At 57.1% G+C, this 140,667-nt stretch overlaps 3 protein-coding genes and 1 pseudogene across 4 annotated transcripts; 1 reads left to right on the forward strand and 3 right to left on the reverse strand.

Moving 5' to 3' along the window:
• Positions 1–3,113: 3,113 nt before the first annotated feature.
• Positions 3,114–66,578, reverse strand: KNDC1 (kinase non-catalytic C-lobe domain containing 1). The gene is made up of 32 exons (XM_031651963.1): positions 66,380–66,578; positions 58,875–59,073; positions 58,187–58,245; positions 42,291–42,437; positions 41,798–41,915; positions 40,656–40,673; positions 40,299–40,318; positions 39,500–40,162; positions 37,511–37,625; positions 36,495–36,566; positions 36,349–36,410; positions 30,425–30,583; positions 29,095–29,172; positions 28,489–28,582; positions 27,766–27,928; positions 27,002–27,687; positions 26,684–26,828; positions 25,783–25,868; positions 24,453–24,835; positions 19,676–19,769; positions 19,501–19,598; positions 19,096–19,310; positions 16,566–16,679; positions 15,746–15,893; positions 15,461–15,640; positions 14,307–14,513; positions 13,538–13,620; positions 13,143–13,293; positions 8,418–8,540; positions 8,281–8,340; positions 7,203–7,360; positions 3,114–4,875 (listed from the first exon to the last, which is right to left on the reverse strand). Exons 1-32 carry the CDS (start codon positions 66,479–66,481, stop codon positions 4,644–4,646), a joined length of 5,232 nt encoding a protein of 1,743 aa, XP_031507823.1. The 5' UTR covers positions 66,482–66,578; the 3' UTR covers positions 3,114–4,643.
• A 29,182-nt stretch (positions 66,579–95,760) lies between these two features.
• On the reverse strand, positions 95,761–135,606 carry LOC101016460 (adhesion G protein-coupled receptor A1). The gene is made up of 6 exons (XM_021943890.2): positions 135,384–135,606; positions 126,427–126,554; positions 124,715–124,838; positions 121,005–121,150; positions 97,993–98,091; positions 95,761–97,071 (listed from the first exon to the last, which is right to left on the reverse strand). The coding sequence occupies exons 1-6, from the start codon at positions 135,384–135,386 to the stop codon at positions 95,889–95,891; spliced, it is 1,683 nt and encodes a 560-aa protein (XP_021799582.1). The 5' UTR covers positions 135,387–135,606; the 3' UTR covers positions 95,761–95,888.
• On the reverse strand, positions 109,414–120,771 carry LOC103887849. Of its 2 annotated transcripts, none has more exons than XM_031651965.1 (2): positions 112,600–120,771; positions 109,414–112,416 (listed from the first exon to the last, which is right to left on the reverse strand). In XM_031651965.1, exon 1 carries the CDS (start codon positions 119,461–119,463, stop codon positions 118,528–118,530), a length of 936 nt encoding a protein of 311 aa, XP_031507825.1. In that variant the 5' UTR covers positions 119,464–120,771; the 3' UTR covers positions 109,414–112,416; positions 112,600–118,527. The 2 variants fall into 2 exon arrangements, with proteins under 2 accessions (XP_031507825.1, XP_031507824.1); XM_031651964.1 differs by having other exon boundaries at positions 112,492–120,771.
• Positions 135,607–136,913: 1,307 nt separating the features above from the next.
• LOC103887851 lies at positions 136,914–138,407 on the forward strand (annotated as a pseudogene).
• Positions 138,408–140,667: the final 2,260 nt, after the last annotated feature.

Consider the following 140,667-nt stretch of genomic DNA (forward strand, 5'->3'; position numbering starts at 1 on the left):
GAAAATAAGTCCAGAATTTGGGGGTGAGGCCCAGTTAAAGGCTGACCTTGGTCACACTGCTGCTAGTCATCGGTGACCGGCTGGTCCAGGGCAGACATGTGGCCCAAACTGGACTCAGCTGAGTCCTCCTCTAAGATTTTCCAAACTGAACCCAAGGAGGGACGTCCAGGCTCCGTGAGTTTTTGATAAAGACAGAGAGTTATAGTTATGCGTCCATCACCCTGTACCACATAGAACGACTCCGTAGAAACGGAGAGAAGACCTGGCCTTTGTCAAATGCGATGTGCAAAGGGCAGATGGAGATGTGGAAAGATGCTCACATCATCGGCCACTGGAGAGCATCCAGCATGGCTGACACCAGAACACTGAGGATTCCCCGGGCGGGGAGACTGGGCGAATAGGTCGTGAGAGGCCGGCCAGCATGGTGGACACCGGAGCGCTGAGAACGTCCCGAACCAGCGAGGATGGGGCGAATCGGTCACTGGAGACCGGCCGGCATGGTGGACGCCGGAGTGCTGAGAACGTCCCGAACCGGCGAGGACGCAGCGACAGGAACCCTTGTCGGTGCTGGCGGGAGTGCACGTGGTGCAGGTCCTGTGGGAAACGCTCTGGTGGTTTTTAAGAAAACTAAACATATTCTTCCCGTGGGATCCGGTATTCACTGTCCTTGGTGTTTACCCAAAGGAGTCGAAGACTTGTGTCCACAGAAAAACCTGCACGCAACCTTTATGGCAGCTTTGTTCATCATTGCCGGAACCTGGACGGGGCTGAGAAGCCCCGGACGATGGTGCACTTGGGCTGCAACGCGCCTCGGCCCTTAATTCATGCAGCGACAGGGACGAATCCTAAGTGCGTTTTGCTGAGCGGAAGAGCCAGCCCCAGAGGCCACACGCTGTGAGTCCATTTATGGGACTCATTTATGGGACATGCTGGAAAAAGCAAAGCCACGGGGGGTGGGTGGGTACCGATCCGCGGTCACCAGGGGCTGGGAGCGGGGTGGCCGCAGAGGTATGTGTGTGGATGGAGCTGCTGCAACAGTTTTCAAGTTCAGACCCACCGCAGGCCACAGCTTTGGGGTCAGTTGGGGACACTCACGTGCCTGCACATCCCTTAGAAACAGGTCTGTGTGGGTGTGACCTGTCAACAACAGAACCACCACACACTCCCCACAACGTGACCTGCCACAACGTAACAGCTACACGCTCCCCACGGGCCTACCGTGTCACTGCCACACGCTCCCCACGGCGTGACCTGCCCATAACGAAACCACCACATGCTCCCCACGGTTGACCCGCCAACAGCATAACGGCCACACGCTCCCCATAGGTGTGCTGTGGAGAAGCCAGGCCAGGAGGGGAGGTCCAAGTGCAGACGCACAGTGGGAATTCCCGCTGGCCTCACGGCATGCTGTGAACGTCACCAACGCAGGAACGACAGGACCTATGCGGTGCGTGGGTGAGCTGGCGCGTCCTGCTTTACCGACAGGAAGCCAGGTCTCAGAGAAGGGACTCGCCCGCTTTCACTGTATGAGTAGCACTTTGGGGGTCTTCCGTGGGGCAACCAGTCATTCCCCAAGAGCTTGGACGCCGGTGCCGCCTCTCACGTGGGTGATCCCGTGGCTAGGAGCTTGGGTGAGGACCAGGATCCACTCATTTGTGTCCTTCAGGACTGGGGCAGGAGAGGGTGGCTCTGGCTGGAGGTGCCAGGGCACTATATCTGGAGCGAAGGCCTGGCTCTTTTGGGGACCCTCAGTCCTTCTCCAAGTGGCACAAGCTGGTGCTGGGGAGGCCCTGGGCCAGGCTGACTGGGCAACACCCTCTCCACCCAGCCTGCTGTTTGGCTGCCTTGGGCTTGCTCCCGGCACCTTGGCCTTGGGGAGGTCAAGCCCCGTATGTGGTGGTGGCTCCTGCAACAGTGGCCACAGGCCCTGGCCAGTGCAGGAGAGGCTCACATACGGCGGGAGGCCAGGGAGCGAGGCTCACGGGGTTGCTGGCTGTCAGCTCTCCGAGAGAAAAGTCCTGTGCCCGGCGGGGCTGAGTTTATTGGAGCCACTGTGGTGAGGGGTCTGGCCTGCAGGGCATGGGGGGCGAGGACGCACACGTGACCGGGACCCAGCACCCCCTTCCCAGGGCAGCTCCCGTCAGCACACGTGACCGGGACCCAGGGCCCCCTTCCCAGGGCAGCTCCCGTCAGCACACGTGACCGGGACCCAGGGCCCCCTTCCCAGGACAGCTCCCGTCAGCACACGTGACCAGGACCCAGGGCCCCCGGCCGGCGCAGCTCCCGTTAGCACAGCTGGACCCCACCATCTCGTCGTCTCCTCGGCTCTTCCTGGGCCTCCAGGCGGATCACCGCACCGTTCATCGCGGGAACTTCCCGAGAGACCCATTAGCTCTTTCACAAAAGCATCCGCAATTTACAACCCAAAACCATTGGAAGCCGTGAGCCCCTCCTCGAGTGGTGTCCACCAGCCTTACACTGTGACGGCTGTGACAGCGTCCTTTCCAGGGCCACAGGCCCCACCTGCGGGAGCTTGCACCGCGGTGATGGGCGACCCGGCTCTGTCTTGCCCACGGGGCTGCCCGGTGGGAACCGGCTGGGTTGGGCAGAGTTTGGGGCAGGTTGACCAAGGAACGGCCGTGGGTCTGTGCAAATAGCCTGAAAGAACTGACAGACGCCCGTCCTGATTTTGGATGAAGACACTGCACGCCCAGTATGAGGGCGTCCTTTTTGTGAATGGAGGGGCGAGCCTGGATGTGCGAGCGTGGTTTCGGGAGTCCGTTTTTTTAGGCTGTTTGCAGTCCTCACCAGAAGCGAGTGTTTCCTGCCCCGGTGGGTACGTTGGCTTGTTCGCACGGCCTGGGAGTTTTGGGGGCAGCTTTTCTCCTGGCAGGGCCTGAGTCGTGACACTCGTCTGGCAGACCCAGGCCTTTCTCTGCAACATCAGAGGGTGTCGCTGTGGACTGGCAGGTCGGTTTTCAGTCCTGGGCCAAGCACCTCTCGCACCTGGAGTCCTTGTGAGTGCCTGTAAGGGGCCTTCGTGTGGCCATGAAGGAAACCAGCTCGACCTGCAGAGGTCACCTTGGGAACCCACAGAGTGGCCACACAGCAGCGGCTGGTAGAAAGGACTTTATTCAGAAATTGGTGCCAGGACAGGAGGGAGCCATGCGGACAGTCACGCTGAAGCCTGAGCCCAGTGCTCCCCTGAGGTCAGTCCTGACCGCTGGAATGTTGATTTGCACTGGGCACTATCTTTGTTAAATACAAAATCTGAAAATGCGGGCGTGGGTCTGCAGAACATAATCCTCATAGAAAAGCCTAAAAAAAGTGAACTGCATTTCGTGGCCAGGACGTCAACTTCCTCTCATGTTGCATCGAACCAGGGCCCGGATGTCTCCGGTGAATTTATGTGGGAAAACACGTCTTGACATTAAAAATGCAGCGATTTGTCACAAGTCACAGTTTTCCTAGAAATGCCACTAGCTGGCTGCTCTAAAGAATGGCTAATTCTAAAACTCAAAAGCACAACCCTGGGTCTTGTGGTGATTGGCACCACGAGAGCCACACTGAGCTGGGGCGGTGCCCGGGGCTCTGGCTGCCCAGCTGCAGAGGCCAGTGTGGATCTGACCGTGCAGGTCTCCCATGGCCCTGGTCGGGGACTCCACACCAGCTGCCCGGGGTCCAAGAACCTGGGCGAGGGCTCGGAGCCATGGAGGCAGCGCACTCCTGTCTCCTCTGGCGAAGCGTGAGTGCGTGGCGAGCTGTGGAGGCAGGGCTGCGGGCGTACATGCATGGCTGCTGGAGGTGGTGGGCAGCGGCGGCCCCTGGGGCACGAGATGGGTGGGGGCACTCTCAGGGACCCCCGCTGCAGAGCCTCTGCCTTGGACCTGCTGTGAGTGTCCCTTCCAGGAAGCAGGGCCTTTGTCTGGGCGCGGCTGCCTCACCAAGGGCTGTTCTAAGCTGGGGGGCTCTGGGCCCTTGGGGAGCAGATCCAGCCCAAGGTGACTGCTCCAGCAGCAGGCCTCGGGCACCTGGGGGTCTGGGCTGGGGAGGAGGGGCACCGGGCAGGGGAGGGGGACGGGGGTTCTGGGGCTGGGTTGTGGAGGGTGAACCTAGGCAAGGTCTCGGACGGGAGGTCTCGGAGCCCCGCGAGCTGTGGTTAGCATGCCACTCAGAGGTCCGCTTTGGTCCTTCGTTGCTCAGCCCACTGAGGCTGGCTCAGAAACCTGCTTAGGGAGGAGCTACTCTGAAGTCTGTTGAGTCGGCGGGGGGCTGTTGCTGTTTTGTGGGGGCGTCGCTGAGAGCTGGGTAAGGGCCACTTATCTGTGTATGAGGCGCAGACAGGCACAAAACTCCTGGAAAGTTGTCTTTCATTTTCATTTTTAAATTTAACTCTTTAATTTTAGCAGAAACACGCAAACCTCCAAGACTCTTGTGCCCGTCCTGGCTCCGTCTGCTGGGAGGAGACCAGCTCTGCCTGTCCCTGTGGGGTCCCCTGAGCCTCCACCTCCCGGTCCAGCTCCCCAGGGCTTGGGGGCAAAGGGGCCTGGATAACGGCCGGGCCTGGGATGTGGCTTCTGCCTCCCGGCCCACCCCCCGCAGTTGGGCTTGGATCTGGAATTCCACACCAGGCCCAAGCTCGGCTACTGGAACGTGGCCTTCATCCTCCGTAGCTTGTCCTGGATCTTCCGTGAGTGCTTCTCGCTGGAGACCTGGTGGAAGTTGGCCCTGCTGTCTGCAGCCAGCGTGGAAATGTCGGCACCGCTGAAGCGGGCAATCCTCTGCTTGAGGTACGACTGGAGCTTGGGGTCGGGGCTGAAGGTGTAGGGGTTCTCCTGGAATGCGTGCACCTGACTCACCACCTTCGCGATGTTCCTTCCGTTGGGGAAAGAAGAGACATTAGTTTGCACAGGGAGGGGCGCAGCTTCCATGCGGAGGGCGTCCCCCCGCGTTCTTAGGCATCATTTGAACTAAACCTTTTCACCGTGTAAACACTGAAGGGTGTTTTCTGTATTTATTGGCGAGGCCGAACCTCACGTCACTGCTCAGACCTTTCCGTGTGTCTAACTGTCCATCCATCCACGCTTCAGTCCACACACGCTTACGGAAACCCCGCAGGGTCAGGCTTGTCCGTGCCAAGCGTCCCAACAGGAGTCAAGCCCAGTCGGCCACAGGGGCTGCAGCTGAGAGGACGAGGCAGGCAAGGAACTCTGCCGCCGTGCGGAGCGTTCACATCTGGGAATCGCCACGGCCGGGGCCAGGGCCGTGTTCCCGGGAGAGCTGGTTGTTGACAGTGACCAGCTGTTATACCATGGGATATAACGGAGACAACTGGCCAGTCAGGAACAGGAGCCTTCACCCGGGCCTGGGAACGGTGGTGCCACAGACGGACGCCCTGTCCTGATTTTGGAGGGAAACACTGCACACCCAGTGTGAGTGACAAAGAAAGGGACGTGCATTACGTCAAAGAAAGGGCAAGCCTGGATGTGCACGTGTGCACACACGCATGCGCATACGCGCGCGCACACACACGCAGATGTGCGCACACGCACACACAGGCACACACACCTGCACACGCGCACACGCGCACACACACGCACACACATGCACACGGACGCCGGGAAGAGCATGCCTGGTTGGTCTCTCAGAGGCACGTGGATGCTGGGACGGGCAGATCTGGAGGCGCTCACATAGGCACGTGGATGCCATGAAGGGCAAGTGCCAGTTTTGGCTTGTTTTCTTTCCTGATTGTGCATCACCTTATGTTTTGTTTTTTATTTTGAGACAGAGTCTCGCTCTGTCACCCAGGCTGGAGTGCAGTGGCATGATCTCTACTCACTGCAAGCTCCGCCCCCCGGGTTCACTTATTCAAAAAACTCCACCCGTTGAGTAGCTGGGATTACAGATGCCAGCTACCACACCTGGCTAATTTTTTGTATTTTTAGTAGACACAGGGTTTCACCATGTTGGCCAGGCTGGTCTTGAACTCCTGACCTCAGGTGATCTGTCCTTGGTCTCCCAAAGTGTTAGGGTTATAGGCGTGAGCCACCACGCCCGGCCTACCTAGGGTTACAGGCGTGAGCCACCATGCCCAGCCTACATATGATTACAGGCGTGAGCCACCGTGCCCTGGTACAGGGGTGAGCCGCTGCGCCCGGCCCGGCCTACCTAGGGTTATAGGCGTGAGCCACCCAGCCCAGCCTACCTTAAGTCTTTAACTTCTCTTTTGCTGACTTGGGTTTTCTGATCTCTTACAATGAGCATACACTTACGGCATACTGTAAATGTTGTTTTTTGATTGGTGTCTGTCTAAGAAGGGGACCTTCACTTGTCAGGTTGGGGATCCATGGGCACCTGGTGCACTGGGCATTGCTCCCCAAGTGGGGCCATCTACCGTGGAGGAGGGTGGAGCTGCCCTGGCCTGAGCAGCCTCCACCTGACCGTGTGTGGACAACGGCGGGCGAGGAGAAGAGACGGGCCGGTGGGAGATTGTGTCTTGAGGGAGAGGGTGAGGCTTGGGGCTGTGGGCGCCTGAAGGCCACTGGACACAGGCCTGGGCCTCCGAGGAGAGGCTGGCCCATGTCCGTTACCACGTGGAAGAGCCTGCGTGGCCTGGGGCGTGAGCCCTGTGGGTCGTGGTGGTGGGTTTTACTGCCAGCCCCAGTCTGCGCCTCCCAGGTGGTTGGTCCCAGGTGCTGGGCAGGTGGACGGCAGGACCACAGGCTGAGGAGGGATCCTGGGTCCCACATGCACGTCTCTAGGGAGAGGGGTCTGGGGGGGGCAGGGACACCGTGTGGCACCCAGGGTCAGGGCAGGTTGCTGCCGGGCAGCCTCTGCTGCAGAGACCCTCAGGGTGGGGTGGGAAGTGTGCCTGGGTCGCAACGCAGGGGTCCCAAGAGACCACGGGGAGTGTTTTGGGGCCATGGACCGCAAGAGTGCAGGAAATCTCCAAATTTGCAGAGAAGGAGGTTATCCTGGGTAGAGGGAGGTCTGAGGCTGTGAGTGCCAAGTGAGGGGCAAGGTACCCGGGCTTCTGAAAAACAGGGATAGGAAGAGAGGTGCCACCTGAGCCTGCCCGACCTGGGCATGCGCCCACCTGAGCCTGCCCCACCTGGGCGTGTGCCCACCTGATCCCCTCCTCACCTGAGCAGGTGCCCACCTGAGCCCCTCCTCACCTGGGCGTGTGCCCACCTGCTCCTCACCTGAGCTTGCTCCACCTGTGGGCCCCGTTGGTCATGGTGAAGCCACCTGTCTCCAGCTGCTGGATGTGCATGGCCAGGAGGTGGGCCGAGGGCAGGGTGGGCTGTGCCCGGAAGCGCCGCCCTTCCATCAGACACAGGCTGTCGCTCTTCAGGAAGACCTGGTGGTCCAGCCGGGGCGTGGGCCGGGGAGAGACAGGGCGTGGTCAGAGCAGGAGCCTCGCCGGGGCCAGTGCAGCCCAACCAGTCCCAGCTGGTCCTGCGTTCTCCACACTCGGGGTCTGCCCGGCTCTCTGAATTAGCTTCCAGTCCCGAATGTGCCTGGATGGTTGGACTTGGCTCACACCTGCAGGGTCTTAAGCTTGCATGGCCCTGACGGCCGCTGGGAGGCTTTGCGCCTCCTGCCACTGAAATGGTGAGTCCCTGTCTTTGCTACTGAAATGGTGAGTCCCTGTCTTTGCTACTGAAATGGTGAGTCCCTGTCTTTGCTCTCTGCTGGACTCCAGCAAAGTGCCAGGTGACCCAGCTACCCAGCTTCCCTAAATGAGACCCTGGCCAGTGCAGGCCCCGCTCTGTGTGTCCAGCAAGGACAGGCAGGAGCCGTCCCACCCACGGACAGCTGTGGCTGGGGCCTGAGGCCGAGCTCTGAGACCCAGGACGGGACAGGCTCTGGCTGCTCTGGGTCTTGTCTGTGTCATTTTGGGGGATGCCCCCTCACTTCCAGCGGCGCTTCCTTGTTCATTATCTCACGAGGCCACCCCCGCCGTCCTGGGGGAGATCCAGGTTGGTCAAGCTCAGGCCCCAGCCACAGACCTCAGTGCTGTCCTCTGGGCACCTGTGCTCTGTGGGAGGAACTCAGGCCAGCAGGGCCCCGTGACTGAGCAGGGGGGACACCTTTGCACAGGTGGCAGCAGAGGCCCCGCTGGGAGATGACTCCTGGGCCTCAGTGAGGCCACCCTGGCTGGGCCACCTGCACACACTCAGTGGTGCCTGCGTCTGGGTGCGGCAGACTCTGCAGAGCAGGTTGTTTAGGAGGGGGCCTTGGTGCACGAAGGCCGCAGGCCATGTAAAGTGCTGGTACCTCCACGGCTTTCAGCTCCTCCATGACCTCTGCTATCTTTGCAGGCAGAATTCTCCAGGCCTGAAATGGAAGCACAGGTGAGACTCCTGTGGCCGCGCGGGTGCCCACCCCCGCCTCGGGGCCCGAGGGGGACGCACGGGGGACTGCCTCACGGCCAGGTGCTCCAGCCCGCTCAGGATCTGCATGGCTGTCGCGAAGTTTCTCTGCTCATAGCAAGATTTTGCAATCAGCAAAAATTTGGACAGCAAGTTGACCTGCAGCTGCAATGAGAAAATGACACATTCAGCGTCTTCTGGTTTAAGATGAACAAAGGGAATATTTGAGAACCTGTTAAAATCACCCAGCGCCAAGACACAAGAGCGTGTGCTGCATCACATGTGTGGAAAGGAAGCGGCTGTGTGGACGCAAGTGAGCGGTGGCTGTGGCCGTGGAGGGGCTGGGCTGGCAGGATGGGGTGGGCATGACTTGAAACAAAACAAAATAAAAGCAATGCCTGATACATGGAAAGATTTGAAAAGAAGTCCACCCTCCCTTCTCAAGAGCAAGATTGTGCCAGGACGCACCTCCCCAGGCAGCTTCAGGACTGGAAAAGGCGTCCCCACCCAGGGAGAGGCCACTGTCATGTCCACAGGCAGATGGGGAGCCACAGGCAGCTCCTTGCCCACCCCCTCAACCCTCCACGCTGCGCCCGTGGCAGGAGTGTTTGGGTGCAGTCCCTGGGGGGTGCCTGAGTGCCCCCCTCCTCCGGGGCTCTGGCCCGGCTTTGGTCCTGGCGGTGATGACCTGGCTGGCTTTGGTGGGAACAATCATGGGTGGTGAATGCCCCACCCAGCAGGATTCGTATTCTGAGCTGTCCCAAGGGGCTGCGTTCTCGGATCTACTTCTAGGGCTTCAAGATTCTGGAGAACTCAGCTGACCCCTCCTGTTGGAGCCGCCTGTTCCTGAGGAATCACCTTGGCCTGGGCCGTCCATTAGTGGAAACCAAGGCTACAGAGTCCAGCTGGATGCCGTCCCCTGGCTCGACTCCTTTTTTCTTTGAGACGGAGTCTCGCTCTGTCGCCAGGCTGGAGTGCAATGGTGCGATCTCGGCTCAGTGCAGCCTCCGCCTCCTGGGTTCAAGCGATTCTCCTGCCTCAGCCTCCCAAGTAGCTGGGACTACAGGCGCCCGCCACCACGCCTGGCTAATTTTTGTATATTTAATAGAGACAGGGTTTCCCCATGTTGGTCAGGCTGGTGTGGAACTCCTGACCTTGTGATCTTCCTGCCTTAGCCTCCCAAAGTGCTGAGATTACAGGCGTGATAATTTTTGTATTTTTATTAGAGATGGGGTTTCACCATGTTGGCCAGGCTGGTCTTGAACTCCTGACCTTGTGATCCACCCACTTCAGCCTCCCAGAGTGCTGGGGTTACAGGCGTAAGCCACCGTGCCTGCCCCTGGGCTTGACTCTCGTCTGCAGGGACCCTGTGCAGATGAAGACGGCCTGAGATGATCCTGGGTTCGCCCCGACTGTGGCCCCAGCTCTCCTGCCCGAGTGCCTTGAGAGGGGCTTGAGAAGTGTTTACCGGATACACTTTCTACGCTGACGTCTCAGTCTGTCTCTTCATCGGTTTAAGTAGATGCAAAGTGTGTAATTTTGAGATAAAACTGTTTCACTACCCTTTTTTATTTTTGTCTTAACCTTTTGATTTTTAATTTTAAGAAGCATGTAGAGGATTTGCCCTTGTAGCCTTTTGTAAGTGCGCAGGTCAGCCGTGTTAACTACGTCCACATTGAGCAACAGATCTCTGTGACGTTCCATCTTCCCAAACAGAAACTCGGTCCCCGTTCAGCACGAGCTCCCCACACCCACTCCCCACCCCCGGCGCCTGCCCTGCTGCTTCGTCTCCGGGAATCCGGCACCTCCAGGCGCCTCGTGTACGTGGAGCCGTTCGGTGTCCGGGCTCCATGACTGGCTCATTTCTCTGAGCCCGAGTCCCTCGAGGGTCCTCTCCCTGCCGCAGGTGTCAGAATTTCCTTCCTGTTAAGGCCAAGTAAACTCTCAAGATACGAAGAGGCCACATTTTCTTTATCGGTTCTTCCCTCCATGGACGTGGGGGTGCCTCCACCTCTTGGCGATGGTGTTGCATACTTTTAAACAAATCTGAAGAAACCAAAGTCCTGTTTTGCTTTCAAACTCTCCAATCTTAGTTTTTATTTTTTTGAGATAGGGTCTCGCACCGTCGCCTGGGCTGCCGTGGTGTGACCTCAGCCCACTGCACCCTCCACCTCTGGGGCTCCGGTGATCCTCCCACCTCAGCCTCCCGAGGAGCTGGGATTCTAGGTGTGTGCCACCAGCCTGGACACTTTTTTATATTTTCAGTGGAGATGGGGTTTCACTGTGTTGTCCAGGCTGGTCTCAACTCCTGGGCTCGAGCGATCTGCCCTCCTCAGCCTCCCAAAGGGCTGGGGTTACAGGCAGCAGCCGCCGGGCCGGCCTGCATTTTCTTAAGGTGAGAAATTTTACGCTGTTTTTTCCTGCGCTTCTGTCTCCACCTCGCCTCCCTCCGGACGTCGTCTAAACGGAGCCACCGAGACACTGTCTGAACGGAAACACTGATCCCCCGTTATTCTAAGGTGAGAAATTTTACTCCGTGTCTTCTTGCCCTTGTCTCCACCTCGCCTCCTCCAGGCTTCGTCAGAATCCCCGAGTGCTGTGATTGACCTCTGCTGCCCTCTGCTCAGATTCTGTATTTTAACTATTTTCTGGGGTCCTGAATTGACAAATGTGACACTCAGTGTCCTGAACGCTCCGGATTGGATACACACACGCCAAGACATCGTGTATCTGACACTCGTTAGATGGATGAGTGTGGTCTCACACGAGTGGGTCTCCGGCGAGGTCTGTCTGCTCCCACGTGGAGCTGAGGGGTCTGGCCCTGAGTGATCCGCTGCCCTTTGTTAACGGGATGCTGCAGGAGTGCCGAAATGTCCGCCACGGGCCGCAGCCCTGTGTGAGCCTGCATCAACTCCCTGCCCATTCCTCAAGAGACCTGGACACGGGCACGTGACCAGGCGAGCGGCCATCCTGGAGACCCTCAGGCAGGGCCCCCGAAGGCTCGAGGTGGTCTCAGGTTGGGAGGGGTGGTCCTCCACCCGCTGGGGCAGCTCGGGGTGAGGGAGCGCCCAGGACGCTGCTGGTTGGCCAGGTGTCGGCCAGCTGTCCTTGTGCTCATCCTCACGAAGCCCAGCCACGCGGGCCGTGTGTGAAGGCTCTGGTTTAGGGAAATCACATTTTGATGTCCCTCATGGTACTGGGAAAACCGTGGATCAGAGCAAACGGGCAGCCAGGCTCTCTGTTCCCATGTCCCGCGCTGGTGTGCCCTGGCAATAAGTCCCCAAAGCTGGAAAATTCTCCCCAAGGGAGGAGAGAAGGAGGCGCCTCTGCTTTCCTTTACAGGCCCCAGAGTTGCCTGTGGCGTTGGTGGGGGGGCGTGAAGGAATAACAGGAAGGGAAGCTCTGTCTACCGTGGAGGTGGCTTTGCCGCCTGGCAGGGAGGTACTGCACCTTGGTGGACTGCGAGCAGCTCCTGGTTCCCCCAGAGCCTTCGGCCCACTCTGGGACGGCAGCAGGGACAGCAGTGATGGGGTTCATGGCCGGGAGTCCTGTTCCTTGGGCCCAAGTTTGCTTTCAGAGAGCTCCGACCTAGGAGGGGGTGGGTGTCCACCCATGGGCCGAGGCTGCCTCTTCCCTGCTGTGGGGGAGGGGTCCTGTCATCTTGAGTCTTCCCCAGCCCACGACAGCCAAGCCCCAGCTGAGCTCAGGTGTGAGGAGATCAGAGGCCTCTGTCATAGGGTGTCTGTCCGCTGGGTGAAGGCATCCGCTGGGTGAAGGTGCAGACCCCTGGGGCTGGGGGACTCTGACCTCCTGAGAACCTGTGGACCCTGATGCCTCCTGGGCAGGTGGGCCCCGTGAGGGATGAGCTGGTCAAGGCAGGTGACTCTCGGGGCCGCACAGGGCCCTGCCTGACAGCAGGTGGGGCAGGTCGGGTGAGGAGCCCTCAGTCCAGCCCAAGGCCCACAGGACCTAGAAGAGGCCGAGACTGGGCCCTGGCGCTGGAGCTTGACCTTGACCTTGGTCAGACCACGGAGCTGATTTGTTCCACAGACTGAGAATCCACAATGACCTTTGGGCCGGGAGGAGCCCAGGGTGGTGTCACAAACACCAGCCCAGGGGCCAGGCTCAGGCACAGAGGGGTGGGGCCCTGGGGTGGGCATGGGGTGCTGTGGCGGAGCCCAGTGCTGGGGGTGGTGCACGAGGGACCTGTGTGGTGAGCACAGGTAGGGGTGGTAGGAGTGGTGGGTGCAGCTTGCCCTGGGTCTCCAGGTGGCCCACAGCGGAGGATCACCCACCACTGAGGGGAGCCATCTGTGGCTGCAGATGGGGACATGGCTGGAGACGTGGCTGGGCACGTGGAGATGTGGCTGTGGGCGTGGCCGGGCACGTGGAGATGTGGCTGTGGACGTGGCTGGGCACGTGGAGATGTGGCTGTGGGCATGGCCGGGCACGTGGAGATGTGGCTGTGGGCATGGCCGGGCACGTGGAGATGTGGCTGTGGACGTGGCTGGGCACGTGGAGATGTGGCTGTGGACGTGACTCTGGACGTGGGAGGCATTGCTGGGGGAGAGCTGGGAGTGCAGCTGACCCCCCTGCCCCCTGTGCCCTGCTCCCCTCAGCCTTGGGTCCGGTGTGGCTCCGAGGGACATGGAGTTGGGTTCACTGCATTGGGAAAGGGTTCAGGCCATGGCCTTACAGGAGGCACTGCCACCCCCGGGCAGGTGGGCCCCACACCCCGTGTTGGCCTCGGAACTATAGGGTGCCCACCTTGGAGGTGTGGCTGGTCACAATCTCTGCAGCCACCCAGGTGCTGACATCATCTGCGTTTCTTAGAAGCTGTAACAGATACTTGTCCTGAACGTAATTGGGCAGAAATAAGCTGCAGGTTTTGGCCGAAAGAGACTCAGAAGAGCTGGCTCTGGAAGAGAAATGTGGCCCCTGTCACCCCAGGAGATGTGCAGGTGGCCCTGCCTGGCCCCGGGCTGCTGGTGCGGAGTGGGCTGGGGTCGGGCCACGAGGCTGCTCCGACGGGCAGACACCGCTCTCTCGCATCTCCAGAGACAACAGCCATCTCCTGCTGGTCAGGAGCGCCCATGACACTCTTACAGGGAGCCCCCGAGACCCTCCACCGCCGCTCCCAGCCGAGGGCCCCGGACGCTCACTTGGGGATGGCGGTGCTCTTGTCCATGACGCCCAGGGCCCGTGAGTTCAGGAAGTGGACCGGGTGGCACTTTTGAAACAACTCCTGCCCAGACCATGGAAACGAGGTTCAGGCTTCCATCCCTTAGGGCCTTGTGGCCAAGGCAGGGTCCCAGGGAGCCAGGGAGGGTGGGGGTTTTCTGGGGGCCATCTCTGCAATCCCAGGTTCAATGCCCACCCAACAGTCCACGGGGTCCACCACAGGCCTCCCCACGTGCTTGGCCCCCAGGGGCTCATGGCATCCAGGGCAGCCCTCATGACAGCAGGTGGATCACTAGGTTGGCATCACTGCTACGTGATGTGGGGTCCCGGGATGGCAGGGACCTGGGAAGAGGCCACCTGAGGACTGGCTGTGGCGGTGGCAGAGATGCTGGGCAGGGCCCTGGCAGCTGGGTGGGGCACAAGGAACTGGGTTGGTCCAGCTCTGGCAGAGGGACTGAGGGGAGAGACTCAGCACCCCACATAGCCCTCAGGGCGTCCTCTAGTGCCTGTGAGGCCAGAGTGCTGGGCAGAGGCAGGACAAGCCCCAGCGGGCAGTGGTCTGGAGAGGAGGACTCACAGCTGCCTGAACCTGTGCACCTGGCCGCCACCCCCAACCTGTGCACTCGGCAGCTGCCCCTTCTCTGCCCGTCTGTTCCTCTGGGAAGCAGCTGCTGAGGGCCCTGTGGGCGCTGAGTGTCTCTGGGGCCCCGACTCGCAGGTGGCCGGGGCACAGGTCCTCGTCCTCCTCACCTGCTGTAGCAGCGTGAGCTGGCTGAAGAGCTGATGAGTGCTGTACTCGGTCAGGAAGTACGGCCCCTTCTCGCTGGTCTTGGCGCAGGGGCCGTAGAAGTCCTCGAGGAAGCAGGGCTTGGGCAGGGCCGCGGCGATGGTGTAGGGACGCTCCTTGTGCGGTGGCAGCACCAGCCCGTTGCCTCGGGGCAGCCTCCAAGGGAAGCTCTGCAGGGCAGGCCAGGCACTGAGGGGCCCAAGCTCCGTGTCCCCTCCAGGTCAGGGGTCCAGGGAGGCAGGGCAGGGTGAGGACCAGGTCAGGTCCAAGTCCAGGACTCCTCAGACTGGCCCAGCCAGAGACAGACAGCAGCCTGCCCACCCATAGCTGTGCTGGCACAAGGATGCCTGTCCTGGTCACTTCAGCAGGTCCCCCAGGGGCAGGATGCTGAGGGTTAATGGAAAGGGCATTTATCTCCCCACAATGGCTTCTTCCACCTTAGTCTCTGGCCTGAGGGTCAGAAGGTTGGGGTCAGTGAGTCACAGCAGGACCCTCCTCACCTGAGCACCTGGGACAGGGCAGGAGGTGCCAGCCCAGCAGGGCTGCCTGCGACCGGGAACATGGAGGGTATATGTGAATGTGCACGTGTGGGTATGAGGCTGCATGCATGTATGTGTGGATGTGTGAGGGTGCACGCGTGTGTGCATGTCTGGATTGTGTGAACATGCATGTGGATGTGTGAAGGTGTGTGTTTGTGGATTGTGTGAGTGCACGCAGGTGTGCCCGTGTGGATGTGTGTGATGTGCACAGGTATGTATTTGCACACAGGTGTATGTGCACACGTCTATATGTATGCATGTATATGGGTGTGCCCATGTGCACGTGTGTGTGTATGTGTGGACTGTGTGAGTGCATGTGTGTGCATGTGGATGTGTGAAGGTGCGTGTGTGTGTGTGTATTGTGTGAGTGCACGCAGGTGTGCCCGTGTGGGTGTGAGATGTGCACAGGTATGTATGTGCACACAGGTGTATGTGCACACATCTGTATGTATGCATGTATGTGGGTGTGCCCATGTGCACGTGTGTGTGCGCGCATGCACCAGCTGTGCCCTTGAGGCTGAGCTCAGGGAGCCACATCCGCCTGTCCACGGAGGCCCTCCCCTGAGAAAGGACCCCACCTTCCTGGAGATGCCGTCCTCTGAGAGCCTCTTACAGAGGGCGTTGAAGGGTCTGGCATCCTCCTCGGCCTCCCTGGGGTTCTCCAGGTCGGTGCTGCGAGGGCTGCCCTCGGCCCGCCGGTCCATGCCCACCTCCAGGAGGCCCAGCAGGTGCTTGGCAGAGCCGTCCAGGGGTAGGATCTAGGCAGAAGCACGGTGGGGGGGTCACTGCCACCTTCTGGAGGAGGGCGGCACCTCCGCTGTGGGAGCCCAGGGTGCACCTGCCCAGCGTGGCACCACGGTCACCTTGGAGGAGATGAAGTCCTCCAGCTTCCCCAGCAGCCCGCTGTTCCGAGTGAAGTCCACGGTGTAGCAGTCCTCCACCCAGGCCTGCAGGACGCAGAGGCTCCGCCTGTAGATCTTGGTGAAGGTCGAGGTGGGGTCCTGGTGGGCCCTGGAGACGCGGGGGAGCTGTTGAGCTGCCAGGATGTGGGAGTCGGGGGCAGAGGCCCAGGGGCTGCGTGAGGTTCTCCCGGAGAGGCAGTGTGGGACCAGGCTCCATGAGTGCAGGGGGCTTAGGGGGCTGGGCATCTTCTGTGGGTCCCTCCCCCGAGGCGGGAGCTGGCTGGCTGATGGCCTAAGGTGCCCAGCCTGGGCATATGGGGGCAAGGGGGTGCATGGCATGTCCTGAGGGGGCATCAGGTCAGCCCAGAGAGAGGCAGAGCCCCTCCCCCCTTGGCCCACCACCCCTCTCCTGACGCCAGCTGCTGGCCATGGGTCCAGAGGGAGGCTGGGGGCCAGCAGGACCCTCTGCTTGGTGCTCCCCCTTCCCCCCAGCTGACCTTCTGGCTCTCACTGCCTGCCCACCTGCCCTCCGCTTTCCTCTCGGGCCAGCAGGAAGAGACCCCGACTCCCCCAGGTCCCCTCCCAGAGCTCCCAGGTGCCCAGGCCACCGCTCTCCTGCCCCAGCTGCTTTCTCAGCATCCGTGTGTGTCCCCACCTCCAGCCAGACCTCCAGCCAGGCTTCCCTGGCCCCTCACCCCTTTGGGTCGGCAGGGGCCACCTCATTCTTCATGGGGGCTAAACCAGGCCCATGGGCGCCCACCCTGCCCCAGGAGCGCGGTACCTGGTCAGCGTGCTGTTGATGCGGTCGAGGAGGAAGTGCAGGAAGTCCTGGGGTGTGCAGAAGTAGCGGAAGGTGTAGAGGAACTGCTGCACGTAGCCCTCCAGGAAGGCGTCGCTGTGGGACAGGACGGGGTGGCAGTGAGGCAGCCGGGTGGCCTCACCCCAAGGCTCGGCTAGTGTTCTGGGGGTGTGATGGCGTGTGTGTGTGCGTTCTCTTTGTGTATCACTGTCAGGAGAATCCCCGGAGAAATTAAAGGGGGGACATGGATAACAATTCCCAACTACTTCCAGCATCAGGGCCTTTTTTTTTTTGGGCAGACTTTTCGCTCGTTGCCCAGGCTGGAGTGCGGTGGTGCGATCTCGGCTCACGACAGCCTCCTCCTCCCGGGTTCAAGCAATTCTTGCCTCAGCCTCCCAAGTAGCTGGGACTACAGGCACCCGCCACCACGCCCGGCTAATTTTTGTATTTCAGTAGAGACGGGGTTTCACCATGTTTCCCAGGTTGGTCTCAAACTCCTGACCTCAGGTGATCCACCTGCCTTGGCCTCCCAAAGTGCTGGGATGACAGGCGTGAGCCACCGCGCCCGGCTGAACCACCAGGGCCTTTCTGAACGCGGCCTGTGCGGGACTTTGGTGTCTCCACTTGCAGGACCCGTTAGCTCTGGAAGCTGAGGGAGCCGGTGCCTCGGGACTGGGCGCAACGCTGCACGCTCAGAGGTTCTGGCTCTTCCCTGGGTGAAACTGGGTCACCCTCAGGAGACACTGGCCAGGGCCCTGCATGTGGGTCTGGGACTGTCCTGGGAGCCCAACGGCCACGGTCAGGAAGCCGAGGTCCAGCAAGGCCGCCTCCCACACTGGAGGAGTCTCAGGCAGGAGACGGCGTGGCCCTGGAACAAGGGGCCTGGTCACCTGCTCACCTGGGGGCCGAGGACACAGGTGGCCACAGCTCATGCCAGGCCCTACACAGCTCCAGCCCCAGGCTGCCCTGCAAAGGTGATGCCCACCAGGTCCACAGAGCAGAGAAGCCCCTCGTGACCACATGCACGGTCAGGAGACGCTCCTTTCATGGAAGCACAGTGCTCACACTTACACCGTGCAAACCACAAACTCCACAACCAGACACGCACACCACACACGTGCACACAAGCCACACAGAGCTCCACAACCAGACACGCACACCACACACCACACTCCACTCCACACCACACACCACACACACCACACTACACACCACACACACACCACACTACACCCCACACCACACACACACCACACTGTACCCCACACCCCACACCACACACCACACACACACACCACACTACACCCCACACCACACACCACACACACATCACACTCCACACCACACACACACCACACTACACCCCACACCACACATACGTGCACACACACCACATATACCTCATGCCACACACCACACACACACCACACTATACCCCACACCGCACACCTCACACACACATTACCTATACCAAGACCCCACACCACACACACACATCACACTATACCCCACACCACACACCACACACACACACTATACCCCACACCGCACACCACACACACACTACACTATACCCCACACCACACACACACACGCACCACACTATACCCCACACTGCACACCACACACACACACTATACCCCACACCGCACACCACACACTATACCCCACACCACACACACACGCAACACTATACCCCACACCGCACACCACACACACACACTATACCACACACCGCACACCACACACACACACACTATACCACACACCGCACACCACACACACACACACTATACTCCACACCACACACCACACACACACCATCTGCACTATACCCCACACCGCACACACACACACCACACTATACCCCACACCATACACACACACACCACACTATACCCCACACCACACTGCACACACACTATACCCCACACCACACACCACACACACTCCACCACACCGCACCACACACACACACACTATACCCCACACTGCACACCACACACACACCACACTACCCCACACCACAGATCACACACGTGCACACACACTATACCCCATACCGTCCCTGCAGCCAGTGTGCACACGAAGCGGGGGCTGCTGTATCACCCAGCCTCGCTCGTCCCTGGAGCTCATGACCCCGGTGTTCTGACCCGGTGAGTTGGATGGAGTCCAGGCCACATTGCTGAGCTGCCCGTGTGTGTGATTTTTGGAAGCCGTTCCGTGAGTTAATTATGTAGGGCGGGTTCCCCAGCACCTCCAGGGACCACCAGGCGCACCCTGAGACCCGGTGCCCAGGTCCACAGGCGGCGGAGGCCACTCTGGCCTGGGGCTCTGCAAAGCTGCCGGCGGCATCTAGTGCACGTTGGCCTAAACCCTAAACCCCGATTAAACATTTTTCTAAACTAAAAAGTGCGAACAGCCTAGCTGAGGGGCAAGGGCATGCTCCCCACCTCTCTTCAGCACCCAGGGCTACGTCTCCCTTTCGGGGTGAGCTTTTCTCCCGACGCACCTGGAGTACAGGTAGGCCATGAGCCCCAGCGGCGTGCCGGCCTGCAGGATTCGGGCCTTCTGCCGGCCGCCCGGGTGCTTGTTGACGTTGTAGAAGATGAGTGAGGAGGACTCGTCCAGGGGGCTGAAGTCCAGCGTGTCGCAGGGCGCGGCCGCGATGTTCACGATCACCGGGAGGGCGCAGGGCTCTAGGCCCCAGCGCTCCGCGTATAGGACCTGCCGGGCGGGACACAGGCACTCGGTCGCTCCGCCCCTCGCCCCAGGGCTTCCTGCCGTTGGACCCTCAAATCAGGGCCCCTTTTATGATTTCACACGGACAGATTTGCCGCGTCCGACAGCGGGAGGCCCGGAGGCCCGTCTGAAGCTGCTGCCGCCCGGAGCAGAGCGGGGCCCGGAGCCCACTTGCCTGCAGATACTTCTTGACCAAGCTGAGGAACTGCACCCTGGATTTCATTTCTTCCAGCTGCCCTTTCAGCTTGGACAGCATGGTCTTGACGTCGGACCCTGTGGGCACAGCAGAGTGGGCGGGGGCCGGGCTGCCTGCAGCCGGGGTCTCGGACCTGTGCCCACGCGGGCTTTACCTTTGTTCCTCTTTTCCTTCTGTAAGAGTTTCTGGTAGAACTTGAGGGTCTTGCGGTAGTTTCTTTTCTCCATCATGAGCTGCTGTTCCAGCTCCTGGGGACGAAACACAGCGCTTAAGCCCCAGGCAGCCCCAACACACGTCAGCCACATCCAGGGCCAGGCCCTACCCCACTGGGGCCTCCCTGGCCTTGGAGACCAGCTGCAGGATAGGGTCCCATGGAGACAGAGGCCCACCCAGCCAGCGAGGCCAGCCCCAGCCTGGGCAGTGTATTCTGCGGGACCCTCGGCAGTCCCCAGGCTCACAGGGCAGTGCCCAGTTGGGGCCGGCTGCCCCCCGTGTCCCTCACTCACAGGCGCTTGTGGGGGATGCTCAGGGGACTGCCGTGTGACCACCAGCTTGGGCCCTCAGGGGAACCAGACCCCACCCAAATCAGCACCAGGCCCTCCTGCCCAAGCAGGCAGGGCGGTGCCACCTCTGGACACCCAAGTGCATGTTGCGGGCTGGGTTGGGGGCGGGGGGTGGCAGTATGACCTCCCAAGCGTGCATCCCGTGTGTCTTCAGGTGTCTGCCTTTTTACTTTTTAATTTAACTTAATTTTTTAAATTTTTTTTGAGACACAGTCTCGCTCTGTCGCCCAGGCTGGAGTGCAGTGGTGTGATCTCGGCTCACTGCAAGCTCCGCCTCCCGGGTTCACGCCATTCTCCTGTCTCAGCCTCCCAAGTAGCTGGGACTTACAGGCGCCCGCCACCACGCCCGGCTAATTTTTTTTTTTTTTTGTATTTTTTAGTAGAGACGGGGTTTCACTGTGTTAGCCAGGATGGTCTCGATCTCCTGACCTCGTGATCCGGAGACGGAGTTTTTTTCTTGTTGCCCAGGTTGGAGTGCAGTGACGCGATCTCAGTTCACCGAAACCTCTGCCTCCCAGGTTCAATTGATTCTCCTGCCTCAGCCTCCCGAATAGCAGGGATTACAGGCACCCATCACCACGCCTGGGTAATTTTGTATTTTCAGTAGAGATGAGGTTTCTCCACGTCAGGATGGTCTCAAACTCCCGACCTCAGGTGATCCACCCGCCTCAGCGCCCCAGAGTGCCAGGATTACAGGCGTGAGCCACCGCGCCCAGCCGTTTTTAATTTTTATTGACTTTTTAATTTAATTTTTTTTTTTTTTTGAGACGAGGTCTTGCTCTGTCACTCAGGCTGGAGTGCAGTGGCCTGATTCGCTCTGTTGCCCAGGTGGGAGTGCAACCTCCAACTCCCTGGGTTCAAGCAATTCTCCCATCTCAGCCTCCCAAAGTGCTGGGATTACAGGCATGAGCCACTGCACCAGCCTTGCCTTTCTTTTAAACTTAAGCCCAACGACACGGATTCCAGCTGTCCTGTGCACACGAGCCCCTGAAAACCTCCTCCGGGAACCCACTGGCTGCGCAGTGCGGTGTGTTGGGCAGTGGCCGCAGGGTTGGCCCCGGCCCTTGGCTGCTCTGTAGTGTGAGCGTGAGCATGAGCGTGTGAGTGTGAGCGTGAGCGTGAGCGCACGCCTGGGGTGCTTCTCCTGAACGTGCCCAGAGTCTGAGTTATTGCCTAGAAGGTGGAGCCGGGGACCTCATCCCCAGGGCTGTCTCTGGGAGGGAAGCAGCACTGAGGCCAGGCGACAGGTCCTGACTGCAGGAGCCGGGGGCAAGGGCTGCCGGGCTCTGCTTCACGCACAGACACCAGCTGGGGCTGAGCCTCTTGGGACGGGACTACATTCAGGGAGAGGGCGCCCCGTTGTCCCAGGATGCCTCCCACGCCTGGCCAGGCAGCCCCTCATCTGAGCACTCCTGTCTTGCGGGACAGGCACACGGGTGTAGAGGCTGGAGGAGGGGTGCCCTGAGGATGGGCTGCCAGGTCAGTGACCCCCGAGACTGCCCTTCCCTCCAGGGGCACAGAGGCAGATACAGCCTCCTCCTGCACCCATGGGGCTTGGCCCATTACTGAGGAGGGTGGTGATTCTGGTGGTGCGGGGTCTGGGAAGCCTTGGGGGTCCATGGGAGCTGGGCCTTGAGCAGCAGGTCTTCAGGGGGACTGTGAGGTGCCACGGGGCAGGGGCACCTGGCTGGGGGCAGAGGCGAGAGGCGCGGCAGCCCTTGGCCCACAGCCTCCTGTGAGGGGTTCAGGAGGCGACCGCCCCGAGGGGCTCATCCGTGAACCCATCCACCAGGCTTCCTTTTGTGAAATGCAGTTGGCTGAGATCCACCCCCTCCGCCTCGCCAGCCGCCAGTGATCTGCTCTGTTGATAGTGTTAATTTTTGAATGTTTTTTGCAAAATAAAAAAATGCAGGCGACATTTCTGTGTAACTACTTGAGTCCGCTCTATCTGGCGGTTCATGGAGACGGGGTCCCTGTGCTGTCTTCTCCCATGCACGGGTTCAGCGACGGCAGTGGGGGTGCCACGGAGGGCCAGGCTCCCGGCTACGGCGGTGTGGGCCGTGGTCCCAGCTGCGTAAAGACCAGGCCCTCTGCAGGACCTCGGCCACTAAGCCAGGTTCCCCAAGCCCTCTGGATCCTGCTGCCGCCCAGCCAAGTGCAACCCCGCCTCCCACACTGGGATGCAGGCTGCCTGTGGCTGCCTAAAGTGCAGTGAAATTAAAGTATCAGGTCCTCGGTCACGTGAGCCATGTTTCCAGAGCTCAGTAGCCACACATGGCTGTTGGCTACCCTGTGGACAGCATCTAGAACATTCCATCATCAAGGAAGGGACCTGCTGGGCTGGGCAGGTCGAGGTTGGTAAACGCAGGTATCCCCACGGAGCTGTGTTCCGCTGCCGGGGCACCTGGTCCTGGCTTCTGAGGATGGTGGTGGCCACGTCCCCCATGGCCTGCAGCACAGGGCCTTCGTCCGGGCCCCGGAGGTCACCCGTGCCAGGCTCCATCTGGCCCCCTCACCCCCGTCCATTTGCAGAGAGGCTGATGTCGAGAAAATCTCCCGGGAAAGGTCTGTGTACCCCGAGGCATCCGAGAACCCGGAGGTGGGTGCCTGCGAGCCCGGATGCCCACCCGGCTGGAGTGCAGCTCACGCAGACTCGTCTCGGGGCGGCACCTCCACAGCCTCCGTTCACAGTCAGACTCGACGTCCGTTAGGGGCGTCCCTCATGTGGGAACCACAGGCAGACTCCTTGAGAAGGACGGTCTTGACTGATTTTAATAAATCTACGGGAACTAAGATCTACATCACACACAGGGCGGTGAGGAGGGAAACACGAGGCCAGGCTTCACCAGTGCAGACAGATGGGGGAGGAACCCACACCAGTGCTGTTCACCCCGACTCTGGGAGACACGGATGCCGTTTCCACAGCCCCAGGGCACACGGCTGGCGCTGGCAGGTGGGGGTCAGCGCTGAAAGGAGGAAACGCCCACCCACTAGCTGCTCCGGCCGCCCCAGCGAATGGCCCTGGCTGCACTGTGCGCGTTCCAGGCTGCAGACGTGAAAATCTGTCTCCAGCTTGTTTTTGCCCTTGCTGTGTTTCTGAGCCTCCTGTTTTGAAACAGACACAGTAGTTCCTCCAAGAGAAACGTGAGGCTGTGGCCACGGGCTGGACGCTGTGCATTTGGGGGCCGAGTCCTCCTCAGGACACCATGCACTTGGGGCCGAGTCCTCCCTGCTGGACACTGGGCGTTCAGGGTTCTGAGTGCTCCTCAGGACGCTGGGCATTTGGGGGCCGAGTGCTCCCTGCTGGACTCCGTGAGTTTTGTGGCCAACTGCTCCCTGGGGGACGCCGTGCGTTTGGGGCCAGGTCGTTTGGTGTCTGCTGTGCAGGCCGCCCTTTCTCTTCCCAGCCCCAGGGGAGGCCTGTGTCCTCGAAGCCCCCGCAGGCCCTGTGTGGGGTGTCCGAGGTGCAGAGGCTGTAGCACCATGTGGGTCTTTCACGTGGCCCAGAAGCTGAATAAAGTGAACGCTTCACAGAACTTAACCCCCGTCCCCTCACCTGCCCTGAAGAGACGCCGGCTCATGTTCTGGACCGAGTCATAGAGTGGAGGCTGGGAGGCGGCAGGAGAGGAGCAAGTAGGAGCCCCAGGAAGGGCTCTGATGCCCAGAGGCTGGGGGAGGCTTCCCACTGCGGCTCGGGGGTCGAGGCTGATGGTGGTGGGAGAGGTTCCTGGAGCTGATGGCCGCTGGGCCCCTCCTGTCACCTACCCTGGAGTCCTGGGGCTCTGGGTCACCGGCCCTGCCTTGAGTCCAGAGCTCTGCGGGCCTCTCCTGCACCCAGGACTCCCCGGTCTAAGACCTCCCTGCTGGCCAGGGAGGAGTTGCAGCTGCTTCTGACCCAGGATGGCACTGCTGGCCAGAAAGCCCAGGCCAGTGTGCGGTGACCAGGCCCAGCCTGGACTTGCTAGGCAGGCGTTTCTGGTGTTTTCTTTCACCGCAGAGTGAGGCTGCCCAAGGGCCCGGAGATGGTGCCTGTCCCATGGGAGACACGGCCAAACGCAACCAGGTCACGATCATGGAGGGGTCTCCTGGGAACCTGTCGCCCCGGCAACCATGAGAGAAAAGCCCTTCCGTGCCCCCAGACCTGGAGCCACCAGGAGCACTCGTGCAGACGAGCCTGTCCCGACGTGGAGCTCAGCCCGGGGAGGGGGCCCTGACCATCTTGACGGCCACGGGGTGGGGGCACCAGGACCAGTGTCATCCTGGTAGGGGCTCTGGGTACACAGTGCCATCCGTCACCTGCAGTGACTGGGAAGCCCTGCTGGAAGGAGGCCCCTGCACCACCCTGCAGTGCCGAGGCCTGGGACTCACCGGGCTCTGGGCGTCGGGCAGGGCCCCGTCCACCTGCTGCCGCCCCAGGTCCTTCACATAGTTGTGGACGTCGGCCCCGAAGCAGTCGGCCTCGTAGAAGGCACTGCACCAGCCGGGGCTGCAGCTCTGGAATCCGGCTGGGCCAGGGGACACGGCCGGGCCGCCCCCCTTGGACCTGGCCAGTCGGGTCACCGCCTCCGCATCCGAGGCCCCGCCAGCTGGCCGTCTGTCCTCGCCAACCTCAGGTTGCTGCGCTCTCTCGGCTTTTACGGACCTCTGAGGCCGAAACCCCACCTCAAAGTTTCCCCGGGAGAGTGCCTCCGAGTCCACATCCGACACCAAGGTCCTGCTGCTGGTCCTGGCCATGGCTGGCTTCTCTTTTCCTTGAAAGAAAGAGACACGGGTTACGTGGATAGCGGCTCCTGTGGGCGGAGCCTGGGCAGGCTTTACTGGGAGGCTGGTGGTGCCTGCATGCCCAACGCCCTTCTCTCTTGCACCCACCACGGGCGCCCCCGAGGCACTGCCGCCTCCCAGTGCCGGGGAGATGCTGGGACCCTGAACTGCCGCATGGGGCCGGATTACAGCGAGAGGCCTCTCCCCACATGGAGCCCCTCTCTGGGCCCTCACTGGTTCCAAACTTACTCGCCCTGGGGTGGGGCCGGGCCCTGTCCTCGCTGGCTCCACTATCAGCACTGTGTCCCTCTGCCCCCTCACGCTCTCCTCTTTTCTTCTGGAATTTAAAAAGTGGTCCCCAGCTCTGTCCTTGGCTTTCCTGCCATCCAGGAGTGCACAGGCCTCATGCCCCAGTCTGCCTGCCTGGTCTCCGACTTGTTGGAATAGGAACTGGGTCCATCACCAAACCTGGCCACGACCATGGACAGCCTGAGGGTGACCACCGCCACCACCTTGTCCCTAACACCGAGCCTGCTGGCCGGACACTGGGACTTCCCCAGCCCGGCATTCATGTGCCTTGGGAGCCCGGGGCTAACGAGCCAGTAGCCCAGCCCCAGGGTCTTTGGGCAGCTGCTTCTGCCTTGTTACCAAAGCCCCAGGCTCACAGGCCTGCCTCTGCTTGGAGAGGGGATCCCGCCTGGCTCCTGGCGGCTCCCACTGTCCCAGTGAGTGGTGACAGAGGACCCCTCACCTCCAAGGCCCCGGGTTCCTGCTCGCCCCCAGGAGAGGACAGCCTTTGGCTGGGGCACCCCTGGGGCAAAGGCAGTGCCGCCAGAGCCGCGCAGTCCGAGGCCGCCAGGACCCCGGGGTGCCCCCTGAACTGTAGAGCACAGAGGAGCCTGCAGAGCTCCTGCCGCGGGACCTGCCCAGCACTTACCCAGGGGGTGCAGCGAGGGCCTCCTGCTGGACGGGGAGTGGGGGCTCCGGCTACTCTCGAGCTGTGACTCAGCGTCCTCAGCCGTGCTGACAGCAAGAATGCAGGTCAGGTGGCCGTCCCCACGTCTCCACCCCTGCCCACTGGGAGGAGGCTTCAGTCTCCACAGGGCCAGGCCCACAGGCCCACACGGCCATGCGGAGCCCTCACTGGAGGCAGCAGGAGCTCACCCTCCCGGTCACTAAGGGGGTGGCAGGAGCCAATGGGGTCCCTGGATCATTCACTGCTTGGGGTCCCTGGGGGGCTCTGGAGCAGTCTCTCAGGGCTGCGGGCTGGGGAGGCTGGGGCTGGGGTGGGTGCACTTGTTCACAGCTGTGAGTTTACGCCACACACAGGCGCAGGAGCTGCCCGGGCTGCCAGCACTGCATGGAGCTGTGAGCAAGGCAATGTGGGGTGGCCGCTGCCCCACCCAACACGGCTCGGTGCCGGGCCCTGCGGGGTCTGGGGCCGCCTGTTTGGGGGTCTCCTCTCCTCCTTGGGGCCCTCACACTGGTCCCTCTGAGCAGGGAGCCCTGTGGCCACCACTGCCCAGGCCCCCTGCAGCCTCCCGGAGTGCCCCTGCCTCATATTCCCTGCAAGCCCTTTCTTCCTCCAGAAGAAACTCAGGCCCGACGGGAAAGCTGTGGGTCGGCATCAGGCCCGGGAGGGGCTGTGGGTCAGCGTCAGGCCCAGGAGGGGCTGCTGGGACGCCCCTCCAGCTCCACCAAGGGTGGCCCCCTGGAGACGGCAGCCAGACAGAAGCTGAGGGTTGGGAGGGGAAGGCTGGGCTGCGTCGGGGCAGCAGAGCCCGAGCACAGTGGGTGTCCAGGAGGGGCGGGGATGCAGGGCCGACCTGGGCACCCACCTTGGGGAGAGCGACGCCTGCCCGTTCACCACTCTAAAGAGGTTCTGCAGCAACTTCTCATCCCAGTACAGGTCGCAGAACTTCTCAGAAATGGCACCACAGAAAGTGGCAAAGGTGAGATCTTTCAAGGCGAGGATGTACTCCCCTGGTTTTGCAAAACGATGGAGACAAGTGAGATGGTGGCAAGGCTGCTTGTCTGGATTCCTCGTGGCTGATCTCGGCTACGGGGCTGGGGGGCGGGCGTGGGGCGGCCTTGAGTCCCCTGTGGGGCTCTCCCGGGCCCAGGCCTCCTCTGGGGCATCTGCAGCCCCCACGTACCCATGATCAGAGCCTCCAACCCATTGTCCAGGTAGCCATCGAAGGCAAATTCCTCCTGGATGAGGCGCGTGGCCTCCTGCAGCGACGGGCAGGCCATCCTCCCTGGGAGTGGCGAGGCGTCCACGCCGGGCAGACAGGGCCTCCGGTCTGCGGGCCGTGGCCTCTCTGTGACACTGTCTGGGCTCTGGTCATCACGTTCCCTGGCAGGGGTGGCCCTGGGGCCCTCTGGGTCCTGGCCCGGGCACTCGGTGGCCTTGCTTCGGGGAGGCTTGGGCGGGTGGCGTGGGCCGTGGTGGGCTGTGGTGGGCCCCAGGGTGTCGGGCCTGAGACCCCCGGAAGTGACTCCAGGGGGGGCCTGCCCAGATGGCCCTGGCCTTTCAGGCAGCGCAGATGCCTTCATGGGCGGGGCAGGGACTGGAGAGCTGGAAGTTGCCGATGAGGCCTCCTCTGGCTGGTTTGCTGGGGCCCGGGGTGGAGGGCAGGGGCAGCCCTGGGCCGGGTCCCGCTGCGCTGACTCCCCAGGAGGCTCTGGGGCTGCTCCCTGTGACCCCGGACCAGGCGCCGGCCCGTCAGGCGTCTTCAGGCTGGGGGACCCGGCGAGGGCCTCTGGGGAGAGCTTCTCACCGTCTCCCTCCCTCTGGCTGCCCCTCTCCTGGGACTCCTCCTGGGCCAAGGCAGGCTGGTCCCTACGGGAGGAGCGGAGCTCAGGAGGGGCTGCCCGTGCCTGGGACCCAGCAGCTCCCGGCTGTGGGGACGAAGCTCACCTGGCCATAACTGTGTCCTGCGCGAGGACGATGGGCTTGAAGTGTGTGGCCTCGGAGGTGAACGCTGCAGGCAGCTGGGTGGCTTCTTCACAGCAGGGGCGCTGGCTGGGCACCGGCCCTGGCACAGCCACAAGCCTGGTGTCGCTGTTCACCGGCAGGAAGCCTGGGGACCCAGGGGGCTGAGGGTGCGGGCGGGCGGAGTGGCCCCAGCACGTGCCACACCACCGGGTCATCCCACCCGGTGTGCGGCTGCCACGTCCCCTCCCACATGTCCCCAGCGGCTTCCTCTGTGCCCAGCCTGGCCCCGGAACGGGAGGGTGGGTGTGGCTGGTGCTGGGGGGAGGGCCAGGAGGCGGGGACAGGCCAGAAAGACCAGGCCCCACCAGAAGGCTTGGAGGGGCCTGCTGAGGAGGGCTCAGTACAGGGGTGGGTGGGCTCTGTGTGGACTCTGGGAGGGTCTCCAGATGTGGGCTTGGGAGGGCCAGCTGCTGGGAGATGGGAGTGAGAACCTGAAACTGGGGCCTGAGGGACTGGGAGTTTTGGGAGAGAGGGGGGCTGGCAGGGGCAGGCAGGCTGGGCTGCACTGGCCACGCTGGCCGAGCTCTAGACTTGCTGCCCGGGTTTCCGGGAGGTGCCGGCTGTGTTTGTCCATGCAAAGGTGGGGGCAGCTGTGGTGTGGGGTGCAGGGGCTAGTGGGGCAGCAGGGGCTGGTCGGGGCCCCACCTGGGCTGGGCTCTGGGGCTGGTGCCACACTTGGCTTCAGTTCAACCACTGAGAAGGCGTTTTGGAGGCTGATGGTCTCTTCCTCCTGGTACACCTGGGGATGAGGCGACAGCCCTGGGCCAGGTGACCATGGAGCTCCGCCAGCACCGGCAACACCCACAGGGCGCCCCCCACCCGCCCGCTGGTGCGGTGGAGCTTCCCGATGGGGAGGAGCTGGGTGTGGCGGCCGCACGGCCTGAGCTCTGCCTGGAGAGGGAGCTGTTGGGGCTCCTTTGCCTCCCAATCCAACCAGGTTTCCGTGGGTTCCGGGGAGGGGGAGACGCCGGCACCATGTGAGACTCAGGGCCCGGGGGTGGGTGCTGGGCGGCCATCCTTGGGATCCTGCCCCGATCCTGATCTGGTTCCCTGGGGCCACTGTGGGCCTTCAGGAGATAGGACCCAAGTGTCCCCCGCACCCCCAGACGCACCCACCCACAGCTCGGTGGTCAGCAGAGATCCGGGGGTGGGGCTGCCGGAGGCGGCCAGGCAGGGGCAAGCGCATGCGGGTGGGAGGAAGCTAAGAGCAGCGGGGGAGGAGGCGGCCCAGCTGTTCTAGCCCCGCCCCACCTGGCAGGTGGAAGCCCTGAGGTGGGCGAGGATTTTCCGGCTGTCCATGCCTCGCTGCAGGAGGTAGCTGCCGCACACCTGGGGGGAGGAGACGGTTCACACGTCCCGACAGGCCTCAGCTACGGCTGCGACCGTCCCCATGTCGCTGGGTCCCCATCTGAAAAAGCTCAGGGCTGCCAGGAGCGTTTCCTGTTTGTTCTCATCGACACCTGACAACAGGCCCGGGACGAGCCTTTCTTAGAGCATTTCCTGAAAAGGGCTCACAGTCGGCCACTGTCTGCCAGGCTCTCTGCGAGGCAGAATCCCAAACCCAACGTTGGCCACCGACCTGGTGGCCTCGGCGCCTGGACACTGGCAGCCCTTGGTCACATTCACCTGAGCCCCGCACCCCCTGCGCCCGGCCACTCCTGTTCTCCCTTTATAAGCCCAGGCCTTGTGCATGTGGGAACTGAGCTCAGCTTCCTTGGCTCTCGGTAGTTACCGAATAAAATCTGCTTTCACTGCTTAGCGGACATCCAGCCGTTTCTAGATCTCATCCTCCCATGGCAGAGGAGGCCTGAGAGGCCCAGAGGGTCTGAGTGACCCGCCCAAGGCCACAGAGCAGTTGAGGCGGAGACGGCTGGGCCCAGGTCCCCAACTCCATGGCTGTCTCCGCTCCTCCAGACACGGCTCCTCCCCAGGAGGTCCTCCTGATCACCCACACATCAGGGTTTGGCTCCTCCCCAGGAGGTCCTCCTGATCACCCACACATCAGGGTTTGGCTCCTCCCCAGGAGGTCCTCCTCATCACCCACACACGGCTCAGCTCCACCTGCTGGGTGCGGGCGCAGGTCCCAGCAGGAGTGTGTTAGAACCCAGCCCCAAAGCCTGAGTCCAGCAGGGAGATCAGGCAGGGAGGGGCGGGGCTGGTGGGATCCTCAGAGGAGGTGGGGGTTCAGGGTGGGGGGTGGGGTGTGGAGGCCTCTCTCTGCTCCCCTCCAGCAGGACCTAAGAGCAGGGGTCTGTACGTGGCCACAGGACACCCCTTGCCCCTGCCTTGGCCTTTTGGACAAGTTGGAGAGAGCAGGCTCCGCAGGAGGGATGGCCGTGGTGGGGAGCAGCAGAGACCCCCATGCTGTCCGCCCACATGGATGTGGCCATGACGCAAAACCCACTCCCTTCCCCATGCGATGGCTGGGCTGACGTCTAGAAACAAGGACCTGGAAACAGAGCTGGTGGCCTCATCACCTGCACACTGGCAGCCTGTGCTCCTCCACCTCCAGCTCACTGAGGGTGGCCACTGCCCACAGTCCTTAGACCCTGGGCTGGGACTATGACAGCGGTGTGGTTACCTTGATGGCCTCGGCCGCGGACGGCCGCTCTGGGGCGCTGCGCCTGGCCATGTCCAGGAGGAGGGTCTTGAGCCTGCGTGGCAGGGCCAGCTTGTGGTTGCGGGGGACACTGAACTTGGCTGCGGTCCACAGGACAGCGGCCACACAGTACACAGAGGCCTGGGCGGGTGGGGAGAGAACAGTGGTGTTGACCGCAGGGCTGTGGGCCACTGTGCCCAGCAGACCTGCCCACGTCAGGCACCCTGAGGGGCACCCAGGCACTGCCCCCACAGATGGCCTCTCCTCAGGAACCCTCCTCAGCATCTGTCGGGCCCCACCCTGGACCCCCACATCTGCCTCCAGGTCATGGTCCAGGAACCTGCCGGTCGAACTCTCCCCCGTGGTTCTGTCCGTGTTTTAAAACACCTGAGGGTTGGAAGCCTCAACTGGACTTTCCCGCCTTCCGCTCTCCTCACGAAGGCAGCAGCTCGAGGGTCTGAGGAGAACTGGCCGGCACAGTTCCCACCTCACGGTCCCCGCTCCCGGGAGCCCCCGACCCGGTGCTGTGCTGCTACACGGCTAACAACCGGCTCTCCAAGCGACCGCACCGCCTGTGTGCAAACTGAGTTCATTCGGCACGTTGTGGACGGAAAGGATGCACAGCGCACCGTTTCATGCACTTTTTGTAAGATCCACAGAGCCCGTCGATTCTCACTGAAGGCTTTCGTTGATTTTTACTGACATTCATCTGCGGTCCACCGCAACACACAGGTGCTTCTGACATGAGTGTTGGTTGATGCTTTCATTCATTTCAGTAAATGAGATGGAAGTGAAACAGGACAGACCCATGCTGGAATTCAGGGCACTGCTCTGAGCGACGTCTTTGCTGAATCAGATGATCGTGGTGGATATTGGAAGACCATGTCCTCCATCTTTTGGGCTATCCGCAATGGAGTGTCTGCAGACATGACACACTTTTAAGTTTAATCACATTATCCACGTGCTCTCCATCACTTCAGTTAAGTCCAGAGTCAACAGAACAAGACATTTGTAGCGTTGGCTGCTTTCCCTGGTGTAAGTACTCCGGCTACCAACACAGTGCCCTTGAGTGTGGAGCTGGGAAGAGGAAGCTCCCCTTTATAAAGTTCCCACCATCCAGGCACAGTGGACGCAGACAGCCCCATGAGAACAGTAACAGCCAACCAGAGTCAGATAAGTAGGAAATTACCCATTTTGAGCACTTGCTACACTTTTAAAAAATTAACGTTTTATTTTGCGATAACTGTTGACTGATATAGTTTTAAGAAATAATATAGAGAGAGCTCATGTACTTTGTACCCAGTTTCCTCAACAGTGGCAGCTTGCAAAACTATAGTCCAATATCTTAGCCAGCACATCGCCATTGGCACAAAAATCTTGGTACACCATCTGTTGCATTTTCATTTTCACTCCGTTCTATATGTTTTTAAAATTTCCTTGAAACTTCTTCTTTGACACGTAGAGTATTTAGAATGTGTTGTTTCGTTTCCAAGTGTTTGGAAAATTTCCCTTTTATTTTTGTTACTGTGGTCAGATAACATATTTGTATGACTTAAATTCTTTTAAATGTGTTGAGGTTTGCGTTATGGCCCAGGATTTGGTCTAGCTTGGTGTAGAGTCAGTGGGCAGCTAAGAAGAATGTGGATTCTGCTGTTGTTGGGTGGAGTGTCCTTTAAATGTTGACCCAACCCTGTTGATTGCTGGTGGTGTTCAGTTCCTTCATATTTTTACTGGTTTACAGTCTGACTGTTCTATCAAGTGTTGAGAGAGGGAAACTGAAATCTCTAACCATAATTGTGGATTCATCTGTTTCTCCATTAATTCCATCAGTTTTGCTTCACATATTCTGCAGCTCTGTTATGTGGCGCATATATGTTTAGGATTGCTATGTCTTCTTGGTGGATTGACCCTTTATTGTTATAGAATGTCCCTCTTTGTCTCTGCCAATTTTCTTTGCTCTGAAGTACACTTTACCCGATATTAATGCAGTCACTTCTGCTTTCTTTTTATCATTTTTATAATGTATCTTTTCTAACTCTTTTAACTTGAAACCTACTTACATTGTTTTATTTGAAGTGAGTTTCTGGTAGACAGTACATGGTTAGGTCATGTTTCTAAACATTACTCTGTCAATCTTCTTCCTTTCTTCTTCTCCTCCTCCTCCTTCCTTCTCCTTTTTCCTTCTTCTTGCTCTTCTTCCTCCCTTCTCTTCTTTCTTCCTTCTTCCTCCTTTATTTTTTTAAGAGGCAGGGTCTCACTCTTGTTGCCCTGGCTGGAGTGCAATGGCTCTATCTGGGCTCACTGCAGCCTCTGCCTCCCAGGTTCCAGTGATTCTCCTGCCTCAGCCTCCAAGTAGCTGGGATTATTACAGGCACCCACCACCATGCCCAGCTAATTTTTGTATAATGTAGAGATGGGGTTTCACCATCTTGGCCAGGTTGGTCTCAAATTCCTGACCTCAGGTGATCCATCTGCCTTGGCCTCCCAAAGTGTTGGGATTACAGGCCTGAGCCACTGCGTCCAGCCTGTTTCCTTAATTTCTGAAGGATATGTTTTCTGGAAATAGGTTTCTGGGTTGAAAGTTCTTTCAGCACTTAAAACAATGCTATGCACTTCCTCTACAATTACTGATGAGAAATCTGATCATTTGAGCTGTTTCCCCCCATATGTATATACGTAAGCTGCTGTTTCTCTCTCTTCTTGTTTTTTAGTTTTATTGTTTTGGAGAGGGGAGGGTTAGTATTCAGAGGTTTGACTATGATATGTCCTGGTGTGGATTTCTTTGCATTGATCACGTTTGGGGTTTTCTCACCTTTGTAAATCTGTAGCTTTATGAGTCTTGCCATAATTCGGAAGTTTTCAGTCATTATTTCTTTGAGTACTTTTTATGCCCCACCCTCCTTCTCTTCTCTTTCCAGGATTTTGATGACATGGATATTAGATCTTTTCTTATAGTCCCACAAGCTTCTCAGTCTTTGTTCGTTTTTTTTTGTCTATTTTCTCTTTGTTGTCCAAACTGTGTAATTTCTATTGTTCTGTCTCCATTTCACCAATTCTTTCCTCTGCCCTCTCTATTCTGCTTTTAAGCCCATTCGTTGAGTTTTTAAAAAAATCAGCTCTAAAATTTCCATTAGCTTTTTCTTTTCATTTTCTATTTCTTTGTTGAAACTTTCTATTTCTTTGCTGAGACTTTTTCACTTGTTTCAAGCATGTTTGCAATTGCCCAACGAAGCATTTTTATGATGGTTGCTTTAAAAATTTTAAAGTCATTTTTAACATTTCTGTCGTCTCCAGGTTGGTATCTATTGGTTGTCTTTTTTCATTCAGTTTGACATCTTCCTGATTCTTGGTATCATGAGTCCTTTCCCCATTGCTTGATTTTGTCAGCTCTGTCAAAGATCAGATGGTTGTAGGTGTGCAGCCTTATTTCTGGGCTCTCTGTTCTCTTCCATTGGTCTATGTGTCTGTTTTTCTACCAGTGCCATGCTGTTTGCGTTACTGTGGCCTTGTAGTATAGTTTGAAGTTGGGTAACGTTATGCCTCTGGCTTTGTTCTTTTCACTTAAAATTGCTTTGGCTATTTCAGCTCTTTTTTGGTTCCATATGAATTTTAGAATAGTTTCCTCTAATTCTGTGAAAAATGACATTGGTAGTTTGATAGCAATAGCATTGACTCTACGGATTGCTTTGGGCAGTGTAGCTGCTTTACCAACACTGATCCTGCCCATCTGTGAGCATGGGATGCGTTTCCACTTGCTTGTGCAGTCTCCGATTCCTTTCAGCCATGTTTTCCAGTTGTCCTTGCAGGGTAGGCTGCAGGGAAGGAAGGTCCTGGCTCCTGCTCACTTTCTCTGAGGCCACCTGGGGCCAGGGCAGGCACTGGGCACTTCTCTGCAGTCTCACAAGGATGAGTCCAGGCTCCAGGCTCGGCCCTTGCTGGGCGGGGACACAGTGCTCCCGTGGGGTTTGGCTGGTGCACAGCAGGGAGTATAAGCGCATCCTGGTTCTCCCTGGTCCTCTCATTACAGACCCAGGCTTTTTTTGGGGCATTTATTTTATTATTTTTTTGAGACTGAGTCTCGCTCTGTCACTCAGGCTGGAGTGCAGTGGCATCATCTTTGCTCACTGCAACCTCTGCCTCCTGGGTTCAAGCGATTTTCCTGCTTCAGCCTCCCAAGTAGCTGGGATTATAGGCACACACCAACACCCCTGGATAATTTTATTTTTAGTAGAGGTGTGGTTTCACCATGTTGGCCAGGGTGTCTTGAACTCCTAACGTCAGGTGATCCGCCTGCCTCGGCCTCCCAGAGTGCTGGGATTACAGGCGTGAGCCACCACACCCGGCCCTGTTGGGGTATTTGTTTTTTTTTTTGAGACAGGGTCTCGCTCTGTCATCCAGGCTGGAGTGTAGTAGCATGATCTTAGCTCACTGCAACCTCCTGGGTCCAACCAATCCTCCCACCTCAGCCTCCTGAGTAGTTGGGATTACAGGCGTGCGCCACCACACCTGGCTGGGATTACAGGCGTGTGCCACCACACCTGGCTAATTTTTGTATTTTTAGTAGAGATGGGGTTTCGCCATGTTGCCCAGGCTGGTCTCAAACTCCTGGACTAAAGTGATCTGCCTGCCTTGGCCTCCCAAATTGCTGGAATTACAGGCATGAGTCACCATGTCTGGCCTGTTGGGGCTTAAATTCTTTTTTATTACTCAAAAAGGCTTCATTTTTTTCTTTAGTTTTCTGACTCTGTGCTTGTGCCTCAACACTTTCCCAGCGATTTTTGTTCCTTGAAGAGGAAAGATGCTGGATCCTACAGGAGCACACACCCAGAGCCACTGCAGCCTCATGGACGCGATTTTTGTTTGAGAAATCTCGTAAGAGCTTCAGGTCTCACAGCACCAACCCCCTGAGGTCGGCCTGGGCCACCTGCAGATTGTGGCGCTTTCCCAGCCTTCTTGGTGTAAAGGTGAACCATCTACTGCTGGGGTTCGCGACAGCCTCTTTTCATTACAGACTAGATTGCAGGAAAGCCTTCAATGGTTTGGCAAATGGTGGACCATTCCGAGTTCCTCTAGACAACATCTCCAGAAGATGAAAAAGCACAGCTTTTAGTGTGTGTGTGCCCACTGGTTTTTCCCAGTCGCTGGCTTCTTTACATCCAAGTCTCAATATATGAGACAGAAAGAAAATCCAGGGCACTCACGGCTGCCTTGTTCCTTGGTCCAGAGGCCCCTTGCCAGCTGCCTTCTCCTCCTGCAGGTGGCCTGGTGCTTGTTTTTTGCACAGTGTGCAGGGTGCTTAGTGCAGGGTGATTATTGCAAGGTGCTTGCTGCAGGGTGTTTGTTTAGTGCAGGGTGCTTAGTGCAGGGTGCTTATTGCAGGGTGCTTAGTGCAGGGTGTTTAGTGCAGGGTGTTTAGTGCAGGGTGCTTAGTGCAGGGTGCTTAGTGCAGGGTGTTTAGTGTAGGGTGTTTAGTGCAGGGTGCTTAGTGTAGGGTACTTAGTGCTCCTCCTTGGTGGGAGGAGTGGGGAAGTACACATTTCTATCCTTCCTGAGTGGAAGTTCTACCTTGATTTTGAATGTAATTTATTTAATTGTATTTAAATTTGTATAATTTAAATTTTAATAATGCTCTTGTTTCACAGGCACCTTATGCACATCCCCGGACGTTGAGCCCTCGGTTCTCGTGAGCTCTAGGGCACATGACTAGTGCTGTCCACGCCGAGCCCGGTCCTAGTGCACCGGCCAGAACCACGGCCCTGCTGGCAGATACTGCCTCTGGCCGCCTGGCCAGGAAGGGCTGCCCTGACTCCCTTGAGTCCTGACGAGGGCCTGCTGGACAGATGGGGGACGTGGCACCCCTGAGGGCTGGGGGCAGGGCTGGGGAAGGGTGAGGAGGCCCCAGGTACCTTTTCAGTTACCAGCCTCTCCTCTGCCAGCTCGGGAGCCAGAAAGAACGAGTCATAGGAACCTAAGAGAGAAACCCCGGCTGAGCTTTCCTCACCCCTGGTGAGCCGGTGCTGGGCTCGGCCTGAGGGGGACCCCACACACTCACCGTTGGCAGGGGGTGGCTGGAAGAGCACAGCCCCGTCCTCAGCAACCAGCACAGAGTCCAGACACAGGTAGGCTGTGGCAGAGCTTGGGTCAGGGCAGGCATGCGTGCTGCCCTGCACTTGGGGTTGGCTGGGGGGAAGGAGCTGCAGAGCCTCGGTCAGGCTGCGCAGACCCCCAGTCTCCCCATGGCACGGGCACGCACCTGCCAGTGCACGCACACGGCCTGCCCCCAGCCCCTGGGGTCCTTGGAGCTGCCTCCTCCTGGCCCTCCCCGTGGGTAGCACTGCCCCAGCCCACACAGTGGCTGCAGAAGCACAACTGCGGCTGAAAGGGAGCTGGGCAGCAGGGAGAACACGGGCAACAGCTCCTCAGCCGAAGCCCCTGCATCGCAGTTCCTGTCCCGGGTCAGGGCCCACGGGGCAGCCATGGGCCCACAGTGGACGGACACCGGAGCCGGGTGTGTCTCCCATGGCCTCTCCCCCAGCCCTCGTAGACGCTGCCCTCATCACCCTCAGGGTGTTTTTACGTCACAGACGCACCATCCGCCTGCCCTGATGTCTGGCAGGGCTGGGCTCTGATGGGGCAGGACCAGTACAATGCTGAAGATTCCCTCCCCACTCCAAAGCCAACTGCTGCCTCCCTGGGGACAACGTCACTGTGTTGAGAATGTGTGGGCCATGGCAAGGTCCCCGTTCCTCTTTAGGACAGGGTCACCGGTTTCAAGGCCCGCCTTGCAGGCATCTGTCCCCACACCTCCCTTGGTGCTACAACCCAGCGGGCACCTCCACAGTGCTCCAGACAGGAGCCGCCCGCTCCGTTCACCAGAGACACCGTCCTGGCTGCCCCTGGGTCCCTTGGCTCAGGTGGGGGCCAAGTACGCATGGGACGGTGGGGGGATGGAACGGCGGGGGGACAGGACGGAGGGGTGATGGGACGGTGGGGGGACAGGACGGAGGGGCGATGGGACGGTGGGGGGACAGGACGGAGGGGCGATGGGATGGCGAGGGGATGCCTCACCTGGGTGCTCGGGGTGCATCTGTAGTGCGCGGAGGCAGGCCAGGCACAGGGCCCACAGCTCGTACTCCCGGAAGGGCCGGCCCAGCTGGGACAGGAGGTCCTGCAGGGACACCCACTGCGGACAGGAGAGTGGTGAGGTCAGTGTGGACACCGCTTGCTGGGGCCCGCTGCCTGCAGAGACATGTCGGGGGAACAGGCCAGGGCAAGGCCCACTCCGCTCCACACCTGACAGAAGGGCTGGGGAGCTCCCAAGTCAAACCCAGCATGTGGGTGGCGTGGGGAGACTGGGGCCCTTGGCCCTGTGGATGGAAACGTCCCATGGTGCAGCCACTGCAGACCACAGTGCTGCCGTTCCTCAGAAAGCTCAACATACACCTCCCAGGTGACAGCAGTTCCACGTGGCCACATTCCCCGAGGAACTGAGGGCAGGGCTCACGCATATGTGCATGCCCATGTTCGCAGCAGCACGGCTCGAATCAGCCAATGCGGGGAGCACCCAGACATCCACGGATGGATGCAGGGGCAGTGTGGACGGTGCTTGGCCTCGGGACGGGGAGCGTTCTCACGCAGGCTGCCCCGGGGAGGAACTGTGCAGACAGTGGGCTCAGTGAAGAGACCAGACACAAAGCACCGTCCATCCCACCCCCACGAGGTCCCTCGGACGGAGCTCACGGAGGTGGAGGGCGGGCTGGGTGCAGGGGCCAGGCTGGGGGGTTGGGGTTTCGTGTGGGCTGGTGGGGACAGCTGTGCAACAGCGTGAACACACCCGGTGCCACTGAGCTGGGCTCTTGCAGAGGGTGAAAGTGGTGGCTTTTGTTGGGTGCATTTTCTCACGCACACACACACCCTGACACCGGGCATGCGTTCAGCCTGGGAGGCCGCTCTCCACTCCAAGGCCCCACGGACAGCTGGGACCAAAGTCCACCCTCCGACAGGTGGCTCAGCCACCCTGTGCCTCCGTGTGCCCTTCTGGAAGGTAGGCTGTTGTGCAAGGGATGGCGTGCTGCCAGGGAGAGCAGTGGGAGGGTGGTAGAGGGTGACGGGGCACACGTGCTCAGGACATGCAGAAAAGCCCGAGCCACAGAATGGCCTGCTCTTGTCCTTCAGGTCAACAAGGCCTGGTGGGACAGGTGGCTTGAGGGCACCCCCATTCCCGGGCCGGGCACTGCCTGGCAGACGGACTTGCGTGCGGGCCACTGGCTTCAGGTGTCCTTGCCCTGAGTTGCTCACGGGGACACAGCTGGGGGTGGCTCACCGAGGAGCCAAGGAGGGCAATGCCCTTGGCCAGGCCTTGGCCCAAGTGTCTTCAGTTGGACAGACGGGCCAACAGGTCAGGCCCCCCAGAACACTGGCTCCAGTAGCATCCTCCATCCTCATGAGCAGCAGCTGACCAGGGGCAGCACTGGGCTGGGGAGGCCCCATCCTGCACAGATGCCACGTCCGGGCAGCTGCTCCAGATCCCAGTGTCCCTGTGGAGGCTGTGGAGGTGGCCCAGCACCGACACCACCAAGCCCCACAGATGAGCAAGCTCAGCCCACAGCTTTGGTTTCTAACTTTTAAAACCATCGGAACAGGAAGATGAGGAAGCCTGTGAGCGTCAGGACTGGGGACACAGCCTCTGACGTGACGTCCTGGACCCGGGGCTGCTGGCCTTGCTTCCCGGAAGAAAATTAACCGTCGAGACGGCCGTGCGGGGCTGTGCGAGGAGCCTGGGCCAGGCTGAGGAGGCGGCTGCCTTCTGGGTCATCCTGAGGCAAATGTCCACCCGAGAGGCCATGCCTGGGTGACGGCATCCCCAGCCGCAGCCACAGCTTCCTTCAGAAACGGGGCAGCTCAACAAAAATGTCTTAATTATGGAGCGAGGGTGAAGGTTAATTTCCTGCGTTAAAGCGTTTGTGGCTGTGGAGAGGCTGAGCCCGGACTCACTGACCACTGACCCTCCGGCCACACACAAGACCCAGCCAGACCCGGCCAGACCTGGCCACCCACCTGCTCTGCGGTTGCACTTTCCGGCGGCCTGGCTCCTTCCGGAATTCTCTCATCGTCCCCGGGAGTCTGGGCTTCACCGCTAGCATCTCGAGGGTGTGCAGGGCAGGCTGGGGGTCCGGCCTCTGCTGGCCCCGGACTCGGGTGTGAAGTCTCGGGCTGTCCTGGACTGCCGGGCACCCCAGGGCCCCTGTCCGCGCTGCGGCCTGCACAGGGAACCCCTCCCAGCTGGTGTTCCAGCTCCTGCTCCGGCCACAGCCTGCATTTGGGCTGAGCCTGGAAGCTAGAAAGGCCATTTTTCCTGTCCAGAAAGGCCTTCCTGGGGTCCGGAGGGAATAATTCCGACATGGGCAGCTGGCTTTTCCCGCGGGTGAGCGGCAGGCAGGGGCTGGCCTCGGGGCTGTCGGACGGCAGCCTGGGGAATGTCTGCACTTTCCGCAGGCGGCTCCTCCTGAGGGCGTCTCTGTCCAGGTCCCCAAGGGTGCGCTCGGCATCCAGGACGAGGCTGGCCAGTTCCTCCCGGCTGTGGCTCTCGCCATTTCTCACCGGGGTGGACAGCAGAGCTTGGTCTTGCCGGAGAACCCTGTCCTTTCCCTGCAGATCATCATGGCGCCCCACCTCTTCCTGACTTCCCCTCCCCACAGATCGAAGTGAGCCGACTCCTCCCTTCCTCCCTCCCTCTTCCCTTCTGACAGACTTTATGGTTTCAGGGAGCAGCAGTGCCCCTCCTGCCCCCCTCCCCCCACCTCTCCACCTCACCCCTCTGCTCCCAGCCACAGACCCCAGCGGCTCTCACGGCTGCTGGACACCCCTCCTCCCTCCCTCCCCCCAGCTCACAGACCCCAGCTGTCACCACCGCTGGACCACCACTCAGGCACCCCTCCCTCCTCCCCCACAGACCCCAGTGTGCCTCACGTGGCTGGGCGCCCCTCCCTCCCTCCTGACCACAGACCCCAGCGCAGGCTCTCACAGGAGGAGGCTCCCGCCTTCCTCACCTGCCCCACTCATCACATCATCCCAGTTTGTCCAGAGGTCAGCTGCCCCTCCCCCAGGCCAGGTGGGGCTTCCTGCTGGGGCTTCCTGCGGAGCCGGGGACTGTCTAATTATCTCACCCAAAGGCACGTCGTTTTCCACGAGGATTACACACGTGAGTCCCCACAGGAAGAACTTGATGTGGCTACAGCCGTCAGTGGCCGCCTCACACACACGGCATTGCTCTCTCTCTGCTGTGCGTGTCTCTGTTCTGCCTGCTCCACGCTGCACAAACTGCCTGCTCCACACTGCGCCCCTCCCGCAGCAGCACAAACCCTGAGCTGCAAACGTGCTCACTCGGCAGGGAGGGCCCTGCCGGCCACCGTGAGGCTCCTCGGGACTGTGCCCCCGGCCACCCTCCTGAGGCCCCACAGACACGGCCTCTGTTCAAAGGCGGCCTGAGAGACGCCAGAATCCGCGTGAGCCACGAACACCCCAAATGCTGCGGCTGCAGCTCTGTAACGCGCCTGCCTGGCACCCGTGGTGGGGGCAGGTGAAAATCAGCTGTGAAACATCAACACGTCCGTTTATGTAAATGCCCATGAGACTAACACCCATGTGCCCGGCACCAATGCCACGGACTTCTGAAGCTGACCCAGAGTCACCTCTGCCTGCATGGGTGCCTGCAAGGCTGGCACAATCAATACACATGAGAGTGTGGAAACGGGTGTGTGCACAGGACCAGCATGTTCGCGTGTTTGACCACGTGTGAGACAGTGGACGTGGTAGGCATGACAGCGGGCTTTTAATGTGTGCATTCTGGTGTGGGCGTGTGCAATGTGAACAGGCATGTCTGAATTTGCATGTGTGTGACTGTGAGCAAGTGTGAATATGTGTGTACAGGGCACATGTGATCTATTTGAACGCTTGTGTGTGGCTGTGTGAGTACACGAGTGTGTGTGATCTGTATGAATGCATGAGTGGGTGTGTGCGTGTGTGCATGGGTGTGTATGCAGTGTGTGTGTATGGGTGTGTATAGCATGTGTGTGTGCATGGGTGTGTGTGCAGTATGTGTGTGGGCAGGGGTGTGTGCAGCATGTGTCTGTATGCAGGGGTATGTGCGTGTGTGTGCATGGGTGTGTGTGCAGTGTGTCTGTGTGTGTAGTGTGTCTGTGCATGGGTGTGTGCATGGATGTGTGCAGCGTATGTGTGTGCATGGATGTGTGCATGTGTGTGTGCATGCGTGTGCAGCATGTGCACGTGTGTATACATGGTACACAGGTATATGTGCACACACAAGGATGCATGTGTGTGGGTTCAAGAGCTTACCCTGCAGTGCTCCGAAGGACTCGATGGAGAGGACCCTCCTCCCCACAGCAGAGAGGCTCCGGCACACGCGGCAGGAGGACGTGAGCTGCAGCTTCTCTTCACACAGCGAGATGATGCTCTGGGGACGTGACTGCCTCAGACAGGAAGGCTCGGAGGAGGGGCCATCTCCCGTGGCCGCCCACCCGACAGGGCCGGATCCTTTGAAGGTGACCTGGGGACAGTCCCCACAGCCTGCCTGCGCCTGTCTTGCCCATTTTCTAGTATGAAAAGGCAGCACATCCGGGTTGCAGAGAACCAGGAGCCTTGTCACAAGCAAGACCTTTCATATCAAAAATGGACAATAAAAAACCAAGTCCTCCTTTAAGCAAAATGCCATTGGACTGTGGTCACGGAACCCAGGGGAGGCTGCCGGGCGTGTGTGGGGTAAGCACACGGTGTCCGGGCCTGTGAGGTCAGGGTCACAACCTGGGCGGCCCAGGGCAGCCTCGCTTACCTCGAGGCCCGGCCGGTCCCCGGGGTCCTCCGCCTGCATCCGGCTCAGCAGCGCCTCAAGGTCTTGGCTCAGCCTGAGTTCCAGTGTGGGCTCTGCCACGTACTCGAGGGCGGCCTTCAGTGTGGCCCCCAGGGAGTAGATGTGCGCCTGTGGGCATGACGGGCCATCAGCTCCGGGGTCTGTGCGTGTGTGCCACCCCGACCGCGGCCACCGCTTTTCCGGGCCAGGAGCTCAAGTTTCAGGCATCGTGGAGATTCCCCTGAGGGGAAGCAGCACCCACACCCATGCCACCCATGCTCTTGCCACTGGCGCCCACGCCACCCATGTCCACGCTGCCCACGCCCTCGCCACTTGTACCCACACCACCCACACCACTTGCACTCATGTCACCCACGCCCTTGCCACCTGTGCCCACACTGCCCATGGCCTCGCCACCCATGCCCACGTCACCCACACCCACACCACCTGCACCCATGCCACTCGCACCCATGCCACCCACGCATTTGGGCCTGGTCTGTGCTGGCTCATGGCCCCACCACTCTGGGCTTCCTGCCCACAGTAACCTTGAGGGGCACAGACTCCTCTGGCTGCTGCGTCTCTCAAGGGTGGAGCCTTTCAGTGTTTAGGTCGAAAACTTCAAAACTTCAAAAACTGGATTTCAGTAGAAGCAAAGATGGGTTTTTCTTTTTGTTTGAAAGTCTGGGTTTTCCTCCCTTGCCTAAGAACGTGGGCTCTGCACAAGGTCCCATTTTCTGGACACAGCCGCATCAAGAGGCCTGGATGCTTTTTCCCAGGATCTACAAGGTGGGGCTTCAATTCTCCCCACAAACAGCAGCAGAACCCAGAGCAGCTCAGGAACCTGCCCAGGGCCACGTCGCAGGTCACACAGCTCACGTGTGGAGCGGGGGCCTGACCCAGGGCCACGTCGCAGGCCACACAGCTCACGGGTGGAGCTGGGGCCTGACCCAGGCCACGTCGCAGGCCACACAGCTCACGGTGGGAGCGGGGCCTGACCCAGGGCTGACTGGCAGGTCACACAGCTCACGTGTGGAGCTGGGACCTGACCCAGGGCCTGCTCTGCCCCCGCACCTGTGCTCCCCTCCCGAGGGGAGTCTGGGGTCCCCAAGTGTCCCTCAGTGTCCACTCTAGTCCTGGCTGGCCGAGTGGAGACACAACCGCGTCCTGGGCTGGCCGACTGGACACGCACCCACGTCCTGGGCTGGCTGACTGGACACGTACCCGTGTCCTGGGCTGGCTGAGTGGACATGCACCCGTGTCCTGGGCTGCCCTGGCCCCAGGCATCTCCCTGGGTGGTCTCGAGATGTCGTCACAGAACCCTGAGACCTGCCTCTCCATTCCGTCGTGAGGTCCAGGGTGACCAGGGAGCGTCCAGTCTTCACAGAAAGCCCTGCATCCCGGGGCCCCAGGCCAGCTGGTCATCCTGGCTGACTCCCCCTCTCTGTCAGGGTCTGTCTCAGGGTCAGGCTGCAGGGACCCAGCCAGATCCCAGGGCCCCTGACTCCACCTGAGCCTGGCTCCAACCACCATCACCAAGCTCATCCAATTCTGCCTCAAACTCCTTTTTCTCCTGAGATGTCTTATTTGAGCAAGACAGAAAGTGTCACAAAGAAACCAGGAGCACGCAGCACCCCACACTTTCTTCTCTGGGGCATGAACGGCACCTCGCAGACGGCTCCACTTACACAGTCTGGTGTGTGTGTGTGTGTGTGTGTGTGTGGACGGTCCTGGGGCTTCCCAGTCTAGACATGGGCACACATGCAGACACATACGTGCACACCCAGCACACACAGTCAGCCGGACACGCATCTCTTCTCTCTCCCGAGCTGCACTCTGCCCTGCGTCCTGGGTTTTTCACGGCATGAATCTCCTTCCAGGTCAGGAATCCAGACTGACCTCTGCCCCATGCCTGGCCCTGCCTCCCCGCAGGCCGGTTTCTGCTTCTCCTCTACTCTCTCCCTCCTGCGCCCTGCCTGGTGCCCTGGGGCAGCCCACCTGGCACACCAGCCAGGCCCCCGGCCATTGGCCATCCCCACAGACTCCCTGCTGTGCACGTGCTTCTGGTAGGGGACCTGGCACCTCCCCGTCCCCTCACGGCTCGCCTGGCACTGGCCACAACCACCACCTCTGCCTTTGCACCTTGGGCCAGGAGCCCCAATGGCTGCTCTGCTGCCAACTCCTGGGGTCTCCTGTGCCATCCTGGGGGGACCTGCCACACTCTTGTGCCCAGGCTGGGATCAGCCTCCCTGGGGGACCTGTGACATGCGTGTTTGGGCACACAGGGTCCATCCCTTCCGCTCTGATGCCGCTGTGGGTGCTTCTCATGTTCTGTTGTCATGACCGACGCTTCGGTGGGGGCCCCGTGTGGCGTCGGTGGGGGCCCCGTGTGACGTTGGTGCAGCCATGTCAGGTGTGCGAAGCCTCAATTCCAGGAAGGGGGATGCTGGGTCCCAGGTCACATCCACTTACAATTCTGACAGCGGTGACAAACCCTCCTGATAAATGACCGACCGGTTGACTCACCAGCCGCAGCCGAAGCACCAGTCTCCGCAGCTTTGCCAATCTGTTAGGGGAAACTCACTCGTCGAGTTAATTTGCATTTTTGTAATTATGAATGAGACCAAGCATCTGTTCGTATCGACTCGCAGTTTTAATTTTTCCCTCTAAATCCCCATGCAAGGACTGTGCTTTCTCCGCTGAAGTGGGGCTCCGGGTGGCTGTGCACATCAGGGCTCGCCTCAGCCTGGTCGCCGCACACGCTCGCTGCGTCTGTTGCCGGCTTCTGACGTTGTTTATGCGTCTTCTCGCATCCCAGAGCTCTACGCTCTCACGTGTGGAATCCAACCTGTTTGTGTTCAGCAGCTTTGTAGGAGGATGTTCTCCACCCCGAGGCGACAGGGTCAGCTTTCCTTTGTTTCTGCTAATATTTTTATAATTTTAAAATATCCAGACCTAATCCGTTTGCAGCCTCACTCTCTGGGGTGTGAACTTGGAGAGCACCCTCCGGCTGGCACCGTGAGGAAGGACTCCTCCTGCCCCGAGACGCTGTCCTTGCAGCCGCGGAGCCTCAGATCTCCGGGTCTCTGCATGGCCGCGAGAGAGTGGCCCCTCGGAGCCCAGAGGACGCAGTCGGCCCTCAAGGTGCAGAGCCGTACGGGGCCTGCCTTGCATCGCTGCAGGGAGCTCAGCATTTCTGCCTTCTGGAAGCTTCTGGCCTGAAGGGCGGTGCGCCCTGAAGGAGGGAAACACAGCTGTGTACCACCGGCGGGGTCAGGAGATGGCGACACACGGAGAAACAGATTCCTGTGGGAAACTGTGCTGGAATCAGAAGCTGCAGTATTTGACGAAGCCGCCAGCTTTCTGTGGGAAGACCGGGCCGGAATCTGAGAAACCGCAGTATTTGAGCTGCCGGCTAAGAGCAGCTGTTTGAATGAGTTCCCTGGGGGTTGTGTTGTCAGGGAAGTCCCCTTTCAGGAAACAAGGACATCAGAGGCCCCAGGGCAGCGGGATAAGGCTGGACTGCGGGCAGGCGTCTGGCAGAGGAAGGGAGGGTGGGGTCTGCTCTCCAGGCCTGTGGGCCAGAGAACCTGGAGGCTGTCCTGGGAGCACCAAGTGGCCCTGCCTGGCTGGGCTTGGCCGTCAGTGGAGGGGAACAGGCCAGAGGGAGGCTGATCAGGCATGAAATGATCACACCTTGGGCCACAGGGCGACGGGGAGCCGGGTCGAGGAGGTGGACGTTGCAGCTTCCTGCTCCAGGCCTCAGTGTGGTCTGAGCCTGTAGCTCCCACGGCGCCTGCACTCACGATGGGCATCCCCGTGGCTCTCGCCTCAAGTGGGGACAGGGCCTGGCCACCCGCGGGAAGTGGACGCAAAACCCCCCTCGAGATGCAATTCCTGAGCAAATGCGCTCAAGCCAAACGGGCTTCGGTTCAGCACTGGTTAAAGTTTTTCTCCAAATTGAAAAGGCCCCTCTCTAGCGGGTAGGAAGTGGGCTCCACTCTCCGGAGTCTCACTTCAGGAAGCCCCTCCTCTGCTCTGCCGGAGATCCTTGGGTCAGGGTCTGGGTCAGCCTGGGAGGCTCTTCATGGCCCTGGGAAGCACTTCCGGTGGACCTGAGGTGACCGGTTCAGAGAAGTGCTGGCTGCAGCACTTAGCGCGGTGGGCCCGTCGCAGTCCGGGCCTCAGGAGGGCACCATGAACACGCACCAGGGGCTCCCAGGGCCGCCTGGGCCCAGACAGGGCCTCGCTGGCCAGGGCTCTGCAGACAAATGGCTGAGCAGATTTGGGACAGGAACCCCACAGAAGGGGCTGGAGCATCCTGCCACACCAGGAAGTGGGTCGGAGCCCAGCAGAGCTGGGTGCCAAGGACCAGGGTGCCTTCTGAGCTTCAGTTGGCATCAGCAGAATGGACCAAATCCCATCAAAGATGTGTGAATCTTAAATTCATAAAATCATAAAACCAAGCTCACTGGTTAGCGCTGGAGGACACTGGATGCACTCGCTGCTTTGAAAACGGGTGGATGAAGAGAAGAAGTCGAGCCTGCCACCTCCCTGTCCGCAGGGACCGTCTGCTGCGGCTGCCTGGTGTCAGTGAGGGTGGCTCTCCTGACAGTGGGAGCCCTGCTCACAAACTGAGGCAAGGACTACCGTGGCGGCTCCAAGGATTCGTGGCGGCCACTGATGGCTGTCGGGGAGCAGAGGCCACACGCCCCCGATGGGCCCTGGTAGGAACCTGAGTCCGACAGCCCCTGACTACCCTGGACTTGGCCTCAGAGACAAACCAGGTTTTCTTCAACAAAAACCATAAGGAAGAGAGTCGGGGGTGTGGGGTCATAAGAAACTCAGGAGGCACGGAGGCAGCCAGGTGTGTGGATCCCACTCAGATCCCGCAGGGAAATGGCTGGAAGAGCAAGATTTGGGCGGCAGAGGGGGGACCCGAACCCTCAGTCCACACCCACCCAGGCTGGGAGTGGCTGTGAACATTTCCAAGTGTGGCCAAGGCTTTGTGGTTACATGTTAAGAGGGGCCTGATCTTTTAGAGGTAAATCTGAGCCCAGTCAGTTGTGGGTCATTTCTGAGGCTGGGTGGAAAGTCTATTCCTTGAAACTTGCTGTAGTTTTGCTAATGTAGCTTCACGTGTGCTGTTCTTATTCTCTCTTTTCTGTATGTTTAAAACATTTCATTGCAAACATTAAAAAATAAAAAGTACCACCCACCGAAAGCCTTGTTCTCACCCAAAGACTGAGAATCAATCCAGCGCTGCAGACACGCACCATGCTACACATGTGTGCCCGTGACACGTAACACACTACATACATGCATGCACACATCACATACATGCACACACCACACTGCACACACATGCATGCTACACACACACCATGATACACTCTTGTGTCCATGACACATAACAGACTACATGCATGCACACACATACCACATGTATACACACACCATACTGCACACACATGCATGCTACACACACTGCACACACATGCACACACACCACACTGCACACACATGCATGCTACACACACTGTGATACACTCCTGTGCACGTGACATGTAACACACTACATGCATGCACGCATACCACATTACACACACATGCATGCTACACATATACCATGCTACACGTGTGCCTGTGACACATACCACATGCATGCACACACACCACATACATGCACACACCACACTGCACACACGTGTGCTACACACACTCCATGCTACACACATGTGCCTGTGACACATAACATACTACATGCATGCATGCACATGCTACACCACAAATATGCACACACTGTAGTTCACACACAGGCATACTACACACACCATACAACACACATATATGCGCACTATGCAACACTCATGGCCACAACACACACCACACTACATGCACAGACACACCATATTACACACATGTGCCCATGATACACACCACACCACATGCATGTACACACCATGCAACACATGTACTCATGACACACACTATGTGCATGCACACACATTACACACATGTGCCCATGATACACACCATACCACATGCATGTACACATCATGCAACATACGTGCTCATGACACACACCACACTATGTGCATGCACACACATTACACACATGTGCCCATGATACATACCATACTACATGCATGCACACACAGCATACATGTACAAGATGCATACCACAGTACATACATGCACACCATCATACACACATGTGCATGAAACACACCACACAGCATACTGCATACATGTGTGCACAACCCACTCACAGACATAGCATGCCATGCATGTACACATGAGCATGACACACCACACTACATGCGTGCACACACTATACTACATAGATGCACACAGACGCCACACCACATACATGTGCACACAAACACTATATCATATTGCATGCATATGCACACACCTTGCACGCAAACACACACTGTACCACATACACATGCACATGACACACACTATACTGTATACATGTGCACAGAGACACAGATACACAATTGGACATGGACGTGGATATATTCTCTGCCAGGCAGCAGCTGCATGGGTCCCCAGCAGAAGAGGGTGAGCAGAGGTTGGCCCACAGCTGGGTGATCTACTGTGGGCTGGGTCAGCTGTCATGCAGGGCAGCAGGGAATGTAGACTCAGATGGCAGAGGCTGCATCTGAATTCTGGCCCTGCCATGGCCTGGCCAGGCCAGCTAAGGCATGTCTGCACATTTCTGAGCTGTGCTCAGCTTGATTGTGGACAGTGTTCCTTCAGAGTGGGCAGCAGCATTCTTGGCTGTGGCCAATGGCTTGAGCAGAATAACCCCAGATGGTATCTCCCTCAGCCTGGACACAGGGGTGCTGAGTAGCACCAAGCACAGCCCAGATCTCCAGGGGATCTAATACCTGAAGACCCAGAGAACATTTAGCAACACTACATCAAGTTTCAAGGAACAGGAGCAGGGCCAGCCTCTGTGGGCTATGGGTCAGGGAGGATTCCATGAAGGAGATGTGAGTGAAGCTATGAGAAGACAAGAGAGGACACTCCAGGACAAAGGAGCAACCTGGGCAAAGATGTGGAGGCAAAAGTGTGGACCAGAGGTTTGCAAACCTGGCTGAGCATCCAGATAGCCAAGGCCCACTGCACGTATGCCTACCAAGCACTGCACACACAGCGGGCAGGAGACCAGCAACAACCACTCCTGAGATCATGCTCTCAACAGTGATTCTCTCAGCCTTGAGAATAGAACTTAGCTCCGTAGCACACGGAAAGCCAGGGTATGCATTCCTTCGCTCCATTCCCCTTTGTTTCCATCCAGGCACCTAGAATCCATCCGTCCACCCTCTATCCACTTATCCATTCATATGTGTGCCCATTCCCCATCCCCCACCCATCCATCCGCTTATCTATCCATCCACCCATCTAACTATATATCCACCCATCTATCAACCCATCCTCCACACATCCACCCACCCATCCATCCTCCATCAATCCACCCACCCATCATCCATCCACAAATCTACCCATCCATCCTCCTGTTCATCCACTTATCAATCCATGTATCTACCCATCCACCCATCCATCCATCAACCCATCCATCAACTCCATCCATTCATCCATCCATCCATCCATCCATCCATCCATCCATCCACCCACCCACCCACCCATCCACCCATCCATCCATCCATCCATCCACCCATCCATCCATCCATTCACCCATCCATCCATCCATCCATCCATCCACCCAGCCATCCACCCATTCATCTATCTACTCTATCTATCTAATTTTATCTTATTTCCATTATCTTATCTATCTTATCTATCTAATGCACGTATCTATCTATCTTATCTATCTATCTTATCTATCTTATCTTACTCTACTCTATAATTTTATCTACTCTATTCCTCCATCTATATCTACTCTAAAAATGTATCTTATCTATCTTATCTATCTATCTTATCTATCTATCTATCTTATTTCCACGTATTCATCTATCTATCTATCTATCTTATCATCTTATCTTATTCTACTCTAGCTATCTACCTATCTAGCTATCTAATTTTATCTTATCTACTCTATCTATTCTATTTCCATTCATTCATCTTATCTATCTACTCTACCTATCTTATCTATCTTATCTATCTATTCCATCTATCTTATCTACTCTAATTTTACCTATCTATCTACTCCATCATTCATTCATCGCATTCCATCTTACCTACTCTAACCATCTACTCTAACTATCTATTCCATTAATCTTACTTTATCTACTTTAATTCAAGCCTATCTTACATGTCTATTCTTCCACGTATCTACTTACTCCATTCATTTATATTTGCTTCTATTTTAATTTTAATTTTACCATTAACCTATTCTTCTACTTGTTTGTCTCTTTCTATTTAATCTATATACTCTTATCCTTGGTCTATTTCCTTAATTTTATCTATCTTATTTACATTCCATCTTTATTTGCTTTGTTCTATCTTAATGTATCTTAATTTTAATTCTATCTTATCTCTTTCAATTTTATCTTATCTTACTCTAATCTAATTCCATCCACACACTTCATCAATCCATCTGCCTGTTCATCCATCCACCCATCCATTTACTCACCCATTCATCTACTCATCTGTCCTCCACCCAAACATCCACACACCCCATCCACCCACCCATCCATGTGCCTGTTCATCCACCCATCCATCCACTTATCCACCCATCCACCTATTCATCTACCATCCACCCACCCATCCATCCACTCATCCATTCATCTACCCATCCACCCACTCACCCATTCATCCTCCATACATTCATCCACCCACCCACCCATCCATTCACTTATCCATCCAACCACATGTCCATCTACCCATTCACCCACCCACCCATCCATCCACCCATCCATCCACATATCCACCATCCACCTGTCCACCCATCTGTCTCACTCACCCATCCATTCATTTGTTCATCCACTCATCCATCCATGTATCCACCATCCACCTACTCATCCATCCACATATCCACCATCTACCTTTTCATCCACCCATCCACCCACCATCCATCCACCCATCCACCTATCCATCCACATATTAACTATCCATCTGTCCATCCAACTATTCACTTACCCACCCACCCACATATCCATCATTCATCTGTCCATTCACCCACCCACCCGCCCATCCACCCACCTACCTACCTGTCCACCCACCTGTCCATCCACCAACCCATTCATCCACATATCCACCATCCATCTGTCCATCCACCCATCCACCCACCCAGCCATTTAGCCATCCATCCACATATCCACCTGTCCACCAATCTTTCCACCCACTCATCCATCCACATATCCACCACCTACCTGTTCATAATCCCATCCACCCACCCATCCACACATCCACCCATCCATTCACAAATTAACCATCCATCTATCCATCCACCCTTCCATCCAACCATCCATCCATCTGTTCATCCACCCATCCATCCACATACCCACTATCCACCCATCTACCCATTCATCCATCCACATATCCACCATCTACTTGTTCATCCACCCATCCATCCACATATTAACCATCTATCTGCCCGTCCACCTATCCACCACCCATCCATCCACATATCCACCATCACCTATCCATTTACCCATCCACCCGCCCAACCACCCACCTATCCACCTATCCACCCACCTGTCCATCCACTCATCCATCCCTCCATTCATCCATCATCAATCATCTATGCTCCAACCATCAATCTATTTATTTAGAAAATAACTTAGCAAATAACCTTCTGGCTAGTTGTTGGTTGACACTGCCTGCTACACACCTGGTGGAATCAGCAACCTTCTCACTCACCGCCCGCCCTTCTGTGTTGGAAGCTCCCCGTCTTCATTTAGTGAACCCTACTGAACCTCAGGTCCCAGTTTAAACTCCACCTTCTCACAGTGGCCTCTGGAGGCCTCTGATGCAAACAAGAGGCTTGGAGCCCCATTCTCACGTCCCAGCACTATTGGATCCCCAGCCTGTGGGTCTCACATCAAGTCTGTCACCTGTGTAGACCGGAACTAGCAAGAGGCAGGACCCCACTCACCCTGCTCTCTGTGAGCCCAGACACTCGCTAAGCCTGCATGGCGGGGATGAACGCCAAGCAAACAGGCCAGCAATGGGGGAGTCTGAGTCTTCCAGGCCGGGCCACTGAGCCCACAGGTGCTCAGGGCAGCAGGGTGGAGAGGGGAGCCGCATGGGGTGGAGGCTGGAGAAGTTAAGAAGAGAATGAAAATGACACATAAAAGCCCTAGTGTGTTTGGAAGTTTAGAGACGACTGTTGGAAATAAATGCTTTCCATGGCCACATAGAATAAATCTCACACCCGTGGTGCTGGGCGGAGGACCGGCCACCCATGGCCACATAGAATAAATCTCACACCCGGATGCTGGGTGGAGGACCGGCCACCCATGGCCACATAGAATAAATCTCACACCCGGACGCTGGGCGGAGGACCGGCCACCAAAGACAAGTGTTGCATGAGCCTGCCCACCCACAGGAGGCACAAAAACAGGAAAATCGCAACCTCTGCTCTGTGCTGTCCGGACAGTGACCCGGGGGACAGGCAGGGGCTGCTGCCGTCCATCTGGGTGCTGCTTACACAGACGTTCAGTGTGAAAATCCATCAAGTTGTATGTTTGTGATATATACATTTTTCTGCATGTATATCTCAATAAAAAGTAAGAAAAAACCAATCTGTTCACGTTGTTAAATAACTAAGGGGTAAAGAAGAAATCCCAGTGGAAATAAAAAAATTAGAAGTAAATGATAATGCAAACATTAGATAGTAAAACTCACAGGATGCAACAAAACTTACATGTTGAGGAACATTCATAGCCCTAAGTGCTCTTACTGATACTGGAAAGGAAGAAAAGCTGAAAGCCAATGACCTAAATGTCCAGCTCAAGTCAGAAAAGGGATGGATCCTAAACTCAGAGCAAGGAAAGGAAAGAGAGAATGAAAAACAAGAATCAATGGAAAAGAAAACACAGACGCGCCAGGAGCGCAGACGGGACACAGAGGAGGCTCTTCGGAAAAATGAATGTACTAAACAAGCCCTAGTGAGACTGAGAAGAGAAAGCACAAATTAACTGTCTAGTCAGAGAATCAGGGCGACCTGCGGCTAGTGCAGCGGCCGAAGAGGAGAGAACCTGCCGCTGAAGGCCGGAGATTTTACAAACATAAAAAGTAGACCCACAGCTGACTCAGTAAGAAACACCAGAGATCAGTCCTGTAAGCCTTTTTTTAAGAGGTGGGGTCTCACTCTGCTGCTCAGGGTGGAGTGCACTGGTGTAATCTCGGCTCACTGCAACCTTCAACTCCTGGGCTCATGCGTCGCCTTCTGCCTCAGCCTCCTGAGTGGCTGGGGCTACAGGTACATGCCACCACGCCCAGCTAATTTTTAAAATTTTGTGTAGGGACAGGGTCTCACTTTGTTGCCTAGGCTGGTCTCTAACTCTGGTCGTCAAGTCATCCTCCTGACTCAGCCTCCCCAAATCTCCCTGTGCTGGGATTCTAGGGGTGAGCCACTGTGCCCAGCCAATCCTGTAGCTATTAAAAACTGAGCAGTAGTTAAAAATCTTTCCTAAAGAAAACAGATGGCCCTGTAAGTGAGTTTTACCAGACTTTCAAGGAACAGATCATCCCATTCTTATATAAACAGCACAAAGAAAGGGAAGGGGTGCTGCCCATACAGGGTTAGAACAATCCTGAGGCCAACACCAGTGAAAACATCAACAGAATGGAAACTCGCCAGTCCGCTCAAATACGCACAAAAATCTGAAGCAAGCACTAGTAAATCAAATTAAACGGTGTATAAGAAAGACAAGACACTTGGCCAATTTAGATTTTTCTATGTAAGAAAGGATGATTTAATATAAGAAAATAAAGATGTGACTATGAGAATCTTAATGAAGAAAAAATTAAAGGATCATGTCAAAGGATGCAGAAGAAACATCTTGTAAAATTGACACACACATTCACGATAAAACTCAGCATCGAGGGGGACTCGTGGTGGAGGCAGGCACCATTCTGGATGACGAAGGTGGAAAGCACTCTTTTTAGAATGGGGGATGGGGAGAGTGGTCAGTTTCTCTCTGAGATGGGACAGCGCTCAGCCTCACTCTGCTTCTGTTCCAAGACTCATGGCTGTTCCTTGCAGCATTGAGTAAGAGAAGGAAGGAAAACGTGTAGCAGGACCATGGGATGGGAGGAAAGACACTTGTTTTTTTGTCAGTGATTAATCAGTTAAATAGGAAAACTGAAAGAATCTATAAGTTATTAGAAATATTAAAAAAAACTTTAGCAAGATGGCTGGATGTAAAATAAAGATATTAAAGTGAATTGTGGCCAGACACAGTGGCTCATGCCTGTAATCCCAGCACTTTGGGAGGCCAAGGTAAGAAAATCACCTAAGCCGAGGAGTTCGAGACCAGCCTGGGCAACATAACATGAGCCTTCCTCTACAAAAATAAAAATAAAGAAATTAGCTGGGCGTGGTGGCGTGTGCCTATAGTCTCAGCTACTCAGGAAGCTGAGGTGGGAGGATTGCTTGAGCTCAGAAATTTTAGGCTGCAGTGAGCTATGCCACTGTGCTCCACCCTGTCTCAAAAGAAAAAAAGTGCATTTCATTTCTGTAGACTAGCAACAAACAAACAGGAAAACGTAATTAAAAAGAGGGCAACTGGCCGGGCCCAGTGGCTCATGCCTTTATTCCCAGCACTTTGGGAGGCCAAGGAGAGAGGATCACTTGAAGGCAGGAGTTCAAGACCAGCCTGGGCAACAGAGTGAGACCCTGTCTCTACAAAAATTTTGAAAAATTAGCTGGACATGGTGGTACATGCTTGTAGCCCCACCTACTTGGGAGGCTGAGGTGGGAGGATCACTTGAGCCCAGGAGGTGGAGGCTGCAGTGAGCCGTGATTGCTCCAATGCACTCCAGCCTGGGTGACAGAGCAAGACCCTGCCTCAAAACCAAACCAAAACAAAAAGAGGACAATGAATTTTAGAATAGAATCAGAAAACATCACATTCCTGAGAAAAATCTAATAAACGATATCTAAGACCCCTACAACAAAACTTTGCAACGTTAAACTAACTTCAGGTGGATGAAATGTGAAACAAAACTTAAAACTCTTGGTAGAAAATAGTAGTGACTATCGGCTCAACCTTGAAACAGGAAAGGTTTCTTGGGAAGGTTAGACCCTAACGGAAGAAGAACCATTAAAATATTTGATGATGTTAAAATTGAGCAACCACTTTTCGGCAGAGGACACCGTCAGCCAGCTGTTCTCCAAGTGTGGCTCAAGAGGTTAAACTCTTTCTGTAACGATGCTGAGACGGCATTCGCCTCGGTCACTCCCCCTCCCTCCCGAGCGGACAGTGGAGTTAGGGTTAGGGCTGGGGTTGGGCTTGGGGTTGGGGCTGGGGCCACGCGACTGATATCACAGCCGACTGAATGCAGAAGCTGCCGTGAAAATCCAGGCATTTTCCACAACCCAGACGTGAAAGATTTACAAATACGCAACCCAATGCCACTCTTCTCACTAATTTTGGAGGGAAAATATTCTTCATAAAAGTGTTATGTATGTTAACATACAATGGGCATTGTGCTTTTTAAATGAATTAATAGTTAACTTAAAATGTCTTGGTTTTAATTTATAACATCATAAATATGAAGAGACAGAACTCACATAAGCAAACGGGGGAGTCAATAAATTTTAGGGTTATAAACCTTCACCAGAGAGGCACTCCTCACCACATCCCCTATGACGCAGGAAAGAGATGCAGGACGCAGGAGCCAGACTCCAGGCCAGACCCCAGATCCCAGGTCCCTACCACGTCCACGTCCTGTGGGAGCCAGCGATCCTCACACTGTGCTCTCCGGCATGTGGCTGGGGGAGTTCCAGGAACAGATGTACGTCCACCTGCCCCACGAGCCACACTTCCTCCTGGGCACACACCCTAGAGAAACCTCGCCCAGATCTGTTCTCGGTGTACACACCAGGAAACACCTGCACCCCTTGGTGCCCCCACAAGCGGGGATTTAAACGTGGCCTTCACCCGATGGGATAACACACAGCAGGTGGCACATTATGGCCACACACTGCTCTGCAGATGAAGTTTAACAAGAATACATAAATTAAGTCCCGGAAAATCACACATGGCCTGGACTCTTTTCAGAAAGTTAAAAACGGCGCCAATGAAACAATGGGACTTGGAGGAACGAGCAACACAGGATAAAAAAGAAGGAATGAGAGTCCCACGGGGGAACCACAGAGTGCGGGGGCCGGGCACGGGCTGGGCTGAGGTCACAACCAGGTCTGAGCTGGATTACGATGTGACTAGGAATACAAGCACAAAACTAAAACACCCTCACGTGCACCAGGAATCACAGCCACCAGGCCACGCGCCACATCACAGCCACGAGGCCACACCCACATCACAGCTACCAGGCCTCGTGCCACATCACAGCCACGAGGCCACACCCACATCACAGCCACCAGGCCACGTGCCACATCACAGCCACGAGGCCACACGCTACATCACAGCCACCAGGCCACACCCACATCACAGCCACCAGGCCATGTGCCACAGGGGCTTGGGTTCTGGACACTGGGGTGCACTAAAACATAGGACTCCCGCAGCAGAGGCCCCCTGGGGCACCCTACTCGCCTCCCAGGGCAAAGGGCACCAGGCTCACTTGTTTCAAAGTGAAAGTAAGAGGGACACGGGGAGCCATCCCAAAACTCTTCTTTTCTTGTTTTTGAGACAAGGTCTTGCTCTGCCGGCCAGGCTGGAGCACAGTGGTGCCATCTCGGCTCACTGCAGCCTTGACCTCCTGGGTTCAAGAGATCCTCCTGCCTCAGACTCCCAAGTAGCTCGAACCACAGGCATGCACTACTGCGTTCAGCTAATTTTTGTGTTTTTAGTGGAGATGGGGTTCGCCATGTTGGCCAGGCTGGTCTCGAACCCCTGGGCTCAAGTGATCCACCCGCCTCGGCCTCCCAGAGTGCTGGGGTTACAGGAGTGAGCCCCACGCCCGGCCCCTAGAGTCTACTTTCAAGGTCAAATTTTAAGGTCATGACACAGCCGCTGGGCTTTTATTGGGAAGATCTTTGAGTTCCTAGTTACTTGTTTATTTATAAAGGATTGCATTATTTTCTCTGCCATGGGCTTTGTGACAGTAGGAACCACCAATGCGCCACTCCCTGCCCGGGGACAGAGCCCAGCCTGATGGACGGACCAAACCTGAGGGCCGCAGGGTGACTCTGCCCCTTTCCAGCCAGCCACGCAGGTGCTGACCCCGAGCTGCTGGGCTGTTGCCCGACTCATCCCACACAAAGGGTTCCTGAGGGGCTACACGGGGATCTGCTCTGGGAGCAGCAGGCTCTATGACTCGGGCGATGAGGCCCTCAGGGTGGCCCACGCCCACACCCATGCCCGGAGCTGTGCCTGGAGGCCTTGTGTCTCTGCAAAGGCTGTGAGTGACCCGGCTGCTAACTCCCTCAGAGGAGCTGTGATTCCCCGCCGACCATCACCGGTCATTTTGGTCACTTTTAACATGTTAAGTGTAGTAAGTTTGCATTCCAGAAAACATGCTATAAAACGATAATGACGACAAACGTGGCCGAAGCTGTTGCTCCCACAGTCTGTGTGGACCCGCAGAGGACACTGCAGGGGACGAAGCTGGGTGTGTCCCAGAGGCCGTCCCTACAGCCCAGTGAACCGGGCTCTGCTCCTGGCCAGCGGCCACTCACAGAGGCTGCCCCAAGGCAGGTGCGTTTCTGAGTTAATGGCAGAGGCCACCTTAGAGGTAAAGGGGGGGCGTGGCGCATTACCCCCACCGGCACTTACCTCAAAGGTGTTCCCGGTCACGTCAAACTCCGGGGGAACGAAGGCGCCCTCAGGGTCGTCTTAGGGAGGAGAGAGAGAAGGAGAGAAGGCTTCTAGTCACACCTGTGAACCTGAACCCGCCAGCCGGGAAGGTCCCCTCCCTGCAGACCTGGCGTCCCCAGACCATTTTAGGCTGCGAAAAAGGGAAATTAGCTCCTTAACGGTTACGGTGGGAAATGGGTTCCAAAGTGGAAGAAGGAAGGGTTCTACCACTTTCCCAAGAAGGAAGCTGAAGACATTCACCAGGGAAAAGCAGCTCCCAGGCAGGGCCCACGCAGTGGGAGCAGGTGGCCCACTGAGGCAGGGGTGTCCCACCCTCCCGGGCCGGCGTCCACTCACAGCAGGGCCAGCGGGACTGGCCCGGGGGAGACAGAAGAGGCGCACGCCCTGCCCTTAGGGGAAGTCCTGAGTGGAGCGGGGCTGGGGTGGGTTGAGTGTCCCTCTGGCGTCTGAGGGTGGGTTTGACTGCCCTGGCCCAGCAGGCACCCCACGGACCCTCGGCCGCTCTCCAGCCTGAGTCCCTCCTGAGGAAGAGAAGGTCTCCACAGGAAACCCGGGTCCAGGCACACTCCCAGCGTCTGCCCCCGCAGAGCCTGTGCTCACACCCACCCCGAAAGGCACCTCCGCCCCGTGCCCGCGGCCGCCTCACCGCTGAGCTGTTCCATGAAACACACGTTCCCGCTGGTGTTGAAGGCCAGGGTGTCCGGCGTGATGCACAGGCTCTGGAAGATGGCGGCGTGGGCCACACTCCGCATGGACAGGCTGCACTCCAGGCACACGGCCCAGGCTTCCTGCTCGCTGAGGCCGCGGTCCCGCAGGGAGAGGATGTCAGCCAGAGACACATTCTCCTGTCAAGACAGGCCCTGGCCGTGAGCCCCGCAGGACCCTCAGCCGTGCCCCGGCACCCCCGCCGAGACGATTCCACGGGGAAAGGGATGGCTCGTGGCAGGGTTTCAACACGTGGGTCAGGGAAAGGGCTTCAGGCCACGTCTCGTTTTGTTTCAAGAGTCGTCCTGCTGTTCCCTGGACGTCAGAGTCATGGAACATTTGGTGGCACCATCAGTGGGTTGCCTGGAGCAGGTGTCTGCTCCTGGAGCCTGGGCACGGGGCCTTCCTCCCGGAGGCTCGGCCAGAGCTGCTGGGTCACCTGCTCCCTGGGGCACCCCTGAACCCACAGGCTCATGGCTCAACCGGCCTGTGGAGGCTGCCAACAGATGAGGCGACTGAGTCGAGATCCCCAATTGTGGACTTGTGCCGAGCTAACGGGGCGTGACGCTGACACACTCACACAACGCACAACCATACGCGCTGCCAACATTTGTTCCAGGCAGTTCACACCGAGGACACAATCATGGCGGTTCCCTCCACATGGCCCGGCCACCCCCATGTGGACCCACCTCCAAATCTGAGTGGGCTCCTGGACTCCGTGAGGGCTCAGCTGTGACCATGATGGCTGCCACCAACACCCACGCCCCCATGAACATGCACACGCACAAACATCCCCACCTAGCACACGTGTGCTCACCCTCACACAGACACACACATCCCCATACATGCATCCCACACGGACACACGACAACACAGGGCACGTTCATACATCGACACTCAGATGCTGGTGCAAGGTGTGTGCACACTCAGTCTCACCACTTCAGTCCCACCACTACTCACACACACTCAGTCCCACTGCTTCTCACACATAGTCCCACCGCTACTCACACTCACACTCAGTTCTACCGCTTCTCACACTCACAGTCCCACCGTGTCTCACACACACTCACAGTCCCACCATGTCTCACGCACTCACAGTCCCACCGCATCTCACACCCACTCGGTCCCACTGCGTCTTACACACACTCACGGTCCCATCGCTTCTCACACACACTCATGCAATGAGAACGGACAGCCTCATGCACACACAGACCTCACACTCACATACATACTACATGCCACTGCACACATGCCTAACACTGACCACTTGCAGGCACACTCAGACACATACATATACCCGCACACACGCACACACCCATTCCCACGCTTGGTGCACACATCCTCACAGGAACACCCAAGGCTGCACAATCCACACTCGCACGTACCCAGATGTGGAGCTGAAGACCCTCTTGGGTGTGCTGCTCCCGGCCAGGGCACCCCATGTGCAGGTACGAGGGGGTGGCTGGGGGATGCAGGGATGCAGCCTGGATGCACGTGGGTGAGGTCAAGAAAGTCTCCGGGGCCGGGCGCGGTGGCTCAAGCCTGTAATCCCAGCATTTTGGGAGGCCGAGACGGGCGGATCACGAGGTCAGGAGATCGAGACCATCCTGGCTAACACGGTGAAACCCCGTCTCTACTAAAAAATAACAAAAAACTAGCCGGGCGAGGTGGCGGATGCCTGTAGTCCCAGCTACTCGGGAGGCTGAGGCAGGAGAATGGCGTGAACCCGGGAGGCGGAGCTTGCAGTGAGCTGAGATCTGGCCACTGCACTCCAGCCTGGGCGGCAGAGCAAGACTCCGTCTCAAAAAAAAAAAAAAAGAAACTCTCCGGACACGGGGCCTCGGAGGACAGGGCAGGTGAGGAGGAGGCAGAGGTCCCTTCTCCCCCATCCCTGACTTCCCCTCTCTCCCAGTGCACAGGGCAGCTCTGGCTCTACCGGTGCCACTGGGCTGAGGTCCTGAGAGGCACCTCCCACCTCTGGTCCCCCCACCATGCCCCAGCGGCTGGCACTGCAAGAGGCCCTCCAGGCACAGGAAAGGGATGAAGGGCTCAAACCAAGGCAGGAGGCCAACAAGTGACGGAATCAGGGCACAGGCGCCCGGTGGGGCCTGGCCATGGGGCTGGGTCTGCGTCTGTCCGTGGGGTCTTGGCACATCCCCCATCCATCTCCTTCTTGGGGTCCAGGGAGGGACTTGATGACATCATTACCCAGGCCCTTCCAGCTCTTTCTATCGCAGGAATCTCCCTGCCCCATTCCTGTGTTCGCTGATTGATCAAAGGTGTCTCTGATTTGCGCTCAAGCCTGCAGTCCTCTTTGTACTGCCCAGGACTCTTCAGGATTCCAGAGAGCCTGAAGCTCCCAGTGACACCTGTGGGGCTGGTTAAAGAGGCGCCTGGGCACTGCATACACACAAACACATGCACACACGTGTGCACACCCATGCACCTGCACACACAGGCACACACATATGCACACACTCCTGTGCACTGGCACACACATGCACACAGCACTACGTGCCCGCGCACACATGCCTGCAAACATGGGCACAGACGTGCACTAAGCGGTAAATAAGTCTGAGGACCCCATAGGTTGTGCTGCTTAGGAGGAAGGGAGCCAGCATGACACGTGTCTGAGCCGGTCCCTGTTCCCCTTCGGGGCCCTGGGGGGCCTTCTGGCTATCGCTCACGGGTCAGGGGCCTGCTGCCAGCTCACACAGTGGTGTCGAGACCTGTGGACCCGGGAAGGGAGCCAGGTCAGCCGTGCCAGCAGGGCCACCCCTCACGCACAGCACGCCCTCCTGCTCAGACCCAGAGGGGAGACACCTGCCGGTGGGCAGCCCCCTCCTCCCCTCAGGGAAGCCGGACACCTGGAGCCCCTAGCGCCTAGGAGAGGCGGGCCTGTCTGAATTCCATAGGAGATTCTCTGGATGATTTTAGGGGTGAATTCCATGGGGTCTGTGGCTGAAGCCTCCCCTCAGGATTGTCTCAGCCCCTCTGGTGCACGCTGTCTAGAGGGCGGGCTTCCGCTCACACAGGGTCCAGAGCCACCCAGGGGGTCCTGTCACGTGCTGAGGGCTCCCAGGCCTGAACTCTGGGCCCCAGGTCACCTGCCCTCTGGGACCTGCAGCCTCCGCCCTGTTCTGGCACAGGTGAGAGGAATTACTCCCGCGTGCCTGAATCCACAGTGGCTGGATGAGCGAGGAAGGGTGTCAGACAGGCCTAAGAGGCCGGAACAGGACGAGAGAGACTGGGAGAGACACAGGCAGCACTCACTAGCCTCGGGACCCCAAGTCCGCGGGGGCCCCACCCACATCCCAGCAGACACCCCCACGACCACCTCCGAGGTCAGGAGCCATTTGGGCGTCCTACAGTCACCTCCAGAAGGGGCCCTTGGAGACCCTGGGGCTCTAAGCCTTGCTACCAGGTGGGTTCAAGTCCACAGCTGGGCCAGAAGGCTTTGTGCTCAAGTAAAATACGCCCAGCTGGGCTGTGGGGCTGCCGAGGTGGCCCGGACAGGAGTTTAATGGGCTGTGCAGACACTTGGGAAGGAGGTGACGTGCTGTGAATAGCAACGCCGGCCTCGGCTGGCGGACGCCTGTCTGTCTGCCCAGCGCCCCCTCCTGCGCACCTGCCTGCCCAGCACCCATGAGGGCCCCACGGCAGGCTGGGGCCTCGTGACTTTCCACACTTCAGCCTCTCCTGCCCCTGCTAACACAGTCTGACCTTGTCGTGGCTGGTCAGCCCTCAGTGACTCCGTCTGCCGGCACAGACCCAGCCTCTCGAGCAGGCCCAGAGGGTGCTTCACGACCCAGCCCAGCCCACCGACCACCCACCCTGCCCCTCGCCATCCCTAGCAAGGTGTGCCTGGGTGAGCCATGGGGTAGGTTGGAGAGCGAGGACCACCTAAGACCTATTCCTAGCAGGGCAGGAAAGACTGGTCCCCACTTTGCAATGGTGTGGCCACGAACTCCACCCCCATCCCAGGTGGGAGGAGGGATTTGGGAAGGCAGGTGGACATGAACCCCCAGGACTGGGCTGCTCTCCGGGACAGCAGCACATCAGCCAGTCCCTGGGTCTCAGAGGGCAGGGCACACTTCCCACCGGGGACCCTCATCTCATGAAAGTCTCCATTAGGGGCTTCTGTGCATTCAGAAAGCTCCAACACCCCCCGCCACGGCAGACTTTGAGCCAGGGTTACACAGGGACGCCTGGATCATTTGGCACATTTCGAATCACTGTCTTATGACCAACTGATTCTTTCAGCCGTGGGATTCTAACGGGACCAATACAAAACTCCAGTCACCGCTGGGAGCACTGGCTGCCAATCCCCAGAGGCTTCCTGACAGCCCTCTCCACACTGCCAGGGCTCCCCCACCACAAAACCACCTTCTGGACAGTTCTCTCCACACTGCCAGGCTCCCCCCCACCCCCCACAAAACTACCTTCTGGACAGTTCTCTCCACACTGCCAGGCCCCCCCACAAAACCACCTCGGCTCCCAAGGTGCCTCTGCTGTGAGCTCGTCCTGGCACAGATGTCATATGGACCCTGTAGAGGGAACATGCTCTTCTTTACTGGGAGCCCCCAGCTGTGTGCCCCTCCAGGCAGTAACTGCATCCTGTCCACCCTCAGATTCTGAGTGCAGCCTGACACCGGCACACAGGAGGTTCCGGGAGGCACTTGCTGAACTCCAGAAGGGTTGACAGTGCTGCCTGCCTCTCAGGGACCTGGGACACGTCCTGCTCTGGCACCCAAACTGGTGCACATGCTTTGTCTCATCTGCATCCCTGTGGGGCAGCCAGCACTGCCCATCCATCGACTCTGGCCGCCTGGCCTGTGTGCCTCTTCTGCAGCCACTGTTCTGTCTGGATCACGCTGTTCTGCCTCAGATCCCGTACTGCCATCCACAGTAGCTGAAATCTCATGGGAATCCCGGGAAGGACACTTCCTCCAGGAAGCCCTCCTTGCATCACCCCCACAGAACATCTCCTGTCTATTGTGTGCTGGTGGTTCTTTGCCTGTGCTCACCCAGCGGTGCTGCCTGCAAGTGGCCAGGGATCCAACCTGGCCAGGGATCCAATCCTCCAGGACCTGCTGGTGATGCTCTGGTGGGTTCCAGCTGACAGTGTTCTCACACATGCACGGCCATGTGTCTCTGGGGCCCACACTATAGTGAAGTTGCTGGGACACAGGGCACTGGTGCCTTCTACTTTGCCAGCGAATGCTGGGCTGTTTTCCAAAGAGGCTGCTCCATTTGTCCTCCCACTGGCGCGAGGGAGAGCTGCTGCGACGTCCTTGCCAGCACACGCCGCTGTCCGCTCTTCAGTTCTTGCCAGCCTGGCGGTCTTGGGAAGGCATTCGTGGGGGTGTATTTTGCATTTCCCTGATTGCAATGAGCAAACATCTTTTCACATGTTCAGCAGCCATTTGGATTTTCTCTGGGATCATGTCAAGGGAGGGACATTCCAGGGGCTTTGGTGGGTGTCCATGAGGGTCTATTTCTTGGCCCCATCGTGGAGACAGCTGTTACAACTAGCTGTAGAATGAGTGAGCTCCTACATCTTACGCAGCCTGCATGTGTCCTGGGCCTGGCGCCACCGTGCTTTCCCAGCAGCTGCCCTGCACCCTTGGCCTTCCTGGCACTCTGGGATGATGATGCAGCCTCACCGTGCTCTCACCTCACCCAGGATGGTTTTCCAATGCAAGTCAGGTGCAGCCACGTGCCCTGATGGAGATTTCAGAACCTTCCAAGCCGAACATGTGCAGGAAGCAGAGTCTGAACGCCAGGGGAGTTCTGAGACACAGGGCGTGTTGGGCTCAGTGCTGGGCACAGGGTTGGGCCAGGGACCACCCCTGATGCTTTCCAGGAGTGTCTGCGATGGGCCCACCTGAACGTTCCCACTGCACGCTGCTAACCCCGCGGTGTCACCTGGAGGCCTCTGTGGCCATCACAGGATGGAGCCCCCACCCCAGCACTGTGCCAGGCGGGAGCTGTCCAGCCGACCGGAGGACACTGGTGTGTGCGTGGGGGTGGGGAGCATGCAGAAAGACAGCCTGTGGCTTCAAGTGGGCTCATGCCTGGTGCGGCATGTTCTGTGTTCCGGGCACCGGCTGCTGCCTCCATGTGGAGCAGGGAGGCCCTCAAGGCTCAGGCCCCTGATCCGCGAAGGGGCTGTGGGAAGAGCTGCGTCCTCAGGGTCGCCTCTCAGAGTGATGGGGAGGTGGCCTCCTAACAGATACCCTGGGATGTATCCTGGGGCGTTTCTAAAGGCTGCGGGCTGCGCTTCCCTCTCGGTCAGAGCCACGGTGATCTTCGAAGCTTTACTGACTCCCCTGGCTGCTCCTCTCTACAGCCTTCAACTGCACCAAATCCAGGCCATGGTGGGGGCGGGGGCAGCGCCAACCCCCGCACAGCCTCAGCAGTTTCTCGGTGGCTGAGCAGAGGGCCTCCTGGGGCTGAACCTTCCCAGAAGCACGGGGCTTCCACAGCAGAAACTCCCTGTCCCTTCAGAGCCCACTCCCCTGGGGCAGCAGGTGGGGGCTGCGAGGGGGTGAGGCCCGGGGCTGCTGCACCCGGGATTCCCTGCTCCAGCCTCGCTTGGCCGGCTGTTTAAAGAGAGGCCGCCGCAGCATCCCATTAATGGCTGCAGGTGACGACGCTGTCACTGGAGACACAGGGGCCCAGCGTCTGGGCTCTTGCCTGTTGGAGGCTTGGCAGATCTCGAATCCCTGGAGGATGAGGGTCCCTTTGGGAGCTGCTGCATCCCTGGGGGGCCACCTCTCACGCTGCCGGGCCTGGCTTGTCCACTCCATCCCAGCCAAGCCAGAGCTGAGTTACAGGGTCAGACCCAGCCAAGGTGGGGTCTGGGCAGTCAGTGCTGTAGGGTGGATGGTCCATGAGCAGAAGCGCCAGGGTATGCAGATGGCAGGCAGAGCCCCTCTGCACCTTGCGGGGTAGGGGGGTCTTGGGTGAAGGCCCGGAGACCCAGAGAGAGGGAAGCAGCTCTCAGTCTGGGGGGGCGGTCGTCCAGCGCTCTCCCCACCCCCGGCTCCTGAACCTCAGCTCTGGGGCCTCCTGTGCCGCGCCTGACTGGGCTCTGCTGCCCGGCGCCCCGCTGGCCTCCTGGGGCCCGGCAGGGAGTAAGCAGACCCCCTACCGTCCTCCTTGCTGCCCCCACACTGTCCCACCAGGGTTTCCACCAGGAGCCACGGCGCGCCAACTTCTGCAGGGGCTGCCCACCCGCCGCCGTCCCGTGCGCATTAGCGGGTGCTGTCCCCTCCAGGTGAAAATCCTAACGCGGGGCTGAGAACGGCGGTGGGACCCCTTCGGCCAAGGAGGGCGCCTGGGGAGGCGGGAGCTCACAGCCCCTCCCGGGTCCACCCCCCGGGCGCTCTCCGCGGAGCCCTCGGCGGCGGAAGGGGCCCCCCAGTGGGGCCGGGGGCTCACCTCGTCCTCGGGGAGGGTGGGCAGCGGCTCGAAGTCGTAGAAGTCCAGGTCTTTGCCGTCCTCCTCGTAGAGATCCGCCGCGGCTGGGTCCATGGCCTGCATCCTGCGGCCGCGCCGCGCACCGGCCCCGGGGCCTCCGGCAGGGCTGGGCTGGGCTCGGCTACGCGCACCCCGGCTCCATGGAGACGCGCCCGGCCCTCGCCCGCCCCCGCCCGCCCGCAGCTGCCGCAGTGTCTCCGGGGGACGCGGGCAGGGATACGGGGCGGGCCCCGGGGGCGAGGGGGCTGCGCGGCGCTGTCCGGACCCAGCGCCCAGGGGACGTCGCTCCTTCCTGGGGGAGGCACCGGGGGCGGAGCCAGGCGTGTGGCCTCCGTGGGGAGGCCCGGGGTCTGCGCCCCACCTGGGCCCCAACGGTCGAGGGGCGGAGTCGGCGCCCAGGAGAGCTCGGACGGGCCGACCCCCTCGCCGCCTCCCACCTCCCCCGCCCACCCCCGCTGCCGCCGGGCGGGGCTGCCGCAGTCCCGGGGTGGCCTCTGCAGAAGCGCTGGGCAGGGCAGGGCCGGGCGGGGCCCGGGGTGGGGGCGGGGCCGCAGGGGGCGGGGCGGTCGCTGGGCCGGGGTCCCTCCTGAGCGAGGGTCTTTCGGAGGCCCGGGGGTGTTGGGGGGGCAACAACGGTGCCTCATCCCCACCTGGAGGCGTCAGAGAGACCCCACGGGGTACCCGACCTTCCCTGGTCCCGGGGGGTCCTGGGGCTCTTGATCGACCTCTTCCTGCCCCAAAGTCCCCCCAGGGCTTTCTTCAGCGCCGGGGTGGTCAGAAGAGCCAGGATAACCCCAAGCTCGGCCACGGGGCAAGGAGGGTAGAGGCGAATCTCGCCTTTCCCAGCCACCCCCAGTACTCCCACAGTAGAGGGGCGGCTTCAGGGCCAGGCTGTCAGCTCCCCCCCACCCCCTGGCCCCACCGTGTGGCTGGCCAGGCACACAGTAGGCACTTAATACATGCTCCTGGCTTGAAGGAGGCAGGGCTTTTGACCGAAGAGTTGGAGGGTGCAGTGTGCTCAGGGACGTGAATTCCCAGCACTCTGTGTCCGGGTCGGGTCACCCGGGCTCTCAGGCCTGGCAGGGAGTGCGGGGGGCTCAGCTCCCCGGGAGCCAGGTGGGCACTGAAGCCCGAGGCTGAGAGTGGGGCAGGTGCTGGGCAGACTCTCTGCGTCCAGCCAGGCAGCCCCACCTTATTCAAATTACCCACCCTGGGGCCCACCCTGGTCCACCGAGTCAGCAAGGCGGGTGCAGCCTCCCCCATCCTTGGGTGTTTGGAAGCTTGGGCAGCAGCCAAGGTGGGGTGGGATGCAGCTGGAGGGGAGTCGTCTCACCGAGTGTGGCCTCAGCCAGCTGTCCCCGAGCTCTCTGTGGGCCCCACAGGGCCTGCAGTGCCCCCATCCCCGTCTCGGAAGGAGGCCGACGTGGCAGGCAGACTCCGCTCCAGGAGCCTGGTCCTGCTGCACCCTGGTGCTCAGACCTGGACACTGGAGCTGCCCTGGGCTTCCAGGCCCTCTGCTGCAAGGCTGGGGCTGCCTCCTTTGTCAGGTCTGGATGTGGCCCTGACGCCTCTGGCCACCCAGACTTGTGCCTCTGGGGGAATGCTGGGCTGATGTGACCCCAAAGGGAAGGCACCAGGGACCCCACAAACACAGGACTTTGTCACCGAGTGCTCACATCACCTCGCAGGCTTAGGAGTGAGGACATAGACACTGAATAGGGGGCAAAAGTAACCCCATAATTTGGGGGGCAGCCACACGGCAAGCACTCCTGGAAAGAAGTGCATGCGATTTGGTAAAATGCAGAACTCAGGGGCTCCTGGAGTCGGCCGCGGAACTTTCGGTTCTTGCAGCCTAAAACCCCTCAGCAGGCATTTCCCGCACCTGGGTCACTGGGAGCTGCTTCTGCTGAGGACCGGGCATCTGGGCGTGTGGGGAGGGGCCTCGGGCAGGGGCCGCGGGCTCTTTCTTTTACCCACCTGCTGCTTTCCTTTAAAGATCTGTGGGCTTTGGTCTCTGTTATTTCGGGGAGTGGTGGGAACTTCCAGATGTTTCGTCATTCCAGGTGCCCGCACCCTCGCCTGCAGTGCTAAAGCTTTGACCCAAGCGGAGGGTGTGATGTCGGTCCTGGTCCTGGCGCCTCAGTTGTATTGGATGAGGGCACAGTTCTGGAGATCATCCAGGATCTGGATTCAATGCCCCGTGTCTTCTAGAGCTGGTGAGCAGCTTCTGGGCGCCACGCAGAAACGGCCAAGAGCCCTCCGTGAGCCACAAGGAACGGCCTCCTCATCAAGCCCTCCTGCCTCTCAGGGCCAGCCCTGTGTGCCCAGCATGTGCTGGCACGGCTTCCTCCTGAGGACGCTTGCAGTGGTGTCGGAATTCTGAGGGGCTTCCCGGCTGCACGATCAGGTCCGTGGTCCAGGCCCATGACTTGGTGGCACTCTTGTCCTCTTACTTCCAACTTTTCCCTGGCCTCTACCCATCCTCTGCCGCACCTCACTGCCCTTTCCCACCAGACGTTCCCCTCTGCTAGAGGCAACTGCCTGAACTGCGGCTTCGGGCTGGAGTAGAGAACCTGGTTCCTCCCTCCCTGCCCAGGCCCTGCCCGTCCTCCCTCCTCCACGAGGGGCCCAGGGTAGGACACCCAGATTCTTCTCCTGAGACCTTGCTCGGAGGGGGTTGCCGGGCCCTTGTTACACCTGGACACTGTCAGGATGGGCCTTGTCCTTCTCGCTCGGTCTCCCGCAGTCGGCGCTCAGCTGGACTGGGCCGAGGCGCGTGGAGCAGGGTCTTCAGGGCCTTGGCTCTCATTTTCCCTAAAACAATTCTGAAAAGCTGCCAGACCACTCGCACGTGTTGACGTCAACATCTACGTTTCTTTAAAAATCCAGACATGTAAATAATGGCTAATAATGTCATTTCTGGTGTGATGTAAATACTCACATTTTGAAATAAAACTGTCAGTCACTCCTGTAAATGTATCTAGGAAGCTAAATGCCAAAATGGTTTTGATACCTACTGTCAGTCATTTAAAGAATCCGTAAACACAGTCTTCTTTAACGGTCCGAGATCTTCATGCTAACATTTTTCCTTAGACGCATCATAGCCATCTGGTTTTTGCCCAGATTGTATCTCATGATGAATTATTTTTATGCCCTAGTTTCTGTTAACTCCTCATCACACTTTGCAGCCAACACACATGTAATTTTCAATAAATCAGATATTTAATACAGAAAAAAGTAAATGTTGAAGTAAATGGCTGTGGACCATGACCGGCTTCTGCAGGGAGCTGCCCTGTGGCTCTGGTGGCAACGCGGCCTCCTCACTTTGTCTCTGTTTGCTGGGCTGGCCCTGTCCTGCCAGGCTCACCCCACAGGGTAACCAGGGCAGCTGGGGGTGAGCAGACGGAGCCCCCCGTCCCCCTGTGTGTGAGTGTATTTGTGTGTGTGTGTATTTGTATTTGTGTGTGTATGTGCATATTTGTGTGTATGTGTATTATGTGTATATATATTTTAATAATAATATATTGTATTTATATATATATTATATATATATATTTATATGTATGTATATTATGTATATATTATGTATATATATGTATATTTATGTATATTTATGTATATATTTATGTATATGTATTGTATATATATATATATATATTTATGTATATATTGTATATATATGTATATTTAATATATGTGTATATATGTGTATGTCACATATATTGTAGAGTATATGTATGCTGTGTATTTAATATATATATAATAATAATATATATTTAAGTAATATATTTATATATGTATTAATACATAATATGTATATATTATATAATAATAATATATGTAATGTATTTAATGCTTAATAATATATGTTCTTAATGTATTGTGTGTGTATGTGTATGTATTTAATATTGTGTGTATGTATTTAATAATGTATAATATATTTAATATATTTAATGCTTATGTATTTGTATGTATGTGTGTGTATGTGTGTGTTATGTGTGTATGTGTGTGTATTTGTGGGTGTATCTGTGTGTATTTGTGTGTGTGTATGTGTGTATTTGTATGTGTGTGTATGTGTGTGTGTGTTTGTGTGTATGTGTGTGTGTATTTGTGTGTGTGTGTGCATTTTTCCTCACTCACTGTCTCTGAGGCTCAACCATGTTGTTATGGGCAGTAGTAATTGATTGATTATTGTTACTGCATTGTATTAAATTACATGAATATTCCACAGTCTCGGTTCTCTTTCCACTGCTGGTGGGCACTTGGGAGTCTTCTAGATTTGGGGCATCTTTTGTTCGGGTGCCCGTGTTTCTGTGGGGCCTATCTTTAGAGTGGGGTTGCCGGGTCCTACGTTACACATGTGTGAAGTCCCTGTTTTCCCCGCACTGGCGATGGCTGGGCATGGGGGCGGGTGTTGGGAAGGTGCCCTTCACCCTCTGCTTTGCCAGCCTGGCTTCTACTGGATGGAGTGTGCCCAGGTGTGAGTCTGTTTCTAGACTGTGTCCTTTCCCATCGGTCTTTCTGTCAGTTCTGCAACAGACACAGAAGTCTCCACAGAGCCCACCCTTGCCTCTTCCCCCGCCTCCTTCTTCTTCAAGAAGGTCCTGGCTGCCCGTGGTCCTGGCTGCCCGCCGTCCTCTGCATTTTGAGACCCACCTGGAAGCAGCATGTCGTGTGCCTCGGAGTATGGCTGGGGTTATGCTGACCTGCACAGCTTCCTCACCCGTGAACGTGCATCTCTTTCCACATGTTCAGATCATCATCGTGTTCTCTCAGTGATATTTTGTAGTTTTCTATGAAAAGGCCTTAGGCATCTTTTATTCTGTTTAGCATGAATGTCTGATATTTTGTGGTGCTACTGTAGATTCTGTCTTTGCAAAACATTTCTTTTCTGTTTAGTGCTGGCCTATAAAGATAAAGTTGGATTTTGTATAATGACCTTATATCTGGCAACTTTGCTAAACTTGCTTATTTATTCGGATCTTCACATTGCTTTGAAATTTCTATGTAAGCAGCCATATCATCTGAGAATAATGTCAGGCTGACTTCTTCATTACTAATCCTTCTGATGTGTCTTTCTTCCTCCTCCTCACTGTCCCTGCCAGGGCTTCCTGAACAACGGAAGAGCAGGTGTAGTGGCCGTCCACTCTGCTGAGTTCCCCGTGGGAGAGAAGGCCAGCTTTCCATTTCACCATTAAGTGTAATTTTGCTTCAGGTTTTTGTAACTCCCTTTAGCAGATTAATTAAGTCTCCTTCTCCTGCTAATTTGCCAAGTGTTTTATTAAATCACAAATAGCGGCTGGATTTTATCAGATGTGTTTTCTGCATCTACTAAGATGATTATGTGACTTTCTCTCATCTTCCAATAACGTGTTAGATTACATAGGTCGATGTTTGATGTTGAACTAATTTTGCATTCCTTCCATCTGATTGTGATATAGGCTCTTTACTGAACATGCTGGATGTGGTTGACTAATATTTTGTGCAAGAACTTTTGCATTTATTTTCATTGGCCAGTGATGTGTCTTTCTTATAACGTCCTTGTTAGCTGTAAGTCTCAAGATTATGCTTCTTCATGACATAATTGGGATGCGTTTCTTCTTTTTCTATTCTCGGAAAGAGTTCCAGTTCTAGTAAAACTACCGTTATTTTTTCCTTAAATGTTTGATGGAATTCTCTGGTGAGGCCATCACTGGATCTAAAGGCATTTGTTTTTAAATGCAAAGGTTTCAAATTATGAATTCAATTCTTTAATACTTATACAACTATTAAGATGCTTTCAGGCCAGGCACAGTGACTCATGCCTATAATCTCAGCATTTTGGGAGGCTGAGGCAGTAGGATCACTTGAGGCTAGGAGTTAAAGACTGGCCAACATAGTGAGACCCCATTTCTAAAAAAAAAAGCTTTCATATTTCCTAGGAATTTCTCTCTTTTCCACGTTATTGGCATCAATTCGCATGTATTATCTGTCTGCTCTTTACTCTTTAATTTCTGTAGGGTCTGAAGGAATAGCCCCCCCTAATTCCTGACATTTCTTGCTTGTGCCTTCTTTCTTTTTTCTTGATTGGATTTTCCAGGACTATCTTGATTTTATGAACCCTTTAAAAGGATGTATATTTTTTACTTTGTTAATTTCTGCTCTTATTTATTTATTTGTTTATTGTGGAGACAGAGTCTCACTCTGTTGCCCAGACTGGAGTGCAGTGGTGCAATCTCCGCTCACTGCAACCTCTACCTCCTGGGTTCAAGCGATTCTCCTGCCTCAGCTCCTGTGTTGCTGGGACTACAGGTGCATGCCACCATGCCCGGCTAATTTTTTTGTATTTTTAGTAGAGACAGGGTTTTACCATGTTGCCCAGGCTGGTTTCGAACTCCTGAGCTCAGGCAATCTGCCTGCCTTGGCCTCCCAAAGTGCTAGGATTATAGATGTGAGCCACCACACTTGGCCACTGTTCTTACCTTTACGATTTCATTCCTCTATTTTTGGTTAATTTGTTATTATTTTCCTAAATTCTTGAGATGATTGTATAACTCATTGATTTTCACCCTTTTTCTTTTCTTTTTCTTTTCTTTTCTTTTCTTTTCTTTTCTTTCTTTCTTTCTTTCTTTCTTTCTTTCTTTCTTTCTTTCTGAGACAGAGACTCACTCTGTCACTCAGGCTTGAGTGCAGTGGCATATCTTGGCTCACTGTAGCCTCCACCTCCCGGGTTCAAGTGATTCTTCCACCTCAGCCTCCCGAGTAGCTGGGGTTACAGGCATGTGCCACCATGCCTGGCTAATTTTTGTATTTTTAGTAGAAACCAGGTTTCACCATATTGCCCAGGCTGGTCTTGAACTCCTGACCTCAAGTGATCTACCTGCCTTGGCCTCCCAAAGTGCTGGGATGACAGGCGTGAGCCACTGCGCCCAGCCTAAATCTACCATTTGTTAAGTGTTTTCTGTTTTCCACTTGTTCTCTACTCCCTTTTCCTTCTGACTTATTTTGTATTAGTTATTATTGTATTGTTTCATTTCTATTCTATATTAGTTGGAAGTTTATATGTAGCAGGATGAGCCGCAGACAAAACCTCCCAGACACCGAGTTGTAGAAGGAAGGGCTTTATTTAGCTGGGAGCATCGGGAAGCTACTGCCTCAAAATCCGAGCTCCCTGAGTGCACAATTTCTGTCCCTTTTAAGGGCTCACAACACTAAAGATTTCACATGAAAGCGTCATGATTGATTTGAGCAAGCAAGGGGTACATGACAGGAGTAGCATGCACCGGTGGTCAGAGAGAAACAAAACAGGGCCGCGAGTTTCACTGTGTTCTTTTATGCAGTGCCTGGAATCTAGGAATAATATCGGTTTCTAAGTCATGAGTTGATTTTTAACTACTGGGTTTAGGCCAGGCAGGCCCAGGTCTGGTTTTGGGCACTGGGCTGCCTGTCTTTGGTTTTACTTCCTTGTTTTCTTCTTAAAACAGGCACTGAGTATAAAACAATATAAAACACTATGAGAGGGTCTCTCTCTCTCCTCATTCCCCCCTTTTGAGACTCTCACTTTTTATTAGTGGGAGTTCTCACTCTTATTTTTGCCACTTATATCTTTTTGTGCAATAGATTGATAGTGATTCATGTAGTACACTTGTGCTGAAGCATTTTGGTGAACTAAGGTAGCGATGAAGTTCTTTTATCATTTGAAGAAGTACAGGTAGCAAACAAGGGAGCAGTAAGCAGGTTCTTATTACTATTATAACTTTTATTATAAGATTTTTAAATCCTCCCAGTGCTGGGAACTAATTTTTAAACATGGCTTCAGGGTCTGAGGGTTTGTGATGACCAGTTCTAAAGGGGTGCAGCTCTTACTCATGCAGGAGGGGCTGACTTTTCCCTTTTGGAGCCAAACAGGATCTTTTTTTTTTTTAATTTTTTTTCAAGTAGTCCAAATGACACAAGACCAGTATTGACATATTTCACATAAACAGGATTCTTGACAGATGTACTCATTTTCTGCTGTGTAACTTTTTTTTTCTCAATCTGGAGAACCGCATCTCATCCCACGCTGCTTACTGTTTACAGTGGCACAGGCGTCAAATTTTAAGGTTACATTTTTGGGGACCCCTCTTTTTTTCTATTCTAGCTATTACTTTACTTGTGTCACTTTGAAAAGGACCAGTCCTTAGTCTTATTTTAAAAACTGTGATCATGGGAGGCTTAAAATGAGTCATAACACGCATCAGGTTGGTTATTTCCTGGGCTTAATACCTTGGATAGAATGGCATTATACAAACAAGTTTCTTTTCGAGTCCGGGTACACTTATAATAACCATAAAATAATAGGACTGTAGCAATCTTTCGTCCTACCTCAGTGACTTGACGTATACAGTGGGAACAGCCCACAGTCTGAGGAAGGTCAGTTGAAGTCCTTACTGTACAAGTCCAAATTTTAAGGAAAATGAGTCCTGCAATGAGCTTCCTCATGCTTCAGCCATGCGTGCACCAGTCAGCTTCCGGGTGTGACTGGAGCAGGGCTTGTTGTCTTTTTCAGAGTTTGCAGGGGTTAGCGAGGCCGCTCCCATCCACGTACAGCTCCCAGTCTACAGATGTTTAAGGATGGTCTCGGAGGTTGGGCCCACTCGAATAAACTGAGTCCAATACTTTTACACAGTTAAGAAGCCATGCATCAAATTTCTGATACCAGGAGCAGCAGTTTAGGTGTTGCAAACTTCAATGTTGGTGGGGATTTTCACAGAGTAATTTTTGGTATCTAGTTAGTCTAGTGCTTCATAGCTAACAGTGTCCTTTTTGGTATTTATTAAAATCACGGGCTACAGCATGGCGGGGACTTTATGTTTAGGGTTTTGCCTAAGAGTTAGCTTTATCTGCTTCCTTTTGTGCTAACAGAGTCATTTCGCCGCCAGGGCCCTTTGACATGGGGCCAGGCCTTGAAACCCCATCTGGTTAATTTGAGACAGGCCACTGGTCTTGGCCTGGTCCCTACAGTCTAAGTTAAACTCCACTATATTTTTTTTTTTTTTGATTGATGAAATGCCAGGTGAAGTGGGATCTAAAGCATTGTACGCTTCCAGTTATTCGCTGGGTAGAGCGCCCAGTAAAGGTCCACCACACACCACCACGCATCCGAGTAAAGGTCCACCACACACCACCACGCATCCGAGTAAAGGTCCGACTATCAATCTTCACCACGCATCCGAGCAAAGGTCCACCACGCACGCATCCGAGTAAAGGTCCACCACGCACCACGCATCCAGTGGGGGCGGGTCCACCACGCACTCACCGCGATCCGGTAGCGTCCACCACGCACCACCACGCATCCGAGTAAAGGTCCACCACGCACCACCACGCATCCCAGTAAAGGTCCACCACGCACCACCACGCATCCGAGTAAAGGTCCACCACGCACCACCGCGCATCCGAGTAAAGGTCCACCACGCACCACCGCGCATCCGAGTAAAGGTCCACCGCACTACCTCCCCGCCAAGATCCGAAAGGTCCACTAATTCACCGCATCCGAAGGTCCACCGCCAAGCATCACCGCTGCGATCCGCAGTCCACCGCACACCACCGCGCATCCGAGTAAAGGTCCACCGCTGACCACCGGGCGGCGATCCGGTAGGTGTTAATCCACCGCTACAGCACCGCCAAGAGATCCGAAGTCCACCGCGAAAAACGCAAGATCCGGAAAGGGCGGTCCACCGCGGCACCGGGCCGCGATCCGAGTAAAGGTCCAACGCTGCGAGCACCGCAAGACCGCAGTGGGGTCCACCAGCAGCACCGGGCAAGATCCGCAGTAGCGCTGTCCAACGCGCAAAACGCGATCCGGTAAAGCATCCACCGCGCAGAAAGCACCGGGGCGCATCCCAGTAGCGTCCACCGCGCAGCACCGCGATCCCAGTAAAGGTCCACCGCCATAACTGCGATCCCAGTAGTTGGTCCACCGCAGCACCGCGATCCCAGTAAAGGGTCCACCGCCAGCAGCACCATCTCGAAAGGGTCCACCGCTGGGCACCGCGATCCCAGTAAAGGTCCACCGGGCGCAGCACCGCTGGTCCCAGTCCACCGCCAGCACCGGGCAGCGATCCCAGTGGGCGTCCGACCGCCACAGCACCGCCAAGATCCCAGCAAAGGTCCAATCGCGACCCACCACACGCATCCACCTCGGGATGAACAAAGGCTGACTGACTGATAAGCCTTGCACCCTGCTCATCACATCCCTTCAGGTCTGCAAGGGAATGCTAAAAGCCCTGGTCGCGGAGAGACACCCTGCCTCCTGGGGCTTCTGCAGGACTCTGGGATGTAGCAGAGAGAGCCTGGCATGGTTCCTATTACCCAGGCTGTAGAATCCTGGAGAAGAGAGCTACCGCAGCCCACTGCCCAATCCTGGAGGACCACCTTAGTGGACGGGGACAACAGAGCCTCTGGCTTCCGCCATGTGCACAAGCATAACAATTGCTTTTGTTTAACATGCAGATGCATGAGCTTGATCCATCTCAACAGGCATTTGCATTTGGTGTGCTGTCTTGACTGCCAAAGTTTGTTTTAAGTCTTTAACTTATGATCCTCTTAGTAAATGAATGTTTCCTTTAGCACCCTATTTTATTAGTTTTTAGACCAAAAAAAAAAGCTAAACACCATTTTATATTTATACAATTTTGTATGATTTTTATACCAGATGCTTTTTAAACTTTACCTTTATATTAGTGTGTTATTAATTTTAATAAAACCTTGTAGACATATTCTCCACCAATTTTTCACATGTCGAGTATACAAGGTAAGATTTTATAGACTCTTTTAAACTTTTATAATTTTGTTAAAGCAGGTTGATGTTTTAAGAAAACCTGTTGCATTTTTACTTTTTAATGTCCAGTTCACATGAAAACTGGATGATACCCTTTTAACTTTAGCTATTATGTTTACACCAATAGAATTTTTTACAATTACCGCGTTTTAAAAACTTGCCTAAACTTTCAAAACAATATTTTTGACCTTTTAATGTAGGTAAAACCACATCTTATGCCTCTTTATAATCTTTTCAACAAGCAGTATATTTACTTTTTATACAACTTGCACATGATCCATTTTTTCCAAGAGTGCTCAGGAGGCCTTATTACTTTTAAATTATATAACTTTTTGCATACAGATTTTTTATAACTTCTTTTTTCTTTTACAACTCCACAGGCAATTTTTGACGTGCCTCAACTTTTTTGACTTATTACAAAACATTTTTTTTTTAATAACCAGTTAATTTTATTTCCAGGATGTATAGTTCTACTCATATAACATTCTTTTTATATAAATTCTGCTTCCCCTTTTTTTCCCTTCTTTCTTAAAAATTTTTCAACATGGTTCTTAGTGGGTAATGCATTTTGCACCTGCTGACCCATGTTTTCCCATAAACTACCACCTCTCACCACACACTCACCACAAAACAAAGAACAGGTAACAGAGGGCACACACACATCTTTATCCTTATACCAAACCCACATCAGAATACCGCTAGAAAATTCGCACCGAAGTACCGGAAGAGATTTGCATGAGTCAAAACCAAATCCAGCATCCAGCACCAAGACAAAACCAGAACGAAAGTGCCAATCCAGGCTTATCCACCGCAAGGACACCAGGCCACGCTTTCCATCAGATGGAGGGGGGCAAGTTCCAAAGACTGGTCTTACCAAGCGTCAGGATGTCCGACCTGGGCGCCAGTTCCTTCCCGCAGTATTCCGGAAATACGGTGTGTTAACTTCAAGGGGGTCGCTGCCAGTTTGATGAGGCTACGCTCCACTGGGACACAATTGCCTACCCGAGCGCGGCCTTTGGATCGCATCAACTCAGGCTGCACCGGAGTCCCCGAGGGATGCTCCACAGGCAGCCTAAGCCGCCTGGCGGGCTGCCTCAGCCGTCCTTCCTGGTCAGGGAACCAAGAAATGCAGCAGGACGAGCCGCAGACAAAACCTCCGTGACACCGGTTTAGAAGGAAGGGCTTCATTCAGTTGGGAGCGCCAGGCAGCTACTGCCTCAAACTAGTTCCCTGAGTGCACAATCTCTGTCCCTTTAAGGGCTCACAACACTAAAAAAAAGCGTCATGATTGATTTGAGCAAGCAAGGTACATGATGGGTTGTATACACCGTGGTCAGAGAGAAACAAAACAGGGCCAAGGAGTTTCACTGTGTTCTTTATGCAGTGCCTGGAATCTAGGAATATCGGTTTCTAAGCCGCGAGTTGATTTTTTAACTACTGAGTTTAGGCCAGGCAGGCCCAGGTCTGGTTCTTGGGTAACTGCTGCTGCTTCTTTCCTTGGTTTTTACTTCCTTGTTTTTTCTTAAACAGGAATTGAGCATAAACAATATAAAAAACAATAAGCGAGAGGGTCTCCCTCCTCATGTAGACCTGCTGGAATCCATGACTTGTGTGTTTAACCAGTTTGGGAAAGTTTTCACCATTCTGTCATTAGACGCTTGCTTCAGTTTCCCTCCTTGCTCCTCCTCTCTCTCGCCCCTCAGCTTGGGTCCCGGGCATTCGTGGGACTCCAGGGATCGGCGTGACAGAGACAGTTCTGCCCAGTCCTGTGCCTATGGACTCCAGGACATGCGCGCGATGGATCTGTGCACACTGCACTGTGTGTCTTTTGCCCTCTATTCTGTAGTTTATCTTTTAGGTTTATTTTGGATGTTTTCAGATGGTCTATCTTCCAGTTCACAAACTCTCTTTATGTCTAATCTACCATTAAATGCATTAATTGGATTTTTTTCCATTATTTCTTTTTCAGGCCTTTTATTTTAAAACTTTAATGGTTTCTGATTCTCTGCCAAAATTCTCAACCTTAGTTTCTATGTCTGTCAACTCTCAAACATCAAAAGGATCAGAATCCAGTTTAAAAGAGTATATTCAAGCGTGAAGCTGAAAATAGCCATCAGGATAACACAGACTCCAAAGAAAAAGCCGAAAAGTTAAGGTCTCCCTTATATATGCAGAAAACAGAGAACTTTAAAAGGGTTACAACATTTTTCATACAAGGCTGGCTCGTGAGTGATAGCAATTTGATTAGTTACGCCTTGTTTGTTTTCTGTTTTCCATTTAGAAGAGCATATTTAGCATATAGCCTTACACTATGTGGTGGTCATGAGGTCTCTGTCAGTCAGGGAAGAAAGGCGAGTTAATCTCTAACAAAGATCCGGGGGGAAGAGGAAGGGTCTTCCCGGGCGCCTTCAGTTTTCTACATTTTACAAACAATGTCGGTCAAGAAAAGGCTGATCTGCAAACAGGGAACAAAGGTTGCAACTGCCTGTCCTGTGAGTCAGGTCCTGTTGTTGATTCCCGTAAGGACTCAAAATCATGCGGATTTCCAGGGCCTTTGGTTTTGAGTGACTGATTCCCGTGTGTTGTTGAGCATGGTGGGCAAGCTGGCCACCTCTACAGCAAGCTCAACTGAGAACTCCATGAGCTGCGGCCCCACGCTGCCTCCTGCTGGTTCCATGGCTGTTTCTTGCTGGGTTTTATGGGTGTGATCTTTTCTCTTTGGGTGCCTGATTATTTTAAATTGTGTGCTGGCTACTGTGTTTACAGAAGTATTCTTGGAAATTACGTGAGGCCTAGGGTTACTTTATCTTCCTCCAGAGAGAGTTTTAGCTCCTTTGGCACTACTTTTTTGTTTGTTTGTTTGTTTGTTTTGAGACGGAGTCTTGCTCTGTAGCCCAGTCTGCTTAGGGCGCAATCATGGGTTCACACTGCAACCTCCTCCCAGGTTCAAGCAATTCTCCTGCCTCAGCCTCCTGAGTCGCTAGATTATACAGGTGTCTGCCACCACTGCCCAGCTGGATGCCCCTGCCCCGGTGACCCACCCCTCTTTCTTTATTTGTGGTATTTTATGAAACACACTTGGTTTTGTCACGGTGGATGTGGGATCCCTGACCCCAGGAAGGTTCTGAGTGACGGGAGTATCTTTTGTTATTCATGAGGAGGCCTGTGATAACTCCACGGTTATGGCAATGAGGTGGACAGGTGGCCCCTGGGAGAGCCCCAGGACGGAGTCCCAGGGCACGCAGCAGCGGAGCAGATCCGGTGGGTGGAACTTTCTGGGAAACGCTTGCCCCTCCCCGGACAATAGCAGAGCCGCGCGCGCGAAGCGCGCGCCTGAGACTCACCTAAAACTCCAAGGTCAAGATCCCATGAGTCTCTCCGTTTGAGCCTGAGAGGTGCCAGGAGGGAGGCAGCTTTTGGAGAGGCGGTTTGGACCCTGGGCTTTTTCACTCCTTCATCGGGCTGCACTGAACCTAGGAGGTGCCAGGAGGGAGGCATGGCTGGAGAGGAGGCCTATGGGGTCTGTTGGAGCTCCTGCCACCCTTCATTGGACTGCACATCTCCTGGTGGGACCCAGTGAGGAAACTTGCAGGCACAGCATAACTTTAGAGTTCACTTCATTAAGTTGGGAGAGCAGGCCAGCTGACACCCTTCCAGGTTGCCTTGGCTGTGAGCTCCGTTCAGCCTTTGTTATAAGCAGGTTTTTATTTTTTTTTTAACTCTTATTTTGTTTTAGTAACATGTGAAGGCTTACTACGCAGGTGCAAAATGTCACGGGGCCAGGCAGATTGCTTCATCAAACCCAGGTAATAAAGCCTGAAATGAACAGTTACCTTTCTGCTCCTTCCCTCCTCCAACCCTCCCCACTCAACGACACCCCGCGCCCTGTGGTTCCTCTTAGTGTTCATATGCAGTTCTCACTATTTCTAATTCCCACTTACAAGTAAGGTCATGAGTGTATTTGGTGTTTTGTTCCCGTGTTAGTTTGTTAAGAATAGCCCAGCTCCCAACCATTTTCCCAATAAAGACATTAACCTCCTTTTTACAGCTGCATATATTCCATAGCATATATAAAACATATTTTCTTTATCCACTCTTGCCATTGACGCAAGATTTCTAGGCTTCATTCCATGTCTTTGCTATTGTGAACAGTGCTGCAACGGAACATTTAAGTGCTGTAGTCTTCATGGTGGAAAGGGTTTTATTCCTCTGATATATAAACCCAGTAATGAGTTTTCTGGGTCAGACTGTGTCTTGCTTTTAGCCTTGAGACTCCATGCTTTCTGCATTTGGTTAACTTAATTTATTAATTCCCAACAGTGTAATGTTATCTTTTCTCTTGCAACTTCAGCGACCTGTTATTTTTTTTGACATTTTAGTCGCGTTTCATTCTGTGTAGATGGTATCTCATTGTGGTTTTAATTTGTATTTCTCTAATGATCGGTGGTACTGGGCTTTTTTTCACATGCCTAAGGTCGTATGTCTCTCTTTGAGAAGTGCCCGCCTTGTCCTTTTGTCTACTTTTATTAATTTTCCTTGTAAATTTTGTTTTGCCCTTTGTATGCCGGATATTAGACCTTTGTCAGACGCCATAGTTTGAAAATATTGTCTCCATTCCAGGTTGTTCTACTGAATTTCATTGATAGTCTCCCTTTTATGCAGAAACCTTCAGGTTTAATTGAAATCCCACTTGTCAGTTTTAGCTTTGTTTGCAAGCCATTTCTTTGTGTCTTTGTTATGAAATATTTGCCTGTTCCTTTATGTCCAGGATGGTATTACCTAGGTTGTCTCTCCACGATTTTATATTTCAGCTTTACATTTAAGCTTTAATCCATCTTGAGTTAAATTTTGCATAAAGTGTAAGAGGGCAGTCCAGGTTCAGTCTTTCTCTGCAAATGGCTAGCCAGCTATCCCAGCACCATTTATTGGAATATGGAGTCGCTTTTCCCATTGTTTGTTTTTGTCAGCTTTGTTGAAGATCAGATGGTTGTAGATGTGTGGTCTATTTCCGAGATCTCTTCTGTTCCGTTGGTCTATGTGCCTGTTTTTGTACCAATACCATGCTGTTTTGGTAACTGTAGACTTTGGTATCATTTGAAGTTGGGCAACGTGGATTCGGCTTTTCTTGGCTTAGATTTACTTTGGCTATTTGGGCTCTTTTTTGGTTCCATATGAATTTTAAAATGCTTTTTTTTCTTAGTTCTGTGAAGAATGTCATTGATAGTTTGATAGGAATAGCATTGAATCTGTAAGGTGCTCTGGGCAGTATGGCCATTTTAATGATACTGATTCATCCTATCCACAAGCATGGGATGTTTTTCCATTTGTTTCAGAATTTCATTTCTCGGTTGGTGTTTTTATAATTTTATTGTAGAGATCTTTCACCTCCCTGGTTAGCCTCTATCTAGATGTTTCTGGCTCCTTTTGTGGCAGTTGTGTTCTGGCATTGGCCTCTCTGATTTGGACTGGATTTGGCCAAGGTTGGTATAGAAATGCTAGTGATTTCATGCATTTACTGTATCCTGCAACTTTGGTGAAGTTAAGTGTTTATCAGCTGGAGGGTTTTAGCCAACTATGGGTTTTCTAGATATAGAATCACATTGTCTGCAAATGGGGATAGTTTGACTTCCTTTCTTCGTATTTGAGTACCTGTATTTCTTTCTCTTACCTGATTGCTTTGGCTGTAATTTCAGTGGCACTATGTTGGGCCAGGGCGGTGAGAGAGGGCATCCCTGCCCCAGCGGAGCCAAGGGGAATGCTTCCCAGCTTTTGCCCATTCAGCATCGGCGTTACAGTGTCATCATATAGATGGCTCTGGCCATTTTGAGGTATGTTCCTTCAATACCGAGTTGAGAGTTTTTAACATTAGTGTTGGATTTTATGGAAAAGCCTTTCTGCATCTAGTGAGGTTCATGGTTTTGTCTTTCGTCCTGTTTATGTGATGAATCACACTTATTTATTTGCATATGTTGAACCAACCTTGCATCCCAGGGATGAAGTTTTCTTTGTTTGTTGTGTCTCTGCCAGGTTTTGGTGTCGAGATGATGCTGGCCTCATAGAATGAGCTGGGGAGGAATTCCTCCTCCTCAATTTTTTGGAATAGTTTCTGTAGGAATTGTACCAGCTCTTCTTTGTACATCTGGTAGAATTCAGCTGTGAATCCATCAAGTCCTGAATTTTTTTTGGTTGGTAGGCTATTTATTATGGATTCGATTTCAGAGCTCATTATTTGTCTGTTCAGGGAATCAATTTCTTCTTGGCTCAGTCCTGGGAGGGTGTATGGGTGCAGGAATTTATTCACCTCTTCTAGCTTTTCTAGTTTGTGTGTGTAGAGGTGTTCATAGTAGTTTCTGATGGCTGCTTTTATTTCTGTGGGTCAGTGCTAACATTCCCTTCATCATCTGTAATTATGTTTATTTGGATCTTCTCTCTTTTCTTCTATATTAGTCTAGCTAGTGGCCTATTTTATTATTTTTTTTAAAAAAAACAGCTCCTGGATTTGTTGATCCTTTGAATGGTTTTATGTGTCTCAATTTCCTTCCGTTCAGCTCTGATTTTTGTTATTTCTCGTCTACTAGCTTTGGAGTTGATTTGTTCTTTCTTCTCTAATTCTTTTACTTGTGAATTTAGGTTGTTAATTGGAGATTTTTCTGACTTTTTAATATGGGCATTTAGTGCTATGAATTTCCCTCTTAACACTGCCTTAGCTGTGTCCCAGAGATTCTGGTGTGTTGTATCTTTGTTATCTTTATTTTCAAATAACTTCTTGATTTCTGCCTTAATTTTACCCAAAAATCATTCAGGGCCATGTTGTTTAATTTCCATGTAATTGCATGGTTTTGAGTGATTTTCATAGTCTTGACTTTTTTTTTTATTGTGCTGTGGTCTGAGGGTATATTTGGTATGATTTTGGTTCTTTCATATTTATTGAGAATTGGTTTACATCCAATTATGTGATTTTAGAGTATGTGCCATGTGGCAATGAGAAGAATGTATATTCTGTTGTTTTGGGTGGAGAGTTCTATAAGTAGTTCTATTAGATCCATTTAGTCCAATGTTGAGTTTAGGTCCTGAATATCCTTGTTAATTTTCTGCCTCAATGACCTGTCTAATACTGCCAGTGGAGTGTTGAAGTCTCCCACTAGTATCGTGTGGGAGCCTATGTCTCTTTGTAGGTCTTGTTTTATGAATCCGGGAGCTCCTGTGTTGAGTGCATATATATTTAGGACAGTTAGGTCTTCTTGTTAAATTGAACTCTCTACCGTATATGCCTTTCTTTGTCTTTTTTGATCTTTGTTGGTTTGAAATGTTTTATCTGAAGTTAGGATTCCTACCCCAGCTTTTTGTTCTCTGTTTGCTTGGTAGATTTTCCTCCGTCCCTTTATTTTGAGCCTATGAGTATCATTATGTGTGAGATGGGTCTCTTGAAGACAGCATAGTATTGGGTCTTGGTTTTGTATCCAGCTTGCCACTCTGTGCCTTTTAAGTGGGGCATTTAGTCCATTTCTATTCAAGATTAGTGTTGATCTGTGTGGATTTGATCCTGTCCCTGTGCTGTTAGCTGCTTATTATGCTGGTGTGTTTGTGTGGTTGCTTCATAGTGCCACTAGTCTGTGTATTTAAGTGCATTTTTGTATTAGCTGGTCTTTTGTTTCTGTATTTAGTGCTCCTTTCAAGATCTTTTTTAGGCAGGCCTGGTGGTAATGAATTCCCTCAGGATTTCCTTATCTGAAAAGGATCTTATCTCTCCTTTACTTAGGAAGCTTAGTTTGGCTGAATATTGAGTTCTTGGTTGAAGACTTTTTTCTTTAGGAATGTTGAATATAGGCCCCAAATCTCTTCTTGCTTGTAGGGTTTCAGCTGAGAGGTCTGCTGTTAGGCTGATGCGGTTCCCTTTGTAGGTGACCTGCCCTTTCCCTCTAGCTGCCTTTAACATTCTTTCTTTCATTTTGACCTTGAAAAATCTGATGATTATGTCAGACATTTTGGGGATGATCTTTTTGTATAGAATCTTGCAGGCGTTCTCCGTATTTCCTGAATTTGACTGTTGGCCTCTCTAGCAAGGTTGGGGGAGTTTTCATGAACGAGATCCTGAAATACATTTTCCAAGTTGTTTGCTTTCTCTCCTTCCCTTTGGGGGTTGCCAGTGATTCATAGATTTGGCCTCTTTACATAATTCCACACTTCTTGGAGGTTTTTCATTCTTTTTTCTTTATTTTTGTCTGTCTTATTTCAGATAACCAGTCTTCAAGTTCTGAGATTATTACCTCAGTTTGGTTTATTCTGCAGTTAATACTTGTGATTGCATTGTGAAATTCTTTTTTAAAGAATTTTTTTGAGAAAGATTCTTACTCTGTCACCCAGGTTGGAGTGCAGTGTCATGATCTTGGCTCACTGCAACCTCATCCTCCTGGGTTCAAGCAATTCTCCTGCCTCAACCTCCCGAGTAGCTGAGATTACAGTCACTTGCCACCATGCCTGGCTAAGTTTTGTATTTTCAGTAAATATGGGGTTTCACCATGTTGGCCAGGCTGGTCTTGAACTCCTGACCTCAGGTGATCCGCCCGTCTTAGCCTCCCAAAGTGCTGTGATTACAGGTGTGAGCCACGTGCTGGGCCTGAAATTCCTGTATTGCGTTTACTCAGCCCTGTCAGATCCAAGAGGTTGTTCTTCATGCTAGCCCTTTCGTCCTTCAGCTCCTGTATCACTTTATACTGATTCTTATTTTCCTTGAGTTGGGTTTTGCTGTCCTCCTGAATCTCGACGCTGTTTGCTCCTAGCCATATTCTGAATTCTATTTCTGTCACTCCAGGCAGTTCACCAGCCTGGTGAAGACCTCTTCCTGGAGAGCTGGTGTGGCTGTTTCGAGGACACACAGCACTCTGGCCACTTGAGTTACTGGACTTCTTGCATTGATTCTTACAAGCAGGTTTTTAAAAGTGAAAAAAGGGACAAGAGGCCGGTCTCTGTCAAGCCGCAGATGCGGGTCTGTTTCGCAGGATGGGGTTTGTTAAAGTTGTTAAGAATAAGGCCTACTTTAAGAGATACCAGGTGAAATTTAGAAGACGATGAGAGGGTAAAACTGATTACTATGCTCGGAAACACTTGGTGATTCAGGATAAAAATAAAGACAACACATCCAAATACAGGATGATCGTTCCTGTAACAAACAGAGAAATCATTTGTCAGATTGCTTATGCCCAGATAGAGGGGGATATGATAGTCTGTGCAGCATATGCACATGAACTGCCAAAACACCATGTGAAGGTTGTCCTGATAAATGATGCTGCAGGGTATTGTCCTGGCTGCTGCTGGCCCGCAGGCTTCTCAATGGGTCTGGCCTGGACAAGATCTAAGAAGGCGAAGTGGAGGTGACTGGCAATGAATACAATGTGGAAAGCATTGAGGGTCAGCCAGGTGTCTTTACCTGCTATTTGGATGCAGGCCTTGCCAGAACTACCACTGGCAATGAATTTTTGGCACCCTGGATGGAGCTGTGGATGGAGGCTGGTCTGTCCCTCACAGCACCAAACAATTCCCTGGTTATGATTCTGAAAACAAGGAATTTAATGCAGAAGTACATGGAAGTGCATCACGGGCCAGAACGTTGCAGATTACATGCACTACTTAATGCAAGAAGATAGAGACGCTTGCAAGAAACAGTTCTCTCAATACATAAAGAACAGCTTGTTGTTCCTCTTGCTCTGTTCATGGAAACGGTTTCATAAGGGGCCTTACCAGGTGATGGGGGAGGTGGCAGTCAGGCTGTGAGGCAAAGGTGATGTGAGGTGGGTGTGTGTCTGAGGGGCAGGGCCAGGTGAGACCTTCCTGGCCCTTAGATTGAGCCATTATAAACAACCGTTTATCTTTAAAACAAAATTCCAGAATAAGCTCAAACTGAATCCAAACAAGACACGTCTAGCTCATCAGCCATGCCGTTCCCAAATGCGTGAACAGCAAAACTGACTTTATACTGTAGTGTTCTGTAAATAAAATTCAAAAAGCCCATCACCTTTCCTGGATGAATGGTCGTTTCTTGGAAAATAACGGAACGCTCCTTTTCATTCAATTAAATAGGATACGTTTCTCAGAAAAAGATGAAAAGACCTGAGAAGCAGGTACGTACTTAATGCGCTCATGTTTTCTCTCTGGGGCCGTGCTCCTCAGCACCGGGACACCCTGGCTCCCGCCCCCAGGGCAGCAGCAGAAACCAGGGCTGCTCGGTGTGTGGCTCTGCAGGTCCAGGTCCCGGCCTGCACGGGGTGTCTGTGGAGGCAGGACCTTCCGGGAGCGGGGTGCTCGGTCCAGGACAGAACAAGGCCACGGGGCTCCGGGATGCTGTGTAGTGCTGTGGGCCCTCGGGGTGATGGTGGCCGCTCAGTGAGGCTGAGGCCTGGGGGGCGTCGGGCCCCCGGATCCCAGCACTGGTGAGGGTGTCCCGGCCTCTAGGATGTCCTCCAGTCCCGCATTTCCTCTGTGCCTCAGTGGCTTCTCCGAAAACCAGCTCAGAGCAGGAGGCCTCCTCCTGGCTGAGGCCCAGACGCCATCCACAGAGCAGGGTCAGGGTCCCAGACCCCACTGATGCCCTGACGTGTTTATGAGCAGCTGGAGGGGCCTTCCTGGGACCCGATGCTCAAGGTCCCAGCTCCACCCCTGCCCAGTGTGGGGATTTGAGCCCCGTCCTCATCTGAACACCGGAGATGGGGCCGAAACACACGTGAGAGAGCCCGGGAGGTCCCAGCCCCGACCCAGCCCCAGTCACCAGATCCCCTGTACGTTCCCTTAGAGCCTGGCTGGGGCGCTCCCAGGGCTCAGCTGTTGCCGGTGGCTCCTGGGCCTGGGAAGGGGACGGTACAGGACCATGCGTGTCCTTGTTGCCCACGGACCAGAGGTGCCGTCTCCCAACCAAACTCCCCCTGGGATCTGGACCTCACTGGGTGCTCTTGGCCACAGGCCCTTCCCCGGCGGCCTTGCTTTCATACTCACAGTGGAGGCTGCTTGCCTGAGCCCTGCCACACCTCCCACAGGGGCTGCTGTCCTTCCTGATGCTGTGGCCTGAGGGGCGGGAGGCTGGGGTCCCTGGTGCTCTCCAGGCACTCCAACTGTGGACGCTGTGATATTTCACCCCTCCTTCCAGGAGGGCCGCAGGCTGAGGCCGGGACACACGGTTTCCCTTGAGGCGTTCCCAGCTGTGGCCTGGACTCCACCAGCTCCCAGACACCCCTGGGGGAGGCACAAATACCGCTGATGTCAGAGGGCAGCGTCATGGATCTGGCCGCAGAAGTTTCTGTGTGGGGCCTGCCTGCCCTTCTCCCCGCATCGCATCCTGCCTGCCCTTCTCCCCCGCATCCTGCCTGCCCTTCTCCCCTGTGACCTGGGGAGGCCCCAGCCTTGCAGGGGAGGGTCGCTGCCCTGGCATGGTGCTAAGGCGGGAGGCATGCGGAAGGCGAGGGACGGTGGCTTAGGGACCTGGCATGTGAGAGGCGTGGAGCCCACCGTGGTTCCTGAGGCCCCTGGGTCAGCACCTCCAGAGCAGGCCTGAGGCCCTGCACACACAAGACACTAACAAGGTTCTTATTTCTGCTTCCCATGGATGACCGTCCTACCCGTGAAATCCAGCTGAGCCTGAGGCTGCTCCTTAGCGCATCCAGGAGGCTGACACCCTGCGGCTGGGCTGCCTCCTCCGGCCCTGCCCTCTGCTCTGATGTTACTCAGCCAGGCCCAGGCACCTGGCCCCTCCTGAACGTCACCCTGCTTCTTGTTGGGTGTGTGTGAAATCATTTTTAAGCTTTAATGACGTGTAGTGACACACAGTAAGCTAGAGTGGTTAATGTGCAGCCCCACAGGCTGGGGCCCGTGGCTATACTGTGAGGCTGTCGCTAGCGCCACATAGGGCCACGTCCACTGGTCTGCCATGCCCCTGCAGCCAGCTTGGCCCTCTCTGGCCCCGGTTTGCCTGTGGGCCGGGGAGTCCCGTGAAGGAGTGTGAATGGGCATGAGTTCACAGCCCCGGAGGGTCAGAGGTGTCAGGGATGTGCTGGAGCTGCATCTCACTCCAGAGACCAGGCTGGATGGAGAAGCAGGTGCAAGCCAGGGAGGCAGGGTAGGGGCAGTGCTGGGGCAGGGCAGGGGCAGAGGAGGGCTGGGGCAGGGGCAGGGAAGGGGCAGGGGCAGGGGAAGGGCAGGGGAGGGGCAGGGGAAGGGCAGGGGAGGGGCAGGGCAGGGGCAAGACAGGGCAGGGGCAGAGGCAGGGCAGGGGCAGGGCAGAAGGGCAACGCAGGGGCAGAGGCAGGGCAGGGACGACCCACCCAGGGCTGCCGAGGTCGGTTGTCCGACTGCGAGTCCAGCCTCAGGGTCCAGCGGGCACTTAGTTGTGCATGTTCCTTTCCCAGCTGCCGGGACCCGCTCTCAGGGTCACCCTCGAAGAAGGAGGAGAAATTCCCTGCAGCCCAGGCACCAACTCCCCTTACTCCCCAGAGTGCCCCGGGGGAAGCACTGCCGAGTTGCGGCAGCTTAAGGAGCAGGCAGTGGGCCCCACCGCAGGCCTGGAGCAGCTCGAGATACAGGCGCGGCTGTGCATAGGGCTGTCCCAACCTGGCGGCCCTTCCTTGCACCCCCCAAAGGCACTGCCTGGAGCTGAGGCCCTGCTGGGGCTTCCCAGCTGCTTGCTGAGGTTGGCTGCTGCTTCTTCCTTCCTCCCCAGTTAACCAATGAGCCCACCCTGGTCCAAAGAGCAAGTCTGGGTGAGAATCCCACCACTGACTGACTATCTTGCTGCCCCCCACAGGGACCCAGAGCACAGCCCCCCACAGGGATGCAGAGACCTCCCCTTACAGGGACCCAGAGACCAGACCCCCTACAGAGAACAAACCCCGCCCCAGGGACCCAGAGACCAGCTCCCCGCCACAGGGACCCAGAAACCAGCACCCCCACCCCCACAGGGATGCAGAGACTTGCCCCCCTCCAACAAGGACCCAGAGACCAGAACCCCCCAACAGAGACCGGGAGACCAGCTCCCCCATGGTGCTAACCCAGGCTATCTCACACCCAGGGACCCAATGGCCCTGAATGAAGTCTGCTGTGTTTTAACAAGCGTCATTGAATCATTTTTCCTTTAACGCTGCTCACCTGCAGGCCATCGGCCCCACCCCACCGAGGCACCGAAGCCACAGGTGCTGCAGTGGAGACAGGAGTCTTTACCCTGGCAGCTCAGCCCATGCCAGCGTCCTGCACGCTCTTGGTGGCACAGACCCCGGAACTCATTTTAAACAGTGTTTACCAGGAGACACAGACCACAGATACACAGCCCATGTGACACAGAACCTAGTACTCAATTCAGACGACTCAGACCATGAGAACTCAGCCTCCCAAACACACAGGACACACGGGCACAGCTTCGGCTCAGTGCATGCAAACGCACCACCACCTCCGCCACCTGGGCACACGGAGGGTGAAAGTTCAGCCCACATCAGTGGCACCAACAAAGTAGCCCAGAAAATGTGTCCTCATCTTACAGCGGCACAGCTCACTACTGTCACCTCGAGTATTTCACCCAGCAACACAGCCTCACTGTGAATCCAGCATGAGCATCAACCCTAACAGGGAGGCACTGCGTGCCAGAGGTCCTCACTCCATGAAGACGTGGACCACGATACTCTCCGAACCAGGACAGAGACACGAGTACTAACCCACCAGGCTATCCCTCACCAGGGTACTCAGTCCACAGGACCTAGACCAAGGGTACTCTCCGAACCAGGACAGAGACACAAGTACTAACCCAGGCTATCCCTCACCAGGGTACTCAGTCCATAGGACCTAGACCAAGGGTACTCTCTGAACCAGGACAGATATAGGAGGACTAACCCAGACTATCCCTCACCAGGAGTATTCACCCCTCTAGGACCTGGACTTGGAGAAATCTCTGAACCAGGGCACAGACACGGGTACTCACCCGCTATGTGCCTGGCTGATGTCAGCTCTGTATCCCCTTGTGGCTTGTTCAGTGACCGTGTCTGGAAGAGACTGGGGGAGGCTGGCAGGGAGGGACTTGAGCTCTGGGTGCCTCTGCTGCTGCTTCTGCCCTGCAGGCCTCCCTGAAGGGCTACGCTGGGTGTGGTTGGAGTTGTGAGTATGGAGTCTGCTGTGATTACAAGGGAAGCTGTTGATATTTATGTAGAAAAGAAGTAATTAGAGTGAGTTTAAGAGTGTCCTCTTAACACTGGTTTTCCCAGTACCCACGTCCTGGGACGGGAGTGGAAAGGAAAGGCAGGCCCTGGCAGCCCCGGTTATTTCCTGGGACACGGGACAGAAGTGTGAGGTCTGAGTCCGCGCCCACTTGGGCCTGAGCTGCGCTGCTTGTCCTCTGGAATTCAGCCATCTGCAGATCTGTGGCCGGGGGGACGCAGCCTGGGGTCCGGGGTCCAGGGTCCGTGCAGGACCGTCTGTGGGCAGCCATGTCTGTGCTCAGGCTCTGGCCCTGCAGCCCCCAGGAGGCCTGGACAGCCAGCGTTGGGTGGTGGGAGCTGCCCTGGTGGGCCCCAGCTCACCTAGCAGCCCTCCCTCTGGGCCCAGAGGAGCCGGCACGGTGGGCATGAGGGGCTTGTCTGGCCGCTGAGCCCCTGCAGCCTGACCTGTCTCACTGGGAGACACTGGTCTTCTAACTGTGGCCCAAGGGACAGGCCTCTCACGTGTGCCAGGCCCTCCTATGCCCCTCCTGCTCCGCCTGCCCTGAACAACCACAGCACCCGGATGCCTGCTCAGACTTGGCCCCAGGGACCCTCCAAATTGGCTTCTCTGTCCCTGTCCCCAGTAGCCTCCCCGGATGCCCACCAGGCCCCACCCCTACCCCACCACTGACCTGGCCTCACAGCACTTTGTCTGTCCTCACGGGGTGCTCACCCTGTTCTCTCCCCACCTCCTCTGTCCCCTGCCTCCCTGCGCACATGCTGCCCCTGCAGACATAGGGCCGGCCTCCACCTGCCCAAGGTACCCCCACCCCACCCGCCTCAAAGGCCACAGAACAGTCTTTGGCCTTGAGTACGGCAGGCAGGATTTCCACCCCAAGCTGCCTGTGCGGTAACGGCTCTGTGGAAGCCTCTGGGCTCGGGTGCAAACCCTGGCAGCGCAGTGGAGGGGAAGTGTGACGAGGTGAGACACAGAGGAGCAGGGTCCACGGGGGACACGGGGGAGCAGGGTCCACGTGAGACACAGGGGAGCAGGGTCCACGTGGGACACAGGGGAGCAGGGTCCACCTGGGACACGGGGGAGCAGGGTCCACGGTCCGCACACAGTGAACACACCCACTGTTCCACCTCAGGCCTATGCTGGTCCCAACAGCATCCCCTGAGAAATGCAAGCACCAAGGGTCAGGGGGCAAGTGGCAGGACTGGTCAGGCACCATCTGGGCACTGGGTAGGTGCGGAAGTGCCCGTTGCAGCCGGTCTCTGCATGTGGGGTGCACTCATCACATCAGGGCAGGGCCCCGAGCTCCTTCCAGGGTCCCCACACAGGCTTCCTGCAGCTGCCGTCAGTCCCGGTCAGGCAGGTGGAGCCTGTGCGCCCCGACCCAGACCCTTCCCCACAGAACCTGTGGGGGCTCCTTAGCTGCCCGAAGCCCCTGCAGGGGTAGCTCATTCAGAAACAGAGCTGCCCAGATCTGAGCCCTGTCGGGGCCCTCGCGGGAGATGCAGCAGACGCCACTGTGTGTGTGTCTCCCAGGACTGGAGGCCTCCTCAGCTAGGACCGCTCCAGAGAAGAACTGTCAGGGTCTGGAGGCACAGGCGGCCTCTGCTTCCTAGTCCTTTAAGCTGACTACAGTCATCACGGTGTTGCTGTGTGGTAGGTGACACACCAGCACAGAGGCAGGGCGGAGGGGCCGCCTCACGCTGTTCCTCTGAAGAGCATGCACACACATGCACACTTACCCTCAAACACACGTGCATGTGCGCACACAACTCCCACAGAGGGACCTGCACACCACACAGGCACACACTCTCACACACACGTCAACACCCACACAACCCACATGCCACTCACAAACATACAGGCACACAAGCACACCCACACAGGCTGGCGTGCACCCACGCTCCATCCCATCTGACACGAGGACACACAGGCACACACACCCACACAGGCTGGCGTGTACGCATGCTCCATCCCATCTGACACAAGGACACACAGGCACACACACCCACACAGGCTGGCGTGCACACACCCTCCATCCCATCCAACACGCAGGCATATGGGCACACACACCCGCACAGGCCAGCGTGCACCCACACTTCATTGCATCTGACATGCATACATACGAGCATGCCCACACAGGTCGGCACGCACCCACGCTCCATCCCACCCGACACGCAGGCACACGGGCACACTCAAGGAAGGAAGTGGCACAAAAGTCAGACGTGAAACGTGGGTTTGGCTCTGGCTCCGTGGTCTGGTGGAAGCTGACGTTGAGCCAGGAGCCCTTTGGGGTGGTCGGGCTGTGGATGTTTATGCTCCAAAACGTTACGTGCAAATGGATATGGCCCAACACCGGTCCCAAGTGGACTCACGAGGCTAAGTCAGTATAGAAACACACAGAGGTTTAATGTTTAATGTTGACTTTCTTTGGTTGAATGATGGGAGGCCTCTCTGCTCAGCCAGGAGCACTGAGGGCAGAAAGTTCATGAGGGGCTGGAGGGGCCAGGCAGAGCAGCCTCACCCCGGGATCCAGGACACAGAAGGGGGCCACACGCTCAGGTGTCCCTCTACCCCCATCTAGGGTGAGAAAAACACACGGGGATGTTATTAACCAGCCTCACAAAGAACCAACGATGCCAAGACTGTATTTTTGTGTGGACAGTTCTGCACCTACAGTGTGTACACAGCACAGCGTGGGGATTCGGGTTCACACCAGCTACGGAAGCAGGTGAAAAGGTGAGGCGGAGGCAGAGCTGCCTGGCAGTCATCTGGTGGCCCGTCTGGTTGACCTGTAAGGACACACGGGGTTTGCTGGGAGGAGCACACTGTGGGTTGCAGCGTCGCGGTCAAGTTTACCAACACCCCGGGAAGTGGGGCTCATACTCACATACTGAGTGCCTCCAGAGAGCCCTTCCACTGAGCAGGTGCCGGGAACACTCCCCAACACCCTTCTTCGCGGAGGTGCACGTTAGGGAGGCTCTGCGCCTGGTGAGACCTGCCGACCGGATAGCAGAGTGCACCCACGAGTCTGCTGACATTGACGTTTGCAGGGTGAAACACTCTCCAATGAAAACCCAGTGTGTGGGCGGCTGGAAAACACACCGCTACGTGTATGCACACATGTGCATGGCAGGTGCATGCGTGTGTTAACTATGTGTGCCCACGTGTATGTGTGTGACACGCACGTGTGTGTGTGCATGTATGCAATATGCACGTTTGTGTGTGTATGTGACATGCACGTTTGCGTGCATGTGTATGCATGTGATATGCACATGTGTTTGTGTGTGCACGTGTATGTGTGTGATATGCACGTTTGTGTGTGTGTGATATGCACGTGTTTGTGTGTATGCATGTGTATATGTGTGATATGCACGTTTGTGTGTGTGCATGTGTGTGTGATATGCACATGTGTTTGTGTGCGTGTGTGTGTGTGGGTGAACACGTGTCACAGACAAGGAGGAGGGAGGGAAGGAAAACTGTGTACAGTTTCACACCCACGGCCCTCTGGACTCCCTTCCACCAAGGGACGGGCCACTTGCTTTCACAGAAGGCTTGTTGTCATCCACATCTGTCCTTTGAGTCAGGGCTTGGTGCCCAGATGTTCATGGAGATGAGAAAAAGGGAAAGGAATTTTGTCCATGAGAATGTCCCGTCTGCCAGCCCCTCTTCTTTTTGGAATAAACCTTGTTGCCAAGTGCCTATACTGGAGTGGAATCCAGTCCCAACGGTGGCTGGTTTTGGAAGTCGAATCTTCACTAACGGATGTCTGGGCATCTTCCCAAGGCTTGGGCCCCTGAGAGCACCCCATTGGCCCTCTGAAGCCGACAGCCATCCCCAAAGTCCAGAGCGCGGCTGCAGCCCGCAGCATCCGTGGTGCTCTCAGCCCTGCAGGGCTGGGGCTGTGACAAGGACAAGGTTGACAGGGGACACTGAGTGGGCAGAGGTGTGCAGGGGTCCCGTGAAGCTGCAGGGGTGGCTCAGACACACGACAGCAGTGGGTCCCAAGGGTTCTGCCCAGGGTGAGAATGCTGGGGACAGACCTGCCACCACCACCCCTGCAGCAGAACGCAAGACACACACATTGAACACTGGGAAAGGTCAGGGCAGCCCCCTGCTGCGATCTCGGCCCCGCCTGGCCACACCAGGGGAAGCCAGGACTCCGTGGATGGCATCTCGGGCAGGGCCACGCTGGGGTCTGGGTGGGTCCTTTGATGGAAGCCCCTGCTCTGCCTCTGGGGCGCCCCAGGACTGGAGGCCACAGGACAGAAACCAGATGACCTTGTGCAGGGAGGAGCACGTGGAACTGGGATAAAAGGAGTGGGCGTGGCCCAGAGCTTTTCCCCGCTGAGGTCTTTCACAAGGAAGGGGCAGGGGTGTGAACTGCTTCTGAAAGGTGGGGTCACTTTGGTGCCCCCAGTGACCTCATGTGGCAGATGGGCCCCCCACTCTGCTCTGAAGCTCCTCCAGGAACTGTGTCCCCTGCTCCGCCTACACAGTAGTTTCATTTTTCCAGGGTCCTGTTCGGATGTTGCCGGTCCCATCGGTGCCAAACGGCAGGTCTTCTAGCAAGTTACCCTTGGGCAGCCCGTTCTGGCTGGGGCCACCAAAGGGCAGGGACTGTGTCCTCCGCAGCATCTCCAGGTGACCAGGCCCAAGCGCTGCCTCCCTGCCCGGCCGCGTGGGGCAGCTGTAGAGGGCAGGACTCCCATCGCTGCCCTCAGGCTGGCTGACCATGGGGAAGGGGTCACCCTGGGCGCAGCAGGCCAGCGTGTGTGCCCCTGCCGGGCCATCCAGAGAGCTGGGGGGGCTGTCTGTGCGCGAGCTTTGGGGGCTGCCGTCCAGGCTGGACGGGATGTGGTAAGCGTACTCGGGCTCCTCTGCTGGGTGCCGGCTAAAGTAGGGCGGCTTAGTTCTGCCCTGAAGGCACCCGTGCAGGTGGGGGTCGTGCCCGAAGGCACCCTCCTCCTGCGCGTGCATGTGTGCCTCGTCCGCCATCAGTGGCTCGCCGTGCATCTTGGCGCAGCACGGGGTGGCTGGGGACAGACAACTGGCGTGGCCCTGTGCGGCCTGCAGGTTGGTCATCTTGCAGGGTCCCGGTGGGTGCGGGAAGCCCTGTGGCTGGCCGAGGCCCGGCGAATGCAGGCAGGCGGCACGGCCCAGCGCGGCCCCGTTGGCATCGAGCGCGGAGTGGGCATCCCTGCGGGGTGGGCAGCATGCCCACCAGCACTGCCACACGTCCTCACGCTTGGCGCAGTGGTGGATGAGCACGAAGAGCCCCAGTGTCACGCAGAAGGCGCCGTACAGGCAGCTGAAGACCATGTCCAGGAAGTGGCCCTGGGACACCGCCAGCGCCCCAAAGGCCCACGTGGCCGTGAACAGGAACAGCGTGAAGGCGGCAGCGCGCAGCTGTGCCTGGAAAGAGTGCTCGTTCTGGAGCACCGAGGCGCCAGGGGCATCGCGTGCGGGTGGGGTGCCAGGCCTGATCCCACGGCTGCCCTCGGGCGTGGCCAGCCGCCGCTGCTCCTCGGGCTGTGCGCGCATCTCGTACCTGCGCCCTGGGTGGCGCCGCAGCTGCACGTAGGTGCCCAGGAAGTACACGCAGGTGACCAGGGCAATGACGGCGGCTGGGCCGTAGAAGGCGCCCAGGCTAGGCTCCCAGGCCATCCAGCAGCTGTGGGGAGACGCACGTCAGCGTCAGCTGGGCCAGCACGGCCAGGACTCAGGACTCAGGACTCCTCCTGCAGAGCAAAGGGCCCCGCACCCGCCCGGACCAGCAAGTGGCTTTGCACAACTGCGGCCTGGGGGCCTTGGGCGCTTCTAGAGTCGCTGACAGTGTGGATGGGAACGAGACCCTATTGGCCCTACCAGCTTGGGAGGTCGAGGAGCCAGGAAAGTGTCCCAGGTGTGGGCGGAGGTGGAGCCGGGTGGGGTGCCAGGTGCAGGGTGGGCCTGGGTGGGCAGGAGCAAGGACAGAGCCGGGTGGGTGGGGCCGGTGTGGGGTGGGTGGGGCCAGGAAGAGGCAGAGCTAGGTGGGCGGGGCTGAGCAGAGGGCAGCGCTGGATGGGTGGGGCAAGGCAGAGGGTGGAGCCGGGTGGGCATGGCCGGCGTGAGGTGGGCGGGGTCAGGTGGAGGTGGAGGTGGAGCCGGGTGGGCGGGGCCAGGCGGAGGGCAGGCGGGCGGGCCATCCTGGGGCCGCAGAAGGAACTGAGGGCCTGAATCAGGGGTTCCAGGCTGGCTCTGGGCACCGATGGCGGGACGGCTGGGTTCGTTCTACTCTATGGGGTTTCCCCTCTCAGCTGAGCTCCATGCTGCTGCCAAATCGCTATTTGTCCCCAGGCCCCTCCCATAGAAGGCTAACCAGGCCTGACTCATCCAGAGGCAAAGATTAGGTTGGGGTCCCTGGGAGAGAAGGGGACACTGTGCACTCCTCGGGGGCGCGAGCTGGGAGGGGCGCAGCTCTGGGCGAGCCCCAGGTCCAGGCCCAGGCCTTGCTGCTTTGTCCTGGTCTCCCCCACTGCAGGTGTCCGGGAGGGACCTCGGGCAGAGCCCACCCGCTGCTCCCAGCTCCCAGCTCTGGGCGCCCGGTACTCACTATGCCGCGTCCTCGTCCTCTGTCCCGTAATTCCTGATGTTCGTGGCAGCCGTGACCCCACAGATGATAAAGGGGACCCCTCCACTGACGAGGTAAAACCTGCCGGAGAGGAAGGCGCTGACCCCCTTGCAGACGCTGCCTGCATCTTCCGGGGACACGCTGTCCCTCCCCCACTCCGCGGGGCAAGGGAGAGAGGCGGGCGCGGGCGGAGCAGGAGGGGACCAAGACTCCCGACCCCCGACCGCCGACCTAGCAGCCTGTGCCGGCCTCGCCTGGCCTCCCGCGGGCCTCTGCGCCTGGAGAGAGCCCTGGCCAGGTCCCGGAGCAGGTGGGCCCCGGGAGAGCTCTGTTAGCTGCTGATTTCTCTGCAGCTGCAGGGAGCCCCTGGCTGCAGGCGGGACCGCTCCCCGGGGCGGCGTGGGGTCACACAGGGAGCTGCATGTCCCACTGAGTCTCCAGGTCATGGCCCCTCCCCAGGGGTAGTGCGCGTGGCCAGTGACCCGTGGTGCCCCGCTTAGCCTCGGGGAAGAGGTGCAGAGGGCGGAAGTGTCTGCTCCCTGTCAGACCCAGGAACCCTGCCTTGGAGGGGCAGTCTCATCCTGACAGGTGCGGCCTAAGCCCAGGGCAGGGGCTGACCTTCCCCTCTGCAGGGCCTGGCAATCGTGCTGAGGGCACCCAGGGGTCCATGCATGATGCTGTGTGTCCCGGACCAGGTGCATTTGCTCACCGCCTCCAGCCCCTGGCCTGACCCTGGCTGCCGGCCCTATGGAGCATGCGTGACCTAGGGGCCGGCTCAGAGACCATCCCCCATGGGTGCTGTCTCCCCGGCTGCTGGGAACACCCAGGTCGGCCACGGACCCCTGCCCCACGTGTTCAGTGGGCTCCAAGGTGCAGGGGTGGGAGGGGTGGCCCTGGGTCTGGTAGTTCTCGGGGACCCCCTAGGAAACCTGTGCTTCCCAGACTCTATATCCCAAGATTTCCTTCAGAAATAAAGATGAAATAAAGACACTTTCTGATAAAAATAAAACTAAGAGCACTTGCCATGTATGGACCTGTATTTCAGGAAATGCTAGCTGAAATTATTCAGGGTGGAGGGGTAGTGGACCCTTCCACAGGCACCGCACCTGTGGAAAACCCTAACCAGACCTGCACGGTAGGCCTTGGGCTGGGGGTCCATGCTGTGGACTTCATCAGAACAGCAGGGAGCCCCTGGGCTGCTTGGGGGAACTTGGACTGTCCGGAAGGAAGGAGGACACCAGAAACGCTGAGGGATAAATAGAAAAGCTTTGTCTCCCCCTTCTTAATTTCCTCCCTCTTGCAATGACTGTTTCAAGAAAGAACTTGAGCACCGCCTTGTGTAGGGTACGTGGGGATGGTGCTGTGCCCAGCATCTGTGGGAGGAAAGGTGGGAGGCAGGAAACAGTCCTATACAGTTGCAAGTTTTCTATAAATGTGTTATATGAAGAGAACAATTTTACTCTACATAGGATGTGGAAAGGTTGTGGATTTTAATCCCTTAGAGCAACCATACGAAACTAGGTAAAAACTAGGCTGGATGCGGTGGCTCACGCCTGTAACCCCAACACTTTGGGAGGCCAAGGTGGGTGGATCACGAGGTCAGGAGATTCAGACCATTCTGGCTAACACGGTGAAACCTCGTCTCTACTAAAAATGCAAAAAATTAGCTGGGTGTGGTGGCGGGTGACTGTACTCCCAGCTACTAGGGAGGCTGAGGCAGGAGAATGGCGTGAACCCGGGGGGCAGAGGTTGCAGTGAGCCGAGATCGCACCACTGCACTCCAGCCTGGGCGACAGAGTGAGACTCCGTCTCAAACAAACAAACAAAAAAACTAATAGATACATTAAAACGAAATTTTAAAAAATGTTAAAATAATCCAAAAGAAGGAAGTAAAGGAGAAATGGAAGAATTCCAAAGAACAAAACAATCACTTAAAGTGGTAAAAACAGAAAACAAAGAGTAAAATGTAGACTAAATCCAACCAAATCAAAATTCCAATTAATTTTAGCAAGCTAAAAGCTCCAATCCAAAGGCAGAGATTATCAGGGTAGATAGTAAGCTCCTGGAACATGGTGACTAGAATAGAAACACTGAATAGAAGACACAAGTAGGTTGAAAGTAACTGGATGGAAAAAGCCATGCAATGCCAACTGTGAGATTAAGAGAGCTACAGCGGTTACACCGATGCCAGGCAAAGTCGATGATAAGACAGTGAGATAGAGGGGCCCATGGGATGCAGAAGTGTCCGGGATGGACCCACGGCGCACAGTTGTGGTGCAGGACGGACCCACGGCGCACAGTTGTGGTGCAGGACGGACCCACGGCGCACAGTTGTGGTGCAGGACAGACACACGGTGCACAGTTGTGGTGCAGGACGGACACACGGCGCACAGTTGTGGTGCAGGACAGACCCACGGCGCACAGTTGTGGTGCAGGACAGACCAGAGACAGTCCTTTGATTTTCTGAGAAGACATCCAACCACCCCAGTGGATGGGAAGCAGGAGAAACCTGCCCGACGCTGTCACCCAGTCAGTCTGGCGGTTTGTTCCTGCCGAGCGGGGCGGGGGCCCGGGAGAAATAAAGACCAATGTCTCTCTGAAGGTGAAGACAGGGAGGAGTGAGCCGCACATGACTTTGGCAAAGAGTTGGCTGTGAAGCCCACAGGTGGCAAAACAGGACATGGAGTGGGAAAGCAGACCCAACTTCTTATAGAGGCCACGGGCACCCGGCCGGGACAGTCCCATCCAGAGCTTGTTCTAGCAGGGCCTGGGCTCAGCTGTCCACACCCGGCCGGCCTGTGATGTCAGCACGGGCACCTCTGCTCTGCTCCCACAGTCAATGGTGGCACAGAAAGCCCCCCAGGGTCCTGCTGCTGCCAGGCACAGGGATCCCCTAGACCCCGCTCTGGACACACAGGAGGCCACTGTCTCCGAGCCAGCCCTCCACCCTCTGCAGGAGATGGAGCTACAGGTTCTGGCCTTGAAGTCCCCTTTGGCATCCTCAGCAGGCACAGCTGTGACAGGGATAGCTCAGGGCGCACTTTGTGCAGCAAGGCCAGCCCGCCACCCTCCTTTGTGGCCCGTGGCCCCAGTTACCCACAAGGAGCCGGCAAGAAGGCCTGCAGCAGTGGCCTCTGCGCGTCCAAGGCTGGATGATGGAGCAGCTGACGTGTCCCAGAGGCCCTGCCTGGGTCTGGCCAGACGATGCAGCACCGTGAGCTCCCCTGCCTTCCTGTGGCTGCAGGTCTTTTCCTGAGGACCCCAGTGTCCTGCAGCGGGCGTGGAGAAGCTGCTGGCAGCTGCTCAGAGGACACGCCGCCCACTGCAGCCTGTGGGAGGGTCTGTCTGTGCCCGGCCGGCCGTCTCCAAGCTGCCTGCCCGGCCCTGCCTGCCAGGACCACCGGCTCCGGGCTCCGTCCCGGCGCGCAGCGCAGGTCGGCCGGCAGAGGGCGCTGGAGGCCGCCGCTTTTCTCGCCGCCGCCGCTGGGCAGTGACTGCCGTGGACTCGGCTGGGGCTGGGGCGGGGCGGGGCTGGGGCTGGGGCGGGGCGGGGGGCTCTGCTGGGTCCAGCATCCACCAACCACCAACCGACGTGGGCCGCTCACAACCGCCTCAGCCCACCTGTGTCCGGGGAGTGGTTCCTGCCCATCTGGCAGCTGGGAACACCCTCTCCTATGGCTCCGAGCCCCAGTCAGGGTGGGGGTCCAGCTTGTCCTCCCCCTCTGGGCGCTGACGCATCTGTCACTCAAGCGTCGTATTCTGTTACCTAGAATCCCATCTAAACCCCAGGTGGACTCTGGGCGTCGAGGAATGTCCAGCCACCCCTCTGTGCCCAGGTCCCAGCATCGGGACAGTGGCTCGCCATGCCAGGCCACTCACTGGAACATCTCCGGGTTACATGATTTCCCGGGCTCAGGCCAACGCCTGCGGTAGATGAAGGTTTCTAGAAAGGGAGGGCAGATCTGAATCTCGATGAAATCCTAATGGCTTCCCCTTGGGAGCTGTGAACCTGACCCAGAGGTGTCCAGAGGAGCAAAGCGGGAGCTGACTTAAGGCAGAGCACATTGCTCAGAGGCCGGGGAGGGTGGCCTGGCTGGGGAGGGTGCAGAGCTGAGGAGGGTGCAGAGCCTGAGAGGGTGGCCTGGCCAGGGAGGGTGCAGAGCTGGGGAGGGTGGCCTGGCCGGGGAGGCTGCAGAGCCCGGGACCAGCCCTGAGTGCACCGCCACGTGACCCAGGGCCAAGTGAGGGAGGAGTGACTATCAGTGCCGGGGCAGGTAGATGAGCGTTGCACAGGAGAACAGGAGCTCCGTCCTATGTCGACTGAATAACGCCCCCAGATATCCATGTTCTCTTCCCTGAAACCAGTGAAGGTTTCACCTCACACGTCAAGAGGGACATTGCAGGTGCGGTTAAATGAGCGATGGTGAAGGGCGGAGACTGTCCTGGGTTGTTTGGCTGGACTGACAACATCACCGGGGTCCTCTTAAGAGGGAGGGCAGAGATCCCAGTGGAGAGAAGATGCAGGGCTGCTGGCTTTCAGGGTGGAGGAGGCCCCAAGCCCAGGAGTGATGGTGGCTGAGGCAGCCCCAGAAGGTGCCGGGGGAGGGAGGCAGCCCTGCCCACACCTCGGTATCGGTCCAGCGGGGCCCATGTTGGACTTACGGCTCTCGACTGTCGGATGATCCCCCTGAGTTGCTTTATACACTGAGCTTGTGGTGCGGCCCCAGCGGTGCGTGAACCCTGGCCACTCACAGCTACAGGATGGATATGCTGCTGCTCACGGGGGGTGACTGGGGAGCCTCGGGGAGGAGCCATGGTGCGAATGTGGCATGAGGATGGGTGCCTTAAACCATCCACAGAAGCACGTGCCCCGCCTGGGTGCTGCCGGCTCTGTGATCCCTCCTGACACACTCGCCCGCTGCTGATTGGAGCTGATGGTCAGAATCAGCGCACGCTGGGACATGGGGAAACGGAGCAAGGATTCAGACCATGGGTGTCGTCCCGCCACGGCTCGGTTCCCGCCATGGCTGACACTTCACACCTCTTCCCAGGTGCAGTGGCACCATCAAAGCCCGAGCGAAAAGGTCCCGGACCCAGGTGCCACCCAGGACAGCCCCTCTGAGACCAACACTGCATCTCTGGGCTCAGGCGGGCGGCACTGCCTCTGCCTCCATGCTGCACCTCTCCTTACACCACATGCATGCTCACATGTGCACACACATTTGCTTGCATGACACTTCCATGCATACATGCCCCCCCACTGGAACACACATACCACATGCACACTGGCACACAAGCACACACACACACACTGGCACACATCACACACACAAGCACACATACTCACGAATGCACACTCACATGTACACTGGCACACACGCACACATCACATGCACAGGCACACACATTCACATACAATGGCACACACACGCACATTCACACACACACAGGCACACATGCACAATGGCATACACCACATGCACAGGCACACGCACAGGCACATACCACATGCACAGGCACACACATGCACACACACTCATGCACACTGGCACACACCACATGCACAGGCACACACGTACACACATCGGCACACTGGCACACATGCACACTCACACACACACTCATGCACAGGCGCACACACGTGCACACTGGCACACACCATATGCACAGGCACACACGTACATACATGCACACACACACACTGGCACACACCACGCACACACACACTCACACACACACTGGCACACTCTACATGCATAGGCCCTCCACACGCACAGGCACTCACACACGCACAGGCACTCACACATGCACAGGCACTCACACATGCACAGGTGCACCTGGGCTTTGCAGGTCCTGCGTTTTTCACAGGTGAAGGCTGTGGGAACCCAGCGTTGAGCGAGTCCATCAGGGCCACTTTTCCAACAACATGTGTTCATTTGATGTCTCTGTGTCATATTTTGGTAATTCTCTAAATATTTCACATTTTACCGCTATTACTATGTCTGTCATGGTGAGCTGTGATCAGTCATCTTTGAGGTTTCCGTGGTAGCTGTCTTGGGGCACCACAAACCACGCCCGTGTAAGACGGTGAACTTAGTGGGTAAATGTCCTGTGTGATCTGGTTGCTCCACGGGTTGGCTGTTCCCCATCTCCCTCCTATTCCCTGAGTCACAAAAATATTGAAATTAGGCCAATTAATAACCCTACAATGGCCTCTAAGTGTTCAGATGAAAGGAACAGTTGGACGTCTCTTGCTTTATTTATAAAGCTAGAAATCATTACGCTTAGTGAAGAAGGCATGTCGAAACAGAGATAGGCCAAAAGCTCGGCCTCTTGTGACAAACAGCCACGTTGTGAATGCAAAGGAAAAGTATTGAAGAAAATTGCTTCCAGCAAACACATGAATGATAAGAAAGTGAAACAACCTCATGGCTGATGTGGAGCAAGTTTTAATGGTCTGGATGGAAGATCAAACCAGACACAACATTCCCTCAAGCCAAAGCCTCATCTAGAGCAAGACCCTAACTCTCTTTAACCCTCTGACGGCCGAGAGAGGTGCAGCAGGAAAAACGCTCCAAGTTAGCAGAGGTTGGTTCATGAAGTTTAAGGACAGAAACCATCTTCATAACATAAAAGTGCAGGGTGAAACAGTAAGTGTTGATGGAGAAGCTATAGCAAGTTCTCCAGAAGATCTGGCCAGGATAGCGATGAGGGAGGTTGCACTAAACAAGAGTGATTTTTCTTTTTTTGAGACAGGGTCTTGCTCTGTCACCCAGGCTGGAGTGCCGTGGCGTGATCTCGGCTTACTGCAAGCTCCACCTCCCAGGTTCAAGTGATTCTCTTGCCTCAGCCTCCCCGGGAGCTGGGATTACAGGTGCCCACCACCACGCCTGGCTAATTTTTTGTGTTTTTTTTTTGTCCAGACTGGGCTTTGCTGTCTTGGCCAGGCTCGTCTCGAACTCCTGACCTCAGGTGATCTGCCTGCCTCGGCCTCCCAAAGTGCTGGGATGACAGGCATGAGCCACAGCGCTTAGCCTAAACAAGAGATTTACAACACAGATGAAACAGCCTTCTACTGGAAGAGATGCCTTCTAGGACCCTCACAGCTAGAGAGGAGACCGTGCCTGGCTTCCAAGCTTCCAAGCACAGGCGGACGCTCTTGCTAGGGGCTAACGCGGCCGGGGACTTTGAGTTGAAGCCAATCCTCATTCACCATTCTGAAAATCCCGGGGCCGTTAAGAATGATACTCAATCTACTCTGCCTGTGCTCTGTAAGAGGACGACAAAGCCTGGTGTCAGCACATCTGTTCACAGCACGGTCTGCTGAATATTTAAAGCCCACTGTTGAGACCTATTGCTCAAAAAGATTCTTTGCAAAATATTGCTGCTAGTTGACACTGCTCCTGGCCACCCAAGAATTAGAAGTGCAGCCTGAAGATGGCACTGCATTGCTACAGTCTCGTGGTAAAACGTAACCAAAGAGGAGCTGCGTCTTATGAATGAACAAAGAAAGAGGTTTCTTGGGATCAGTCTGCTCCTGGTGAAGATGCCGTGGACGCTACTGAAATGACAACAAAGGATTGAGAATATTTCATACACTATGTTGACAAAGCCGTGGCAGAGTTTGAGAGGATGACTCCAGTTTTGAAAGGAGTTCTACTGTGGGTAAAATGCATCAAACAGCACTTCGTGCTACAGAGAACTCTTTTGTGAAAGGAAAAATCAATGTGGCAAACATCATTGTTGTCTTATTTTAAGAAATTGCCACAGCCACTCCAGCCTTCAGCCCCCACCACCCTGGTCAGCCCCAGCGGTCCACATCGAGGCGGGACCCTCTGCCTGCAGGGAGATTACGACTTGCGGAAGTCACTAGCATTTTTTTTTAGCAATAAAGAACCAGCGGCTGTATGGTCTGCGAAGGCCTCAGGTCATGGTCATGGCCTCCTCTGCCACACCCGCCTCAGTTTACGTTTAGCTGAAGTTTCACCGGTGCTGTGACTTGAGCTGTGCTCCATGTGCGGCGTTTCGTGGGTGTGTGTGCAAGTGTGATGTGAGTGCGTGAGTGCATGAGTGTGCGCATCGCAGGCAATGCAAGGTATGTAGTGAGTGCGTAATGCATGCAGGTTTGGCGCACGCAGCAGTGTGTGTATGTGTGTAGTGAGTGTGAGTGCATGCAAGTACTAAGGTGATGTGTGGGCAGTGCAATTCTGCAAAGACCAGCAGGATGATGTTATCCGACGTTAACGCGAGCGCAAGCAAGATAGCATGTGGTGATGCGGAGTGCCGCGAGTGCGGCAAAGATCCGCGTTAACGCACATGGCATGTGGTGAGTGAGCGTTAATGGCGGTCTGGCATCGGCAAGCAGTCCATTTTTGCAGGTCTGGAGGAGCGCACGGCGTCTGAACGCGCATCCATGAAAGCAGCAGCATGGAGCGCACGGCGAACGAACGACGCGCGCCAGTACGCCAGCGCAAGTGACGATGCTATCGTGCATATCCGATATGTTAACATCCGCCAAGAGCGCATGCGGTATTGCGGCGTGATGCGCGATCGGATTACCAGATTAATGCGTTGGCGCGGTGGCATGTGGTGGCGAACGTACGGTCATCCCCTGATACTAATCCGCTATCCCAGCGGCATGATCGATACACCGGCTGGTCTGAGTGTGCACATGTGCAGTGCAAGTGTGTGTATATGTGTGGTGAATGTGAGTGCATGTAAGTGCCTGAGTATGCATGTGTTCAGTGTGTGTGTATGTGGTGTGAGTGTGAGTGCATGTAAGTGCCTGGGTGTGCACGTGTGCAGTGCAAGTGTGTGTGTGGTGTGTGTGTGAGTGCATGTGATGTAACTGCATGAGTGTATGTGCACATGTATGCAATGCATGTGTGTGGTGTGTGAGTGCATGTGTGTGTGATGTGTGTGCACACTGAAGAGATGGTACAGGTTCAGTTCCAAACACTGCAATAAAGTGAATCATACACAGTTTTTGGTTTCCCAGTGCACATGATATGGTTTGGCTCTGTGTCCTCACCCAAATCTCATCTCAGACTGTGATCCCGTAATCCCCATGTGTTGAGGGCAGGACCTGGTGGGAGGTGGTTGGATCAGGAGGTGGCTTCCCTCATGTTGTTCTCATGATATTGAGTGAATTCTCACGAGACTGAAGGTTTTATAGGAGTCTCTTCCCCCTTTGCTCTTCCCTTCTCTCATCCTGTCTCCTTGTGAAGAAGGTGCTGCTTCTCCTTCCCCTTCCACCATGACTGTAAGTTTCCTGAGGCCTCCCAGCCATGTGGAACTGTGAGTCAATTAAACCTCTTTCCTTTATAAATTACCCACTCTTGGGTACTTCTTTATAGCAGTGTGACAGTGGACTAATACAACACATAAAAGTTGTATTGACACTGTACTGTAGCTGACTAAGTGCGATAGCAATTATGCCTACAGAAACAACGTACATACCTTAACTTAAAAATCCTGTGGGCACTGTTACCTGAGGCCTCCGTGGACCATACAGCCGCTGGTCCTCAAGGGGTTTTGCTCTCTAATGAAAAGGAAGTTTGGGAAATGAGGCAGGAAGAGGCTGGTGGGGCCGCAGTTCCTGGAGACGGTGAGACCAGAGAATCATCTGGAAGCTGGTGCCAGTGCTGACTGGGGGCAGTGGTGTCAGCCTGGGGACACGTCCAGCTCCCCACAGGGCTCACCTGGCTGGCCTGATCAGCTGGTTCATTCCCTCCCAGGCTCCACCGTCAAACACAGCTTTACCAGTCAACTGGCCACAGCCCTACCTGCTGTCCCGGACAGGACAGGAGGATGACCAGCGTGTGGGCAAAGGGACGGGTGGGGATGATTGCTGCCTGGCCACTGGTCGGAGCTGGCAACTAGGGTGACAGGGGAGCTGGGCCTGGCAGGGACTCCTCCCAGGATCCCAGAATGAAGTCACCAGATTGCAAGTGGCCTTGCAGCCAGTCTCGTGTCTCTAAGTCACTGCTGGCTGCCCGTTATTTCAACCACTGAGGCCACGTGTGCAGAACCCAGAGATACATGCGACTCGGCTGAGGTTAGGGACACAGTCGATCCCCTTCTCCAGGCCCATTCCAGATGCTGAGCTGACCCTTGCCAATCTCCTCTCGACTGTCCATGGCCTGAGCTCCAGGGGTAAGACCAGGGAGCACCAGCCCTGAGCAGGTGCCTGGGCTAGTGAGGGCCTGATCCTGGGGCCTCCCAGCCCAGGCAATCTCTCGGGCCGTACCCTGGCTGCGTTCACAGTGCACGGGACCTCCCAGGGGGCAGGTCTGGTGTGGCCACACTGAGCGCTTGGCCTCTGTGGGGCTCCAGGCTGGATGCACCGTCAGTTGGCTGCTCCGTGGGTGTTTGCTGGGCACCCTGGGCACTCACTCAGGCCAGGCTTTGGGCAGGTGCCTGCTCTGTGTGCACAGTTCTCGGGTCTCGGACCCAGGCAGTGGGCAGGGGTGGACTCTGGGTGCTGCCTTTATGCCTTGGACTGTGTCCCTCTGTCCACTCGCAGGAGGGCAGCCAGCAGTCCTCACTCTGGACCAGACAGCATGTGACTCTCAGCTCCTGCCGGGCACTGACCCCTCACTTGGGGTGCTCTGACACTGGCGTCCGGCTGGCTCATACCTTCACCTTCCCCCTTCTGACTGTGCCTCCACGAGAGCACCTGCGACTGAGCCCTGGACCCCACTACAGAGAGCATGACCGACCGAGGCCACCTTCCACAAGCTGCTCCAGTGACTGGATGGGGACAGTGATGGTGAAAAGCATCCCCACCACCCTCTACCCTCCCCGTCCTCTGTCCCGAACCAGGGGTCAGACCTGCATCTGTCTGCTGACACTATCCTGGCGTTCCTCATTCGCCTTGGGTTCCCAGAGGAGCCTCTGCTCCAGGGGCCTGCCCATCCCTGGCCTGACTCGGAACTGACCAGAGGGTGGGGTCTGATGGGCAGGAGAGGATGCAGGAAAGAAAGAGGCGTGGCCAACAGGAAGGAAGCCTGGGGTTCCATCGGCGGTGTCCCCACCACAGAGGAAGGGGGCCCTCCTTAGGCTGCCCCATATTTCTGGTTGGGTGTCGGAGGCTCTTCATCATGAGAGGGCTGAGGGCTGCCACAGCGGAGGGAGAGGACGCCTGTGGGGGGTTGGGTGTGCTGAGGGGCGGCTGGGGGCGGCCTTGGGTGTGGTCTGGGTGGGAGGAGGGTTTGGGCAGGGCCAGGGGACGCCCACCAGACAGGGACTGAGGGAGCTGGAGTGGCCGTGGTGGCCCTGAAGGGACCGTGTGTGGCAGCAGGGGGCGGGGGGCACTGACAAAGCCTGGACCATGTAGGAGCTGAGAGCTTTGGGATCCCCCAAAGGCCGAAGGACTGTGCAAGGCGACAGCTGGGCTTCTAGGAGCGTTTTCACCACATTTCATTACTGTGTCTTTCACCCAATTCACACTCGTCCAGCATGGCCTTGCGCTGGGCAGCGGCCCAGGGTAGGGCGGCAGGGGGCCTGGGCTCCACCAGGAGTGCCCCTGCAGAGCGGCATGGGTGGGCCAGGCATGCATCTAGCCCTGGGCTTGACCTGGAGCCCATGGAAGGTGAGGAGGGGAGGGGAGGAGTCGAGGGAGGGAGAGGGGAAAGCGGAGGGAAAGGAGGGAGGGAAAAGGGGAGGGGTGAGAGGGAGGGATAAGGTAGGGAGAGGGTCTTGCTGGGTGGATGCTGGAGCAGAGCGCCAGCTCTCCCCTGGGGCAGGGTCTCTGGAAGGCAGGGAGGGGTTGGGGGCTGTAGTACACCAGGACCTGGCAGTGGTGTCTCGGGGCTGGGTCTGATGTGTGGCCCTGGCAGCTCAGAGGATGAGGGGACATGGCCATCTTGAGGACAGTGAGGGCTGAAGACTTGCAGCCCACGTGTCCAGGGTCCCAGCAGTGGGTGGTTCGAGGGGCCCGGGAGGGATGACAGCGCCATGAGCCGGTCCTTGGCTGTGCTGAGTCCTCACAGTGCCCGTGGGGTCCTGGGCTCCTTCCCGGGGAGCCACCTGTGATTATTCATTTCCCCCCGTCTTCAAGGAGGCGGCTGACCAGCACTGCAAACCCTTCTGCCAAGCATGGGCCAGGCCTGGGGGCCACCCTTCTCAGGGTACCCCCGATCCACCATGTCCTTTGGGGTCAGGCCTCTAGGCTGAGTCCAGCTGTGGCCTCATGAGGACCGTTCTTTGGCCAGATCCAGAGCCCGGCTTTCGCGGGCACAGAGGCCTTGTCGGTTTCCCTTTACTCTGGGGTTGCCTCCTCCCTGTGCCTGCCCATGCCTGCTGCTGACCACTGGGCAGAGCCTGTGTGCCACTGCCCTGCCGGAGATGATGTGGAGGACCCCAGCCTGTGCCAGCCCCGCCCAGGGGAAGGCTGAGGGGTGAGGAGGGCTCAGGAGCTGGGGGTGGACTCGGGACAGCCCCATTCAGGCGATGGGTGAGGCCCAGGTGCACGTTGAAGTTTGACCACTGAGCCCTTCCAGAACCCCTCGATGAAGCCCCCCAGGCTCCTAGCCGCCTCTCCACGGGAAGCGTGTCCCCAGGACAGCAGCGCTGCCCCACCAGCCAGTCACACTCATAGAGGTTGTGGCCCCCGGGGGCCTTCGATGCGCCGAGGTCATTTGTCACAGGAAAGACGGTGGATTCCAGGTGTGGACCTGAGGCTGGCGCCGCCCAGGAGCAGAAGGAGCCAAGGAAATCGCATGTGCAGACGCGGCCTCGGGGAGCGGGCAGTGCAGGGGCGGGTAGCAGATACCTCAGGAGACAGCCCTGGCACCCTCACCTCCCTGGGACACAGGACCCCTCTGTGAGATCGTGGTCCCTGGCCCGGTTAGCATTCTGAGTTAACTGTGACTTCTGAATTCAGAGAAATCAGGTTGAAAATTCCTGCTAGGATCCAAGAGCTATTTACGTCCATTTGTCTAAGTATCTCTGGAAAGTCACAGGCGAGCCTCAGAAGTGCATCCTGGGCTCCTCTGCATTCGATCACCGCTGAGGATGGATGGAGGAGGACGCCGTGGGCACCAGGAGGAAGGCAGGTTGGCAAGACAGCAGTCAGGTGGAGAAGGACAGCTCCACTGTCCCAGGCACCAGCCGTGCCCTGCAGATGGCACCACGATGCCCAGCTCCAGACACGAGCCGAGGATGCTTCATGACTGACAAGATGCTTTGAACGCCATAGCACTGTCGCTATGTCCACTCGTAGTGGGTACCCACGGATGGGTCTGCAGGATCACTTGTGCTGTGAAGAGCACCTGTGTTCCAGGATGTCAGGCCACGTGTGGCCTCGAGGGGCCACCACTGGACCCAGGCATCAGTGGCGGTGTGTCCTGCTCTGCCCTCGAAGCTCCAGTGTCCTCTGCTCCTGCTCAGGGGAGCTAAGCGGCTGGCACTGGGCTTGGTGCTACTCCTGGGGGTGGAGAAGGGGTTGTGCCACGTGGCCCCTCCTCCCATCCTCAACCAACGCTGCTGTCAGCAGACAACAGGACCAGCAGGAGGGGGAGGTACTCACGGTGTCTACAGAGTCAGGGGGCCGCCAAAGTGTGAGATGCCAGGTCCTGGTGGCCCGGCCAGCACTCTGGGCGAGCCTCCGTGCCTCTGGGGCCTCGGTTTCCCCATCTGTAAAGCTTAGGGCTGGACTAGAGGGTCAGCTGGAAGGCCCGAGCCCTTCCTGGCCTGACGTCCAAGCGTCCACAGGGAGATGCGAAAGGGAGGGAGGGCTGCTTCGCAGAGACCTCAGAGCTGCTCCCTCCAGGGCTTTCCCGGCACAAAGTTCCCTCGGCTGCCTCCCACCCACCCCCATCCTTGCCCTCTCCGTGTGAACCCACATTCTTAGAAGTGGCAGGCGCCAGGTTGCTCACTGGCCTGTGACCTCTGCCCGCCCTTAGGCAGCTCATCCTGAGGACTGGCCTCGGGCACGCATTCCAGATGGAACAGGAGGGAGTGGACGCTTCCCACTGGCCATTCCCAGGGCCCCAGAGCCCAAGGGCCTCAGCCCTGTGGGGTCCAAGCCAGGCCCAGTGCGTGGCCACGGTCAGGTCCCAAGCCCAAGGCAGTCTCCAGAGTTTGCCCTGTGGCCTAGAGGGGGTTCCTGGCTGAGAGTCCCAGGAAAGCACTCATCCATGCAGTGGGGACGAGCGTCCCTCTGTGGCTGGCCAGCACCGGGGAGGCTGCGAGGCGGGTAAAGATGGGAGCAGGTGTCCTCAGCAAGCCGGGCTGTGACACAGAATCCAAGTGTCTTGGTGCCAGTGGAATTCCAAACCGACACAGCCCACAGACCTCAAATAACCGACACAGCCCACAGACCTCAAATAACCGACACAGCCCACAGACCTCAAATAACCGACACAGCCCACAGACCTCAAATAACCGACACAGCCCTCAGACCTCAAATAACCGACATGGCCCTCGGACCTCAAATAACCGACATGGCCCTCGGACCTCAAATAACCCCCCTCAGACCTCAAACAACCCACACAGCCCTCAGACCTCAAACAACCGACACAGCCCTCAGACCTCAAACAACCGACACAGCCCTCAGACCTCAAATAACCGACACGGCCCTCGGACCTCAAATAACCCACACAACTTACAGGCTTCAAATAGCAGACACAGCCCACAGACCTCAAATAGCAGACACAGCCCACAGACCTCAAATAACCGACACAGCTTGGTGCACTTGACCAGAAAGGGTGGCCAGATTGCAAAATTAGGATGTAATTACTCTTTGCTGAATGGGGAATTAGCCCCCGAGCACCTGTGAAATCATAAAAGTTCTGCTTGTTTCTGGAGTGGCTTCCCTTTGGCTGGCAGTGGGAGCAGAAAATGTGGAAAGTTCAGTCTATTTAGAGGCCCTTCCTCAAAGTGGGCTGGCCAGCAGGATTAGGAGGGAGGTGCCCGTGGTGGGTAGGTGGTCTGGAGGGATTAGGAGGGAGGTGCCCATGGCAGGCAGGTTGTCTGGTGGGATTAGGAGGGGAGGTGCCCATGGTCGGCAAGTGGTATGGAGGGATTAAGAGAAGCGGCACCCATGGCGGGCAGGTGGCCAGCGAGATTAGGAGGGGAGGTGCCCATGGCAGGCATGTGGCTTGGCAGGATTAGGAGGGGAGGTGCCCGTGGTGGGCAGGAGGCCCAGCCTACCCAAAACCTCCCCAGTTCAGCCACATTTCCACTTAAAGGATGCAGAAACAACCCTTCAGTGGGCTCTGCTCACATCCGAGCAGGTGCTTGGGGACCGGGGATCACTGAATTATCCAGCAGCACCTGCGTCCAGGGCCCCAGGCAGACATCACTCTGTGGCAAAGGGACTGGGCAGAAAACTAAAGACAAGGAAGGGGAAGTGGCTGAATAGAGGTCAAAACGGAATTCCGGAAAATAACAAATCTGGATTGTGAGATCTGGGTGTAGAGGAAGCAGGCTAATCGTTCAGACACGGGCATCAGGCTGCTGGCTCCTGTTTTGTGTAGAAAGGATCAGCTCAGGGTACATCATATTTGCTCTTATTCTTTTTCTTCCAGTATTTCTTTATATTTCTTACCGAATCTCTCTCTCAGCCTTTCTTTCTTCTCACCCATATAGTTAGAAACGGCGGATCCAAGAAGCTTCTCTCTGAACATTCGACCCTGTGCAGCCCGGTGTTGCTCTGCAGAAGGGCCAGCTCTGGGGCCGTGGCAGGGGCCTGGATCAGTGGCTTTCAACACATTCCCCCCGTCCCTGCCTGATAAGGCTGCTCTACAGGGATGCAGGGTGCAGGATGTAGCACTATAGCAGTCTGGGCTGTTTGCACGAACCTTGGGACTGATGGCGGCACCTGCCTTCCCGCCGGAGTGTGAGGATCCGTAGCTGTGGCCAGTGGAGCTGGCAGAGCACACAGGAGTGACCCGTCCCAGCAAGAACCCAGAGCTTGAGCCTGAGCGGCCTCCTGGGCAGAAGTGCGGGGCGCACTTTGCTGCGTTTTGCTGCTGGAGGAAGGAGCAGGCTCTGTGTGGGTCCTCCCCACCTGCCGTCTCCCAGGAGAACTTTGGAGTCTCGGTCTCTGCCGGATGCCTTTTCCCTCGCTGACCCTGTGGTGGATCCTTCTGTGGAGACAAACCACACCCAGAAACGCCGCCACTGCTGAGTCCTGGGTCCTTCCAGCCCCTCCCTGAGTGTGCAGAGGCTGTGGGGCCTGACACCGCTTGACGGGCAGTGTGCTGCTCACCCACGCGTCAGAACAAATACGAAACTGATTGCTTTCCATCGACACATCCAGCCCAGCTGAGCATGGAGGGAATTTCACACGTATCTGCTACATCCCTGCCGTTTGTCTCTGGTTTCAACATTTAACCAGGAGGGGCTGGATGCCAAGCCTGGAGAACACGAAGCAGAAGGGACCTTCCCGTCATTGTCATCTAGGGGAGGAGAGGTCAGGGGACAGTTGCTCTGCAATAGTGGGTGGGCACCAGGCAGAGGGTCAGGGGTCTCACTTAAGAGGAAGCTGAGGTGCAGGGAGGAGACTGGAGTGGAGATGGGAGGTGCCCGTCCCACTGGAGGGACTGACCCTCAGTGCCCAAAGGGCAGGCGAGGCCAGGAAGGGGCAGATAGGAAGGCTCTGAGCCAGAGCTGAGCAGCAATGGGGGGTCTGGGGGGTGGTCGTGGGGGCAGGCAGTCAGGCTTCCAGCTGGGGAGAAAAAGTATCCAGGTGGTGTGGAGGTGGCAGAGCAGGAGGCTGAGAAAAGGGCATGGAGGCCCGCTGGGGTCAGGGCAGTCCACAGAGCAGGAAAAATGAGGTCCAGGGAGTGGGGCTGGGAGAGGAGGAGGGACAGGAGAGGTGGGGAAGACTCCTGGGCCTGGAGGTGTGGCCTCATCTGGGAAAGCAGGTAGAGAGTTTGGCACAATGTCCAGCACCCAGACACGAATGTTGGGACAGCAGTGCCGGCTGCTGAGCTGCAAAGACATTGGGGGCATGGAGCTGGTTCCATGGAGGACGAGAGGTGAGGAGGTGGAGCTGGTTCCATGGAGGCTATGAGGGGAGGGGGTGGGGCTGGGGCCATGGAGGACATGAGGGGAAGGGTGGAGCTGGGACCAAACGGAGCTGGTTCCCTTGTGGGACTGAGGGAGGAGTGGAGCTGGGGCCACATGCACACAGTGTTGAGCTGTCTTGGGATATCTGAGGGAGGCAACAGGAGGCTGTGGCAAATGTGTGTGGTGGTCAGGACTGGTGTGCAGACTGCAAATGGTGTTTTTGGGACAGAGTATTGCAACAGAGTCTAGTGTCTAGAATCTTGAGAGTATTGGGAGGTGACAGTGGCCACCATGTTGGTCGAAGGTGAGGGTGCTTGAATCCGAGGAGGCACCACTGCGAGGGCTTGGGTGGCTGAGCCAGTGCCTCTGTGGGCCTGGGGGGTCCTGTGTCCAACACCTCTGTCTCCTCCCAGCCAAGCTGCTTCCTTCTCCCCTTCTGGCATCCCTCCCTACTTCCTTCTCCACGGAGTCACCCTAGCCCCACTTAGCAGTGCCAAGAGTCCATGGACTCCTTGGTTGAGGCTGCATCTGTCCTTCCCCTAAACTCCCTCCTGCAAGGCTGAGGGTGGCACTTCTGTTGGCTGAAGGCTCATGCCAGGTTCTGTGTGGTTTCTCACCCACAGGAGGCCCCAAGGCAGAGCTCTGGGGCCAGGAAACAGACTCACACTCAACCTACAACCACACTTGCACTGAAGACACCAGCAGGGCAGCAGGCCTTGCACACTCCCAGGTGTGCTCAGAAAGGTCTGTGTGACGTCTGGTCCAGGCCTAACCTTGAGGCACTCCCTGGCCCCTCATGCCCACACCCGCTCCACTCCTCACACATGGAGAAAGGGAAGAAGGCTGGCCTGGCCAGGGCAGGCCACACAGCAGGATGTGCAGGGTCACCCACTCCCTCCCACCCCTCTGCTGTACCCAAATCACAAGGAAGAAATGAAACAATGTTTTCATCATTGTAATGAAGATCTCCTTACAGAGACAAGCTCCCCAAAGCCATGCTGCTTTGATTGAGCGGGGATTCCCTTCATTCAGCTTGACACTAACAGTTGCAGCACAATTTTAGGGTGTTTTTTTCCCTGACTATCTAGACATCTGTGAGAATTAAACAGCATACTTTTAAACAACCAGTGGGCCAGAGAAGAAATCACAAGGAAAAGTAGAAGTGACACTGTGGAGATAAGTGAAACAAAATACCCCACAAGATAACTCAGGGATGCAGGAAAAGCAGCACACAGAGGAAAATTCATAGCCATGAACATCCACCTAAGAAAAAGAAGCTCAAGTCAACCATCTGATTTTACACCATAAGAAACCTGAAAAGAGAAGAGCAAGCTAAATCCAACGCTAATGGAAGAAAAGAAGTAATAAAGATCAGAGTGGAGATAAATAATATAGACAACAGAAAAATGAAGACCATCAATGAAACTCAAACTGACTCTTTAAACAGATCAAGAAAATTGGCAAACCTTTAGCTAGACTGACAAGTTAAAAAAAGAGAGAATCACATTGTATTGGAAGTTGTAGCCAGCACAATTAGGCAAGAAAAAAATATAAAGCCCTCCAGACTGTAAGGGAAGAAGTAGAACTATCCCTGTGTACAGATGACGTGATAATTATATACACAGGAAATACTAAAGAATTAACAAAACACTAACTAGAGCCAATAAAGGAACTCAGCAAAGCTGTAGGACACAAGGTTGGCACACAGAAATCAGTTGTGTTTTGTTCACAAGCAAATGAACAATCCAAAAAGAAAATTAAGAAAAGAATCCCATTTATAATAACATCAAGAGAATAAAATCCTTGGGAGAAAATTCAGCCAAGGAGGTGCAAGATGTGTGCACTGGAAATTTCCTCCGCAAAGCTTTGCTGGAAGAAATTACAGAGTTAAACAAAAGGAAACACGTCCTGTGCTCACGGTTGGAAGACGTAGTGCTTCTTAACACGGCCTTCAGATGTAGCTGTGACTCCAGTGACGCTCAGAGCTGGCGTGGCCCCGATAAACACTGCCCAGGAGCCCGTGATGGCCACTCTGAGCCGCGGGGGTGAGACTGTGTGCAGAGACATGACCTGCCACGTAATCTGAGTGTCTTTGGCCTTGACGGCCTTCCCCCAGGAAGCGTGCTGCACATTCTGTGGGACGTCCATCCAGTCGCCCAGGCCTCACCTCAACAGGATCTGGGATGGGTGTCTGCCACGGTGCCCCCGATGTGGGGAAGCCAGCATCTGGTGGCTGGTGCCCTTCCTGGGGGCTCTCCAGTCCCCTGTGCCCTGAGGCCAGGCTGTGCCCACCCTGTGCACCCTCCTTGGCCCAGAGCCGCTGTGCTGGGGACGCCCACAGGGATCCGTGTGGGTGGATGGAGATGACCAGATCCTGGCATGGCAGGAGCTGAGGAGAGCAGAGGGACCCATCCTGGTGGGGCTGCTGGGCAGGGGCCCAGGCAGGGCCGCAGCTCGGGCCTGGAAAAGGGTCTCCAAAGGTTCCTAGGAGCTGGGGCCTGCGTGTGACTCATTCAGTCGGCAGGGGCCTCACCGGCTGCGATGCTGCTGGAATTTGGAGAAAACGCTGTGTGAATGGAGGGGAGCGATGGGCCTGGGACCAAAGCAGGGAAGCTGCAGCCAGCAAGGGCTCCAGCGCCCCCCAAATCCAAGGCACCCTCCTTGGGCTCCAGTCCTGCCGCCCTCGCCCTGGTGTGGGCTTCAGACCACACACCCGTCAGGCCACTGCCCCTCCGCAGGCCCAGGGCGGTTCTGAGGGCCTGACTGTGCAGTGCCTCCTAACTGGGGTGGCAGAGGGTGCCCCCAAATCTCTCCACACAGGCCCACATGCGTGGGGGGCTCATCCTGGGACCAAGGGGAGATGAGATCAGGTGAATCACCATCTAGAAAGTGGCAGAATCCTGCGCAGAGCCCAGGCTTGTGTTGTCATAATAACAAGGGCCACACCCCTGCGTGAGGGGAGAGGTGGACGGTGGCTGTGACCTTGGCCATGGGGCCCCTGCTGTGCCACACAAGCTTCTGGCTTCTCGCTGCTGGGCCTCCCTGGACTGGCCCCTCCACTTCTTGACCTCACCCTGACCAGAGGGCAGATTCCTGCCCACGGAGTCCAACCCCTGCAGAGTTGGGGGTCTTGGGGGGTGTCCGCCTCCTCTGCCGACCAGGCTGTCTTGTGGAGAGGGGAGGTCCCACGCAGAGGTGTGAAATGCTCACGGACACCAGTGCGGCAACATTTGACGTGGCTGTATCTTCCCTGGACTTTGAAGGTTTGGTTTAAACGAAGTCAAGCAGAGGCGGCCGCTGCACGTGGCAAACCCTGGCTGTGGGCCTTCAGGATGGCGAGGGCTTTCTCAAAACGTCGGCAGCTCCAGGAGCGTCCTCTGAGTTCACACAGCCACTTCCCGGGGACGGCCGTTTTCTCGTTACTTCTCGTTAACACTTGCAGAGCTGGGCCGGTGGTGGGCGGGCGCACACGGCTCCTTCATGCGCAGCAGCTGAGACTCAGCCCCTGTCCATGTGAGTGGGAGCTGGCGGTGCCGCCCCGTCCCGGCGGGGGGTCAGGCAGGGAGTGGTGTGGGTCTTCTTTTCAGAGGTCAGGATGGGAACAGCCAGAGAGGGTGTGGGCAACATGCTGCCTGGAGAGGTGTCCACACCCTTCCCTCCCAGACTGCAAGATTCTTGGAACTCAGGAACCAAATTTCTGTTGGCGGTGATAATGTGTAGGCCAGGGAATGGGGCTGGGGAGGCAGGGCCGCTGGGAAGGGCCTCTCTGATGAGGAGGTTTCCTGGTGGAGGAGGGGGAGGTGAGAAGAGGCTCTGGGCCAGGGCCTGGAAGGCTGATCGTGAGCCCCTCTGGGATGTGGGGAGAAAGGCTCCGCTCCAGCCTGCTGGTCTCCCTGAGGAGGTGATGCCCAGTCTCCCAGCACAGTCTCCCAGCAGCCCCAGGCCCGGCCACGGAGAGGGCAGGCCCTCAGCGAAGTCCAAGCTAATACCGCCCACCACTCCCGAGTCTGCACCTGCCTCAAGGGTGCACAGGCCGAGCCCTAACCAGGCACCTGGGGAGTGGCTGGGGAGACAGAGTGACCAGGCAGGCCAGTAACCAAGGAACACAGCTGGAACACGGCACCGTGTGGACTCCCCCTGCCATAATGTCAAGACCTTTCTGTACAGAGGAAGGGGGCCCAGAGGGCAGGGGGTGGAGGATGGAGGTCTCCAGGCAGCCCCAGGAGGAACAGCAGTCGCCTCAGCGCCGTGGCCGCAAGCAGGGCCTTGCCGTCGCTGGGCCCGCCGGTCAGTGCCGAACCCCGGGCCTGCTGGCCCCCCAGCACCTGGACAGACGCACGGCTCTGTGGCGCGCACTGGCAGACGGCGGACAGAAGAGTGCCGGGGTGCTCCACGGCTGCCAGCCTGGTCTTCAAAACCAGGCAGCTCTTCCATCAATTACAGATGAGGAAATGCATTTTGAGAGTGATTTATAAACCCAGGGGACTTGGGGCCTCCCTGGCAGGAGAGGCAAGATAATGAAACCCTACCTCCCCAGCCCCCACCAGCGGCAGAAGCACCACCCAGCCCTGGTTGCTAAGTGGCAACGTGTCTGCGTGGATCTGAAAATCAACCAGCGTCAGAAAATGCTCCGGGTGGAAGGTGAGCCCTGTTTACCGAGACAACACAGGACGTGGCTCTATCTGCCTTGAAATGAATTCTTCAGACGGTTTTGGACGGGACAGTGCCAGACAGCCCTTCCGAGGAAGCAGGTGTCCCTGCACCAGCAGGAACCACATCTCACACGCAACTGGACAAACGTCCTCCAAGACCCCCAGGGACCGCCGGCCTCAGAGCAGCCTCTGGCAGGGGTGCCTCACACAGGGCGCTGCTCCGGGCAAACCGAGGGTGCCCAAGGCAGGCTTTCAGGGAGCCTCAGGGAACCCCAGAGGATGGGCCAGGTAGGCACCCAAGGCCTCGAGGCCACACTCTGAGCCTGGCTGTTGCCGACTGAGCGTTTGGAATTCAGTCTCAGTTCAGAAAAGGAAACACCAAAGGCGCTGGAACTCCCTGGCGAGCCCCGCGGCCCGGTCACGGCTGCGGCCAGACCCCTGTCTAAAGCAGCTGTCCGGGCTCCCTGACCCGGCTTTTTCCTGCTGGTGCAGAGGAGCTTCTGCCACCGCCCAGACGTGGACGCCTGGGTTTCCCTGGCTCTGGACTGAGGGAGGGAGGGAGAGAGGGAGAGAGGGAGGTCTGCGCCCATGCCATCATGGGCTGTTTCCACCCCTAGGCAGGCCCATGGTTCCCACCAAGGCCACGGTGAATTCCCAGCCTGGGGATGGATGGGGACCAAGAGCTGGTGTAGGCCGCAGGTGGGGGCGAGTGTCCCATCCCAGCACCCGGGCCTCACACAACAGAGATGGGGAGGTGCTGGGAACTGGGGGACCACACCTGCCTCCTGGTCCGAAAGGCCCAGGCCAGGGCCACCTTGAAATGAGTGCCTGAGCATGTGAGGTTTCCCCCACCAACAGTCAGCTGCCTGATGTTACAGAGACCATGAAGCCGAAGCCAAAACCACCCAGAGCCCATTTCCCCGGCGTGGCTGCCCTGCGGGGCACAGAGGGTGTCGTGCCAGCAATTCTGCAGCACCGGAGGCTCGTCCAGCCCCAGCACATGCCAGCCCCAGACCAGCTGGGCTCCAGCCGCAGATGTGGAGGGCAGGGCACCGCCTGCCTCAGACCCCACCCGGGACCCTCCACCCTCTGGGCCCCCTCCGCCTCACCCCCAGGGACCGTCGCCCCTCCCCTCCAGCACACTGCCCCACCCCCAGCTCCTTCGCCTGCTCTCCACCCTCCCTGGGAACACTGACCCTCCCCCACGGACCGGATCGTCCTCAGGCCTTGGTGGCCTGGCGAGGAGGTTTGCCAAGACCCAGAAGGCGCATGCAGTGTCCAGGGCCCAGGTGGCAGGGCCTCGCGCCCATGTGCACTCAGTACCTGAGTAGGGGCTGCCTGGGGTACGGCGGCTGATCTGCGTCCAGGCACAGAGGGGCCTTCTTGGTCACCTGCTTGTAGATGTTCCTGGCGGTCACTCCTATCCACAGCATGGTGGACAGCGTGGAATAGTGCAGCACGATGCCCACCTGTGGGGGAGCAGCGGTCAGCCAGGCCCTCGGTGGGCACCCACCCCCCAAAGCCCAGCAGCCCCGGCCCGGGCTTGCGGCTTCAAGAATGAGAGCAGCAGGCAGCCAGGAGCGTCTGTATCCCAGGGCAGACGGCGGCCACCCCGCAGCCGCCCGGGAGTCACAGGGAGATGCCGAGCTGCAGAGACCCTGGAACGGCTCGACTTTGCTCCCCTTCCGCACAGAGACGGGAGCAGGGAGTCTGTGGGGACCAATGGTTCTGTGCACTCACACGCCCCTGCATGCACAACCCACTGTGGTCCCTGTGGCCCAGGCACGGGACCCTGTGAGCTGCAGACCAACGTCCCCTGAGCTCAGACCTGGACAGGTGTCCACCAAGGGAGAGGAGGTGAAGTCCTCCGGGGGTCATGCCAGGATGCTCTTACTGTGAATAGGATGAGCCCCCCATGGGGACGCATTCGTGTGACCCTGCAGGTCGCCGTTCCTCATTGCTATGGAGACTTCCTGCGTTAGTTGATTACCAGGGCCACACTGCTACCTTTGGAGTAATAACCTGACATTTTGAAATGACAGGTAAAATACTGCTATAATTGGAAAGGACATAAATGTTTAAGGAATATAGAGATTCGCCGCATAAAGCTAACGTCGCACCATTATGATGATTTATCAAATCCAGAGCTCCATTTTCACTTCTGAGGAGGCTCTGCAATAATTGATGAGAATGCTGTGGGGTGGGCTGGAAAGACCGGACGGCCGCGTTTGTAGTTTCAGATGAGCTCCCTGCGTGCCGCTGGCGGCAGGAGACACAGCAGGCCCCGGGGGCGCCACCCTTTCTCCTGGCCTGGCGAGTCCCATCCCCGTGCCCAGGCCTCGTGCAGCCTGGTGGAGACAGGGAGGCCTGGAAACCGGGGCACCATGTGGAGGAGCGGGGCAGAGGCCCCGCAGCTGGGCCTCGGGTTCTTTCTTTGAAGGAAGCAGCCGCGGGGCTGTCATTGTCACTGCCTGGGGCGCTGAGGAGGATGGCAGAGCCGGCCCTGCCCCTTGTCTGTCTGGGCTGAGCCTCACCCAGGCTGTGTGCATTTGGGGATCATGAGAAGGTATAAGCGGCAGAGCTCGGAGTTCCAGACACTGACTTCAGGCTGGACAGGTGGGGAGGCTGCAGGGAAGCCAATCGGGGTCCCACAGTGCTCCACGGCCGGCCCACCCCGCCAGATCCAGGGCCAGCGCCTGTCTCTGTTGACGATGTCACTCAGCCTGCGAACGGGCTTGTGGCCATCTCTCTGTTGCCATAGCAACCGTCCGTCCTCTCCAGCCATCCAGAGCCTGGGACCAGGCTTCACTCAGTGCTGGGCTGTGGCCCTGGTGGGCGGGGCAGGTGGGCAGGAAGATGGGTGTGACAAGCGTGAGGCGGGCGGGGGGGCAGGCGGACCGGGCACCACTGGCGCACGTGTGGGCAGGTCGGGCTCCAAGTCTAGTTTTTACTAGACCCTCAGGTCTTCTTCCTCCAGCCGGTGGTGGCTGAATTTTCCTCCTTACCCAGAGGCTGCGAATGTGGAACCGGCCTGGCCTCAGTGTTAGATCAGTGAGAAAGCTTCTGTTCACGTGGCAGAGCACAGGGGAAGACAGTGCATCGGGGGCTTGGAGAACGTTGCCTTGTGAGCTTCCCGAGTGGTTCTGGGACTGCAGCCACTGCGGCCCCTGCCTCCGCTTCCCCAGCCTGGCATCACGCGTCCGGCAGGCATCTCCCACCCCCGGCTGCTCCCACGGTTCGTCTTCCACACTTGCTTCCTGTCCTGGAATGCGGCTCCACAGTGAGCCATGTGGGCTTGTCTCTGGCAGTGCCCTAGTGCCCAGAGCATGGCCTGGCACCTCATAGGCCCTCAGCACGTTTGCTGAGTGAGCGGGTGAGTGGACCGTGCTCCCTGGGAGATCAGGATGGCATCTGGAGACAGGCCACAGTCTTTTCCGCTGATTTCCTCCTGAGGACTGCAGCCTTAACAAGATATCATTCAAGACTGCAACCCTCCAGAACCTTCCAGACCTGCCCGCCGCAGCCCCAACACCCCAGCATCCGCCCCAAGCTGTCGCCACAGGCCTGGGCCCCGGGAGCTCCATCCAGGCAGGCGGTGGCAGGTGCTCCCGAAGTCGCGGGCAGGGTTTGCCGAGGGCCCTTGGCTGGTGGTGGTGGGGGGCCACCTGCGGATCCAGCAGGCTCTGTCCCAGTGTGTGGCGTGCTTGGTGGCGAAGGCGAAGTGCAGACGTGACGGTGATGGCCTCTCGCAGGCACTTACAGGCGGGACATCAGTGGCGTTTCCCAGGCACTTGCTGTGGTTGTTTCCAGCGTATCAGAGGAACGATTAAGGAGGCAGGAGGTGCATCCGACCTCAGCCACCTTCAGGTGCGTGCCAACGACTCCTCTGCCCGGGGCCATGCTGGGCTCGGCCTCGGGGCAGGCTGGCATGATGTGCGGTCACACAGACAGGGCATCTCCTCTGCATGCCGGACGCCAGGGCCCTGTGTTTGTGAGAGCGCCTGCCCAGCCCGTCCCAGCCTGGCACATGGAAGTGTGGTGCTGGGAAGGAAGGAAGCCCGTGGCCGCTGCAGGTAGGTACGGGAGCCTAGGGGGAGTCGGGGGGGTTCTGTGCACTCTGCCCGGATTCTCCCCAGACACCCCTGTGGAGCAGCCCCTGTGGGAGTCTTGACCACTGCTGTCTGCAGGTGCACGTCAGTGCCAGGTACTACAGGAGGGTCCTAGAAACCACAGGGCAGATCCCTGGCAAGTTGCCCTGCTGTCCATGGCAAACCCCTGGCTGTGTCTGGGCCCTGGACGTGACTGTACGGGGCTGTGGGGCTGCTGAAGTGAGGTGGCCACCGGGACTGGGCTGGGTGTGCAGGAAGGAGCCGCCCCAGAGCTGTGGCTGCAGAGGCTCCGGGCAGGTCCTCTCCTTGGCCATGAGCCACAGCCCAAAGGGGATGAGGACGGGGCTTAGTGTTGATGTGAGGGTCTCTACAATGAGCTCTGCCAGGAACTGAGTGTGAGCTACACGTCCCCCCTTTTAAACCAAGGTCAGGCTGGGCCCCTAGAAGTGAGAAGCCCTCCTGTGTGCTTCAAGTCTCCAGCTCTCCCTGCGACGGGGGAGGAGGGTTTCCCGAGTGACATTTGTTTGGCTTCCAGGGGTCTGTGTAGAGGATGCACTTGCCCTCCTGGGGACTCAGGCAGCGGCACCTGCAGGTTCCTCCCTTGACCGGAGCGTGTGTCCCTCCTCGAGCTGCCCCACCACTTTCTCCGGGAGGGGCAGGCTGTGTCCCTGCTCCCAGGGAGTGCGCCCTTTGGGGACGGTAAATGTTAGCGCAGGCCTGGAGGGGGCCGCCTGGTGGACTCAACCCTGGGGTCAAACGTGGGGCACACGGGCCTCGCACGGCGTGAAGCCAAGATGCCGACACACCGGGGCCCAACCCCTTCCGGGAAATAGCTGAGCCAATGCTGGAGTATTATTCAGTAAACAAGACAATGCTCCACACTTCCCCTCTGGTAGGAGCCAGCGAAGGCGCCCCGGCACTCACCGCCTGGCACAGGATGGGGTACTTGGTGCGGTTGATGCCGCCGGCAAACACCGTGAAGGTCAGGGCCGCGTGGAAGCAGAAGTTCAGGAGCGTGTGCCGGCCCCGGCGACTGATGCGGATGGCGCTGTGGGGCAGGAAGGAGGTTTCATGTTAGCAGCGGCTCTGCACAGGGAGGTTTGGAAGGGCCCCCCTGGTGCGTAGGCTCTGTCCCCTGCACGGAGAGGCGTGGAAGGGGCCCCCTGGGGCGCAGGCTCTGTCCCTGGGAACTCCGGGCTCTCTGTGGAGTCAGGGCAGCTGTCTGAGGACCCGGTCAGGGGAGAGCAGACAGGCTGCCTGAGTCTGCCCTGAGTGGTGGCCACTGGAAAGTTCTGCCTTACGTCACCCTGGCACACTGAGGCTGAAAGGGGTTTGCAGAAGCTTGAGCAACCTGATCTCTTGGCGGATGAAGACACTGAGGCCCTGAGACTCCAGGACTCGGCCACACACTGTCTCAGAGACAGAGGCCGCGGGTGTCCCTCGGAGCAGGCGTCAGGCACATCAGGATGAGACTGTGATTAGACTGGCTCAGCATGACCCCGGCCATAGCCTGGGGCTGAGCCCGCCGTGCCCGCCTGTGGCTGTGACCCTCTCCATGACCACCACCATGTCTGGGGCCTGACTCATCCAGGCTGTGGCCAGCACAGGTATGGCTGCACGGCAGCCACTGTGACTCTAGCTATGGCCTCGCCTCAGCCTGTCCCTGTAATCACAGCCACTCTGGTCTAAATGTATTTTATCCCACCCGACAGTTGGTAGGACGGCACTAACCACCAAGCTGATGGTATTCGGAAGCGGGGGCCTCTGGGCAGAGCCATTGTGATGGGATCAAGGACCTCGAGAAAGAGGCCCCGAGAGGGCTTCAGCCCCCACAGGCAGGGACACAGGCAGTGGGCGCTGTCCGTGGGCCTGGAGCTGGGACAGAGGGGGCGGGCACCAGGCAGGGACACAGGCAGTGGGCGCCGTCCGTGAGCCTGGAGCCAGCCCTCTCCAGACTCTCCAGACACAGCGTCACAGGTGCCTTGATCTGGGACCTTGGCCTCCAGAACTGAGAAGTCAAGTTTCTACCGTCGATGAACCATCAAGGCCCCCGTGTTCTGCCACAGCAGAGATGACAGTTTCGGACCTGCCCAAGCCTCTTCCTGTGATCACAGCCTTGTGTGCGCCCAAGTCTCCGATGAGACTGTGGCCCTGGACGCATCCAAGCTCTGTCCGTGACCAAGGCGACCTTAGCCTCAGACATACCTGAACCCCCGCCCATGGCTGGCTGTGGACATGCCCACCCTGACTGCGGCTGGACCCCCTCATATTCTCGGTGCCTCTCCCAGGCTCTGCCGGCCATAGTGACCACCCAGGGGGACCTGAGCTTCTCAGGGCTGCACCCACTTCTGGAAGAACTTATTTCACCCAGTTAAGGACACAGGGGATGCCGTCAAGAAGACCCTGACGGAGGCCTGAGTGGACGGGCGTGACTCCCCCGAGCTCCAGCCACCCTTCGGCTGTGTGGTGGGCACCAGGCTGCCGAGCAAGTCTGAGCTGGCTGGAGACCTGAGTTGTACCTTCAGGGACTTCTTGCTACATGAGGGGGCAGCGACATTGCCCTTCAGGGACTTGCCTTTGAAGGTAAGAACAGGTTTCTCGGGCACAGTGGGCGCCCTTGCCCATGCCAGGCTCACCTCTGGTGCACGATGTAGGTGATGACGGAGGCCAGGAGGCAGAGCAGCATGACCGCCGTGCACGCGTACACCACGGGGTGCAGGAACTCCCCTGGGTAGCGGGGCAGGGAGAGCACTGTCTTCAGATCCTGAGGAGAAAGCAAAGCAGACGTGCGTGACTGACCTGGAGGGGTCTGTGGGTGGTGCTGTCCCTTGGGCATCCCCTTGGGGCTCGGCTTCCCCTGCAGCCGCTCCAGGCATTTTTGTGTGGGGTCTCAGGGAAAGGGGCTGCCTGGGGCAGGACAGTCAGGCTGCGTCTGTGGATTCTCAGGGAGTGCACGGGAGGGGCCTCATGTGGCCACCAAGCGACGTCTGTCCTCGCTTTCCAGCGGCTCTGCTGGCCAAAGGCATCCTTGTGTGGCTCTGAGGCCAGGTCCTGAGACGGTGTTTCGGCCGACTGATGCCTGCCTCCAGCCTCCTCTCTTCTCATGGCCTGGGGGTGGCTGGGTGGGGTCTGGATGGGCCTTAAGAGAGGCAGGGAAACCTATGGGATGGCCCCCAGCCGCACCGGGAGCCCCACACTCATTGAAACCCTGCTTGTCAACATCTCCCGGGAGGATCCTATAGGAGCTTCTGTGAGATGCAGAAAGAGTGGAGGCCGTTGGGCACCAATTCCACCTGCTTCACTGCCCAAGAAGAGGGTTCAGGGTCAGAGTTCAAAGGGGAATGTGTGTTCTCTGTGGCAGAGTAGACTGGGGGAAAATCGCCCCAGCTGGAAAGGCTTGGAGCTGATGGGGTTTCATCTTTCCTTCATCAGGTGAGCGAGGTGAGCTCACCAGGGAATCACAGAGGTGTGTACAGGCCGGGGAGGGGGCCTCGGGGCACCAGAGTCCAGAAACACACGTGTACAGGCCCGGGACGGGGGCCTCGGGGCACTAGAGTCCAGAAACACGCGTGTACAGGCCCGGGACGGGGGCCTTGGGGCACCAGCCTGCACTCAACTCTGTCTCAGGCTTCCAGCCTCCAGACTGTGGGAAACACGTCTGCCTCAGGGCCCCAGTGTGTGGTGTTTCGTTGTGAACGTCAGGCAGGCGAGTGTGCCCCGCGGAGTGGGTGCCATGTTCCTGTAACAACCCTGTGGGTGGGTGCCAGCAGGGGTGAGGGCTGCAGCCACCTGGCCCCTCCCCAGCCCCCTGGTAATCGCTGCACCTGTGCCAGGCTCTGGCAGCTCTGACCATGTTGTGGGTGCTGCCCTGGGCATCGGGGCAGGAGGAGGCAGCCGGCTGGGCCTCTGGGATGGCCCCAGCTGAGTGAGGCGGGAAGTGGAGAGGGACCCTCCTGTGCCTGAAGGGCCATGGGTGGAGGCAGTGTCACCTGTGTCAGGACGCAGGCAGCCAGTGGCCCGAGAGCTCCTGCTTCCCTCCTGAGGCCACACTTCTTGTCCGTCCAGCCAGGACGAGGCCCTGGCTGGCTATAGAGTGTCCACCATAGACAGAGGGCGCTCTGGGGAGCCACGGGACTGGCTGACAAAGTCCGAAATAGGGCCCCTGTCCCAGGGTTCGAGCAGCACTGGCCAGGTGGGCACTGGAGGGGCCCTGCATCCTGGGAGGAGGAGCCTGGACCTGTGCGAGGGCGAAGGCACCTGGGAGAGGAGCGGGTGTCGGTGTGAGGCCACGGAGCTGGAGTGACGGCAGATACTTTGCTTTCTGGGGAGTGTTTAGAATCTGCCCATTTCTTCCTGGACACCGGGACCCCACAGAGAGAGAGCACCCTGTGGTTCAGGCTCGGCTCTGAGGCCCACCCTGGACAGAGGCCCCTGAGGGTTTTCGGGAGGGTCAGGGCCCAGGAGAGCCCCACCCTCACTCAGCCGCTCTGTAAAGAGGTGAACTGGGCGGGCCTCTGTCCGGATTCTCCTGAGTGCCCCAGAGCCTGAAGCGTCAGTTGCCTCCTGCGACAGCTGTGGGGTGAGTGTCCGGTCCGTGCTCCAGCTGGGGCTGCTGCTTCCCCAGAGAGCCCAGGGACAGCCCGGCCAGCTGTGGACGCTCTCCCACACCCCTCCTTGGTGTTCTGGCTGCTGGAGCACTCGCCATTGGGAGGCGATGCATGGGGGCCCTCACGTGGCTCGGGCAGTGCCGGGCCGGTTGTCCCACGTTTGCTGGTTTAGTAGGCGCCAGCTTCCTGCCACTTGCAAACAGCTCCAAAGTCACAGAAAAGCACGTTTTCCCGGCCACATCCCGACATCAGGTTGTCCAGTGAGTTCTCTGCTCCTGGGAGGTGGGGAATACCCCATGTGGGTAGAAGAAGTGAAGGTTTAACAGGGCGCGAGTGACGCCCGAGATTCTTGTCCCCGGGATTCTTTCACGAGAGTCAATGGCTTTTCCTCCATGACGTTGACCCAGGGTCTAAAATAAACGTGAACACTCTACACAGTTCCCACGAGCTGCTGTTGCAAACCCAGATCCATGAGAGAAGCCCAGAGAGTGGGGTCCACTCAGTGTCCAGCCCTCTCCGAGTCTAACCAGGACTCCGTGAGTTGCCTGGAACCAGGACTTCATTCTCATCTGTGTGCTGAATATCCTGGGGTGGTCTGCCCGGGCCCTCACACGTCCCCCCATGGCCTTCCTGGGGCTGCTGTGGCCGCCTCGCACCTTCCTGCAGGGTTCAGACTCCTGCTCAGCTGCAGGGGTGGGGGCGGGGGGTGGAGCCATGGTAGACGGAGGCGCAGATGGCAGCCGGGAAAGTGTGTGCCCTGATGTGTGGTGCCTGCGAGCCACGTCCTGTCCCGCTGCCTCCGTCCCCAGGGCCAGAAGGAGACTTTAGCCTCCCGTCTGCGGCTTTTCGTCACAGCACAAACCCGTTTGTGTTAAGCCCAGTCAGAGCTGCTTTTCATGCAGGAGGCAAACACAGCAGAGCGTGAGTCCAAGGTGCGGCTGCGCTGGGAGGACGCCGCCCAAGCTCCAGTGACAGCCGGGGCCGTGCCGCCTGGCGTGGGGCTTCTCGTCTGAAGGCCAAGCTGTGAAGCTTCACATGGACTGAGGTGGCAAGGGCAGCTGTGGACTCCCGGAGCTGCCACGTGAGCTGGAGGCCTGGGCCACGGTCCTCACTTGTGCAATGATCCGTGGGTCAACAAAATGTTTTATAAGAAACAGACATGTGATTTGCTTTGGTTTCTTTTTTTTCTTTTCTTTTTTCCAAATTATAGTTATCAACAGTGCCTTTCTATATTTTCAGAGATGACATTTAAAATTCCAAGTGGGTCACGCGCAGTGGAGACGTGTGTTGTCTTTTAAAGTTTGCACATGCACGGGTTCCTCTTTGCAAGTGTTCCCAGGGCCTGATGGTCTGATCTGTGGCTGAACAGAGCCTGGCTGACAGGGGTGGGCTGATCAGTCCCCGTGAGGCCACAGAAGCAGAGCTCCTGGACCCTCGGCACGGAAAGCAGCCGGGCTCCTGGGGGGTGAAGAACGCCGGCTCAGAGGACCCAAGGGGGCTGGGGAGGGGCGGATGAAGGTGACCCCGACCTTCTTGGCCCAGATGTAATGGCTGGAATGCCAGCTTGGTTCTGTGCCTGCAGCATGGCCCAGGTTGCTCTGGAAGCCGCCCAGAGATGTGTCTGCTTCCCCTGGGGAAGGCTGGCTTCCATCTCCCATCCACCGGCCTCGGAGCCAACAGTCCCGCCAGCGTGTGAGCCCGGCGTGCGGGGGACTCGTGTTCTGGCTTATTTGTGTCTCCTCTTTCTTGAGTCATAACTTCCTCCTCTGTTTCCTCATTTTCACTGGAGGTCTCCTCCTTGGTGTGTTCTGCAAATCAAGTGGGTCAGGGTGTTAAAGACAAAAATAAAGGAGGAAAGATGAGAAGAAAGCAGTCAGTCAAGTTACGTGTGAATTTTCTGATAAAAACAACCTTTCTGCAGCAGCGAGAGGTGGGAAAGTGACCTCTTCAAACCTGGGGAACGCCAGTGGCCTGAAGGAATCTTCCTTCCCGCGGGTGAGGCGTCGGGGGCCGGGTCCGCAGCTCCGACTGACTGAGGAACCTTCTTCCCTGCATGGTGAGGCGTCCGGGGCCGGGTCTGCAGCTCCGACTGACTGAGGAACCTTCCTCCCGGAGGGTGACGCGTCCGGGCCGGGTCTGCAGCTCCGACTGACTGAGGAACCTTCTTCCCTGCATGGTGAGGCGTCCGGGCCGGGTCCGCAGCTCCGACTGGCTGAGGAACCTTCCTTCCCGCGGGTGAGGCTTCCGGGGCCGGGTCCGCAGCTCCGACTGACTGAGGAACCTTCCTCCCGGAGGGTGAGGCTTCCGGGCCGGGTCCGCAGCTCCGACTGACTGAGGAACCTTCTTCCCTGCATGGTGAGGCTTCGAGGCCGGGTCCTAGCTCGACTTGACTGAGAACCTTCCTCCCGGAGGTGGCAGCGTCCAGGCGAGGTCGCAGCTCCGACTGACTGAGGAACCTCCTTTCGCTGGTGAGGCTTCCGGGCGGGTCGCGCTCCGACTGACTGAGGAACACTGCTTTCAGCGGGTGAGGCTTCGGGGCGGAGTCCGCGCTCGACTGACTGAGGAGCCTTCCTCCCGGAGGTGAGGGCTTCGGGGCCGGGTCCGCGCTCCCGACTGGCTGAGGGCTCCTCCCGGAGGGTGAGGCTTCGGGGCCAGTCCGCAGCTCCGACTGACAGAGGAACCTTCCTCCCGGAGGCAGAACTGCGGGGCCGGGTCCGCGCTCCGACTGGCTGAGAACCTCCTTCCCTGCATGGTGAAGACGTCCCGGGCCGGGTCCGCCAGCTCATTGGCTGAGGAAGGAACACATATCCTCCTAGGTGCTTCGAGTCCTCCTCCTTCTCCTTCCAGGTTCAAGCTCTTCCTTCCTTCTTTCCTTCCTTCCTCCCTCCCTCCCTCCTTCCCTCTTTCTCCTTCTTCATTCAGGTGCTTCTTCCTGGTTCTTCCTGGTTCTCTTTCTTCTTTTTTCGGGTTCTCTCTGTTTTACTTCCTGGTTCTGTGCCAACAAAGATTGATTTCCTGAGAGCCTGATGTATTCCCTCATCTGCCTTTAAAATAATAACTGCCTCTACGGATCTGTCGACTTTTCACGGATGTGTTCCAGGGGAAAGGCAGAAGGTAGAGGAGAACACAGATGACCTGTAGTCGGCATTACGTTTGTAAGGTGTGTTATGATTTTCTTCTTGGAGGGGTAGATGGGCTAGTGAAGTTTTGAAGAGATTTGGAAAAAAATGTGTTAAAATATCATAGACGCCTTCTTTCTAGACTGGTAGTTACTTGTTTAAAGTTCTTAATTTTCGGGAAGATGTGAGGTGGGATGAGAAGCTTTCCATCCATGAGATGAAGAAAGTAGACTGTAGCCATTTTTAGTAATTTAGATATTAGACTAAAAAGCAGCCAGCTAGAAAGAACTCGGTACGGCTCTGAAATGTTCGTAAATGTGACCGACCATCGTTACGCTCTGTGACAGGCCCCTCCCATCTCCTGAACGGCCATTCCTGGCAGAGGCGGTGGGGTGAAACTGCAGCAGAGATAAACCCACCACAGGCAGGCTCACGTACTTCCTAATAGCTCAGCGCTCCGACACTCCCACAACCCGCCTGTGGGCCAGCACCTGATCCTGGTTCCCTTCAGGGTGGACTTTGCACGGGCCTGGCCTCGGGGAGCAGCTGCAGGCTCCTCCTCAGTCTCGGCTGCTGAGACTCGCCTTCCTGGGGGCACCGCCAGGAGCCTGGCCTTGACCTTGAGCCTGTCACCCTCCAGTGGGAGGTCTTCACCCTTCAGCTACCTGCCTCGTCTCCTTGGCGGTTTCGAAGGCACCTGTCCTTTCAGAAGGTGGGAAATGAAGTGCTAGACTCGAGGGGCTCCCCACACACCAGGTCTCTCGGGTCCCCCAGCCCAAGCTGGAGCAGGTCAGCCTTGGCCTCTCACTCAATTCAGGCACTGGGAACCCGCAGGATGCAGCAAACAGTGCCTCTGATGACCAAGAGTTATCCCTGAATTGAGAGCCGGAAGGGGCTCTGTCCAGTCTCCTTTGAGAGCCTCCACCCTAATCACAGAAAGCCGGCGGCTCTCAGGTGACCACAAAGGACACAGATGCTGACCAGCAGTGGTGCCACCAGCATGGGGCTGAGCACTGAGAGAGGGTGAGCTCATGCCACCAGCTGCACCTAAATATTGCAATTGTGGAATGGTAGCTACAAAGATCCGGACGGGCGATCATGCCACCCTGGAATACCGCCAGACATGCGCCACCCGTCCTGGGGCCACCGCTAATGGGATCCGCGCCATTGACCTGACCGCCTCGCCGATACGTACCATCCACGGCAAACCACCGCTGCGCCGATACGCCGCAAACCCTCCTGACCACCGCTTTCGCCATTCCGTAATCTTGCGTCCATTGATGCCCTCGCCATTACTCGCCCGTCCGCCGGTCACCGCTGTCTCCAGTACGCCGCCGACCCTGTCACTTTCTGCCAGTACGCCGCCGATCCGCGTGACCGCCTGCGCAATTACCGCCTGAATGCCAGCGACCACGCTGCGCCAATTACCTGCGTCCCGATCCCGACCGACCGCCTCACGCTGTTACCCGCCGCCACCAGACCATGACCGACCGCCTTCGATGCCAGCTATCCTGACGACCACGCTCGCCAACCGCCGCCCGATCCCTAAGAGACCGCCCTCACGCCAGTGTATCCTTCCCTTCCATCCCTTCCACTACCATCCACCACCCCATCCACCATCCACCACCAGCCCCTAACCACACCAGCCCACACCACCCCATCCCACAAAAACCACCCTACACCAGCCACACCACCCAACCCTACAACCACACTACACCAGCCACACCACACACCACACCACATCAGTCATGCCAATCTTATTATTCTGTTTAATTTCTGGCCACAAACAGTGTTACCAGGAGAGCGAGAGTCTGTGCTGAGTGTGAAGCCACCAGACTCACATCCTCTGAGGGAAATGGTCCCAGGGAAGGCAAAAGCTCTGCAGCTGTATCTAATTCCGAAGACTGACGGTTGGCTTTCCGCGAGAACAACTGTTCTCCGGGTTAAGTGTCAGGACTGCAGGTTACAGGGTGCAAAGGGACACCTATTCCATTTCGCAGCCTGCTGGAACTTAAGTCCTGACGGCACCCCTTGCGGAGACAGAGGCAAGTTCATGTTTGCTTTTGCTTGTTAACAGTGGTGACGGAGACACAGCTTGCAGGAGGTGCCCCAGCTTTAACCACTGGACATGTGGCCTGCAGGTCCTCCAGAGGGGAGCCAACTGTCCATCCTGTAGAGCACCATGGGCCGACAAACCAGCCTTTTGGGAGGACGGCCTGGCCCAGCCAACCTGCTGGACAGCAGCTCAGAATCCAGGGCTGGCTCATGCCTTTGTGCACGACCAGGAGCGGTGCCACCAAAGACTCTGACCCGTGACCTGTGCCCTATGCCCTTACACTTGGGAGCTCAGCAGTCAACTTGCCCCTGGCAGGGGTCAGGAGTCCCCCAGAGCGCAGCAATGGGACAGGCAGAGTCAGGGCCACCCTGCCCTGGCCACGGCCTCCAGGCTTCCTTCCCAAGACCCCACGGCCATGGGGTGAGCCTGCCCCGGTATCTACACTGTGAACTTGGAGACACATGCAGAAAAGTGCTGTACCAGATTGATGTAGCACAGGAGGGCAACACCACACACTTTCTGTCCCTTTCAGAGATTCTCTCAGGTGCAAATGTTACTTGTTGTGAATAAAAACCCAGTGAGCGGCTGAAATGCCACACTCTCCCCCACCTGCAGAAGCCCTTCTCCATTCACTGTCCTCTGTCAATGACAGCTTTCCATTTTGCAAATAAGGGCCTGAATTTGAGGCTGAAAAGCCACAGATTCTGCCAACTGGGAGGCCTGGGGCTGGGCTGGGTGTGGCACCTGTGGGACAACAGCAATGGTTCCTGAGGCTGGTGGGAGCCCGGGGGTGGGCAGGAGCCCTGGGACCAGCCTGCTGCCCCCTGAGGTGCTGCCGGTGCTGGACACGCAACCTTGTCAGGTGTCTGAAAGGTAAGTGCGGAGGCCTCAGCCAGCCTCAGGGTGAAGCAGCCGCTGGAAGATGATACTGAATGTTGGCAAAGGCATCGCTCTTGCTTGGACATTTTGAATGGAACAAGAAGAAAATGAACAAGTGACTCAGACGGATGGCTCCTTACACAGTGAACACTGGGTCTGCTCCGAGGCACGCCAGCCGGCGTCTGTGGCAGCCGCACATTCTGGGGCCATCGGCATTCTCTGCACGTGCCCTGGGTCCCCACCGCCTGTCAGCTGCCCCTTACCAGCACACACAATGCATTGTGCACTCAGCTGTCAGCCCTTCCGGAGCCCAGACCTTCAGCAACTGCAGCAAAAGCTTGCTGGAGCCTCAGGGAGGGACTCAGGATGGGTCCCGCTTGCCGCTCCAGCCAGCTGCCAGCCACGAGCCCCTTCCCGGTGAAACACCCTTCCCGTGCCTGTCGTGTGTGCAGCCGCCTTCTCTCTGCCACAGCCTCCACTGAAGCCCACCTACGTCTGTCCCCACTGCCTTTCACCAACTTTCTGATGGGAAGGGGCTGGCATGGTGGTGTGGGGGAGGCCTGGTGACCAGGCTGGAGGGGCCTGGGGTGGCAGGGACCTCAGCCCAGGCACAGACCGGGTTTTCACAGCACACGGATGCCGGCTCTGTGGGAGGGACGTCACCTCCATTGATTAAATGATTCGACATTGCTGTATGCCTGCAACTCATTAGTATGACCAGCACCCAGCCACCGGGAGCAGAGGCGCCAAGACATGGGCCTGTCCCCGGCCCCCACCCCATAGAGCCTCCCACCCCGGCACTGAGCCCGGACGGAAGCCCGGTCACCAGCTCACCACTCCACAACTTTTCCAGCCTGGGAGTCCCTGAACGGGTGGCGGCCCCCCCAGCGGCCCAGCCCCAGCTGCAGGACCCCCGCGACCCCCGTACTCACCATGAGCGCTGCAAAGTTACCGAAGCGTGAGCGCCGCGGGAGGAGGCGTCCGGGGGAGGCGATCAGGTCGCGCCCTGCTCCCCGCCAGCCTCCATGGCCTCCGGAAGGTCAAAGTCCCAGACGGCGGCCAGGAGGTCGCGCTCCCGGGCCCCGGGCCTCAGGGTGACCGTGGCGGGGCGGGCGCAGTCCCGGAGCTGCTCCCATCTGCGAAGACAGCGGCGGTCAGCGGGGCAGGAGGAGGGTCCCCGCGAAGGGCAGCTCGTAGCCCCGACCCCGCCGGCGAGCAGCCGCGGCGCCTGTCGCTCCCTCCCCTCCGCGGGCGGCGTGGGGGCTGCGCCTGGGGCTGGTGGAGGCGGTGCCGGTGGGGACCGGGGGGAGGCGGGGGGCTCGGACCGAACGTGCCAGCGGCAGATGCGTCTCCTTCTCCATGTTTAAAAATCAATCTGCGCCCCACTCCCGGCTCCGGAGCCAAACTCAACGATCTCGGGCTGCACAAAGCCAGAGGCGCGCGAGGCGTTTGCACCCGGAACGGGCACCGAGTGACCCGCCCGCCCCAGCCCGGCCGCGGCGCCTGCTCTGCCTGGATGTGGCTCGAGCTGCGGCCGGGCGCGCGGGGCGGGGGCCCTGGATTATCCGCTGCTCCTCCCGCCCCAGCGGAGCCGAAAGTTACTCGGAGCCTCTTTCCCCGCGGCCGGCGTCACCCCGGGGCGGGAGCGTTTCTGCCGAGCCACGGCCCCGCGCGTCCCTCCCGCCGCCCAGACCCGCGCCCAGACCCTCTGGTCCTTCCCACCTGCTGTGGCCTAAGCGGCTGCCGGGGCGGCCGGGCCGCGCTCCTGGAGACGGACGCGCTGCGCTCCCCCCGCCGGGGACCCGCTCTCCATCCGCGAGGGCAGCGGCCGAGCTGGGAGCGAGTTATCAACAGATTGCGGGGCTGCGGCGCCGGCCGGTGAGTCACAGCCCCGCGCACGGGCGGCCCCAGCCCGGCCAGCAGCGCCGCCGCCTCTGCGAGTAGCTCCCTCGGCGACAGGGGGGACCCAGGGCCGGAGGCAGGCGCGTAACCATGGGGACCGGGGCGGGCGATGGCGGCGGGCGGGCTCCTGCCGCAGGGTGGGGATGGCTCTTCCAGCCGGGCGGCCGCCGTCACACTGCAGAGCGCATTTAAAGAGACACCCGGCTCCGCGCTCGCGCCCCAGCACCAGACCCTCGCCTGAAAACGCCGGGGGGCGGACTGCACGACCCTGTGTTATTCCCAAAGGAGATCTCCATCCGTGGAGAAGCTGCAAGAACAGAAATATACACAAGAAAATGGATTTGGACGGAATTTTCCATCCTTTATTAACATTCTCGAGTCCAGATATGCCAGAACCGAGGTGCACCTGTCGTGAACCCGTCTGAGTGTGAGTCAGCAGGGCAGACGCAGCTGGTGTAGACAGACAGGGCCCGTGGCTGTGCTGAAAGCGTCCCTGTCCCTCCACCCCAACCCTCCTGCATCCTAGGCCACAGAGCCGGGCACCCAGAGCCAAGGTGAGTGTGGAGGCTGGGGTGCCAGGGGCCGAACAGCCCAGCCTCCCACCCGCAGCAAGGTGTGGGTTCTGTGCACAGCCCACAGGCCCCTATCCTGCCCCCAGGGGCCTCCTACCCCACAAGGTGGGTCCAAGTCCACTCCAGTTTTCGTCACAAGATCAGTTTTCTGGGGTACGTGCTGGCCTGGTGGCAGCCTCAGCAAGAGTCTCAGGAACTGCCCTCGGTGTGCCATTCCTCCTCCACCTGTTCCGTCCTTGGCCCTGGGTGACCCCACACCCCCTCCACCTGTTCCCTCCTTGGCCCTGGGTGACCTCACACCCCCTCCACTCATTCCCTCCTTGGCCCTGGGTGACCCCACTCCCCCTCCACCTGTTCTGTCCTTGGCCTCCACCCTTGCATGGCTGCTTCTGCCCCAGGTTCTCTGACACTGGCACCTGTTCAGGGGATCCCCAGGCCCTGCTGCCATGGATTTTGAGGGGCCTGAAGGATGTACTAGTGGGGGGTTGTCATGAAGACTCACAGAGGTAGAATTAGATGCAGGGGTGACAGCATTCCGCTTCCCTTAGGGCCCCACTGCCCCATCTAGCTGGTGTCCCCAGAGCCCCTCTGTGGGGACAGTATGATGGGCCCTGAACTCTAGCTGAGGGACACAGGGTCCAGGCAGGCAGTGGTCCAGTTCCCAGCTGGAGACACTCCAGGCACCCCAGACCCTGGCCGCCCTGACTCCCTGGACACTGTTCCCCTTGGAGCCTCAGAGCCCCCTGGTATCCCCTGGGTGATGGTCCTGGACAAGAGGGCTGGGAAGGGGCCGGCTGCAAGGGGCCCCTTGCGAGGGGTCTCCATGGGCTCTGTCCTGACATCTTACTCCTGCACCCAGCAGCTCCCACCACAGAGACTGCTCCAGGTGAGGGGTACCAAGTTGAGCACAGGTCAACCTGTCTTCCCGGGGGGCTCCTGGCACATCACGGTTGGGGCCCAGAGGAGGCCCCAGCTGGTGTGGGGGCCCTGGCTTGTTTCTTTCCCTGCACACGGACTCGAGCCCTGCCCTGAGTCCCATGGGGGCTTTGCGGGGGAACTGCTCGAAGGTGCTGTGGGGGCAGAGGGAGGTGGTGGAGCCAGCCAGGCTCTGGGAGGCCCTAGAGAAGCTCCCACTACCCCTCTCAGTCCCAGCTGGTTTTGGGCCCTGGGCTGGGCCCCCACAAGCTCCAAAGGGAAAGATTGTCCAAGGGAAAGCCCTGAAGGCCGCTGGTATCTGGGTAGGACACACAGAAGGTTACTAGGTGCTGTGGGGGCCCTGGGGTCCGGCACTTGAGGCAGACAGGCCCACTGGCTTGTGAATGTCCCCCTGCCCTTGCATGTGGTGGTTGGGACCCAGGAGGGCTGCCCCCCATTCCACACCCAGTGCTAACCCGGGTGAAGGAGAGGGATCCCAGGGGAGCTGGCACTGCCACATGTCCCAGAGCTGCCCTAGGGGAGAGTCTGTGGGGCCCAGTCTTGTGAGGGGTGGGGGTGCCGGACGTCTCCTGCCCACTCACAGCTGCCCCCCTGGGACCCTCCCCCGCTGCTCTGCCAGCCCCTTCCTGGAGCTGCCCTTGGAAGGCACCTGCTTCAGGCCTCATCTCTGGGGTGGTGCTGGGGACCAGGCGCTGTCTCCTGAACAGTCCCACATGGTGGCCCTGATGGCACGCCTGTGGATGGGGAAACTGAGGCACAGAGAGTCTCGTGCCACCCTGGAGGATCATGCAGGCCTCTGGGTGGCATTCAGAAAGTGAGCTGGCGGCCATCTGCCCTGCAGCCAGGGGACGTCAGCACTTGCCCTGTCCCCAGATGTCACGGCCCCCGGCTCCCAGCCCCCGGCCCTCGGCCCTCTCTCTGCTGGCTGTTCATCAGCAAAGCCTCTACTTTCCGGACTGCAGGGTTGGCCGTGGCACTGGCTGGCCACAGGGCCCACCTTTCCAGTCCCGGCCAGAGGGAAGCGTCTTGTCCATGTTGCAGGCACACGGGTGAGGTGCCGCCTGCCTTCCTGACTCTTACCTCCCCAATAGAGGAAAACAAAAGAAAAAAGATAGAAAAGACCAGGAAATGGAAATAAGGCAAAGAAGAATGAAATTTAAAACCCTAACAAACCCAAACAATGCTATTTCAAAATGTAAGTCCATGACGAGTCTCGTGGTGAAAAAGATGGAATTCCTAGCCAGGAAAACACCCCATGCTTGCCCCGTGGGTGTAGGTGCTCACCACGGCAGAGTCTATTTACGTGTTTATTAAGGTGTCTCACCAGGTATCGCCTGGATTCCACCAGAGTTGCAGAGCCGGAGGATACGTTCCTGTTTCCATGATGCATAGTTACATAGGTGAAGAGCTTTACTGCGAGGACTAGAGGAATCGAGGAGTCGGCTCACTCCATGAGGGACGCACACAGGAGCTGCTGTTGCTGCCTCAGGCGTGATTCCTTCCTCTTCAGGGAGGCTCAGCTCCCCGCTGCAGCCAGGTGGGCCCACGCAGGCCTCCTTGGCCTATAGCGCAGACAGCCAAGTGCTGGTCATGGTCACCGCGTCTACACCACCCCTTTCTCAGCAGCAACTCCACGAGTGCTCGATGGAAAACTGCGGACAGCAGCCTTGCCAAGCGGACGCCCAGGGCCGGCCACTGCAGCCCCTCCAGCTGCGTCCTTCATCAGGGCAGCCTCCTCCCGGCTTCAGCACTGCGGGTAGCACACCAGCGAGGGGTGTGCCACGAAGCATCACCCACGGACGTGCCACGAAGGGTTGTTCTTCTTTCGACTTTTTCTGATGGTTTAAAACTGTGAGAACACGCAGCTCACAGTCCACACGGAAGCAGGCACGTGGCTCCTGCCTCACTGTGGGAGGAAAGATGTTCTCAGAAGAAATGGCTGAGTTTGCAGAGGGTTTTGCGGAGGGCCAGGCAGTCTGAACGCAGCCCAGCGGGCCTTGGTGGAGATGGGGCTGGCACGGCGGGGGCAGTTCTTCCTGATACAAATCCTAACGCCTTCAACACTGACCTTCCAAAGAAGCAGCTGCTGGACGTTGCTCTGACAGCACGGAGAACCCCACTTTTGAGGCGACTCTCGAGGGCTTTGTCATTTATTTGGCATCCGAGGCCCCAGCTCACAGGGTCTCGGGTGCACGGGACCCTCCAGCCCTTCCCACTGCTCTGCGATTCTGCCTACCTCCCGGAAAGGTCAGTTTGGGGTTCCATTAACTGGGGAACCTGGCCCCATTCACTGGGGAGGCCACTCGGACCTCCTCCGAAATGCTGGGGCCGTGGCCGAAACCTTGCCTCCTCCCAGGAGCCTTCGGCCCTCTTAGTAGTGGATGTGGGCTTCCTCCCTCTGAGGGGATCCTGGTGGACACAAGATGTGGGGCGCCCGTGGGTGGCCACCTGCTCCTGCCGCAGTCCCACCTCAGGGCCTGAGCTGCAGCTACTGCCTCTGCAGGGAAGGAACAATGGGGGCTGGGCCCACCCCTACCCAGAGAGTGGGCCGTGTTGCCTGCAAGGCCTCAGCCAGGGGACCACGCGTCTCCACATCTTGTGGCTTTGGGATCTGCAGGCTGTTTGTGGGAGAGCAGGAAACAGTCCCAGGGATGACGCTGCCTCAGGCAGGGTAACAGAGCTGGAGGTCAGGCCGACGCAGGAGGCTTAGGATGGTGATGGGTACCTTCCCTCGCCAGGGGTGAGCCCCCAGCCCTGCCTTCCCTCGCCGGGGGTGAGCCCCTCCCCAGCCCCGTCCTCCCTCGCC

The sequence above is a fragment of the Papio anubis genome, chromosome 11, assembly GCF_008728515.1.
Source record: "Papio anubis isolate 15944 chromosome 11, Panubis1.0, whole genome shotgun sequence".
Classification (NCBI taxonomy): domain Eukaryota; kingdom Metazoa; phylum Chordata; class Mammalia; order Primates; family Cercopithecidae; genus Papio; species Papio anubis.

Excerpts from the sequence above, each read along its gene's own strand:
- KNDC1 (XM_031651963.1), bottom strand. The coding sequence starts at position 66,481 with ATGCAGGCCATGGACCCAGCCGCGGCGGATCTCTACGAGGAGGACGGC. Across the intron at positions 15,894-16,565 it reads ATCAACAGCACGCTGACCAG|GGCCCACCAGGACCCCACCT; the intron begins GTACCGCGCTCC and ends CCGCGTCTCCAG. Across the intron at positions 15,641-15,745 it reads AGGACTTCATCTCCTCCAAG|ATCCTACCCCTGGACGGCTC; the intron begins GTGACCGTGGTG and ends GCTTCTGCCTAG.
- LOC103887849 (XM_031651965.1), bottom strand. The coding sequence starts at position 119,463 with ATGGAAGAGCTGCCTGGTTTTGAAGACCAGGCTGGCAGCCGTGGAGCA.
- LOC101016460 (XM_021943890.2), bottom strand. Across the intron at positions 98,092-121,004 it reads CCCAGGCAGCCCCTACTCAG|GTTTTACCTCGTCAGTGGAG; the intron begins GTACTGAGTGCA and ends CCTCTCCGGCAG. Across the intron at positions 97,072-97,992 it reads GAGGACGAGGACGCGGCATA|CTGCTGGATGGCCTGGGAGC; the intron begins GTGAGTACCGGG and ends GTCTCCCCACAG.